Below are 144,179 nucleotides of genomic sequence, written 5' to 3'. Positions count from 1 at the left end.
GGTCCGAGAAATGTAGGGAGAAGAGTGAATATTAATAGATGACACATCCTCGATTTGATTCGTAAGTTCATTTACAAATCATGATCATTATGAATGAGCAAGCACTCAGTTGGTTTATGCTCATGTTCTATTTCGCTCCATTAGAAACCATATCGATATTTACAATGTAAGATTATGGGATAACCAGCACCCATATAAAGAAATTACCGATTCTAATAATACATGTATCTTTAATGAAATGCGGGGAATGACGAGAAACACAAAAAGAACAACTATATTCAACAAATTGCCTCCAATGCCGTTCGGTTAGCGCTGTTTTTGCTGACCACGTACGAGGGTTATTCTTCTTGATCTCACTACGTCGTCCGATTATTAATACATCATTTATATAGCATCAATTCGGTCCAACGTTCCGACTTATACGGATATATCCAATTAGCTCCTCCCAGACCTACAGAATGATCGCCAACCATGACTCTGATTCAAATCCGGATCACGTGGAAATGATTTCCGGCTTGAATTCTCAAAGATCGCAGTCCTGCGGTCGTCGGATGCCCTTCGATATGAAGCAACCTGGCGTTCCCCGCGTGCCCAGCCCAAGCCCCCCCCCCCCTCGGAACACACACCAGCGAGGCCAACACCCCCCATAGGCCCCGCCGGGCAACGTGAGACACTCTGCCAAGGGAGGGAGAGGCAGGCGGGCGACCGACCATTCATTCCCCTAGGGGTAAAGGGGGCGTTTGTTCGAGGCGGGGGAACACGCCGAGTGAGCGTCACCGAGAAGAGGAAGGGGCGAATGGAGAGGGAGAAACGCACGCGATGAGCAGGGGTACAGCGGGAAGGGCGAGCGGGCAGGGAAAGGGGCCAACACCCCCGATCACCCGGCGTCGCCTTTTTACCGAAATGGGACGGTTAGTTCCTTTTCACAGGATCCTCTCTTCCGGTACGGGGCTCTCCGTGGACCGTGATCACATTCGTGTCAGATGGCCATAGGATAAAAAAATGGCATTCCTCCACCTCTCGCTCCAGCGCCTTCCCTCGACTTATTCGGGGCTATTCGGCGAATGTTGCTCCTTCGCAACGAACCGAAGGAGAGGATTGGAGGGAGAGCACGACTCTGAAGAAGCCGTCGCAGACACGGAGGCGAGTCATACAAAATGGCGAGTACGGAGAACGACCCGAAGAAAATCGACGCCAAAAGGTGAATGATTAACCCGCCCAGAAAGCTCATCAGAAAATTTGACCCATCCCGACATTTATTTAGCAAAACAAAGATTAATTCAATTGAATTTTCATCTGAACTGTATTTTTGTATCAAATTGTTAAAATAATATTTTTAATGAATTGAATATTCTTTAAAAAATTCTCAATTTCTTTTTAAACCTATAACACCTTCCTTGAAACCATCTCAATATAGAACCATTTTAAGAATATTACTCTTAAGCAAGCTAAACGGCAATTGTACAAGAAGGCACAGAAATGAAATAGTTCGATTACAAAAGCACATACGATGAACATCAAAGTGAAAACGCCCTATTCACACCAGAAAATCCACAAAAAGAATCTGTAAGGGAGTGAGCGTAAAATTTGCCTGACTTATTTAAAATTTCGAAACATTTTATTAACCTCTGGACGCTTGAATACACACTTGCTTGGTCTCTTTCATGAAGGGTATATCTGAACCATCATCTGAAAATCCCCGGCATCGCAATTTCCGCTTACATATATTAAAATGCCACACGGAGTGCCGGTCAAAGAAATGCAACGAGATGACTTCGGGTTTATAACCTCAAGAATTGTATATTTTCCGAACATGTCTTGACCATCACTATGAGAGAATTAACGATTATACATTTGTAGGTGTCTCGTTTGAGGAGCAATCAATCAAGAGGAAAGAGATGGGAGGGACAAGAGAGGGGAGCAAAGAGTAGGAGAGGATGAACGAGGGTTTGAAGTGGAGGGGAAAGAGGGTGGGATGGGAGCATGCTGTCATTGCTAGAGATGCAAATTGAGAGAAGGAGGTTGTAGAACAAAAAGTAGGGAGTACACGGGATTACTGGGATTTAGTTTTTACTGGAGCACGAACTTGAGACTGAAGTGTCACAGTTGGAACAAGGTGGTGATGATTTGCGATCACTAAACATTGAAAATGGCAAAGTAACGTTGGGGTGCCTTGATCGACACTGAATTCATGAGTAAACGTGAAAGGCCTTACCTCTATTTACTTATTTTATAATTCTGATATGAAAATAAAATTTTCAGCAAAATACAACACATATGCACTGCTAGTTGAAACACTGCACTTGCTTACGTTGGTTAAGAGAGGGACGTTCTTTATTCGTTTATTCAGACATTATCTCACACAAAAGATAATTGGCGAGTCAGAAGAATGAATCGATTCCTTATGGCTCACTGACGCAAACCCGAATCACACTAACTTGGAAAGAGACTTCCTGAACTCGAGCGAGCGCGACGTTTTACGTCCACGCTCGACCGTCATAAACGTAAGAGCGCACGTGAGCGCTTTTGGGGGAGAACTTTCGAGGGGGGGGTTGGGGGTAAATAAACCGCGGCCCATGTTGGGGGAGAGTTGGGGAGGCGGAGGGGGGAAGAGAGGTTAACGGCATCATTCGCGCGATAAAGCACGCAGCTCTCAATACACCTCGACTTGAATCATCCAATTGCACCGAAAACATCAGCGTACGAGACAAAAAACACTCACGATTGATTGCAAAGAAAGGTTGATTGATTGATTGCAAATGAAACATTGGATTGAGAAGGGTGGCTTTGTCCTCGAAACGTCGCAGGAATTCATTTGCCTACTCTTAACTGCCTTCCCTTAACATCGACCCCATCACCTATCCGAAATCTTCTGCTGATTGTTCAGCTAAATTTTGAGTAAGTTCAATGATTCCTACGAGAGACCAAAAGCCAACACTTCTTCCCGACAACTGCATCAACGCCCCATGTCGACCACCAATTATGATCACCGACGAAATTCATCCATCTGAGAGAAATGAACAGAAACTCATCATCACTAAGAGAATATCATCCATAAAGGACCAAGTCTATCTCCGTTACAGATTGACGACGCCTCCCTCTTACTCTTGAATCATCACAACTGATGGCCACTTGCCACATTTTACGATTTCATTTCCAGGGGAATAAACGCCACAGCGGCAAGAAACATATAGAGTGGGAATAACTGTAAAACCAGGAATCCCAGACTCTCAAGATTCAAAGTTTAGGAATTAAACTGCCAACTTGGAAGGAAAGAGGGTGTTAAATCAACCCTAAGTATTATATTCACCCGACACCAAAATGTCGTGCGCAAAAAGAGCCACTTATGTCTGGTAAGATCTACCCATGCAGAATACATGCTGATTTCTTTTCAATTAATCCTGACTGTCGGAATTGACCCATTATAGAAGTAACAGTTTTTGGTGTTCCGGAACCTCATGTGAAATTTGAAGTTAAGATTATTCTGTGATTACTAGGTTCTTCCTTATCGGCACTCTTAAATAAAGGCATGATTTAAGTACTTTTTAATTCATGGGTACTTTGTAACCGTTCAATGGCTGGTAAAAAACTATTTCTGACGCCACTGCCTTGTAAACGCATTCAGGAATTGCATTGGAACCGGGAGACATGTTGGGTTTGAGTGTTTACACCTGGCGTATTATTCCATGACACGATATTTTAATTTCATTCGTCGCATGCTGATATTGATGAGGTAAGGCCTTGACAGGTTTTTCCTAACATGGGTTAAATACACTCTTGAAGGATCTTAGTAAATTAGCTTTTTCTAAGCTCGGTGTTATTTTCTGTCTTATACCGTCTTACAGTGAGCGTAGCGAAGGCACTAAACTAGCAACCAACTGCAACCAAGACACTTACCATTCATCCTGATCCCATTTCTGTCAGAAAAAAAGGAATACGCCCGCCAAACACCAAGTTTTACACCAAAGCATTTTTTTTATCAATACACCCATATTTTTCAACACGAGAAAAAACCCTTCTCATCGCTACCGACATGCTCAAAAATGATTTCCGCCCTGATCACATTTTTTCGACGCATGGAAGGGGATGGAAAAAAAGAGCCCAAATTCCAACACCATTCATCCTTCACTCTTTCAACGCGCCCACACACCTCAAAAAACCTCATTCGCACCCATTTTTCGAGCCTTTCCCAAAACCCCTTTCCACCCCCCACATTTGCCTCTCCTGCCACTTCACCTTTACCCCTCTTGAGCGTGAAAAAGAAAAAAACATCCCCCCATCCAGCCAACCTTCAGCAGGGGGAGAACGACACCCAGAAGCAAGAGAGAGAGAGAGAACAGTCTCTTCCACCATCTTGGAAGCAATCCCTCCCTCCTTTCCGCTTCATCCCATCCATCCCGCCCGATATTTGTCATCCTTCCTCCCCATTCGAAATCTACTCCCGCTCGAGACCCGAAAACCCTGCCTCTCATACGCCTCGGATAACCCGTCCGTCTCTCAACCTGCCTGCCACCACGCCTGCCCATCCTTTTCCTCCAACCATGCCCCGAAAACCAACCCCCGCATCCTCATCTCCTACCTCCCCCGCCCTTCCGGAAGCCCTTCACGCGGATCCCACACACGCCATCCCTCCTTGTCTCATCAGTGACCCCTTCTTCGTCCTCCATCACCCCCGCATGTCCGCAACCCGGTGCCCCCACAATTTCTCTCGCTCCCCGCACTGAGCGAATGGTCCTCGCCCCCGTCTTCTCCATCTCGCCGCCGGGGCAGGAGGCGGCGTGTGTCTCGCAAACGCTCCCTCCGTTTCGACACCTGTATCTCTGGAAAGTGGAGAAATTTCCTCTCCGGAAGGAAAACCAACTGTGCTCCATCACTCGGCAGAGGAAGAACTATGCCCAGATTATTGGGAGCGTAATCCTAGAGACAGTTGGAGACAATTAAGACTGAGCGGGTGGAAAAATGAATTTTAGTGTAACACGTTTATTTCTATCCCCCGGCCGGTATTCCATGAAATGAGAAACACCACAGCACGAGTGCGGGACTCCTCATCCCTCTTGGGATGCGGAATTCAAACTGGCTGCACCGCACAATGGCACAGCAGGAAACGAATGCATTGAGGGATGCGGGACAGATTGGCGTCATACATCCGAGATTACACGAGAGAAGTGAGACCATATGATTGAAATAAGAACCGCGAAATGGCATAATGTGGCCTGAAAAATGATCTGAACGTGGTCAACTACTACAATGTCGAACGCGGAGAGAGTACACGGCGTGTGTTCCGACTAGATACAAGCCAAAATACACATCTGTAACACAAAAAGCAAAGACGCGGACATCAAAGAGACGTTTTACTGGAATAGAAGAAGAAAGAGAAATGCACCGCGAGCAAAGCCAACCTTTTCTGTAAAAAAGGGGAGGAAATAAATGAGCAAAAACTTATGGGCACTGAAAAGGCCTTTGAGATACAACCCCAGAAATAACTCTCTGGGAGTCGCCTCTCTCTCCACTTCCCTGTCCGCATAAAACCACCGCGGACAAAGCCTATTCTCTCCTCGCGCACGCTCAAGAGGAAGGATGGATGCGTCGGTGACCGCGTCCGAGTACGAGCGGCGGCGCTCTGTATCTTCCCGCCGGGGCGAGGCGGGTCAAGGAATGTAAGAGGCAGTTTGCAGGGCTTGGAGGAAAAATTGAATCCTATTCTGGATTAGTTAGGGTAGCAAATAGGGCATGGGAGAGGGGATCGTGGCGGGAGTAGCCTCGGAATGCGAGAATAATCCCCGCTTGCCTCCCCGTCACGGCCACTCTTTCTGGCCAATCTAATCCCGGTACTGGCCCCAACACACCTCGCCCCCGTCTCTCACAACTTCTTCCCCTCCCACACACCCCTGCCAGGCGGATTCACTCCCACTCTCTGGGGGGAATAATGCCGTTTCACGATACTCGAACCAACCCCAAAAGGGGAGGTCGAAGGTGACGGGTAGGGGGAACGGAGGGGGGGGAATTGATGGGAGGATGAGGCCCTTCCATTACGCGAAGGGCGAAAATAGCCGGGCTGAAGGCGAAGTGGAGTGGTTCGTCCGGAGAGAGAGGGGGTGGATAGGGGGAGGGAGAGTGAATGGAGGAAAGTGGAAGGTGTGGCAGGAGGATGAAAAAAGATTGCCATGAAGGAAGCCGCATTTTTTTTAATGGACGAATTTTAAGCTCAGAAAAGTTTTGTGATGCATGCCGGGGGATTAGGCGGCGAGGTGCCCTGGCGGGGAAAAATTGGCCAGAATGTAAAAGCACCCTACCCACCTCTCAAAGAAATGCAACTAAGATTAATTCTTCTTTCTGGGTTTTATTCATTTTGGGCAAAATGGGTGGATGCCACGTCATCCCCATGTCTTCTTCCCTTCTAGACCACCCACACCGATCGCCCTTCCTCCAGAGCCATCGCGGCGATAAGAGTTTGACGACAGTCCGCCAATCACATCACAGCCGAGGGCACACTTGGTGATAGAGCGGGGGCGGGGAGGCCGAGGACGCTGGGGAGGGATCTCGCTCTCGGAGAAAGCAAAGGACCTGCCCGAGAAACACTCTCCTTACATTAAAGAGAACACTATCGGATGGCAGCAGCCAGTGTATTTATTTAAGCAGGCCTCTTGAAATAATATCTGATATAATATGGATATTAATGATTTAGGGTACTAAGAATTTGAAATGAAACATTAAATTGGTTCTCAGGACGCCTTAAGGACTGAATGTTTGTAAATAGAGAAACCGAACGACTCTCAGATAGAAAACTGGAATTTTCAATTCATTATTAATTGTAAAAATATTTTCTTAAATAAAGTCACCTTTAACCCACATTTGTCAGCGCTAATATTTGCACAGAGGATACACCTATATGTAATTAGTTCTTAAGACTGTGATACATCAACATATTAAAACTAGAAAAGATTACTCAACAGCCGTTTTTTATACCTAAGGTTCTTTTTGAGGGCTGCATTTTTCATTTGTGGATTACAAAAGAAATCATCGGTTAACGTCATTTGACGAAGCAACAAACGCTCCATTGAAGTAGTAACCACGACAGAAAAGGATTAGAAATCCCATTGTATTTTAAATGAGCAACATACCTGTATTTCGGACAAAATGAGTCGATTCAACACTAAAGAAATGCTAAAAAGACCACACAAAAATTAGAGTGGATTCTCAACATGAGCGAAAGTGCACGTCAATAGGTTTCTTTCGCAGGATTCGTAAAAAATTTGAACCAATTCGAGGGATCTCGTCATGGCGACGACGAAGTCGTCAATGTGAAATCAAACGGAACGTGAGGCAACAGCGGCCCGGACGATGACAGACCAAAGAGATAGCCAATCAATCGCATCATGTCAAGGATCGTCCTAATCGTCCCTGCTCCTCCGATCAATCATTACGCAAGAAGAAACTCCACCCCGGGCCGAGGAATGATAAGGTCCGCGTTAGCAGCAGTGGTGGGGAGCAAGGATGAGACAGGAAGGTTCCGCCCGACGCAAAGAGGTCGTGGGGAGTGAGTGCTGACGGAGGGAAGGTGTGCAGATGGATGACGAAGGAGGCGAAAGGGGAGAGAGTTCCCTCTCCTCTCTCGGAGACACCGGAGGGATGGGATAAGACCGGGGGGGGGGGGGGGGCGCCACAAAAACTCTCGAGGGGCCTCGCGGTGAGGCATGGCTGTGAGGGGGAGGTTTGCGTGGAGGGTTGTGTGAGAGAAGGGGGGTTGGTGGCGAACGGGGGAGAAGTAGGGAGCGGCCGAAAATGGAGGAAGAAGAGGAATGGCAGTACACGACGGGGGCGGGAAGGGGGGGAGGGAGTGGTGAGGGAAAATGATGGAGAGGGCCATGATGGAGGGGAGAGGTCGGAGAAGCGGGAGTGCCCATCGTGGCCGAAGAGGGATGGAATGCGACGTGGTTGAAGAGGGGAGCGATAAAAAAAGGGGGAGTGGGAAAAAAGAGGTACCGATCGCTGAGAGGGGTTGAGAGGGAGCTCGGGAGAAAACAGGAAGGTGATTCGGTGCGCTGTAAGACTCAATGAGTTAGTGCTTCGGCCTTAAACACACAAATTTCGGACTAAGATTTTATTTCTCGGGCATGTCCTCTCCAATACCTTCTCGGGCGAAATCTGAAAAGCTAATGTAGATGTACGTTGGGTCGTGACTAAAGCGTGCACTGCTCGAGATCCAATACGTGGGACGTTTCAATAAAGCCGAACAACTGTATTCCACCGGACTGTACTAGAGAACTCGCGTCATGAAAGCAGAGCATTCACATCAGGATGAGAAAAACTCCAGCAGGTTTTTGTTTTGTATTAAGGAAAAAAAGTGATTCCATCCGACTTTGAGCTGAAATCTATTGAATATGATGGGTGAGACAGCCAATGCTCTTCACAAACGAAGATTTAGAGGCTTATCTGCGGTAAAATGTAGGGAAACACGAGGGTGAATTTGCATGTGATTCAGATACTAAGGGACCAAATATAAAGCCTTCATTATATTTTAATTTCCCCATGGACTGTAATCTTGAATTGGCGGAGGGATCTGTTCGTTCTGATGACCCGTAGGGACATGTATTGGCAGGTGCAATGACATTTGTCCCTCGGTATGGTCACCCATTCTATACAGGTTGAATGGATGGAGCCAGAGGCATGGTAGCCTGTGCGGTGTTTGTTCTTTAGTGAGGCGGTTGCAAAGGCGACTGGCCCCAACCAGTTGGTCATTGGAGTGATGTAGTCACGTTAAACACATCACTGATGAAGGCAACGGGAAATCACAAAAATTAACAAGAAAATGCGATGGACACAATTATAAGGATAGGTCCAGTAATAGAGGGGCACGACCCAGTGGGCCGTGTGCCTTGCGCGGCAGAGGGAGAGGCATAGCTTCGGTATTCGCCATTACACTAAATCCTTGCAGAGCGGAACTGACTGCAGCAACAGAGAAGAAGAAGCAGAAGAAGACGGCCTCAGAAGAGGCATTCGAAATGTTAGGACGAGACGCCTATTTTCTAGATATAAGTGCAAGCGCAAAAAATTAGTCGCTTTGATAAAGAAATAGACGATTGAAGAGTAATGGATCGATTGAAGGTAATAATTGCCGGTATTCCTGGGTAAATGGAACGCAGTAGAGGGTGCAAGGCGAGGGAGATGGTGGTGACCTGGGGGACTACGGTTTAGAAACAAGGAATGGCCGCGGGGAGAGGGGCCGTGAAGTTCTGCAGGAGATACGCTTTAATCGTAAGAAACACTAGGGATGAACACCATAATAAAAACTTAGGCATCATGGAAAATGCCCGGAGCTTCAGAGATACATCAGACTATATTATAGCATTACAGATTTAGGAAAAATATAATCAATTCACAATTTCCCAGGAGCGCACGCCGATTCCGATCATAATTCAGCAACATTTTACAACATAAGTGTGTCTACGCTAAAGGGATATACTTGAAACAATTGAATGGTATAAAATGGTTTTAGGCGTCACTTAATGGAAGCGATTCATATCGGAAAAGAAAATACTTTGTTCTTTCACGCATATTTTACTATGCACGACCTAGGTTTCGATTAGGGTAAAAAATAACAGAAACTTTACACTTCCACACACTTTCAAGGCTCTACAACGATGGCTTCGATGATGAGCAGCATTGAAACCATGGTCGTAAGACATTATAAGTGTGTGGAAGTGTAAAGTTTCTGTTATTTTTTACCCTCCTCATGAAGGAATTTCACGAAGTTAAGCCTGAAACTGTTAACTAGGTTCCGACTTACAAAGTCATCATCAGGCCTGATAATAAAATATATGTGGAAGAACAAAGTATTTTCTTTTCCGATACTTCAAACGATTTTATCGTAACAAAATCTGGTAGAAATCTATCTTTCAGAAACTTTTCCCGATACTTATTATACAAGCCATATACACGAAGAAACGGTAATATTCATGTTTTGTATAGGAAGGTGAAATAACTTCCAGGAAATACGTAAGAAATTCTATGCCCACAATCAAAAACGAGTAAGAAAATTATTAATTAAGCTAGGAAAGATTCTACAGATGTGGAGAGTATGCATAGAGAATATAACTATGATGAAGATATCAGGCCAGAAATCTTTGAAACAAAGAATATGACGTGGATGTGGATAGCTTAGGTCCAGGCATACTTGATTTCGAGGTAGAAAGGGCATTAAGGGAATTGGTATTAAAAGACCGAGGGGATTGGTAACATTCACGCGGAACCACATAAGGGTTTTGGAAAACGTGGACGTAAGAGTAATGGTAACAGTAGTAGGGATATAAGAAGAACTACAATAGGCACATAGGCTTTCACAAGGAGAGAATCGATGACAGGGTCGTTTGGGTAAGGACGTTAAGAATCGGCTCGTTAAAACTTTGATATGGAGCGTGGTTTTGCACAACTCGAAAATATGGTCACTGAAGCAAGCTGATAGGCTGACTGAATTCTTTTGAAACGCGGGAATGAAGAATAATGAGAAAAGTGAATTAGACAGGAAGGAAATCAAACTAGAAAGTGACCCTTGGCAATGAGGGGGGATTGTAGGCGGAAATTAAAAAGTGACAGGAGCGCAGACGCAGAACATTAAGTTTTGCAATATGTTGTTGAAAAACTGTGATGGAAGGGAGTACGTTAGGCTAACGAGGAATTGATAGGAAAAGGGTAGGTATTGAGAACGGAATGAAGGGAGGAAGCATGAGAAATTGAAGAAGGGTTACCCGAAATTGTAGTGCTTAATGACAGGTTGTTATGATACGAGAGGAAAAAATGCATCGTTGTTCATCCTGTGTCCATCCAAAACGTACCTTAAACGGTAGATTAATAATAATAATAATAATAACGGTATCATTTGTCTGAATCGGAAATCGATTTATACGATCTTGTAATTAAGAACCAGTTTAAAGGAATACATCAAATGAAAGAGCTGTAATCCCATGATAATTACACAATAATGCATAGTACATTTATCGGTCTATATAAGGTCTACGGTAATTTCTTATCGAAATCAAATGCAGAGAAGCACACCTGGTTCCCCCTTTTATTACATTTTGAAAAATGAGGGCTCATTGCAAACACAGGGATGTCGTGTACAGCCACATTTTCGCACAGGCACATTATGCAATTCTTTCCTTCTTGAGACCCTTTTCCGAGAAGAAAAATTTTGACATGGAAGATGGGAAGAAGGATCGCGAAATCGTTTTCTTGGCGAAAACAATGAAAATGTATAAGAACCGGTGGAGAGACGGGCCTTCACAAGGACGTGAACATTACAAGGGCTATTCAGGAGGGGAAATCGTTTGATATTCACTGCCACCCAGAGGAATGCGTTAATGAGGCAGAGAAATAACCCCGAGCAAAAAGAAAGGCATATCCAGAATCTCGATGGGCATGAGACGGACGCTATTGGTCAAGGGGCAGATGAGAGTGGCTGCGGATGAAAAATAGTAACGAGGCGAGATAGGGTCCTCCATGCGATGAGAAAATCATGGCGGAGATAGCCACCCGCTAGTCCATTGTCGTTGATCGATTAAGCAATTATGCAAGAGGATGAAGGGAAACGACGCGAAGGAAACATCATTTTCACCCCTTGCGGCAGAATAAGTTGGAATAAAGCACGCGAGAGGAGGGCATGCCGAGGATTCACGACATCGCCTATCTAGCCTGGAAATGGGACGCGTCGATAGATTATGCATCAGCAAACGAGGCAAAGGGAGAGACACAAAGTCAGAAATGGAGGAGGAGGGGAGGACAAAAGATAATTTCGCGGGGGCGGGGAAAACAACCCTCTCGCTGATATGATTCAAATACTGAGGGGGAGTGAAGGCGGGCGCGTTCGTGCGCAAGGGGATGTGTGGTAAGGGAGGGGGGGGACGGGTTGTGCATTCTTGGGTTCGGGAGGAAGGGTTTGACGGGGCGAGGGAGGAAGGGGTGCAGCGAAGGGAAGTGGTGAGGGGAGAAGTAAAATATTGGGCGAGGCCGAAAAGGATTTTCGGGAGTTTAGGTATGAAGCGAGTTTGATAAAAAAAGAGCGAGTTTGATAAAAAAGAGTAGCCCGAGCGCGCGCTCTCTCTCTCTCTCGAGGGCGGGTGATTGAATGAGGAGTGTTGGCTCGCGAAGTTGACCGATGGTCAGCCTTGGGAGGGAGGTAGAGAGGAGGGGAGGGGCGAAAGGAACACGGCGAGAGCGGGCGGCGAGGGAATTCTCCCTCTCTCCTCCCCTCGCCCACCATTACATTCCCCCCACTCACCCCATCGCCCACCCCCGCAGCCAAACTCCTTCCCACATTCCATGATTCGTTTTTTTTTATTCCCGTACAACCCTCGAAAAATTGAAGGAGGATTTTCTGCACGAGAGGTGGTGAAAGGGAGGGAGAGAGGTCGTTTGCGGAAGGGTTGGGCCTCGGTGGAAACATTGCCGGGAGATTTGCGTCAAGGGGAGAGAGGGTGTTGGACAGGAGGGGAGGGGGTTGTTGCCCTTGCCCAGACACCACGAGTGGGATGGGCGGCCATTATTCGCCGGCCCCCCGCTGGGTTTCACGAGGGCCCGCCGCCAGCGGATTGGTTCTTTCACGCACCTTTCGCTTTCCGAATTGCGCACCCAGCAACGGTGAATTTTTCTCAGGTGAATTTTTCAGTTAATCGAGTCTGCGAACGTGTGCCTTAGGGGAAGGGTCAAGTACTTAGCTTGAGCTGGGAGATTAAAATTCAACGCTGATATAATTCACATCACGTTTTACATTGTGCACCAATGGGATACTCATTACCTCGATGCCCACAAAGAAATTTCTTCCTTGTATAAGCGCTAATTCAAACCGATATTAAATACCAAGTATTCGTTAATCTACGGAGGGATACTAGACACCTCACAGTCACCTCAACCACTCAAGAACACATTATCGCTCCCGAAACTTGGAAACATTATAGTAATCGAATACCCTGGTATCATACCAGGTCAAATGCAGAATTGAGGATAAAAGCCTGCTACAGCCATGCCATTCCAAAGCACCTAGAAAACGGATATAATCCGTAAGATGTTCCTTGGCTTAAAAGACGATTCACTTAACGCATTACGCAGTTCCGGGGAATATTATTGCGCTAATTAAATAAGTAATTTTTCGTTACTAGTGAACGGTGAACTAATCCGTCGTTACACAATTTACATCAGACAGGGCATCAAACATTCAGAACAGTTTCCGGGGCACAGTCAAGCCCGACATCAAGTCACAATTTTTCACGCACAACTTATATTTTTATAGGAGACAATTTTACGATGGAGAGGGGGCCCTGTGTTTGGCCAATCATGGCCTCGGCCCGCATAAAGCCCTCTTTTCGGTCGTGTCCCTAGGGATTCAATGCCCATTGCATTTAAGTCTCGGGCCTATGTTAAAGTTCATGATCTTTTTTTATTACAGCCATGTCCAGGAAAAGGATAACTCCCGAGGCAGTAAAAAGTCGCCTCGGCGGGGATTCGAACTGTAATCGCCTAGGCAAGAAGAGCCACCATCGCCGCGGGAGGGCTGCGGCCGAAGAAGGGGGATCGGCGAAGAGGGTCGCGCGGAGATGGGCGAGGGAGGCGATCGAATCGAAGCAATAAAAGCGAACGAAAGAGAAGAGGTTCGCCTCTATCTCGCACCGGCAATCTTCTATTTCTTCTGCCAGCTGTCTTCTGTTCTTTTGCACCACGCCCCCAGCGGATTCCAGACTTAACCCCTCTATCTCGCCACATTCCCCCCAACCCTCCTCCCTCCTATTCCTCCGAAGTCTCTCTATCCCGTATCTTTTCCGGACAACTAGCTACGTGCAGCTATTTATCAGAGCAAGTATGTCAGATCCCCCGCGCTAAATGCACAACACACCATTGCGTGCGGAGCCCCAATCATTTTTTTTCAGAGAGAGGTCAACCTTTCAGCATATTTCTCTAATCCTTGGAATCTCGGAAAAGGGAACTTGTTACCATCGGGCCAATGCGGCGGTTCAGTTCGCAAGAGCGCCCGTCTCCCCTGAACGAGGTTACAGCCCACTCAGCGGCGGACAATATCATCGCTCTCCGCGCAGCGCCTGCCTACATGATGAGACTCTTCTCAAATCCAGACTCCTGGAACGGCGGCCAACGGAATGAAACACTAGTTTTTTAGTAATAAATTGGGCGTTTCCAGCATGAGCAGAAGGTTTCCGCATCATTTTTAATGGAAAGATGGCAAGAGTCCCTATATCGGGGAAAGACATGCATGTACTTCGTGCCAGTCATTTGGCAGTGGCTTTAAATCAAACCGATGTGTTCCTGCCCAACGTCACCGCTTCCTTTAGAAGGTGGATGCTAGGTGAACACGCTGGGGCTGCATCAGTGAGTTAATGCAACAGAAATAAAATGAATCCGTCAGCATATTTTCAAATTGAACTATATGCTTTTTCATTTGCTCATTAATTTAAAAGCGATATGAGTCAGAACAACGCTAAGAGGCATCATTAGAAAAAATTATGAGCACGTTCGGTGAAAAATTACCAAATATTTAAATGCTGAAGACGGTATAATTAATTGCCTTCCAATATTATTTTCAGAAGGAATGAGCGTTTCATTAATTAGCCTCTTAGGTAGAGTTTTCCCTCGATCCTTCTAATTTTTATTCGACATATGATATGGATTAAAAATGCTACGGTTTCTGGCAGCATCAAATAAACACTCATTAATACGATGGAATCATCGCTTTGATTTAGTATGAAAACAAGAATATTTTCGGAAATACTGTTACATCCAGTCTTAAATAAGTTTTATTTTACAGTAAGACGATTGGGAAACGAAGCAGGCAATTTTTCACGCTTGCTTTGATTTAAAATATTTCCATTTGGATGATTACAAATGCATCACGCTTCGCTGGGCGCTTTAACAATTTGAGCAAAATTATTGACATAATTTCCAAGAATTAACTCCATCTTTAACATAAAAGATAAAATTACAAATAAATGTGAGAGAATTTTGAAATTAGGCCATGTACTATGACTGTCATTTTTAAGAAGCATTTAGGCTTGTTCGACACTTCAACAAGTTAATCGGGTGTAGTAGATATTAACTCTATGGTCGATATTAGCAACAACACCTAAATCGACATATCAAGGAGGGGTCAACATTGCTCTCATGTCATGTTGTGATACTAAAAAGGCATATATCTAGCACATCCGTAAGCCTAACGTACCTTGATAAAGGTACGCATGTACAGCCCGTTACCCGTATGTGTGTGTGTATATACATTATATATATATATATATATATATATATATATATATATATATATATATATATATATATATACTCATATATACAGAAACATATATAAGGAAAAGGGATAGGAACACGTATAAAGGACGAACACAATAGAGGTGGGGAAGGCGGAATCGAACGGATCACAAGAGTAAAAATATTTCCTCAACCGGGACTCGAACACCGGATCTTTCCACTTGCCGGGCGGATGCTCTTAACCACTTGAGCTATCGAGGATATGTAATTTATCCTGAGATCCGTGGGTCTTATATGTCGCCAAGCGCCCCGATTCTTTAGCCAAGAGATGGCGTCAGGGGGCTGTTTCACCCACCAAAGGAGAAATAGACAATACACAAGAGGAAAGGAATGTGGTTAGAATTCATACAACATCATACAGGAAAAGAACAGTGCGTTTCGTGGCACGCATATCCAGAAGAAAGACATGAGCCACATTGGCCAAATACACATTCAAACACGAAATCCCGCCAAACGGCGAATAAATACTCATATATACAGAAACATATATAAGGAAAAGGGATAGGAACACGTATAAAGGACGAACACAATAGAGGTGGGGAAGGCGGAATCGAACGGATCACAAGAAAATATTTCCTCAACCGGGACTCGAACACCGGATCTTTCCACTTGCCGGGCGGATGCTCTTAACCACTTGAGCTATCGAGGATATGTAATTTACCCTGAGATCCGTGGGTCTTATATGTCGCCAAGCGCCCCGATTCTTTAGCCAAGAGATGGCGTCAGGGGGCTGTTTCACCCACCAAAGGAGAAATAGACAATACACAAGAGGAAAGGAATGTGGTTAGAATTCATACAACATCATACAGGAAAAGGTAAGAGGTAAATTACATATCCTCGATAGCTCAAGTGGTTAAGAGCATCCGCCCGGCAAGTGGAAAGATCCGGTGTTCGAGTCCCGGTTGAGGATATATTTTTACTCTTGTGATCCGTTCGATTCCGCCTTCCCCACCTCTATTGTGTTCGTCCTTTATACGTGTTCCTATCCCTTTTCCTTATATATGTTTCTGTATATATGAGTATTTATTCGCCGTTTGGCGGGATTTCGTGTTTGAATGTGTATATATATATATATATATATATATATATATATATATATATATATATATATATATATATATATATATACTACCTTGATCAAAAAGTTCCCGGAATAACCACCGTGTGGCGCTCCCATCGTTCCGATTTGAGTTCTGTTTTTTTTTGTTAAATTGGTACATCTGTTGTTGATATTCCCTTTAAATCTTAGTGTCATAACTTGACATTTGCAAAAGTTACGGTCGGTTTTCGGTATGTCCATCAGTGCTTCCTGCGATTTTTCCATTACTTCCTCTCGGCTGCTAAAACGCGTTCCCCGTAATGGTTTTTTAACTCGATTGAACAGAAAGAAGTCACAGGGAGCCAAATCAGGTGAATTCGGTGGCTGTTGGATGGTATTTGTTGCATTTTTCGTCAAAAAATTACGAATAATGACAGCACTGTGCGACGGTGCGTTGTCATGGTGCAAAATCCACGAGTTTTCTGCCCACATTTCTGGTCTCTTTCGGCGAATTGCTTCACGCAAACGTCTCATAACGCCCAAATAATACTCTTTGTTTACTGTCTGGCCTTCTGGCAAAAATTCATGATGCACTACACCGTTGTAATCCATGAAAACCGTCAGCATTGCCTTCTTTTTTGACTGAAAACGACGTGGTTTTTTTGGTCTCGGCTCATTTGGTGAACGCCATTCACTTGCCTGATGTCTGGATTGCGTGTCGTACTCATAAACCCACGTCTCGTCTCCAGTAATGATCCTTTTGATGACTGTGGGATCGGATTCAGCCTCGCAAATCATGTCTTTTGCGACGTCAACACGGTCTCTTTTTTGCATGAAATTGAGGTCTTTTGGAACCAACTTTGCTGCTACACGACGGAAACCCAAATCATTAACCACAATGTCTTGGGCGGATCCATAGGCAATGTTCAAGTCCTCCGCTATTTCTCTGATGGTTAATTTGCGGTTATTGACCAACATTTCTTTTACTTTATCAATTTTTTCACCGACTTTCGATGTCGATGGTCTGCCACTGCGTTCATCATCTTCGATTGACTCACGACCACTTCTGAACCGCTCGTGCCACTGGTAAACGACCGTTTTTTTTAGAGAATCGTTGCCGAAACACTTTTCCAACATTTCCAACGTCCGTGCGCCACTAAATCCGTTTTTTACGCAAAATTTAATACAAGTTCGTTGTTGCAAATTTAAATCCATTTCTGAAATTGTAAAAAATCGCCAACACACACAGAGATAGATGTACTCTTGGCTAAGTAACTTTTGCAAATGTCAAGTTATGACACTAAGATTTAAAGGGAATATCAACAACAGATGTACCAATTTAACAAAAAAAACAGAACTCAAATCGGAACGATGGGAGCGCCACACGGTGGTTATTCCGGGAACTTTTTGATCAAGGTAGTATATATATATATATATATATATATATATACATATATATATACATACATACATACATATAATAATTAAAATATGGACCGGAAAATAAACCATCACTTTCTGTAATCATTTCGGCATAAAGACATAATTAAATCATCGCGATCCGTGTAAACGCAAAAGTTCCTGTTCCGCAAGATCAGATCAAACTAAATTTTCGTCTGCTTACCAAGAGTCCTCTCAAACCCCTTTCCAGCTGCGCCATCGCAAGCCAAGAGCCAAACAGCCCAACCACATCTGACGACTTCCTCAGCCCTTAAAAAACACCGAAATAAAATAAAAGGTGCGGGGGACAAGGGTGGCGGGGCGGAAGAGAGGGAGAGAGAGAACGCGCTCACCCATCCCTTTTATTTCCTTCTCGACCGAAAACCCATTGGTTCGAATATATATTTCCTTGCTCGCCTGGGCTCCCCACCCCCGCCTCGCATCCCATCCAACCCCCTCGGCTACCTTGAGAGTGTGTCTCTCATCCCCCTTCATCCCTCTAGACGACTCCATCCCTTCCCACGCTCCAAAAGCCCCCAGATACCGGACCTTGCACTAAATCCCGCCAACCTAGTCCAACCCACCCGCCGCTCTAAGCCGGAAAAATACACCCAGGAGAGAAAGAGAGAGAGAGACAGCCAGGGGAGAGAGAGAGGATTGGATAAAAGTAAAAAGAAAAAAAAAAGGATTGGCCCCCCGGGATAAACCCCACCACCCGGAACCCTCCCACAGACGCCCTTCCAGCTACCTTCTCACCCACCCTCCTGCCTCCCAAATAAATAAACAGAATTAGAGAAATAATTTTCCCTACTACGGGGAAAAAGTCGGGCACATGGGCAAGAGGGGGGGAAGTGCCTTTGGCGGCCCGCGTGAAGAGTGCCTGGGCTGGGGGCAGCGGAGGGGGCCGCCTGAGGGTAGGAGTCCGTCGATTCGGGTCAAGGAGGAGGGGCGCGTGCAGGATCAGCCACGGCCGCCCACCGCCGCCGACTATCTTTCGCGGTGGTGACTGCCGAATACCAGACATTTCTCGACGGCGTCAATCGGTCAGCAGTGGGGCGGGAGAGTTTGAGGTAGGGCCCCAGCACGCCGACCGGTCCAGGGTACAGGGGCGGCCCGGCGACAAAATTTCAAAAATTTTAAATTAATGAATGAATTCCATCAATCTCGTGATCGAGTAATATCCACAAATAATATAATAATATAACTAAGTTACTGGGTTACTCCGGTGGAGCTTTTACCCACTCAAAAGATCTTTTCACGTCATGAAAGCATCAATACCGGAGTGGGGGTACAAATCCGCGGCATTTTAAATAACCTCCGTTCATGTAGTCTACCTGATTCCCAGAGGAAGAATGACTCTGAGCACACACCACAACCCACGACGGAAAATATGAAAGTTAACATTACTTTAAGGAATACTATGCGCTACGTGCATGATAGGAAATTTATAATCTCAAAAATTAATTCAACCACTAATTACGTTAATTCCTTGCAATTGCCGACGGCTTCTAGCTCTATGCAGCCATTTCATTGCACAATGGCCGATTATAGAGTTGTTCCCATTTTTTCCTTGTCCTTCGTCACTCATGAGCATGCTTACACCGAAGATGAGCGTGACAAGAGAGGGGTTCATGTGCCAGCGGCGGCGCTCCTGCCGTGTAGTAAACCGCGGCGGCCCATCGGGCGGACGGAGCCCCACTCACTCACCGCTCGCTCCGAGCCACACCTCCCTCCGGTTCCCATGCGCATCCACGCTTCGCCCTCGGTGGTGAGGGGGAAAGGGCGAGAAATTACCAAACCCCTACTCCCAACCCTCACGACACGCTGGGGCGGGTGAAAGGGCCGTGGCGTCGCCGCCGACTGAGGCGCCACGGCGAGGCGCGGCGGTCGCGCGGTGAGTCATGGATCGTCTCATTTGCTGGCCACGCTCTCTGCTGCGCGGAGAGGGCGTTGCGGAGCGGGCCCTGGATCGGAGTCCGACTACTGGGGCATCAGGGATTGGAGCTGGGGAGAGAAAGGCACCACTAGGGGGTGGCTAATGAAGAGGGTGGGCTCCTCTTCACTGCGGTGAAACGCAAAGGCCGACACCGGAAACGCTGCTTCCAAACGACTGGCCGTAAAACGTAATACAAAATGGCAAACGAAGCAAACACGTTCAAACAATTGTACATCGCATTAGCACTAAAATAGAGTAATGAAGCTATCGCCAACGTGGAGGAGAAAACTATTGATGGCATGTCTACCCAAGCACAGTTTCCTACAAAAAGACCAGAGGAAGCAAGCGACAGAAAATAATTTTTGACTTAACTGCTCAAACCAAACTTAAAATGTGCGAGGGGATTCCTAATGTGAATTATCATCATACTTTTCTCATTTTTCACACCGACGGTAAAGTTTATAAATTATTATCCGTTATAATTCTAAAGAAAGAGTATTCCGAAAGCATTGTTCAGCCGATGCAGTTCTTAGGAACCTCTTTCACTCACAGCAGCCAGGCGTAGAAAAGACGGGAACAAGCGTCCGGCAATGGAAGCAATGATGATCCCCCCTCCCCTCTCGATTCGAGCGAAATGGGAAATGATTCAGTTTGTTCTTTCGGCTTGAAGAAAATCTCATTCTTCTGCGAGATCCCTCGACTGAAACGAGGTGTTCCGCTCGTAGAATCGATCGGCACGGGAAAATAATCTCAGGGCGCCGTGATCATGTGGGAGGGGCAAGGTCGATCATAAATCCTCCCCCCCCCCAAAAATAAACACGCCACTTTTGAAAGGGTCCCGACTACCCCCAATCTGACGTAAGATAATCCTTGGAATAAAAACCCTCCACCGTTGCATATATTATGATATACCCAAATAGGTAGAAGGCGTCCTCAAAGAAATGAGATTCATAAAAAAAATAGAACGCACTAATGGTTTCCTTCTTGAACACTTTGCTACCTAAACCATTCAAACACAATTTTGCGACATATTCCACCATTTTATCTGAACAAAGCGCTTACTGGATAACTTGAATAGGATGTAGAGGAGAAATTTCCATGTTCACTACTTGGAATTCTATTGGCGTAGAGACCGGTTCACTTCGTCCCAAGCAAACGTCTACCGAAACTGTATCTTGACAGTTCGTTTATTTGCTACGCAACCTATTTGGTAGGAGGCCAGTCGACGTCCCCGTCCAGTCCACCCGCTACGTCTCATGGTTCTGGATATCTCATGGCAAGAAGGACATGCGATTCGTCAATCACTTAGGGAAACATAACTTTAAGGTATCGGGAGATATATCTCATCGGGAACGAAAGCGGGATTCCGACACCCGTAGTATTAAAATAAATTGATGATGAAAATTGAAATCGTGCCCTTAGCTTCCCAGCGCCCATTTACATGGCAGCAACAAATTTGAGCTACAATACGGATGGCACGGTGTCTCTCGCGTGGTTGATGATAAGTTCACATTTTTGTAATGAGCCAAATAATGAATTCGATGGTTGTAGGCTCTACTTAGTGAAAATTCATTGTCACTGAATAAATTAACCTGACATTTTTTCACACAAAAAACTTTATTATATTACTAATCGGCATAGGCGACATAATCAGGTGTCAATATATGTGATACCTGATGATGTCGCCTATGCGTCGAAGACGGTAGTAATATAATAAAGGTTTCAGTGTGAAAAAATATCAAGCCTATTTATTCGGTCAGTCGAATAATCACATTATATGAAGAAAAACCGAATTTTATAAACAATTAGAATCCATAGCAATGATATCAAGGCCAATGTTTCAAAATGAATTTTTTTATATCCTCAAATTTACGGTAATTAGTTCGGCAAAGACATGCCTTACATGGTGGAGATGGAAAGAGTTAAGATTAACTACTGAACTCGACTGCACTTAATCCCCCCCCTCCGTTGTGACGAATGACTTCATGGACGAACCTTTGCTACTGACTTTTTCACTTTTAATGTCATTATCAATAAGCGAATGGCAGTTTTCTACGCACTATTGGAATCATGTCAATAATCCCCAGCCCGAAGCGACATTGATGAATTTCGCCAATTTGGACACCACAACTAGCTCGGCACAATCAATTTTCCTTCACGGAGGCTAAATAATTTAAAGGGTAGAAGACGTAGACAGAGTTTAAATGCGAATCTCAGACTCAGCGAATTCGTACTTCAATCTATCCGACCTTGAGTGTATTCGGACCCATAAAAGCATTAAAAATAATTACTAGTTAGGTAAAAAAAAGTGCTCACTACTTCATATGGTCGCCAGCTATTCTCGCTGCATGTGGTGTGGCCACATCTACTTTGCCAACACAAAAAGTTCGAAAGAATATTGACGCAGGCCAGAGGGCCCACCCAACTGGCCCAAACATTTCTTCCACAGGACCACCCGGTGAGTCGAACCCCATTCCTCTTTTTCTTTAAAAAAAAAAGGAAAAACGACCCGCGTTTATATACGCTTTCCAAAAAACAAAACGTATATCACATAATGATTCCGCAGAGGTAAAACTGGTTATATTATTGCTATTATTATTAGCTGAAATGTAATAAAACTTTTATTTCTTTCGCAGTTCATAAAAAAGTGGAAATGCTGCGCAAAGTACGGTGGCGACAGTGGAATGGAATTCACCGCAGACGAATTCCACAAAATTTCGAGATGAAATACATTCAAATAAAAAACATAGTGCCAAACCGGGAGGCGATTTTAAAAAAAGGTTCGCACGGAGTGGGGGGGAGAGGGTTGGGTGGGAGGGTGCCTTTGCGAAAAGAGGGTGTGCAAGTGAAGCGGGGGGAGTAAGGTGGACACAGTCAAAGGAGGAGCAAAGACAAGGTGACAGGGTTTGGCGGGCGGACTGATGCGGAGAGGAAAATGGCTGACACATGGGACTGGAGGGGGCGGTGCATGAGCGGCGGCGGAGGAAAAGGGAGTTGCGGTCTGGGGGAGAGGGGGAGGGGTAGGGTAGGCGTTGTGTGAGGCGGCGAGTGAAATTCCCTATTGGCGTGACTGACTGTCCTTACGTCATCGCTGATAGTCAGTCTCCCCGGGAACCTTATCGCACGGAGCCACACACGAACGCCAACAACAACACGGATTTGAAAAGGGGAGGGGAGGAAAAAAACTGGGGAGGGGAAAAAATAAAATAATAAATACTAAAAAAATTTTGGACGTGGACGGAGGGGAAAAAGGAGAGATTTCCCGGGGGGAAGTAATAAAAATGTCAAGGGAGAGTGGGGTGGGAGGGGAGGAACGCGATGGTAGAAAAACGCGAAAGAGGCAAAGGACGGCGAATGTGAAAATGAAAACTGAGGTAAGGAATAAAGAGAGGAATTGGAGAGAAAGATATTAAAAGGAGGTAAGAAATGGGAGGGTTGAGGGTACTACGGGGGAGGGAGTCGATTGTAGGACGAAGGCATTGACACGATGGGGCAACAATAAAAAAATGAGGCAATAAAACGTATGCCGGCGAAGCAAACAGATTACAGAGGATGATGGAAATATCGCCAACCAAAGGGCAACTAGGAGGCGTGGCTCCGAGGAATGAAAGATGGAAAAAATAAGAGCCCCTAAAGTTACAATTCGTCATATTTTTCAGGTTATGTAAAGACGCCCGTCCATAAATTCTATCGCGATCCATAAAAAGAAACGGAGGAAAACGCTTCGGAGAAAGGAATACCCGTCCCCTGAAGAGCGCGGAAAAATACACCCGCTTTCCATGCAAACGTAAGAAGGTAATACAAGAGAGCCGTAAAACGCGTGAAAATAGGCTATTACGCTTTCAGAGTGGCATCGCCATTAGATCCATTCGAACTGCTTTCACGGAGAGTTAGAAAAATAAAACCTTTCAAACAAAAACTCCATACCGGTGTAAGAAATATAAGCATGCTCTCTCGTACGCAGGTTCAAGTTCATAATGTACCGTTACAGGATTTTCCACCCCTTTGGAAATTATTTATTTTCCGATTTATTGGACGATCATATCACAAACATGGAAAATGAGCGTGTTAATGTTATATTAATTTCGTATTTACGGTATTTTTCGTTTTTACGGTTGGTGACCTAACACCCCCCGCCACACGCCCTTGCGGCGGCTTGCGGGGTATTATGTAGATGTAGATGTAGATTAATTAAAATACGCCCTAACTCCCTCCGACTTTCTTCGTGGGACTCGAGGATGAAAGGAAGGAGGGTAGGAAGAGCACGAGGCGAAAGCTGCGTGGTGACTCACCACAATTGCCCACCCTCTCGGGAAATCCCGCTCCACAAGGACGTTTAATTATTTATTATTATTTTTTTATATATCAGCAAGAACCCATCTCCTCCCTCGGAACCTAACACCGAGCAGAATTTCGAACCGTGGCAGAAGAGAAAAAGCCGACCAGCGACCAGGAGAGCAAAACGACAGAGGGGAGGAGGGAGTGGTTCGGACAGGAGGAATGCTTGAGGGAGAGACAGGATGACGACCAAGAGGAGGGGAGTGTGGAATCGGCGTACGCGGACGACAGTAGAAGGCGGATGGGAAGGAGGGAGAGGAAGGGAAGTAGAAGAGGGGATGAAAGAATGGGAGGAAATAACAAAGGAATGCGGCGGTCAAGAAGAAGAGGGGGTCCAGCGTCAGAATGAAACAAAAGAGGGAGGAATAAAGCAAGTGACATGGGGAGAAAAGGCAGCGGACTGGCTCGCGGGGGCCTACGGACAAGGGCGTGGCGGCGGGGGAAGAGGGGGTTTGTGGGTGGGGGAGGAGAGGTAAGAGGGGTGGATAGATGGAGAGGAGGGAGGACGGTTTAAAGGAAAAAAAGTGGCTTGAATTGTTGCCGGGGTGTGCGCGCTCGCATTTTTCACCCTGCCCATTCCCCCAACCTCGCCCCGGCAAACAAACAACCCCCCCCCCCTTTTCACTCTTCCTCACACAAACCCATTTACTTTCGCAGTACATTTAAACCCATACTCAGCATACGCGGGCTGGACTAGAATCCCGAAAAACCCGCACAACTTAGTCCTCCAACGATTTTAAATAGGCGCCAAGGCATATATTAAAAATATAATACCCAAGTGTGCGTGTACACACACACACAGCCAGATGGCTCAAGCCAACATAAATATGGAAAGACAAATAAAAAATGACATTCACTCAGGTTTATTTCCACGGGACTTGAACCACGGACCTTCGACATACCAGGCTAATGCTTTACCAATTTAAATTAAAGTGGAAACGTAATTAACAATGATAGCCACGGGATGTAGGCAGGACACTGAAATTGAGTTCAACAATCGCCTATCTTGTAACTCATGCCACCCTTTTCTAATTGGCGAATGCACCAACAACTAACCATACCAACAATCACCGTTATCATACTTCTACCGTATTCCTCACTCCCATCGCCCATAAGCACACTGCTTCCCAAAGTCAATCCTTCGATGACTGATTTGCTGGGAGGGCAATAGAAGTCCTCTCAGAATCGGGAGGCAGCATTCAGGCGAGATCTCTGGAATCAGCACGTACGAGTATTTGGCTGCAAAGAGCTTTCGATTAGCCCGGGCTATTCGAAAGCCACTATACCAGGAACATTAGCAACCAACAGCCATAATTACTCGTACCTGCCAACCACCACCGAAACAACACTTCACCTCTCTCCGAGTATCCTATCTCTCCACTCCATCCAGAACCGGCTTTCTCCCACCTTCACTCCGAGAACGCTATTCTTCTATCTTTTATGAAGGCGGCACGACCGTAAAAATAATGCGCGTCCCCTTAATTTGCATATATGTTTCATATTATATATATATATATATATATATATATACATATAAAATATGAATATATACACACACATATACATTTATACATGTACGCATGCATATATATATATATATATACATACACATAAACATGCATATATATGAGTGTGTGCGCGCGTGGTTGTGTAAGGGTACACGAGCCGGGCGACTGCGTCGCCCGCCATCTCACATATTCACACCATGAGCGAGCCACGTCACACCGCACCGCACAAAAGCGTCGCTGTCAACATGTCAGATCTATACATCATTCACTTTTCCGCGGCGGAGCGAAATTTCGACAAGTGGGAAGGTGAGGTAGGGGAGAGGAGCAAGGGATAGGCAGCAGATCAATGGATGCGATCGTTATTACGGCTCCCTCCCCCCCTCGAGCGAGAAGGGCATTAGCAAATAACACCACGGGCACACGACCGTGCCTCGTGAGCGAAAAGATAAATAAGAAGAGGACGCGATCTCGAGGAGGGCTAGTACGACACTTGCGGATGGCACACACTCACGCGTAAAACAACGCTTTGCGCTTGCCAATGGCAATGTGTGTAGAGTCACGGAATGGTTATCCCTCGACGAGCAAACATTCCCTCCTACCACCCCTTCAAATCATTTCTACGGAATGTGGACAGTGAAAGGGAGAGAGAAAGAAAAATAAATGAGCGGCGAAATTAACCGTTTCCCAAGCGATGTCAGGATAATAGGAGAAATAAAATGAACTAGGGAAGAGACGCATCTTCATCACGAGAGCAGGAGGACTTCATAAAGCGGAGGGCGAAAATTTTTAGAAAAGAAATACGTTGGATATAAATGCCATCGAGAAGGCTGTGCGAGGAGGGTAGCTGTAACGGAATAGAGAATGAATATCGGAGGGTGTAGTGGGGGAGTAGGCCGTGGGGGTCGGTCCGGGGCGTAACCATTGGGGGAGAGGGGACCAAGCAGATGAACAAAACATGAATATCAAAACAGAAAAAAGTTCGGACCGAAACTGTCGGCAGAGCGAGAGGGATGCGTGGAGGAGGGCAGGGGAGGCGGCGAATCTAAACGGCAGCTCTCTCCTAACAACCCCGCACGCCCTCCAACCCCCAGGGGCGGTGCACTGGAAAGGGGTGGAGGGGGAGCTGCCCCGCGTTTGTCCATCGCACTCCCCGGAGCAGAAACTGGAAACGGCGGGAGAGAGAGAGAATGGGGGGGAGATGCAGAGAGGGGCCGTGGTGACCACTCTCTTCGGCCCTAAAACCGCGCTCGGGAAATATAAAAACTGAATGTCATGACGTTGCACAAAATAAAATCATAGGGGAGGAAAAAATGAAGGGGAAACGAAACAAAAATCTCGCGCAATCCACGTACTTTCGGTAGACTCCCGGGGATATGTGGGAGGGATTGAATGTGGGTGGGAAAGGAAGGGGCCGACGGCGAATAAATGCATTGAAAAAAGTGAAATGGTGTCCCTCGAACAATTAAAAACGAAAAACATCGCACCTGCCGATCCTCTTAATAATTCAAAAGTGAGGATAAGCAAACAGGCAGGAGCTAGCGATTTTAAAATAAACTGCTCTGGGCCAACGGAATGTACGGTCTCAAGCATCGAACAAATTTTACACTGGGAAATATTCAAGGATGAAGGGATGCGGAGAGAGTCCTTAAATATGCACGGATACGGAGCGATTGATGGTATATTGAGCAAAATAATTTATGCAATACGTCCTACTCTGGAACATTAATATATTATAACGGAATAAAATGGATCAGCAGTTGAATAAGTTGGAAAAGCAACATTCGCACATAATGGACGTAACCGAATGTATACAAAGTAAAACGGTAACATTGTGTATTTTATGAATTCTCTTAATTAATTTTGGTTGGAAATTTTAGCACCGGTCATTGTACTGTGTACATGCTTTGGGGCGTTAAAAAAAATACCCTTTCAAAAATATTTATCATTAAATGGCTAATGAAAGGCAATACAATTCTATATCATTTCAGGATCACGACTGGAATGCATGTTAATTCCTTATCCTTTTTCGCGGAGACCAAAGACGAGCGAGTCACAAAGATCCTGGCGGAAAAGGGAGATTAAGGATACCAGGTTTCTTAAGCTAGCCATCAAAACTTCACAAAATCATCGCCCACAGTATGGACGGAATACCTAGCTGCATCGTTTGTTCTCCCGTTCACCCAATACCAAAATACGCGAAACCCAGTACCCCCACTCACGCAACACAAACTGATAGGTCGAGGCGCAGTCTGATAACTGTGTTAAACAAGGGCAGCGAGCGAAAATGCAGCATGGACCCATTTTTTCCGCTGAAACGCGATTTTTTTCCGACAGAATGGCAACCGAGCTTACAAATTGAAGTATGCGTGAGAAAGGATTAAACGAAGACAACCGCATGAACACGAGAAGGGTACGATCTCGCCCCTTAGTCAAGCGAATGGGCGAAGGCTCATCAAAATTTCAAACTCCATTCAGTGCATTTGTTGGACGGGGCTCCAGGTGGGGAAGGTAAAAGATGGGGGAGAGAGGACTTCCAGCAGAGGAGGAAAGGGGGCGGAAGTGGGGGGGAGGAGGCGAGGGGAAGATGGGTGACGTATATAGATCAGCGACGCGCAAACAACGAAATAGCGCCGGGAGGCGGTAACGGCGTGTGGGCGGGGGGGGATGGCAAAGGGAAGAGACGGGGAGATTCCCCTTCTCGGAAAGAGGCACATCTTCGCACTGGGCTGGAGCGTATGGAGAGGACAGATGGGTGGGTGCGTGGGAGGGGAGCGAATGGGGCAGGCAGAGAGGAAATGATGAAGGCTCAGTGAGGCAGAAGGCGAGGGAAGGGTAAAGGAAAAGAGGTGCGTTGAAAATGGCCGGGCAGGGCGCCGGCACGACAGAATCGTGGACCATATAGGCACACTTAAACGCCAGGGGTCACAAAGTCAAAATAGTACACAAAGAACGCTATAGCCATCGAAGAACAATAGAGTCCACGCCACATGCTGTCAACTACCATTTCGGTTGTATGATTCAATAGGGCAGTATGCTCGGGAAGAATAAGAACGAAAAAAACTATTTTAAATGTTAAATACTATTTTAAACTGAAATCAATTCATAAAGAATATATAGGAGAGGAAATTTTAAATTAGCCCAGGTTGCGGAAATATATTTTGATACGAATAAATATTTCAGATCCAGTCAATAAATATTCAAATGTTTACCTCATCTCAAAATGATTTTAATACAAAATTATGATGCAATCGCTCATTATCATAAACTGGTCCATATATTTACTTTTCCTATATTTGACATCAACGGGCAAAAAAGGACGAAAACCAAACCCCTCCACAGGCGTCGCTGATACGTTCGTTGCCCAAGCCATCATCACCGGGCCATGATATTAGGGTGGGGAAGGGGAGTGAAGGAGAGGGGACGCTGGGAAAGAGGGGCGGGACGGCCCGGAGATGCCCCGAGGCATAAAGCATGGGCGGACGTTCGGAGGGAGGGCTAAGAGAGAGAGAGAGAGGGAGGGAGGGATGGATGAATGGAGAGGAATGGGGTGGAAAAGATGGAAGAGAGAGAGGACACATAGAGAGAGAGGCTGGAGAATGGGGGGAGGTGGGCGTTGGGGTGGCGGCGTGTCACGGGAGAAGGAAAAGGGAAGGTGGGATGGAGTAAAAGGGGAGGGAAGGGAAGGGAGGGGAATGAATGCCGAATCGATAGACTTGCCCCAGTGAGTGGTAAAAGCGAGGAATGGATCTCCCCCACCCTTCGCTGGTGTTCCACGACGAGGAGGAAACGGAGGTGGGGGCTACATGTAGCGAGGGGGCGTAATGGGAGGGAGAAGGTAAGTGAAAGGTGGGTGGGGATACGGGTGTCAGAATAGGAAGGTTGGTATATGAAAAGAATGAAAGCATTTTTTAAGCAAGACAGGCGGAGTCTTTCTCGAAGGGAGTGGAGCGGATTGCGAAGGGAGAGGGCCAAAAGGGTGGAGGGTGACGATGGGATGCTAGAGAAATCTCCCCATTCAACCCTTCAACATCTTCGTAGTCTACCATAAGCTCCCACCATTTCCCCTTCCACGCCCCCAACCCACCGGGCCGCTTCTGCCCCCACAACGAAACGAATGGAAGAAGACCGAGTGACCACTATCGCTGAGTTACTGACGCCGGGGCCGGAGAATGGGCGACTCCCTACGAGAGGGGCAAAAAAATTCTGCCCATTTTCGGGAACGATTGCTATTGCCCACTCCCCTCCTCCTCGCTTCCTTAATCCCCCTCGCCCACTCTCCTGCACAGAACCTACCCCCGTTCTCATCCCCCACACAACTCCCCGAAAACCCACCGTAATGGACGACGGGGAGAGGGATGGTCCTGGGTTTTCGGGGATGCGGTCGAAATCTCCTTGAGCTCCCCAAGTCTCTTCCTTCGACCCAGCGGAAGCTGAGGGGAGGGAAGGAGAGCTAGGGTGGGGGATTGGGAGAAGATATTCCAGCCGTCTGGAAAAATCCTCCTCGCACCGTGTTCTCGTGAAATTAATGTCTTTGCGGGGAAAGGGTTCGGGCGTTCCGTCTCCCATTAGCCCCTTTACTCACCTGCGTGGGATCCCCCTCCCACCTCTCAAAATCATGCAACCTCCTCGCGGTATCTCCCTCCCCTCAATTCCCCTTCCTCGTGTTTCCGGGCGATTTCGACAAATGAATCACAAATAGACGAACGGCTCCAACCCAGACCCGCTCAAAATCCTCCCCCCTCTGAGTTGAAATAGCCAGCCGCAAAAACCACCCCATCACACTACCAAATATTCCACTAAAAGTTACACACATCAGTTCTACTCCTGCTGATTTCATACGAAATCTGCCTCCATTTTCACGCCTGCATGAATGAGAACACTAAGATGTGTAATTGTAGGCATATCACTGAAGCAGTCGTAAAATTATGATTACGCATTACGAAGTCTACCTTTTTAAAATAAGCTTGATGGATGGACGCAGTTAACAACTTGACACCCCTATGCTACAAAAAGCATTTCTCCAATTCAATTAACATTCTATCTACTTTCATTCCGGCCAAAGTGTCTATCCCTGTCCTCCCCATACCTCGCCTGCCTAAAGCTCTACCATCTTTATCTCCATCTTCAACAACCCATCACCAATCAAAATGATCTGCATCCATCTTCCCTGCCTCCTTCGGCTGTCTCCCAACACTCCCCTCTCCTCCTTCACTCTGCCATGCAACTTCTTCCTTTGATTTGCTATCCGTAACGTTCACATTTTCCATCCTTCCCCACACTTTAAAAGCCTCCAACCTACGCCTATCTTGCTTCATCTACCATCATATTTCCTTGCCACACAAAACCATGTTCCATATAAAATTTTTCACTCATTTTTTCTTAAACAAACTTACTCAAACCCCATGTCACCAAGTCTCAACTCCTCGTGAAAGTTTCTTTGCCTGACGCAACTTTTCTTCAAATGTCTAAACTATTTTGATCATCTTGGTCAAAAACATTTCGTCAACTGTTCCACCTGCTCTGAGGGATTCCATTAAATATTACAATTGTCTATTTTTAAAGCAATCTTTTTCCGGAAAAACTTTTATCGGAAAACTTAAAGCTTTCAACTATTATCATCATAAATTGGAATAGCAGAGTCCTGAAAAATGAAGTTATTTAGGAAAAATAAACCTTATAACAAGCGAAATATAAATAACGATTTCACCGTGATAAGCAAAAGGATGAATCGGACAAATCCAAAGGACATCAGAACTGTATATAGAAACTATCAACTAAGCACAAATGATAAAGGGAACCATACCTGTATGTGAACGGGCGAAATGACGGCGGTAGAAATGTCCATGAGGTCGCCGCGTAATATTATTCGCATACATTAACTTACTCAGGAGAAACAACAATAATTAAATTTTAAAACATAGTTAATAACCTTTCTCTAATGTTGAAATTTAGATCTTGCTAATAGTGGCAACATTAAGTACGCACGGAATAAAATTACATATATGTAGTAGATTGTGAACCAAAGCCCTTCAATTCCTTGAGAGCGATCAATGCTGAGAATGCTAGGGATAGGGAAATATTGGTGGTGATGAGGGTGAGAAGGGGTATTGCCCGCGGCCCGCGAATCGTCGCAAAAGGGAGGCCGAGGGAGAGAGGGCGGGAGTGGGTACGGTGCAATTCGTCACACACCCAAGACCTCTGAGTTCGTGCCGCGGAGTGAGTCGTGTGCTCCGCGTTGAGGGAACTCGAGAGCAATCCTTTCACAGCCGCCTTCCGCACCCTCCGAGGGTCTGAGGCTGCATCTTCCGCCAAGTTCTGCAACATATACCACTCCGTCATAAACATGCTAATCACCTCCAACGAGTTCCCATAAATAAAGGAACAAGTAGCCGGACCTTTAAACTGGAGGATGCATTGAAACTATGACCGAAGCCCAGCAATTCAGCAGACTGGTGGTCATTTACATTAATACGGAGGTTATCAACGCTAATTAAATAATCATGCTATCCTTTTTAATGTGAAGAATATACGCAACTAATGACTCGTAAAATATTTAATGCACTAAAAAAATGTCATCACTATATTTAAACAAGTACAACATTACCTTTCTACGGTATGAAAAAATTAACGCTTTGCCTTTATGCGTTCTTGTACCGAATACGCTAAAATTCGATCACAAGCACGGTGTACATAACGAGTAAACCACCATCATACACCCCCAAAGAAGTCGTTTCAACTCCGCCCCAATTAAATCATAGATGGTTCTCGCTAGAAAATTTCATTCCGTTACAACAGTAAATGTTCCATCACGGGGAAAAAAAGAAAACTGGTCCCATAGAATCAAAAACAAAAGGGAAAAAGTGAATGCGACGATGGAGCGGGGAGAAAAAACAATCTCACGGCGTAAATAAATGAAAAGCGCCGAGATCAAGGGATCAATCGAGGAGTCACAATGAGACTTATCAAGCTTAAGTAGTCCCACGTCGTCGGACGAATTATTAACACAAAAGTAGGCGACAAAAAATGCATGGGTAGTAGGGGTCGGTAGCAGTGGTGGGTAGAGGGGTCGTCCAGGCGGTGTACATTCGCTTACTTGCACCATCCCAACCCCCCCTTTTTCACACACCCCCTTACCCCCGCCTAAGCCGCAGGAATCACCACGCGGCACTCGTGGGGGTGGGGGGACGAGTTCATTTCAGGTCGGAACACTGCTCCGAATACGTGCCCTCCACATGCCGCGCTGAAGGGGCGAAAGAGAAGGCGGCCCTCCCTCACAGCTGAAAATTAGCGTGGGGTGGGAGGCGGCGAGGGGGACACACCAAAGTGGACCCCGTGGGCATTGTTCGCGGGCGACGGAGGCTGGAGATCGGGGGGGGGGGGCTGGACGAATGCAATGGAATGGAGTGCGGGAGGCACACGGGCGGCGTCGATCTCGGAAGGGATGGCAGTTACGTACTGCAGAGAGAGAGAGCCCCGACTGTGAGTGTGAATGCTTACACCGAGGGGAATTAGATGGACTGTGAGGAAAGAACACGAATTACGGACGGCAGGAAGTGTGAGGTTGGGGGGGAGAGGGAACTATATGAGAGACCATTCAGAAATCAAAACGGAATTCTCAGCCGCGACTAACGGCGGCAACTAAAAGTCTCGTCCTTGAAGCCTTAAATGAATGCGGAATTTTGCGGAGCTCTACTTGAAGCAAGAGAAAGAATGATTCATGGCGAAAATAGCCACGGCTAGCAGCAATCTGCTACAATTCATAATTTTTATCTGAAACTTGTATCGTATTAAAGCGGAGATTTTCAAGCGTAGAAACACACCGAGAAATGTCCAACAAATAAGGGACATTGCGGTGGATGACAAATATTTCCAGAGAAAAAACGGAAAGAAATGGAAGACTGATCAACATGAAAATATAACTTCAGCAAGTACCCAGGCTTACACTCAAAGGTGATCAGAGACTTTGGTGCTGTTGGAGTAAAAAATCTTTGAAATATAATGAGCCAACGTGGAAGGAAGGTGAAGAACAAATCACGTTCATTAAGCATTCTTATTTGAAAGAAACCATGTACTTCCATAAACTCTCCTTTTCAGAATACGGCTAGCCATAAAACTATTCACTACAAGATATGATGACATTAAGAAAATGAAACACCAATTCGTTCACTGATTTTTCGGTGCGTAAAGATATTTTGCTCGCTTTTCGCCAAATTATGCAAATCAAATTGAGAACATTGCTAGAACGCACGAAACCAGCGTGCTCAGCAAGTTATTAAAAAAAGCTCTGGGATACCAACTATGGCGATGGAAGGGAGAAAAAAGAGGAAATGGGGAGGAAAGAGGGGAGAGATTAAAGAGGGGAAGAGGCAAGTAGGCGAAGCTCGCAGCTACAGTAAAAAGATGAGATAAGGGGGAAAGACGCAAAAGGGGAATGGCACACGCCTGTCACAGGGGTGTTTGGGTTTTCTTGCAATGCGGGACGGGGCAAAAATGACAAAGTGTCACACCGTGCCCTCTTTACCTCCTATCGCAGGGCAGCATCTAACAGGGAGAGGGGATATGGGGGAGAAGGAGGGGCAGTTTGTGTTGTGGAGAAGTGGAAGGGCTGGCTGGCTCCATAGCACTCGATGGCGCTCAATCAAGAGCCGCATTAGCGTCCGAGTAGGGACGGGAACACTCAGGCATCATTCCGCTCTCCGCCCGCCCTCCCCTCACAACCGTCCTCCCTGCCTGCCAGCGCACACTTGCGCTTTCGGCTCTCGTGCATTAGTAATGGATGAAACTCGAAAAACGAACCGCCGGCCCACCTCGCCCCGCTTCTGCCCCAACCCCCCTTTCCCTCCCCTGGTCTCCCTCGTAATCAGGGTTGCCACTTTCACGATCGTTGGTACCTCCTTGGAAACTAGAGAGCTCTACCAGCTTGGATGATGCGAATGTACCTCGGCGGAAAAAGTTTAGCGCGTAACCAACGAAGCGGGGGAAACTTGTCCTTCAACGGCTAGTGTCACCTAACAACAAAGCCCATTTGAAAAAAAACAACTAAAAGAGACAGGGACAGCCAGGAAATTTGCCTCTGGAACTTGGCCTTTTTCTCCCCAAGGTGAAGATTACTAAGAAAAAATAATTATTGCACAAAACGGGATCCGGTGGAACATTTTCAAAATGAACAGAATACATCAAATGTTTGGCTATGGGCAGTGCTCGTTCTAACGAAAGGCGTACAGGAATGGATGAACTTGAGGAATATTTATTTTCATCCCACCGAGTGGTTCCTACTCCCGAGTCTATTCTGTAAGTGTGCTGGGCTCGCCCTCCCCTATACCGCCCGCAACCTGGCCATTTCCTGCCGCAGCCATTACAACAGAGCAGCCACGGGCGACAGAGGAACCCCCTCTGTCTCCGCGCGGCGAGCATCGGGTGGGCTGCGTAGCCCTGGCCGGAGGGGACATACCGAGGGGTGGGGGGTGGTGGAGAGGACTGAAGCCACACTGAAAATCGCCCGGGGGGAATCCGGGGGCGGGGAGGGTTGGGGACGAAGGAGGGAGGCAGTCCCCGGGGACACTTCTCTTTTCATCCCCCCGGGACCTTTCCAGAGAAAGCGCAAATTCCAGAATTCCGGCAGTTAGGATCCGGATGGGTGGGTGGAAGGTAGAGAGTAGTTATGGGGAGGGAGGGTTGATTGCTTACGGGAGAATTAGACAGGAGGGCGAGGAGAGGGAGGGCGGGACGGAGAGGGGACGGGAGTGCTTCGGTTGCAACAGTCTCACCCCGACGAAATAGCTCGGCGTGCCTACGTGCTAATGCGGCCGCATTCATTGCCGTTCGAAAGAGTCAGGGGCGGCAGCGTGAGGCCCGCCCACCCACCGCGTGTCCTTCGGCGAGAGCGAGGGACGCGGTCGACGTGTTGGCACTTCCCCGTTGAGGTCTCATTCTCCGAGCGCGCCTCCTCATCACCCACCCTCATGACACGGAAACAACCGATATTTGCATACACGTATTGCAATGACCCGTACCACTTCTCTTTGAGAGGTTGACCCTTTCAGACAAATAATTTCGCCGAACAAAGCAAAGGCTAAGTATGAAAACCGATCAATTTTGGGATTAAAAGAAGAAGAGATGAAACAAGCAGAGTAAAATGTTGTTGGCTAAACACGTAACCGAAATAAAATCTTCGCAAGGTGATAGTTATCTTTACTCGTTCCAACTCAGGGCCAGCTAATTTCCAGAGATCCTGGAAAGTAATCATTTCCATTCATTCCTACAGTTACCTATTTGAATGCCCACTAAAGAAATTCAAACGAGCTATACTTGCAAATCTCAGACATACAGAAGCGATGGCAAGCCGCATAGATGGCCTTAAAGATCAATTGTAGCTAATATACTCGCAAAACTTAAATACGCTCCCTGGGCGAGAAATAACACTTTCAAATCTCCTCTCTGGGGAAGGAACTCGTAGAGCATTAATTGAGAAGGCATGTGGTGTTAGGGTGAAGCATTAATTAATCTTCGATATTTACAGAGATTTCATTGGCAAAGAAAATGATCCTCATCTGAACGAAATGTTTTTCTGCGCAAACAATAACAAAATACTTTTTCCCTCAGTTCCTCATAAAATAGCGTTCGGGATACATTGGCGGAAGAACACGATAAATGGGGCTCAGACGGGAGTAGATGCGGAATTAACGCCATAAATAAATATACATGGAGCGGAACGACCATTTTGTGGTTGTATTTTTAAGCCTGTTTTAATCCATTCAGCGCCATAATATCGGAAAGGGTGCCTCTATCTGGCAGCAATAAAAATGCCACGAAATTATACATGGGACGTAAATGAGAGACGAGAATCCATCCTTCCAAGACAAAGCTTTGGGTGAAATTGCAGTTTATTTTGCAGCTAATAATTTATATTAAATATCAGGCAGAACTCGTTTGATAGCGCACTCTGGCGATAAAAATCAAATCATCCTCTTAATACGGCGATAAAAACATAACATCATGCCGTATCTTACGCTGTTATGATTTTAAGAGCACGTAAAATTCCACTTACAGCTCCAGATAATGGAAGGCATGATGGGATATTAATGCTTTTTTAGAAGCTGAAGGGGGCGGCGGTGGAGGAGTGAGAACGGGAGAGAGACAAATGCAGAGAAAACAAAACTCCCTCCCCACGATTAATTTCAGATAAAGATCTTCCGAAGACCCACATGCAAGCAAACGAGAAGTCCACCACTACTCGAGTTTGAGCGTCGCCGCGTATTCCGGGCCCACACCAACCGACCCCCCCCCCCCCCCCCCGCACGGGGTCCGAGAGAGTGGGAGGAAGGAAGCATCGATGTCCCGGGGCGGTTCAATCCCTTTATCGCGCAAGTGCTCCCGAGAACAAGGAGAGATGAGAGCGTCGGAGAAGAAAGGGGAGCGGGGGTTTTTATTTACGGAAGATGAACCCGCCACGCTTAAACCTTATCAAAGATTCATGGCAGCGTCGACAGCATCCCAGCCGAATGGATTTCTGGAAGAGGCTGAAGGAGAATAGGCCTAGCTTTTTAGCTCAATTGAAAGACCACACGGGGGTCTTCTCAACTCCCTTGGTCCATTTCTTTTGAAAGCGCTGCGGCCACCGACGGCAGAATTAAACGGGTACAGCCAACCGAGCACAACTCCGCACTGCATCCAAATGCATTTATTAAAATCTAGAAGCTACTGAGAGCAACGTAAGTTTCTCTGAAAGAACACGCATTTACAAGCGACTCCAACGATATCATCGAACCAATGAAGTACCGATATTAATTATACTATGATGGACCGATGCATAACCATTGCTGCTACTGAAATTCTCATCCCGAAATGTATGAAGGGGTGTGATGAGGTGCAAAAGTAGAGGAGGTAAAAACCAAGTAAAATTTTGTTCGCGGGTTCTCACATTAATGGAATACTGCGGTTATAAACATTGGATGAGATAGGTATTTGAAGGGGTGTCAGGCAAGGATGCTGTGCCCGTCACCAACTCTCTTAAAAATTTACGCTGGGAAGCTTACTCTTAAGGACTTAGAAAAAGTAAGAGATGTCGTGTTGGGAGGAGAAAAAATAAAGACCATGAAATATGCAGATGATTTAACGGGGCTGGCGGAATCAGAGGAGGAACTACAATGTATGATGGAGAGCATTGCAGGAGTGGAGAAATAATTCGGAATGGACGAAAATGCAAGAGATTTGTAAGCGTTGAGAGTAAGCAGCAATGAAGCAATCATTGACGACTCATTTATTAAAAGAAAAACTGCAGAACGAAAGATCATGTTAACTAGAGCGAAGCTTAGCAGCCAGCAATAGATACTGTACCGATTAAAAACAAAGAAGAGAGTATCCCTGGATAAGCATCCTTTTAAAATTTGGCAAAGGACTTTTTACAGAACGCAGAATTCCAATAGAACTGATAAAAATATTTGCGAAATTTACTGTTTGGAATACAGTGTCTTACAGCAGCAAAACATAGACGAGATCAAACCAAAAGTATTAGAAAAAATGGACCGATAGACTGAGAAATGGGGGGAGTTCTGATGAGAATAGAAGAGGCAAGAAAACTCCTGAGAAAAAACTAAGAGATGTATTCGTTGTAGCATGCTCGAAAGGGATAAAAAATGGCAGAAATAACAGGCAAATGAAAGGAGATGCTCAGGACAGAGTGCGACGGAGTAAATCAAGTCGGAAAACAATTACTCTTAGGGATAGGAAACATTGGGTACTGGACCCATCGGAACAGTGGACGCTCATATCACTTTAAAATGAAATGATGGCATTCAGCTCCGATTTAAGTTACAATCTATGCATATGTTATTCCTATTGCCATTAAAATACCTCAATAGACGCAAATTTAATCAAGGAATTGAAAGAGTAAAGCGCAAATAACAATCTCGAAAAACACAGAAATATTTTTGTGCTCTCAACGCGTTTATACATGGAAATATATAAAACATAATCAACAACTGTTCAGGAGTGCGTCAAGTGAAAAAAGAGTACCTCGGTATGGATTTATACTACACGTCACAGCAAGAGTGGACGAAAAAATGAAAAATCTGTTTTGGCGGTGTTAATATCCTTAACAAAACTGAAGACTATCCCGCAAAAATAATTCGGATTGGACGATTCGGTGAACCTGCGGATTTTTAGCATTGTCGTAAATTTCAATATGGCCGAAAAATAAGTTGGTCCCAAGAAAAGAAAGCAGCAAATCGAATTGCAGGTCCATTTTTCGAAGCAGAAAATGCAACCCGACGGATAATTTCCAATCAATGACAAATTGGTGCGCCTCCGCGTGAAACTGGAGTGGAATATCTCAAATTACATTCTGGAAATCCAATTTGGCCTCCATATGAGGAGTCGAAGTAAAAATTCGCGACGGGGACAGGGGGGGGGGGAAGAATCGAAGGGAAATTAGATGAGCCCGCTTACACGTGGTTATGAAACACGATTCCTATTCAATGACTATGTGAGGGTTCACACAAAAAACCTGCCATAACTCATGAGAAAAAATATATATCTCCCGGGAATTCTGATGAGATAATGCAGTTTTTGGTGGTTGATTGTCATTACGGGCAAGCGGACAAAAACGGTGGTTTTATGCTAATGAGAAATGGAGAGTGACGCAAAATAACTGGAAGGGCTTACAACTAATTCTGGTGGGGTGGCTGCCGGCAGCTGCCTGCCCGTCAACCCCTCACGCTCCCGCCCCTCAACCAGCGCGACCCGACCGGTCCCCGACCCACACTTCCCATCCCTCACACGCCAACCCTTCAGGAAAGCCAATCCCCTCCACTCCTACACGCACGTCGACCCCTCTTAATGCCTAGTCCTATATAATATGAATGCAGATATGCGGAGGAAAAAAACGAACACACAGAGGGAGGGGGCGGGTCGGGAAAGGAGAGGGGCGGGACGACTAAAGGGGAGGCACAACAAGGGGATGGTTGGATCAAAGGGGTGAACGAACTGTGCGTGCCCGCGGCAACCCCCTTACCTTCTCTCCCCACCTCCACCCCCGCAGCACAGTTCTCCCCCGGGGGACCCCGGAAGAGCACATGCATGCATCTAAACACGGATCCGAGGGATTTTTTTTTTGTCTTTAAAAGTTGCACGAGGCACGTAGGGCGATAGCTTTGAGGCACGAAAATATGCATGAGCATGTAGTAAATGAATAATTAACGTGAATACTTCACAGGAATGCGAATTTGTATTTCGAAAGAGAGGAGATGGAAATAGTTTCAAAAATAATAATTCATATGTTTAGGCCTCGCGAGAGATCTCTTTGAAACCTTGCTCACATTCACCACGGTTTGATCCCTGAGCAAAATTATGCGAAAAACTGCAATGATGATGAACAAAATGATAGAAAATCAGCTGGAATGGTTCGATTTTGACTGGCATGCAAGGGCTAATTCCTAAAGTTTGCCGTAACAATGCGAATTCTTCTGCACATGATTGATTACACAGCAAAATAGTGAACTGTGTTTCGTAAGCTTCACGCATTCGGAGAAAACATCACACAATTGATTATGGCTTATCACATTCGGATACATTCAAGTTTTTCAACCTGGAAAATTGGTTTGAGACCTTCAAACATTGCACCCATTCATGCACGTGCAGAGTGAGGCTACTCAATATATGTTCCTCATCCGAGCACTAAGACATACATACTGCAGCGTTCTGATAAATCATGCAGAATCCACATCCAATGAAAACAGTACGAATAAAGGCTATTCAAGCCGGCAGTCCCACCGAAGGCAAAATTTAAATTAGAGCAAAAAAATGAACATGTTATGAAGATCTTCAAGGTAATAGCGCCCTAAATTTCAGGGAAAAGTTGATTAATACTTTAATAAGGCTCCATAGAGACACATAAATGCTTACAGATATTGGAATAAAAAGGAAAAAACCAGCACCCGATGAGAATTTGCGGTCGACATGACATGTTCCCGATAGCGACGTCGAATGACGATTATGACCTCCATAATAAGATCGAGTAGACGATCAGAAATAAGTGACAGTGTTTGGGTAGAAGGTAATTGCGAGCGGCGGACACACAGTGCCTCAATGGCAGACTCACAAGGCCCAACAACACCGGGCCGTAATTTGCTTCTCTCTTCGCCCCCCAAACAGCGCACGCACTCTTCTACTTTCAAGTTCATCACATTAGATGCAACAAACCCCGAAGTCACCAAACGACAATATTAAGCCACCGGAACGGTCTGCAATGCAAAATCTCGCACAATTATAGAATAACAAAATACGGTTAAGGCTCTTAATAGGGGATAGCTAAATCATTTGTTCCGTTAGGGTATTTCTCGCTTAGATCGAACGACTCGATATCGTCAGATTCAGGCACCTGGTGGAAAGTGAACTGGCATATGTTGATTGACTCGCGAGAAAAGTACACACCATAATTGCCATGCAATCTTTTAAAAACATATATTCGGTGCTGGCGGAGTCGACAAAAAAGTAGAATGCGTATGAAGGTGGAGGGGGAAGGAGGGGAGAAGTGGACAAGGGGGAACGAACGACTTGTAATGAAAAGTCAAAACCACAAGGTCCGCAATGGTTTGGAAGGAGGGGGCGGGGGGAAAGGGAGGTACAATCACGGGAGGAAAGGACGGAAAGAAAGAGGGGGGAAGGCACATTTGAATACGTAGCCGAGGGGGGAAGAAGTGAAGAGGGGAGGGAATGATAGAGGGCGTAGGTGGTTAGGTGGGTTGATTGATTAACGCCTGCTTTCGATCCGAAGAGAAGGAGGAAGGGGGAAAATGCTCGAGGAGGGTAAATGCAGGGACTGGAGAGAAAAAGAGACGAGTCCCAGCCCCTACAGCCCAAAAACCAGAGGTCGATATCGAACTGCCTCCCTATTCGATCGTCGCTGGGGTGGGCCGCGGATTTCTTTTCCCCTCCGACGAGCCGAAAGATAGGACAGAGGAAGAAGTTGCTTCGCCTGTGGAACACGACGCCGCCGCCTGCGCTGCTCAAAGAAGCCTCCAGAACAAAGAAGCAAAGCGAACGAGGCGTCGAGAGCGCTTCTCCGCCGTTACGACCAAGGAGGGAAATAGAGGGAAGGGGGGGGGGGTAGTACTTCCGCCACCCGGTCATTCTTAGAATGAGCTTTAATGATTACTTTTTCCCAACATTACGTTTTGCGAAAATATTTCCATCTCGGATTTCAACCTGATTTTCGATGCATTCACTAATCGGCGGTTCTATTCCATAACATTACCCTGAATAGATACATTTTTAGAAAATTTTTTTCATTACATCAATCAGACTAAAAATGTTTAAGACCATTAAGACTTCCGGAGACGCTTCTGCCTAAGCTCGCGTGCATAGAGTGCTTTGGCTTCCCCGTGACGGCTGCGATCATTTCTGGCGCTAAAACTAAATACAATGCAACAGTGCCTTTAGGCGTGGTCGAGTGTGTATATCAGATCAAAAAGATGTTCAGTGCAACAACGACTTAAGGTCAAACGTGACCGGGAAAAAAATCTCTACCCCTTGAAATTCTACAGATGCCTGGATGGTACTACTTCTTGCTTCCAAGAGCACGAGATGGAAGAGAGATCACCCAGAGGTGCGGGGAACAAATAAAGAGCAAATAAGAGTAACGAGTCGAGTCCTCAGGCGGACGGAACTTAACACTGAAGAGGGCACGTGGTGACGGTCAGGGGGGGGGGGGATCGGAAGGAACAAGCGCGCGGAAGAAAGGCAAATGGCGAATTAAAGGGAAGGGACGCGTGGTGGGCGTGAAGGGAAGGAGGCGGGGGGAGGGAGAGAGGGAGGGGGATCAGAGAGTGGCAAGAGGCAAAAAGGAGGGAGCGCAGGGGCATTTGGGGGAAGGGAGAGTCCGAGGAGAAGAGGGTCACGTGAGTAATATGGGAGACGGGTTTTCGTGGCAACAGCCCTTGATGGTATCGGCCGAGAGAGGGGGGAGGGAGAAAAAAGAAGGGAGAAATGGCGAGAGAGGATGAGAGGAGGAGAAGGAAAGAGAACGAACTGGATCTCCCGAGAGAAGGGGGGAAAGGATAAACGGATGAGCTGACCCGAGGAAGTTGCCCCCTCTCGAAAATGGAGGGAAAACGAGGGTTGAAGGCGATAGAGGGTTCAGGGGAAAGGGGGACTTCTTGGACGACGAGAACGGGGGCGGGAAGGGGCCAGGGAGGAGCGCGGAGTTAGAAGAGAGAATTGAGCCTGGGTGGCAACTGCTGCCGCGGCGAAATAAGAGACAGAGCGATAAAGTGGGGTGGGGGATGAGGGAGTGCCACGTGCTAATTGCCGACCCCATCGAGCATCTTTCGCGGCTGTACGTAGATACGGGATCCGCCACACGACCCACCCGTTCCGCCCAGGAGAATGTGAAAGCGACTACATAAGTCGCGCGTACGGGAATTTTTTCCCTTTCGATGGATGTGGTCCAAACGTTTCAGGGTTTTAATCAGAAATAACAGATGGAATTGTATGGGCAGCTGGCAGCAGAGTCGTGGGGAACTGAACGAATACTCGAGAACGGCCGAGCTCACTCCTAAAGCACCATCTGACGTGAGTTCATAAGGAAACACACGTTACTTCTTGGATCACGAATATAAAATTGGGAGTAAATGATTGCCTCAGTTTAACTGAATTGGCTCTTGTGGGAAACATAAGAATCTTTCGAAGCCCTCATCCATTAGTTCCTCCCGCATTTCCCCTTGCATCATGAGGAGAAGAGAGACTCGTGGTACACGTGGACCCGGGTTACAATAAAATCACCCGAGCACAGACATGTCAGACAGGACGAAATGGAGTGTTTGGCTTGGCGATTACAATAAAACAACCCATCTGTCGTCGGTAGAGAACCCCCAAAAATAGACGAAATTATTCCATGGGAAAATAAATAAGGCTTCTGTCGCAAATTCGCGCAAACTTGTTTCATTGATAAATATCCCTCGGTTGTTATTCACATTGGTACGGATGGTATTCCAACCGCTCGAAAACACTATAACGTTGATTACTCTGCACATTGTCTAGCTCCATAGTTACGTAGATTAGTGTCTGTACGAAAGGGTACCTATTCAACATCTCATCGAAGACGAGCTTTTCGAGCCAAGCCAAGAGCGAACAAATATTTCTATTCTGTCCATGAGGTAGCTACGTTGATGCTAACGTCCCTAATAATCGAACCATCTACGCGGACGATGCACACAAGAACGTTAATTCGAGAAAACCAAAACAATATAAATCAGAAAGCATTGCTCGCAAGCGCAGTATACTACTTCATTCTAACGGCTATCTCATGAAAATCATGATATCTCATGAATATATTTATGGTCACAAAGTTGTAGTTGTGTTCACGAGATAAACGGTTACCAGGTGCACTTGAAAATAAGATTGCAAAATAGGTAATATCCTTACGAATAGGAACAATTTTCGGACCTGTGAACCAACAAAAAGTATTCAGATGGCTCCAAGAAAAATCGAGCGATTAAGTTTAAAAAGAGACGAACCAACTTCTTTTTCACTTCTAGCAAAACGATTAACTAATTGGCGGTAAACACCGCACGTCGTCTGAGGATATAGATGTCGTTTTACACCAATCGTTGAGGGATAATTCCCACTAACCTTGGGCATTGCATTGAAAATAAATAACGCATTTTTATGGGTGTCAAAGCAAAGGAAAATGGACGGTTCTGATTTGCAGCATTTCTTCTCCCAAATTTTTACAACTAAAACATCGCCTCTTACCCAAATTTTTAACCATGGGTTTTTACCAACAAATGAACATACTCCGTCGGCCTTTTTCTGAACTTTTCATAGGTTTGTTGAGCCTATTTTAGCGAAAATTAAACAGTCGAGGGGGTCTCGGGCTAGCATGGGTTCCGACAAAACAGCGACGGGCTTGCGGTCCTGGAAGCAGCAAAACAAGCGTCGTCGGCAAGGGGACTCGAGAAGGGGGGCGCGGCGGGCGGTTGATGGGCGGCAGTGATCCGTGCTCTTCCCGCTTGGGACGAGGACGGGGGGAGGGCCAAAGAGAGAGCGGGTCTAAAAGGGCTAAGGGCAGAAGGGGCTTTACGAAAGGGGCTCGAGTCTCACTTTCGGACTCATTCTCGTCACACGGCAGCAGCAGAGGCGCAGGTTGTTCGGGGAAATTAAATGGCGGGCTGATGGCGGAGGAGGACGGAGGGGTGTCTGTAGGAACAGGGTCGACTTTTGGGGGGTGAACTCCGGTAGGGCGGGCGGCTGGGAGTCGGGAGGAGATGGCGAATGGGGTGTGGGGGTAGAGGAGGTAGCGGAACTCATTGTCGCGACGTCCCGCAGGAATGGGTGTGGTGGAGGGGACGAGAGTGAGTGCTCCGGCTCCTCTCGGGGGAGGGGGGGGGGGAGGATGGGAACGGAGGAGTGTCCTTGATGGTCATGAAGAGTGCCCGTTGGGAGAGAAGGGCCGTCAGCGGGGCGGCGAGGAGGTCGACGGGTCGCAACCCCTACCCCCTCGTGCGAGTGCGTGAGTAGGCGCAAGAGTGCGTGCGCGATGAAATGGAGGGGTTGGTAGCAAAAGGGGGATGATAGGACAACGGCACGATGGAAGGGCGAGAATCTAGCGAACGGAACAGTGTGTGGGGAGGAGGGTGTTTCCGGGGACGCCGATACTCGGAAGTATTGACAGTTTCTACTCTTCCCATGATCCACACCCCCATTTTATCACCCCTGGACCCCATTATGTATTCCTTCCTCCAATTTATTTAATTAAAAGAAGGACGAGATGATGTGGCAGCGCACTTTTTGCACGCGAGCGCCGTGAAGGGAATCGCCAAGGAGATGGGGGAGGGCTTTCATTTCCTTATTTATTCCAGCGTAAACTGCATTGGGTGCAGTACAGCTAACCTTTCCATCTGGAGGTTCAGGGGGGAGGGGAGAAGGGTCGCGGTCTCAGACCTCTGCTCCTCCGTCTTTCATAGACATGCCAACAAAATGAAATGAGAAACCTTCCCATAAGTATTAAATTAATATATTCCCACCATATCAATGGCACCATACCGAAATGGCCAAGCGTTTGCTGCATCAATTCTAATACATTGAACTCAACTGAAAATGTTTTGAAAAATTTCTCTTTGGGGGGTATGAAGGTTTGCTAGACTTAGAGAAATACAGGTGGAGGAATACACAATAAAAACTTTGGAATTTAGCAAAAACTTACATATAAGACCATTTAAAAACTAGAGGAAAAAAGCCATACCCCGCAATCAGACGCACAGGTTTGTGGCACAGTCACGAAAAGAACGAGAATGACTACGTCTGATACCATAATCATTATTTATATTTTACGTTACCACATAGTTATGAAAATTTTTCCCCGTAAAATATGAATGCAATCTTGAAAACCCTGAGAAAAATCTAAAATTAAAAAACGTAGGTATTCGGAGCTATGTCACCGTTTAAGGTTTAAGGACACGACCTCTAAGACGCCTTTGGTGAAGACATGTTGAAAGAGCATTCGATCTTTCAGAGAAGAGGCGAAGGTCACTCTCTAATGAAGAGGAGGCAATGAATATTTCAATTCACGAGCACGATAACCATTCTATGGCGACCGAATGGAAAGGATGCGGGAGAGTTGCTTCGGAAGACGCGAAATGGGAGTCCCTTAACGGCCGCCAATAAAGACAAAACACACGCCGCCCGTTTCAAGTTTCTGAGGGCCTCCGAAATTATGACGCGGGCACGAGGGCTTCCAGCATTTCCTAAAGACCCCGAGGACTCATGAAATGAGACTGGAATGTTGCCACCTCCAAGCGGCTCGCGTCACATTACGTCGATCCGTCACAGCTATCGTTTCAATCGAACATCCAATTTGTCTTGCTTGATAAAAACATAATGCAGCGAAGGCATGTGCCGTGCACGATGCATTAACACTTTTGTAGAGGCTATGATACAGGAGAGAGGCGTCACGGGAATAAAAATGCTGTTCTACTGATTAAACCAATGGAAATATATATCAGTTTCATCCATCCGCACACAGACATACATATACTCATATTGATGAAGGCATGTGGCACATATATGTGTGTTATACATTAGGTACACGGAAAAGGAAAACATGTGAGGAAAGGCATGGGCTAACAAAAAGGAGAAGCATGTTTCTACGAAAAAAATGACGCATCCGGGATCTGAAACCGGGACCTTTACCGCGGGTTTGTTGGGGGAGAGACGATGGATGGTGTGGGTGAGTGTACGCGGTGCTATAGCAATGTATGGGTACTGAAGCGGAGGTACAAATAGACCACAGTAATACCTGAAGCGATATGGGATCACTTGGTCAAATGCGAGCCATCTCTCGAGTTCTCACCAACATGCTGCCTGCGGATTCGGAGTAACAATGACCTCATTTGAACCGAAAGGGTATTGATACATTCAAGGGCGTTGTAGAAGGAGAGGCAGACACTAAATGTCATTTTCTGAATAACTTTTCTAGACTTGGAGATAACGGTGTGGGAATATAGCAAGGTGTTGCTACCAGGGGCCTAGTGGATTTCAAGTCACCCTAATTTCGGAGTCGTTCAAAGAAGACCAAGGCATATTTTGTTCAGAGGATTGAAGTAGACCCTTTAGTATTAAGAAGGGGGTAAAATTCTTATCCATATAATATTCCTAGTTCTAAGTAAATCGGGAAATGGGGTGGGGGTTACATTTAAGTTTCCACGGCAGATTGTTTCGGCTCATGGAATGTGGGGGGGGGGGGGGGAGGATGGTATATTCGGGCGCCCATGCTTTTTAGGGTGGCAATTAAATACACAGGTCTAGTTCTGTCGGGAGGTGAAATTGTTGCAGGTACGGTGGGCACGGATTAAGAGGGAAAAGGGAATGTAGGATAAGGAACGAGACATTTTTCTTCACGAGGTCCATACTCTAGATAAAGGAATGCGTAAAGGAGAGCCAGGTGACTGGCTGTCCACTGAGGTGAGTCTTTCGATGAAAACCATTGCTGAATGTGAAGGGGTACACATACTATGTCTCCTAACCAGTTCTCCCTTAACCATCTCCCTTAAACTACATCACAGCAGCACACACTCGGATATAAAACAGATGTTTACTTAAATACAACTAGGTACCGCGTAGGATATTCGCAGAGAAGACGAGAGTTTAGCATAGTCAGCATTTCCGAGCGTAGGTCTTCTCTGGGGATATAAATATTTGAGAACATATCTCGAAACCATTCAGGTTGGGTAATTATAGCTTACGGGAAAAAATAATACCGATAACCGTAATACGTGATCTTCCAGTCTCACTTCCAACTAACATTAAGTCTTAGAGAGTATAACTATCATTGCATTAACTTGCCGAAGCATAAAAATCGGTAACCAAACAGATCGAATGCATAAAAGAACGGATACAGAACACATCGTTTAAAGCACACAGGCAGTTTTCGCCATCGGCACTGGCCAATCGTTGGCTCAAAAAAGACATTACATACAGCGAGGTTTTTCATGAAGTTTTAACCTCCCACAGAAAAAGACGAAACTAATGGACAAGAAGGAGGAGTAAAAAGCGCAGTTATCTCACTACTCCGCATTTGTTGACATGAATGCGACGACGACGGCAGGGAAATGGTTTGGTGCAACGCCAAGAATTATAATCATAGAAGATCTTTAAAATATTCATTTTAGAGACCACCTGACTCCCTAATAGATGTTCTCTCTAAACTTGATGACAAAGCTTCCAAACTCTACACTAAGCATTGTGCGATATAATTGGAATCGCCGTGCATTTTAATTTGCCGAAAATTAACTGGGGCAGTTACCGTTGTGGTGAGGGCTCTGTTCTCGCCGTTGTAAGCTTTTGGGGCATGACCAGACAATGCCTGTGATAGGCGACGGACTCTTTGACGTCACGGGAAAGGCCCGGAAGACCTAAAGCGGGAAAGCCTCGGCGAGGTCGTAGGAAGGGTTTCTATAACCCTAGCGGTTTCTTGGGCACCGCCAAAGGGCCTCGGGGGCAATGATCCTTCCTACGCCTCCAGGGAGGGAATCCCAGGTGGGAGGAGGGGCTACCGGGCCAGTGACCAACGTCACGGGGAAGGCCCTAGGGAGGGGTGCCGCCGCGCGCGGACCAGCTTGGGTCGGAGTGTGGTGCGGGGGCGGAGAAAGAGAGGACCAGGGAGGCGATCCGGACCGACGCGATAGAGGGTCAGTCTACTGATATAACCTGCTGCCGAGACCCTGTGTTCGCCCGTTGGTCGCCGCCGCATCGGAGTATCCGAGGGACTCCCCGCTAGACCACCGACATCGGACTCCCCGCTAGCCCCGCGTTCATCAGTCGGCTGCCAGCACGTCTGCGGATGATTCCCGCCCGAATACTTCCTTTCCCCTGTAAGTTCCCTGCCTTACCCGTTCCGGTGCTTGATCGAGTCAACATTACCAATCTGACCCCTATAATAAACGGCTGAGGATCGCAGAGTGTCTTGCTGGCTTCACTCTTACCCAAAGTCGGGTCGTCACTTCCCATGTCTTTACGACACCGTGTGAAAAAATGAAAGAGTCGCGATTCCTATTGAAAAATTCTAATTAGAAAAAATTGTTCTATCAACAAAACGAGGGGACAGCATACACGACATATTTGCGACTAATACACCAGAGGTTATCACGACATACGCCCGAGGGCATTAGCGACCACAAAGCTACGAGTAAAATGAAAATTATCGTCAAAATGATTTCATAAAAACACTAAAATATTTATTTAATAAAGAGAATTGAAAGGGCTTCGGGAGAACTCGCAAATCGCACACCTTCGGGTGAAAAACGCACAACGCTGACACATAAAATGCTCGAAAAAGTTGCGAAATATGAGGGTATAGAGACATTACTCGCCACGAATTCCAAAAGGATATAACAAGTAACCAAGATGGCAACAGGAAGGCCCACAGTTCTTTGACCGTTTCTTTAAACATCGATATCCTAGTAAATATTCGAACGAATCGTTGCTAACAATATTGTCCTTTCTCGACAGTAGGGATGCACTTTGCCGATATCAGCGGGAGATCAGAAAAACCAGATCAAGTGAAACACAACTGGGTCTTTTGATACGTAATACCCTGAAATCAGAGGAATGGAATACCCAAAGCGAATGTTATATATTTAGATTTCCAGAAAGCTTGCGACAAAGTCCTTCACGAGAAATTGATATAATTACTAAGCTATTATGGTGTTAAAGAGAAAGTGGCTAACTGAATTCAGGACTATTTATCTAACCGTAAAGAAAAATTAACTTCGACCAGTTGAGTTTGACGGCTGACGTAACTTCAAGAGTGCTGCAGGGAAGTGGTGCAAGGAATGAGGGTTAAAATTAAATACTTATTAGAATATGTACAGCAGAGATGTTTTGAAGTAAAGAAAAAGAAAAACAAAACATAACTAGTAGAATACATGGGATCGAGTGAAGTAGTTCAGGTTCGGTCAAGATATACTTCGAGTTTACAACATCAAACCTCTCATGGCGTATGCTCACATTAGAACGATATGCGGCTCAGCCTAATACTCGTAGAGACAGTTTCATTACACGGTTTGTATGAATGTAATGAGAAAAGAAAAAAAGAGGTGCTATTTTGCTTAAATTAGATTAAATTTAGAATATTCGTTTAAACGCCCATTGAAGAATTAGATAAGGCTAAGAGAAAATGTGCTAGGTTAGTAACAAAATTGATACGAGGAGCGAGTAGGCATCATGGGTATGGTGGAGGAGGCTGGAAGCCCCTTGATTCTAATTGAGAAGAGCAGGCAAGATTTCTAAAAAGCTACGCGCTATCCGAGGTTTCTTTCAACACGGAATTAATTATGGTACCACATTATATTGGTAGTTAGTACCACCAGGATAAAATAAGAAATGCAAACCCAGTCACGAACAGTTTCAAGCACTCTTTATTCCCTCGCACGATACGGCAGCATTATAAAACCGTGCCAAATAGCGAAAAAAAAAAATAAAAGAACAAAGTTACTATGAAGGATAAATACTATAATGATAAAAGGGTACGTCACCAAGTGCCTGGCAACAGATTATTCAGAACCGTGCCCGCACGAATTGATAATGTAACCCCAAATCGAGGAAGAGGAAAGGAAAAAGGCAAATGGATGTAGAGATCAATGGAGGATTCCTATTCGCAGCGGAATCGAGGCCGTCCAACCCTGGATGCTAGTCGAAGTGAAGATGGATACGGGCAGAATGGACGGCGAGAATGTTCAGGGTTTCGGCGCAGACCAGGACTGAGCCATCAAATGCCATGCCAGGTCGAACGAAGTATACGTTTCGCCCTAAAGGAGGGGAGGAAGTAAGGGAGCGGCGGGAATGGGAGAGATGTTGAGGAGGATGAAACACTTCGGACGTCAATTCATGACACAAAATTCGCCCAAAACATAAAAGGGAACCGCCTTGACTGCAACATTAAACTCGAAAAGTTATAAATAATAAAATAGAGGGAGAAGGAGTGGCACCTTATTTGAGTGCGAGAAGTTTAAGAAGGAAACGCGGTAAGAGCCTGAAGGGGCAAGAAGATGAATCGGTCCGGGGGGGAGGGGGGCGGGCGGCTATAAGGCGAAATTAAAAGCCCAGCGCTCGGTTACTGCACGTGAGGGGGTCGAATGGGAGGAGGTATGACCCGAGGGAAGGGGGTAGGCGCGAAACGGAAGGATTGGGGAGGTGGAGCAGGCGGTTTTAGCGTCCTAAAGGGGTCTTCCTTGAGATCCGTGGGGGGGGGGGTGTTAGGGGGCCCGATGCAGGGAGAATCGGTAAACCATTCATCCGAAAAAAGGGCAAAGCCATAAAGGGGGACGTACGGCGGCGGCAGCGGCAATGGGAGGCCTTCAACGACCCCCACTGTCCCCTCATTCCTTTTATTTTCTCTTCTTTCGCCACGTAAAACCACGCACGCCCTATACCTACCCCCCCCCCCCTCCACCCGCGCACAAGCCTTCTGGAAGGACGGTCACGTGCCCCGAGGCACCACACGCGCACCCACACACCACACAGTGAGTGAAAGCCCGACTCTAGGAGCGGCGGAGGGCCGCATGGAACCATTTCCATTTGATTCGACCCCATTCGACCCTGGCGAAACACTACCCTCAAAACACAACCTAACCACCGGCCATTCCACATTTGATTGTGAAGCCCAGAGTGCTGATGGGATGGCGATACACACACACATCAATAAATAAAGAAATTATAAATAAATATATTTTAAATAAATAAATCAATGCATTAAACAATAAACCGAGGCGGGTAACAAATAGAGAAAAAGGAGAGTAGTGGAAGTCGCAGGGCGAGGATATGAAAAGTTGGTGAAATTTCTGCGTTGTATATGGGGGTCAAAACACTGCTAGAAAGTACAAAGGGAAAATTTCTGAAGACAATCTAAGATTAGTAAGATAACGTAAATGGTACCCGAGACAAGATGGCTGGAAGGAATATATAGAAGAACTATTTAGTAAAGACATTAGGCCAGATGGTTGCAATAGGGAATATTACGTATAAGAGGATAGCTAGGTTCGATGGTGAGATAGAAAGGGTATTAAGGGAAATAAATAAAATAAGGCCGCAAGGGTAGACAGCATTCCCACGGAACGACTTAAAGGTTTAGGAAAAAGGAAGAGTTTTTATAGACTAATTCGTAGCATTTATGAGGGAGGAATTTGGCCGGAAGATTTCGTCCGACGGTGTTAGTTCCTATTCCAGAAACGGGAAAGGCAGCCATATGAGAGGACCACCAAAATATGACTTTTGATTTCGCACGCAGCTGAAGTGGTTCTCGGCATCGCCAATAAGAGTATGGAGGGCAGGATAAATGATTATTTAGGGGATGCCCAGTTTTCCACCTACTCTTAAGTTTTTGCCCTTCTATTTTAATTTTTTACTTAGCATTACATTTGTTTTGCTTGCGTTGACTCTCATCCCATACCTATAGCACTGTCTTTTCAATGCGCTCAGCAATGAAGGTGACTGACTGAATGACTAACTAAAACTTGCTTACCCGCAAACCTAATTGAAATTATGCATTCCCCACCGACATTCATTCCAATCTCCAGTTTTTTCCTATTTCTATTTCACTATTCTCTCCTAGACGTTAAGAATCACGAATAACAATAGACTGTCCGGCCATACCCCATTAAACTTTCCATCCCGTCTCACTATCTTCCATCAGAACTTGGGCAGCCTGAAGATGAGAAAGGCACAGGATCTACAGAAGTCGCATATCCCATTTATCTCCCGAACAACTCGTTAATTTGAACCAATTTACTCTGATGAACAGCTCTAAATACACACAGGTGCTAAATATGAGACCCTAAGTGGAAGTGGTAAAATATGATGCGAACACATGCTTGACGTCGAATAGCTATCATGGCCGTATTAAGAAAATGTGGCGTTACCATTCACACTCTAATCTTTCCATCTGGTCTTAAAAGGAACCTTAGGTCAAACGGGAAAAAAGCTCAACAAGGAAAGAACAAGAATTAGATGCGCAGTTTCCTCTAAGTTTCATACGACACAATCGGTACAAGGTAAGCTGACTGGCTACCATTAGATGTTCCTCCGCCAGAATGTGACCTCCGTACCGAGGGAGTGATGGATTCCGGAGGAATATGTACATGGCGGGGGAAGAGTTCGAGGAGTGGAGCGAGCGACCGAACATTTATTATTCCGCAAGGCGCTTGGATACCACGGCGGGGAGGGGGATAAGGGTGTCCTGGATGACTCAGGGTGTAAAATTTCGAGCGATAGCAACAACTATAAAAGGGGTGGCACGCAACGCGGGAAATGGTCTCGTGGAAAGAGTCCAGGGAGGGTGGGTGAGGAGGGATGGCTGGCGGGAAAAGGTTAACTGTGAGAGAGAGGCGGGAGTCAGCTGCGAATTAGGAGGCGAAATTCGACTGGTCCCCGGCCACGACGCCGCCCGGCAGCGACAGCAAATAGGAGAAGAAACTAAACAATGGTGCACCGTTTGAACACACTTGTGTCACAGTTGAAACAACTAGATCTCAAGGAATGGTTTATTTGCCAGCAAGGGTGCTATACTGTAGGGTGCTTCTCGAGGCTAATGGGACAGCCAAGTCTTCAGCTACCACTAAGAATTTATTTACAACGCACATCATGTGTAAAAAACAAAATGGATGATCCAAAAACTTGACTGTCCATGAAATCATATGAATTTGATAGTTTTCGAAGAACACCGAAAGATATGGATGACATTGAAAGAAGAATTGCATTTGGCAAGGAAACGTTTACAAAAAAATTGCAGCTGATGACAGACATCTTAAGTAAAGATATTCAGAGAAGAGTACTGAAAATGTTAACATAGGAAAGAGTTTTGGAAGACTCGGAAACTTGGTCGTTGAGGTAAAAATATACATGCAGATTGGAAGTATTTGAGACATGAATGAGAAGAATAATGGAAAAAAATTACCCGGAGGAGGGAGTTCTAGAGAAGGCGGGGGAGAGAGACATTCGAAAAAGACAGCACAAATGGATTCAAGGGATACCAGTAGATAGATGGATGCTTTAGGTGGTAACAAAGGGGATAGTGCAGGGAAAGTGAGATAGCAATGGCAGGAGGAAAAGATTAGAAATTTTGGATGAACTTAAGGAAGGTAAAAATCATTTGGAACCAGAGAATGGTTATGCAATGGATTTATGGAATTCGTTTATATCATGCTATTTTTGTGTTACGATTACAAAAGTGAGACGTGCCAAGGTCCAATAAAATTCCTAAGCCCGTCGTATTAGTGTCAATAAATAAATAAATTTTATTTAATGGTAATACTCAAAGAGTAATTTCTAAGATTCATTAACCGCTCAAAAAACAATGGGAGTCACACCCTGTGCAGCAAAAATCACTAATTTCGAATGTAAGAGCCGTGGTCGATGATTTTACAAGTAGGATTCAATTCAATGGCCCCGCAGCGTCAAAAATAATAAATGAAAAAGCGCTTTCAATGCCCCACCTTGGGGAATTCGAGGTGCGCAGGTAGCGAAGCCATTAGGGTGGGTGGTAGGGAATGGGATTTGGTGATGGGGCAGTGGGAAGAAGGGGTGCGGGGGGGAGGCGAAGAGCTGCCAGGAAGAGGAGGAGGAAGTTGGGAGGGGGAGAGAGGTACCACTGGCAGCTCCACCTTCCCAGGGGATTCTCTCCCGTTCATGCAAACCAGTCACGCCCATGGCAGAAAATATGAATATCGATTGGCTTAAAGCGAGTCGTTTGGGAAGCCTACCTAGGTGATGCTCCGGCTGCTGCAGAGGTGAGGGAAGAGGAAGACGGAATACTCACCGCCACCGTGGGTGGGAGAGGCATTAATGGGGTGTGGGAGTCGCGATCGCTGGAGGCGGGGTGGCCTACAAGGATATGGGTTGAGGCCGTCTAATTTCTACGCAATATTTAGGCCCCGGAAAAATTGTGCCGAAATGCGTAGGGCGGGATGAGTTGTCGAACAGGGAACGAGGTAATCGAAGGGGCAAATTAGAGTAGGTAGGGGAACAGAGAAAGCTCGGCCCCGTGCGATATTTCCCTCGCGCGATGAGGTGTAAACCGCCCGTGAGGATCACTATTTACGAATTTTGGGTGATGAGTGCTTACTTTGTTTGGTGGGGAGTGGAGAAATTATTTCCCTAATTAGCTATCACCGACTTACAGGTGAAGCGTTGAAATAATTCCAAGCAAACGGCGATGAAGGAACCCATTTTAATTCCCAAAGAGAAAGGAAAAAAAGGTATGCACCCAGAAGTTTGATTTGATTATGACATCAAGCGAAATAACACAAACTTGAGCACTGGGTATAGAGGGTTCTTCAAATCTTCATTCTTTGTTGCCACAAGAATTCCTGATAAGTAATCTTTAAGAGCCTTACACAATAGGAGCAGGAGGGTGAAATATACCTAAATAAAAGTTTTTTGAATCATTCGAGGGCAATATGCAATAGGAATCTAAGAGACGGAAGCACGTCCACTTCGTTAACAATGTAATTTATTGGCGGAAGTAACTTATTCACTTAACTACTGTCACTTTTTCAGGTTAGTTTTGCAATAAAACGTGAAGACGCATTTCCAAGTGATTCAATAATGACAATGAGGAGACGCAAGCGAAAGAACCGTTCAGTTTGAGGAAATGAATGCAAAAAAATGGGAAATGGTGACGCTATTTTGAATGAGCGTCCATACAAGACGAAGGGGCGTATTGCAACCCGGATCACTGGAAACCCCGCCATTTCCCCATACACGAAATCAACGTTCTGGATCCAGCTCTGGCACCCCATTTGTGATTGCTATTTTAGGCACATAACGAAACTTAAGTGAATATAAACGGTGGAGCGACTTGGCCTCTGAATCGCAATTGTTTATTCGTTGATAGTAGTTATGCGATGAGCCAAGCCCAATTATTTGTCATCCGTTGCATTAATTGAACCGCGTGGGCACTGTTTGTTTTCCTTAGATAACCCAAATATATTTAAAAAGTAATACGATAGCAGATGTTTGAAGGCAGGTCCAACCAACGAAGGGCTCAACGTCAGAAGAATAGTGCTGTTTGCTCAATGTGTGCGTCGATCAAAATTGATCCGTTCTATTAGTAGTACTTCAAACGAAAAGAAGGGCTATGACATTAAGGGAAAAAATAAGGCCTCTCTCCACTCCTGGCTGTAACGTTTTTGAACCTGTGAAAGGAAAAGCTCTTCAACCCAACCAACAACAAATGATCGAAGAACATCTTATACCGGAACAGATACGTCGACGATACATTATAATGTTGGACCGACAGTGAGAGGGAACTGAGCTTAATCTTAGGAAAATTCACTGAATAATTCCATTAAATCCACTTCAGAAAAAACAGGAAGGGGGGGGGGGGCAGAATAAATTTCAGAGAATCATTCAACTTTGGTGTTAAGAAACTTTTTCATAAAAATACAGAGAATAAGAGTAGCACCGCTAGATTCAGGAAATCAAATTTCCTCCGAACGATAAGGGATCAGATATCTCTATATGGCGGCAGTAGGGGGGAAAGTATTTTTCTTTATTCATTCTAGGTAACCTATTATGTTGTCATTATCTCATCTAATCTCAGTTATTGTCCCTCTTGTCACTAACAGCTCCGTACGTAAGCGGAGAAAAGTCACTTGGATACCGAAATTCATATAACTCTAGAAATCATGTTATACATTATTGAAAATATTTCACACATATAGTATGCATGTAAGCGTGTACGCATATGACGAAGCTAAAGATTCACAAAAACTTCACATTCGATACTGTATGTCTGGTGTGCAAATCACCCTCTGTCACACCCTAGCTGTGCATAAATAGAAAAGCTGTAATGACCAGAGGATAGGACGTTCGGAAGAGGACAGAGCTGGGCGCTAGGGACAGGTCATCTTGACAGCAGCAGAAACCAAACGGAAAAAGCATGATGGGTTAAGCTCTCTCGCGTGTACGCCAGAGTAATGGGGAAGGCACCGGCTGAATGGACGGCCTCTGGGCATCGGTCAAAGGGATTTATGATTGTCAACGAAATAGAGCATGTGAAACTCCTAATAAAAATTCATTAAAAATACACGTCAGAGTCTCATTACCTTTCCTCTCTTTTTGCTCCCCTAATTATCAAAAATGTGAAATAAGCATATCAACGCCAAAGAATAAATTCACGGAAAAAACAATGAAATAATAAATAATGAGGCAAAACAGAATACAAAGAAATCAATCGCATAAAAAATAAGTAACAAAGTAAAAACCTCTTTAAAATTTTGATTAATAGTATTCCAGAGGTCAAATGGGTTTTAATGGACCCAAGGACCTCCTACCCTCAAAATCTTCTGCCTTTTTTGAATTTATTCAAACAACCTGTTCTCTTCCCCTTTCTCCGTTCCTAGCATTCCCTCCGTTTTTCTCTACCCTGACCTCTTCACTTTCATTCTTCCTTGCACCAGCATTTATTTGCTGCCAGTCTTAGCTTTATCCTTTTCTCTTAACACCCAAGTTTCCAAATCATACTGAACTCCGTTCCCTGTAGGGGTTTTCTCTAACAATTTTCTTTCAGCTTTACTTAATACCCCTGTCATACACTTTTCACTTTAACGGCTTTTTCAACATACGCATTCCCCTTTCAATGCTCTTACTACTTCTGATAAAATACTCCTAAAAAATGAAAAAGTCCATAAGTTGTCACGGAAAAGCTGTAAGCGAAAGCTTGACTAGCTCGAAAAAGGCACGTCCGCCAGTGCACATGCCGACTCCCCCTTTCCCTCGCCCCGTTCCCGCATGGATGACAAGCTCCCGACCGGGTCAAGTTACCCCCCCAGGGTAGACACAATCGCCGACACTGCCACGCTCGCACCTTCAACGACCCAGCCGCCGACAACTCACCTCCGCGGAAGTATATTTATTCTCTTACGTCCGACGCACAAGAAGAAACCGAAGTCACAACAAAAGGCGATTGGTGATTTCCCTTCAGAGAGCCTGAGACTCTGCTGACCCAACCATGGGCTGCCCATCAGGGTACGCCCATCGGCAAAATTATCCCGAAGACTTGGCGAAAAAGTAGCTGACTTCACGCGCGCGATGTCACCCATACTTATTTTTAGAAAAATAGATCAAAGGCCATAAATAACTGACCGTACACTTAAATTAAATAGAGATTGAGACCTTGCAGCTACGGGACTCGGCCCAATCGGCAGTGTGTCGTAACCAGCAACGTGGTAGGCATGGCTTCTGGGGTCGCCATCTCAAGAAATTCCTGCAAAGCGAGAGCGACAGTAGCAGCACTGATGAGGAACGAATTAGTTAGTAAATGAAATAGGAATGTTAAGACCATATCGAGAACAGGAAACTTATGAAATATAAAGCGATAGACTAAAAGATGAAATATTGATTTATATGGCCAGTGTGAGGTATCCATTAAGTGTTCTCAACATCGCATAACTTAGGGAAGCAAATCCCGTTAATGCGTCCCCTACCTAGCGAGTCGGGTACTCTCTATCGGGTGGGGGTAGCCTGACAGCTGGAGTAATTTCTTAGACCCAAAGTGTTTGAACATAATACACAGTTCTCCTTGATCGCTCGCGGGGATGGAGAGGAACATGACAGGCGAGGTACAGAGGGAAATGAGGAGAGACCAGGTGGCGGCCTGACTCTAATGAAGCCAATGAAGGGAGTGGAGCTCAGGATCGAGATTGACTCCCAGCCCCACAACGAAGACCGCCACCACTGCATCATCATCTCCGAGAGGTCTCCCCAAAGGAACCATTCCTTCGATCGCCGTATCCCATTAAAACTGCCCTCGGCCATAGAGGAGAAGCGGCAGGGAAACAGGAACGGGGGCGGGGTAGGAAGGAGAACGGAACCGGCGAAAGGAGGTGGACAAATCGGGGTGGGGAAGCGAGCGGAAGGAGACGAGTGGCGGAGGAAAGACACGCACGCACGCACGCCTGCCTCAAGAATAGGACCAACTCCAGGAATTCTCTGCTCTCTGAACGGGCGAATGACGTCCGGTAGTAAATCTTACGAAATTGGGGGGGGGGACGTATTCCGAACAAGAATTTTCGGATAACTTCCCTAACTAAATAATAATTCTGCCAACTAAGGAACACGGAAATCCGTACGTACTCAATACAACATTTAAGTGCTGCTTTTTATGTCCTTCGAGTTGCGGTAGCACATTCAGAGCGTGTGAGGAATATCTCATGAAGAGTAATGACTGCTCAAGGTCACAAGGAAAGAATGAAAACGACGACTGGAAAACATCTTCCTCCACCGCGGGATTTCACATAAATAAAGCAAGTTCATCAACAGGGTAATTACGGGTAATCCCGCATGAAAAGCGTCCCAAAGTCGACATTCGACTTCACTAAGAGTAAACATGGGCAAGAAGTAATCCCCATCTTCTATGGCTCGAATCCAAACGAAAATATATAATTTTAAGAAAACTTTCACCACCCCGGAAGTTGTTCCTCAGAGGAAGATTAAGTTCCTCCAAGAGTAAACACTCGATTGAACACGTTTGACAACAAAGAAGCCTCTAGAAATCATCAGATAGACAATATTAAGCTAAGGGTTCGGAAAGAGAGAGAACGATGACATTTTTAAACCCCATATACACGACTAGGGACAAATCGGAGAAATTACTTCGCTTCGATGGGATAGAGACATTACGCGGCAAGTGGGCACACCGCCGCAGCCATGAAATGAAAGCAGGGAAAAGTTACACCCCGACCATAATTCCGCCATTAATATTTCCCGTTCAAATACACTTAAAATGCCTCTCTTTCCGTCAACATGGAAGTGTTCCTTCAGAGACTTCCGAGGAATAAAACCTTCAAATTCACTTCTCTTTCCACATCGCTCTTCCCGGCTTATGGGGAAAAAATAAGAATGGAAAGCGAATAAATACGAGCGCTCGCTCTCTCAGGATAAGAATAATAGATTCGTAAAGTAAGCCAATTGGGGTGCGTTTCTTCTACCATTTTTATCGAAAAAGTTCTTACCAGATGGACGTAAAAATTTAGGAAAAGGCTGAGTTACAATGCGCAAAAGGGAAAGAGAAGACATTATTGGATTAGGAATGATGGGTAGATAATGTGAGAGGTAGGGAGAGACAACAATAGAATCGGAGCATTCCACTCAAGGGTAAAAAGAGTATTCAAATAGCCAATAAATCCTTCATATAGATAAATTCGTATGCTTTAAGAGCACGTCAGATATGCTACGACTAACTTCATGAATCTGCCGAGTGGCAAATATTCAGCGTTAAAATTAGTGAACTCAACACTGAGTCTACAATGCCGAGAGATATATAGATAGTCTAGCATTATCTAGTTTTGTAAGCTTAAAGCCGACGTTGAACGCACGCAAACCAAGCGGACACATTAATGGACTCATGTGTGACTAAATACGTTCCGAGTGTTCAAGGAAACGAACATCTCTTACTAGTCGAAGTGGCGTCAAACTCAAACCCCCTTTTCTATCCGTACAAAGGACTCACGTTGACCGTCCACAGATGAATTCTGATTGCTCTGCATAATAAGTGAGCCGTCAGTCACCTTTATCACACCATCCGTCATATCTTTATCACACCGTCCGTCATATCTTTATCACAATTCTGTGTATTCGAATTTATTGAGTAAGACTCCAAAACGTTTTAAATAATGATTTTTTACTTAAGTGTTTCTTAAACCAAACTAAATACCTGAAAAATCCTCAATTACGCATTCACATTTTGCGATAAAATTAACCTTCAAATTAATGTCGAGACGATAAAGATAACAAAAGCTGTCGAGGATTGAAAACGAAAACTTGTTGCTGGTGACAGTTCTTCGTGAGTGTAAGTAACGCTAATGGTGAAGTAACATCAGGACAGCACCGAGCGAAGGCGATTGACGTTCAGTGAGCACCGCAGCCGTTGGACGTGCCTGTTTTAATCTTGCATCCTGATCCAGGAGTATCCCAGGATCGGAGAGACTTGTTATCCAGCAAAGAGGAGAGGGAATTTGGTTTTTTTGAAATCCGAGGATCCCACATGGCCAACTGGCACCGGTTCTACTCTGTAAGGGACCGCGCGCCATGGGGCCCGAGGGAAGGGCTCTCCGGGTGCATAAGCGCTAGAGATGCGGGCAGAAAAGATGAAGGGGCAAGTCGGTCTCTCTTTTCCGACCTACCTCCTCAGGAAGCCGTGGGACTGGAAGGGCAAGTTGGGGACGGGGATGAAAAGGAGGTTGGGAAGGAAGGAGTGGGGGGTCTGGGAAAGGAAGCGAGCGACGTAAATGGAAGGGCACCCGCCTCCTCTCTATCACATACACGGTGAGACGGAAAAAATCGAAAGGGAGAAGGATAAAAAAGTCACACGCTTCGTATTCCTTTATCCTCCACGGCTGGCTCTCTCTGCCTCTTCAACGCACGCATAGTAGCACTATCACATTCGATTGGGAATCGATGCAAGAGGCGAAGAGTCCTAAACGGTCCAGAAACTCGATTCCGAGTCGGCGCTCGCACGGTCGTGGAGCGGATGGCTCAGGCGGAGACTCCCGAGACTCGTCTTCAGCGACTCTCGGAAAGCCTACCGGCAGAAACCTCATCTCCGGCCGTCAGATCCAGGTCACCGGCCAGACGCACGCAGCTACGCGGGAGATGCTCAAGATCTCTTCAATCAGGTCTCCCACGTCAAGTAGTCTAACTATCCGACATGTTTTGATAAAAATTAGATATTAACTTGCCAATCATTCCGGGCAAAAATGACAAACTGACAGTGACATGTTGTACCTAAAACAACCATGCGAGCTTTCGGTCAAAAGCTAGGAATAGTGAAGATATTTTCATTTGGGCAGTTGTCCCAACTGATATACACAAAGATGTGTATTAATGCTGTAACGACCTCACTGTTTAATCCGCACATTTTATATAAATGAAGTAAAGCCAGGTGACACTTTTGCGATGAAGGGGGCCAAAGATGTCAGCGCAAAGATGTTCGAAGAAATGAAGAGACTGCATGGTTAAAAACAGAATTCCTGGATAATTTAGATCAGTCACACTTAGATGAGACGCCACAAAAAACCAATCAAAGACAAATGCTTCAATTCCAATATATTCAATATATCAATCGTAGGACGGATAGGATTAAAATATCGTTTTCTCCACGAACGATAAGGGATCAGAATAACATATTCAAACAGCGGTAGAGTCATATTCGGGTAAAAATTAGTGTGGTGAGTATTCCCCCTGTCACACACCCTTGCGACGGCGTATAGGGTGGTAAAATATAAAAATAAAAAAAACAATCAAAGAGAGATAAAATTTTAGTGAACCTATATTAGTTTTGTATTGAATATTATTTGTCTTTTCCATTCCTCTAACCCATCCCCACACGCTGATTGCAGCCCCTGCCACACAACGTTTGGGTGGATCGTGGGGTACTTACGTAGCTGTAGATGTACCCTTCTTTTTTATATGCACCACGATCCTTTGGTCACTCAGAAACATACACATAAATAAGGGCACCGGAAGTAAAAGAGGGACAAGACGTTAATTATAAAAGATAGATCGCACCAAGCAACTCAGAATAGGTCAAATACTTGGGTGAACCCTTCCTCGGGAAACACACATCAGAAGAATATGAGGGTCAACCTAAAAGAAATTAGGTTTCACGAGATGATTTATTGGAAAATGTAATGGAAATAAATGTAAGAGAGAGGTGTTGGGCCACATTTGAAATACGCGGGCAAGTGTTTGGGATCCATAGGATGGTTAGAGGAGTCACTTTGTGGAAGCGATTCATACTGGAAGAGAAAATACTTCGTTCATCCACATACGTTTCATCATGCAACACCTAGGTTCCGACTCACTAAGTCATCATTCCGATGGTGACTTAGTAAGCCGAAACCTAGGTTGAGCATTAGAAAACGTACGAGGAAGAACTAAGTATTATCCATTTTGGAATCTATGTCAGAAATCATTAATGAAATACATTACATTAGTTTGAAACTGCCACTGGAAGGGAGTAAGCGAGATAGTATGTTAGAACAAGTAGGTTGGGAGCTCCTTGATTCACGAAGAACTCGCGTAAGACTTAAGATCTTTAGTAGGATTAAGGTTACCTCAGTTTTCTCGCGACGCCGACACGAAATTAAAATTTTTAATTCGATCACCGGAATAAAATAAGAAAGAAAAACCACGACTAAGGGTACTCGCTATTCTCTCGAACCATACACAATTATAACAAATCCGCGAACCAATGCACTCGAATATTTATATTTGAAAACAAAAATGTAATATAGTCAAACACATCAATATGCATTGTGTGTAGACGCATGTAGGCGTGTAAATTTTCGAATATTTGATATCATGCGCAAATGTACAATAAATATTATTAACTATAAATTATTCGTGAATGGCTGGTGGCCGAACTATCCCACCATACGTCCTGCGGCGGCATACAGGGCATTTCGTGAGGGTAGGGTGGATGTATTCTAATTCTAATGAACTGTAATCACTCAAAATAAATGCCCTCAATTCAACAAAAATGTATAATGCGTGTATACCAAGGAATTTTACTTTCAAGCGATGTCCAAATGTTTACACTGCAAAAATGTTGGTAAAAACAGTGATGCGAACTAATGGTGCATCCTCAAGTATCATGAGTGGGCTCCAATACACGATAGGCTGACCTATGAATCAAAATCAATGCTACCGCACGGAAATAATTCCGATATAAATTGACGAAAGAAGAGTTGCCGTTCAAGTTCCAACTTGATCCACCCGAGTAATGGACACAAATGGCGCTGATAAATGATATCTTAAGCCATATCGTTTAACTTCCTCAGCAATATCTTTGATTTCACAAATTTATTCGTTGTAACATTTATTGAACAAGGGGAGATCTAACCTACGCACTAGAGACTGACACGTTGCGTTTGCGGCTGTTGGGGTCAAATATGTAATTGTTAGTGTGGGTAGGTTTGCGATGCATACTGAAGTGAATTTTCTTATTGACTCTTGTCAGGGAAAGGCCTAAGAAATTTAGTTTATTGTTTTTATCTGCTTCGTAGGTGAATTGAATTGAAAAGGCTATTAAAATGTTCAACAATTTTTTCAATTTTATAATTCTTAGTGTCTAAAATAGCCAGGGTGTCGTCGTCAACATACGGAGGGGGGGCATTCAATTTCTTTTTGAAGGTGTTACCAAAATGAGTCTGTAATACGTTAGCCAAAAATGGAGAAAGGGAGTAGCCCATAGTGGTACCGAAATCTTGTTTATAATTTTTACTTTGGATATTAAAGAAATTTTGACTCATCTCTACTGGTACACTGGGAAGCAGGTCAATAACATCGAAGGAAACCATCACCTTTCCTGAAAATGCAGTGTTTAATTGTACTAACTCTAGGACTAGGTTGTTTTTGTTAAGGACAAAGTTGTTTCTGAGGGAGTTGAGAATGTCAACATGTAAATCAGAGAAATTAGAAAAGACAGAGAAATTTTAGATGTCACTATTTCCACGAACGAAAAGGATCAGAATAATAATGTCCGACCGCGTCAGGGTCATATTCGGGTCAAATTATTCTGATGTGTAATCAACCCCTGCCACATACCCTAGTGGTGACTTGCAGGGTACTGAAATAACTAACTAATACAATAACTTGACGTAATTTGAAAAATTATTCGTCCAGGGAATACTGACTTATTTTAAAAAGCGTGCGGTTCCACTTATGATTCCTATTTAGCATTCCTTTCCCCTCATTGATATACGAAGTCAGAGGACCCCAATTCTTCACATTTTCCAATCCGCATTAGTTTCGGCTTAATGTTTTCACTTAGAAATAGGGTAACGCATATCGTGCAAGACAGCACGGTTGACGGTTATGTTCGTAGTCCCTCGAATCACTCTTAGACGCTTTGAATGATGGGAGGGAAGTGAACCACTAAGCTAACCTAGCTGCAGCGGAGAAACTGCGAAATAGTCCAGATAGAAGGATGACATTTTGCTGAATTTCTTTCGTTCCTTTGGCCTTCGGTTTCTCGAGCACGTAAAGAGGGGGAAATCACGGTTCAAATTAAGGTAAGACAATTTGGACAAAACGACCGCACGAAGGACAGACCTAGAAATTGCATCGAGTTGAGGGCCAGAAGAGCAGCGGATGGATAAATAAGGCGACCATTGGCTTACCAATTTCCAACGAATTTTTATCAAATTCTGCTGATGAGATATCATAACGAGACACGACTGAAATCCTAAAATATCCGCGTAAATACTCCACATTCAAACACAGGAAGAACTGGTAAACTCGTAACCCATAGCCGGAATCTCAAATAATTTCCATGCTCTTTCATGAGACTTCACCAAAACCACTTGAAAAAATGATGAACCAGGCCGACCTTTCAAGAATTGCCGAGTAATTCACGCCATGTTAAGCTCTGAGTCAAACAAACGCAATGAAATTTATCAAGCACAATTATCATAAACAATATTGCATTCAAAAGCAGAGAAACCATCACCCAAAACAAATAGCTTTCGAAACAGTAGCTCACCGAGGAGTAAGTGCACGATCACATGATTAGACGAGGAATAATCCAAGCAGAATACCACTTTAAGACAACATACTCTCAAACACACAGAATAACTTTTTCACAGTTCACGAAATAACATGCCCGTCGACACCATGAAAAACTACAAAATAGCACAAGGGCGCAAGAAACTGAAGCACGACACAAAGAGACAAACACTAACAACAGCATAACAAGGATTGATTGAGTGGGACGAACACACTCCACACCACATAACTACCCGGACAATATTCTAATATTCCCACAAACAAGTTGGTGTTGCTTGCCTTTTCCTTTCCTCGTCCTCGGATTGTAAGGTTCGTACTTCCAATTGACCATTCTTCAGTCCTTTCCTACGGTATCACAGAAGGGATTCTATTAATACACGCTCACGCAGCCGAAAAGAGTCAACGCCACAGCAAACCAGCGTCTTGAAACACGGTCGCTCTCAAACTGACGTGGACAGTACTCCCTGCCCACTCGGTCATCACAGTCAGTCCCGTTACAGCCCTTCTCCACCGAGCACCATTAGTGGCCTCCGTTGTACAACCTCCTAGCTACGCGCACTCGCTGTCCAGAGCGGACCTGCTCAGATCGACTCGAAATACGACCTTTTCAAAGACACACCACGTGGAGACTAACCGGCTAGGTGGGTATTCGGTGTGCTCGCCGGGACCGCGAGGCAGACGGCAACAGGGCACATTCCCCACTCCCCCCTCCCATGGCCCAAGGGACGACACACCACTGAGAGCGATGGAAGGCTGAGTTAGCAGGACGGCGAGATAGGCGTAGGATCAACAGGGGGGGATAGGAGGGAGGGGGGGGGGGTGCTCGGCAAGGGTGAAAGCTACGCAGGAAGGGAGGAGAATGGTGGAGAGGATCATCGCAACTCTTATCTCGCACGGGGAAACCCTGACGATGAGCGAAGATGGGAAAGGAAGAGCAAGCCGTGCCGAAAGCCAATGTCTGGAGGACGACTCAGCGGCGGCAGGCACGAACCCGCATTCCAAGCGCCAAGTGCCTCACACCCTAGCGGTGGCTTGCAGGATACTACAATATCACAGAGTGAAGTGCTGTCGGGCGGACAAGAAAAATCCACTGATCTATAAATGACTTAAGCAATATTTACCATCGCGTACGTTTTTGATTATTAACTAGAGGAAATCTGTCAGCTTAGTAAACAATAATTACGAAGCAACGAAAACATCTTTATTGGATGTGGTGTTGACATTGGTGTTGGGAGCCCCTGAAAGTATAAAAATTATAGAAAAAACTCAAAATACTATTGTTTGAGTTTAACGCTGAACCACAGCCAATAATTCAGCCCCTTAATATATCGAGACCACACAGAAACGCTGAGGATAATTGACAGCGGAAGAAACCAATCCTTTTCCCCTTTTAGTCTGCCTTATTCCAAACCGTTAGGAAACATCAAATTCACAGATATGAATGTATACGATATAAATTGATACCAAATGCTACAATAGTCATCAATGCACGTAATGGGAACATATCCGCGCATATTCATGCATGATCATTAGTTAACGCTCGCAGATGTTAAAGTCGAGCGAAAGAGTGAATTCTTACAGAGCACATCTGATTATTTCATGCAAATATTGGCGAACATTTAGAATTTCATCAATCAGAATAAATGATAGCCATAAAATATTTCCCATGTCGTGTTTCACTCTCGTGGACGCAAAATTGGGGGCCTTTAAACTTGAATTTGCACAAATGCTGCGATTCAAGTCGCTCGCACACCGAGTGGCAAGAGCTACAAAATTTCAACCGACAAGAACGCATCCTCTCCCACTAAGATACCCTTGCTCCTTTGAATTACTTTGGCCCTTAAACCCTTGCGTCTGGCGTCCTAAATTAACTCTTTAAGAATATGGTGGGGTGAGCGTTATTAAAAGAACGAAACTTTCTTCATTCGGGCCAATTTTCTTCCGAGAGATAACGGATTCGCCTTGAGCAAATACACCTGCTGCTTCCTCCTCCCACTTTTACTTTGTATTGCCAAGTAAAGACCACCCAAAAAAGACCATCACAGCACATACAATGTCCGCATTACTAGGCTCAAATCAACAAAATTACAGTGCTCGGCTAGAAGCATGGTGTATGTGCTCACACGTCGTGTGGGGAGGTCAGCTCCTTTCCTTTAATTAGCCTGCTACAATCGTTAAGCATCACAGTTCTCCATTAGGTGGCCTCCCACGGAGTGGACCTTACGGAAGCAAGCAGAGTAAATCTTGATGTTAACTAATCATGTGGATTAATAGGAATGTGTGGACTCTATTAAATTTATTTATTAGGCGTTACCCTCACACACGACCACTCCTAGATGAAACACATACGGGGAATATGCGCACAAGCTAACAAAAAATAAGGGTTTATTAGAAGATTACTGAGTAAAGAGAAATGTTATCTTTTGCTGGTTAGGTCTCATTTAGAACATGCTTCTGCCATATGGGATTCTCACGAAGTTGGATAGATTGCCGCATTGGATCGAGTGCAGCGCAGAGGAGCTGCATATGTAAAACGTTGTTATGATCAACTTAATAGCGTATCCAAAATATTAGAGCAGCTAGGCAGGGAATCACTCACAGAGCGAAGGTTAAATTACAGATTAAAGCTCTGGCAAACGTTGAAAGGATATCTCTTCAGTAGTGATGTTGAAAATGTATCATTACCAATATCGAACTACAGTAGTAGAGATCATGTCAATAAAATTAGAGAGATCATGCGTAGAACAGATAGGTTTAGGATGTAATTTTTTTCCAAGAACGATAAGGGATCAGAATAACACCGTCCGACCGCAGTTGGGGTCAAAATTAGCTTGTTGTCCATTTACCCCCTGCCACGAACCCTAGCGGTGGCTTGCAGAGTACTTAACTATCAAATAAATAGCCTGATTACCATGCGCATAACTTTTACAAAATGTAGAACTGTATGAGACTCTAGGAACGAGAACGATGCGACGGAATGTAGTGAGACAGTAGCATACATCCCCAAGGAAGGGGAAAGTATGGCGAGCCCTTTCCCGGAAAGGATTGGCCAATCGCGTGTGTCGTGGGTGGCAGCGCCCGCGTCGTCTGCTAGCCTCTTTCACGCGCCAGATCCATGGCACGCAAAGGGTCGAAAGCGAGCCAAGGTCGGAAGGACGGGGTCAAGGGAAAAAGGCCCCTTCGTGCAGGACCGTCTTTCCCGGGGGTTCTGAGCCTGCCGCGCGGAGGGGCAACGGGGCGGGCGGATGAGCTCGGACGGGAGGGAGTGAGTGCGGCCGCATCTGCCGCGAAGGTATTGGAATGCAGCGAGCGAGAAGCTGCGCCGCCGTGGAGAGTGTGGCGGAGGATTGGCCTCACCCAGCCCCACCCCCTAATCGCCTCCTCCTCCCTATCCACGCAAGCAGGACGTAGTCCCGACCGACATACTACCTTGATCAAAAAGTTCCCGGAATAACCACCGTGTGGCGCTCCCATCGTTCCGATTTGAGTTCTGTTTTTTTTGTTAAATTGGTACATCTGTTGTTGATATTCCCTTTAAATCTTAGTGTCATAACTTGACATTTGCAAAAGTTACGTAGCCAAGAGTACATCTATCTCTGTGTGTGTTGGCGATTTTTTACAATTGCAGAAATGGATTTAAATTTGCCACAACGAACTTGTATTAAATTTTGCGTAAAAAACGGATTTAGTGGCGCACGGACGTTGGAAATGTTGGAAAAGTGTTTCGGCAACGATTCTCTAAAAAAAACGGTCGTTTACCAGTGGCACGAGCGGTTCAGAAGTGGTCGTGAGTCAATCGAAGATGATGAACGCAGTGGCAGACCATCGACATCGAAAGTCGGTGAAAAAATTGATAAAGTAAAAGAAATGTTGGTCAATAACCGCAAATTAACCATCAGAGAAATAGCGGAGGACTTGAACATTGCCTATGGATCCGCCCAAGACATTGTGGTTAATGATTTGGGTTTCCGTCGTGTAGCAGCAAAGTTGGTGCCAAAAGACCTCAATTTCATGCAAAAAAGAGACCGTGTTGACGTCGCAAAAGACATGATTTGCGAGGCTGAATCCGATCCCACATTCATCAAAAGGATCATTACTGGAGACGAGACGTGGGTTTATGAGTACGACACGCAATCCAGACATCAGGCAAGTGAATGGCGTTCACCAAATGAGCCGAGACCAAAAAAACCACGTCGTTTTCAGTCAAAAAAGAAGGCAATGCTGACGGTTTTCATGGATTACAACGGTGTAGTGCATCATGAATTTTTGCCAGAAGGCCAGACAGTAAACAAAGAGTATTATTTGGGCGTTATGAGACGTTTGCGTGAAGCAATTCGCCGAAAGAGACCAGAAATGTGGGCAGAAAACTCGTGGATTTTGCACCATGATAACGCACCGTCGCACAGTGCTATCATTATTCGTAATTTTTTGACGAAAAATGCAACAAATACCATCCAACAGCCACCGAATTCACCTGATTTGGCTCCCTGTGACTTCTTTCTGTTCAATCGAGTTAAAAAACCATTACGGGGAACGCGTTTTAGCAGCCGAGAGGAAGTAATGGAAAAATCGCAGGAAGCACTGATGGACATACCGAAAACCGAATATAAAAAATGTTTCGAGGATTGGATCAAGCGCTGGCATAAGTGTGTTGCAGTCGATGGGGATTACTTTGAAGGGGGCAATATAGATTTAGATGAATAAACTTGTATTTTTAATTTTCTGAATAAATTCCGGGAAATTTTTGATCAAGGTATGACAGCGGCCGGAAGGAGCTTACTTTTCAGTGTTATTTAATTATTAGTTGCAAATTATTCTTAGGAACGGCAGCGGCGGACAATATGCTGCTAAAAGGTTGCAAAAATTCGTCATTGAAAATAGTACGGGGAAAAATCCGGGTGAAATTCACGCTTGCAAGCAAAAGGGATGATGGGAAGAGCAAAACATGATAATGTTTACGGCAGATATGAGCCCAAAGGTCAGGATTTCCATAGACAATCTAGGGCTAAATCAAACTACAACTATTAAGGCATTAAAGTAAAAATTCTGAAAAATAAGCTCATGTTAGACATTAACTTCACTTGAGTGATTAAAGGAAAGAGTTCAAGAAACATGAATTACTGCTCAAGAAACAGAATATTACAATGCGAAAACCGAAAAAACAGGCAGGCATCTAAGGGCATCCCACTTTCCATATATTCCATTAACATTCCTTTGTAGGACAAAATAAAGAGTTAATATTAAAGTAATACAACGAAGTGAACCCAGGAAATCTCTATTTGAAACCTCCAAATGCATGCTGATACAGAAGGGGTCAATGAACTTAAGTTATAATCGCAATGAGCAGCTTTCTAACGGTTGGATATTCAATGGTTTTTGGTGCCACACCAAACTGTTCTCCTGAGTCTTAACTAATATGACAAAAAATATCCTTTCACCGTATCCCACATATTGGAATAACCTAATTCTATACATCTACGTATTTTCAAACTCCCTTAATTTCACCCAAGATCCTAATTCCTTTCCAACTGCCATCTCATTTCCCAGATTTCTCCCCTTATCACCACCTATAGCATCCCACTGCCCATCAGTATCCCCTACCTTCTTTGATTGTCTCCCTACGACCGTCTCTTTCCTCCACACCGTGCCGAGAACATCCTGACCATTTTCTTTCTTTCATTATTCTTCATACCCACGTCTCAAATGCCTCCAATTTGCTTATCTTCTTGCCTATTTGTCCAAGTTCCCGAACCATTCAAAACTACTCCCTATAAAAGTTTTCACTACTCTTCTCGGAACATCTTCATTACAGATGACTGTCATCAACTGCTACCTCTTTGCAAACTCTTTCTCACCTAATGCAATTCTTCTTTCAATATCCCCACCGCTCTTCCCATTCTTCATCATCAAAAACACTTCCTATATGGCTGAAATGTTCCATCTGTTACATAGTTTGTCTCCCTCAACTTTAATGTTGAACTTTTCCAACCTTTTTCTTAAGAATCTCTCCACCTTCGCTTCTTAAGTTCGATGTCCATCCCATACCTATCATACTGATTTTGCTAGGCGACAAATAAAAGATTGTCGCCCTCCAGCTGACTGGCTAACCAACGACTAATCATCTAAAAATCTAATCGATCTGTGTTCTGCCTCCTTGCCCTCCTACTTTCATTCCAGCCTACAGCCCTCTCCGTGCTCCCTTTACCATTTCCATGCGCATTGAAAATAACGGGTGATAAGGGACATATAAACTGTCAGACTCCCATGCCTTGCACTTCCCAGCTGCCCCACTCGATTAGTCATCTGCACCTGTGAAGTCCGAGACCTATACAAATTACAGTCCTTACGCATTAGTTCTGGTCCTAAGTTATCCTAATCGACATTATATTCCATGGCCATATCCAAACTCCATGGTCTATCAGTTTAATGATATATATATATATATATATATATATATATATATATATATATATATATATATATATATATATATATTATTTTGCTATACTCAGAACCTCTTCCGCTTGGATTATTATCATGACCGTTGTACCCCTGATGTTGTAGATGGATTTACGTTTGTTATTGCATCCGACAGTGAACTATAGTAATGCAAGGGCAATTTTCGATGCTATGTAATAATTCCTACAGGGTAAAAAGGGCTGCTTGTTACGTAAAACGTCCAGTCATAAAACCAGTCTTTGATGCGACAATTCATCGACCAAGTTCCTACTATCTGAACGTGTGGGCTAGAATCATCGTCCGCCGAAGGACACGATTGCGCTTACGTAGGACTGGAAAAAGCATTCGAGGGATTTATACGTTCCGTTCCACGAAAGAAGAGCGGTCCACGGAAGCAAGGGGGTTCGAGAGAGGTAGTGGGGCGGAAATGGGTCGCGGGCGATGGTCCTCCCCTCGTGAGAAAAAGCAAATCCCACCCTTTGACGCTCCAGCGGTAATGGCGGCTGAAACGTAATTGGCGCCGTCGTCAAAGTCGAGGAAGGCTGCGGCAGATGGCGCCGCGCCGCGACGGAGTTAGGCACTACGCGGCGCGCGATATTAGCCTCCCGATTGTATCCTCCCCCTTCTCTCTCTCCCTCCCTCCCTCCGTCCGCAAGAGGGGTGAATTCGAGTGCGGTAGAGGATCGCGAGAAGGGCTTTTGGGGAAGGAGAGGGAAGAAGAAGGCACGTTCTCGAGGGCGTGGGAGCCCAGACACTCATGCTTAGTCTAAATTCTCCACCCACCCGCCCACTTCGCCCGACCCGTCTGGGAAGTCCCTCGTTCATTCATCACCCCCCCCCCCCCGGTCTTAGGAAGTGATACGCGCCGTGCAAAAAGGATTACTCGAGACAAAGCGAAGTGAATTTAAATCATGCATTTATTATTAGAGGCAACAACCTAAGGACGACGACAAAAATATTAATCATTGTGAAGTATGAAATCTTCCAGGACTATTACAACGAAAACTAAGGAAAAGACTTCTACTTATGCTGCAGCTGTCACCTACAAGACAATTAATATCCGCGCTGATTGGAAATGTAACGAACACAACACCAAAGACATGCAATTAGAAGTCGACTTCGGATGGTCATTTCAACAGTCGGGAAATTTTTATGGAAGTCGAAGTCTCTCTTCTTCAGTTCCGATGGCCAAAGAAATGGGACAAAACAACCCCTTGATGACATACAGACCTTCTGTGCCGTTGGAGGTGCCGAGAAACATGTGCCCCACGTGGCCTATAACACGAGAGGTCATAATCCTCTAAGGAGTTCTCCACGCCAAAATCGAAATGAATCAGTCCACTCCTCCCTTCGGGAATCAAACCCGATCTGAATGATCCTAAACCCCCTACATTAAGAGGCATACTGGTTCTCCTAGGGACAACCACCTTGCACGCCATTTTCAGTAATTTCAAGCGCATGTCGCATGTCCCCCCTTTCTTCGCCCCCTAAACATCCTCCCTTAACCTTTCCACCTTGTGCTTTCGCCTCCCACCACGCGCCTTTTTTGAGGATCGCTAGGTATTTGTGTACATTTTTAGATTAGGCAAACTGAGCAATAAGGGCTGATTAGGCAAAATAGAAATCTGTCCTCCTTTAATCCAACGAGGACATTTTTCAACATAAATACATATATAGCCTTTGAATTCCAAAATCCAAGCATCAATCCCAACGCAACTTCCGATAACCAAATTTTTTAAATGTAGTTAAACTACGAAGCGCAAATTACAAAATTTATTTGACTTGAGTAACGCCGAATCTTCACTCTAATTGAATGTAGAGGGAAATCGGCTGGACATCAAGACTGCTCCTTAATGCACTTGCCCGAGATAATGCGGGAGGATAACCCGCAAGTATCAATTATTTCGTCTGAAATAATCGCCATAAACAAGGACATTACTCAGCGAAAAAGCACCGATCTGCGCAGAACGGACCCAGATCTGTAAAGCAATGAGGGATGCATTTCCCTTGATAGGAAAGCTGCGACGGGGAAAGGTGAAGATACACACAAGTATCCCTCTTCCCCGACACACGTTCCTCTGCTTTCGCGATTTTAATGCCGACGCGTTCACGATGAAGGCGTTCCCATGAAAAATACGACGAAGGGACGGATCCACCAGCAGCGTCGGATTAAATGATATTCATTTGTATCACACCCCCGCATCGGCCGCATTACCATATTCTCGGAGGGAAGTTGGTGCTGACATGCGGGCGAGCGCCGGGGCTTTATCGTTTCGTCGATATGGAAAGAGAGAGATATAGAGACGAAGGTGGGTGACATCATGCGGAAACCACGGCGGGGATAGACGGGGGAGACGCCGGTGGCCTTCGCCGAAGGATCGCACGGGGGTCGGGCGGGTAGCAAACGCTTGGGGGGTTGGAAGTGCTTCGGCATCAATACGTAACAGCGTTTCGCGAGCTACGCAAATACCACATACTCAAATTAAGTAATAACCATGCCTAAAATGGTCACGTGAAGTTCCTATGCTGAATACATTTGCACGAAAATTAGTTCGTGTTTTTGACTGACGAATACTATTACTAAAATTCTGAAAAACCAGCCAAGCTCCAATGACAATGTTTATAAAGGCAGAGATGTTACACGAGAGTCCAGGCTTGGGTCAAAAATTGGCTCTGCAATGACCTGCCTTGGAACTTGGGAAGTTGTAGGAGTTTACACGACTTCCAAGGGATGCAACACAAGAAAAAACTCGGCGGAGGTCATTCAAGCGGACGATTATATCCAGTGACTATAATTACATAAAACGGGGGAAAAATGTTAATATTAACTGTCAAGCTCTCCTTACATCACTATGGTTTAGAATATTCGCTTAACCCTGACCAAAAGGAATATCTCTAAATCTCTGGTATTATTTAACAGACGAATACGGAAAATAAATAGGTAGTTATTCCACTAGCTGCGTAAGAAACCCTAGGAATTTACATGTTAGTACCATTCGATTTAAATGTGAGGCTCAAGAACGTATAAGGGAACTCTCTTTCAATGCCATAAGCATAATTGCCTAAAAGTTTGAAAGATCTCGGATACATTTTGTTGCCTGGGATTCTTCTAGGGAAACCTGTATATACTCGTATTCTGCGCAATAACAGTGCTGCAATCACCAAGTTCATTGAAGTGTGTTTGCATTCTTAGCGATAGCTCGTTATTGACTCATTAGGCCCGTCACAATCATGCGATTAGTGATTTAATGGTAAACATTACGTTATATAACCAGCTGTAATAAGATGCTGAAGTGCGTGGTGCTGAAATTTTCTAATTGAAACATCTTAACTTTTTTCACGGGCTTGACTGTAATCATTCCAAAGACCAGTTACCAGTTCGCTTCCTCAGATGAGGCTTCCATATTTACCAAACGGTTCTTATTGCAAATGATTCCACGAAATCTGAAATCTCGGGCCGGAGGCATTTCTTTAAATTTGATTAAGAAAACCGGTTTCGGCCTCGATGTTGTTCATTATGAATAGGATCTGTCCCAAGAGCAAGCGGATGGAAGAAGATTGTGTAGACACCTACTTTACAAGGCTCTCTCCTATATTATAAACAAATGAGGAGATCAGTTTACTCAAGAAAAACAAATCGTTGCGCCCTAGTGTAATTGCCATCGCTCACCCACTGCAATTTTACAGCAAAGGGTTGAGTCTACATAAATTTACGAAAGACCGCTGTTCACACGAGTTGATTTTACGTCTAATTTCTAATTAAAAATTTATTTCTCTGACCATTTCAGAAACATGAGAATGGACATAATTTCCCCAACTCCTTGAAGACCAAAGAGGATATTCCAATTAACTGGTAAAATTAACTAGAGCACCTACAGGGCATGAAATCTCCCTTCTTTGGTGAACACCAAACCTTGCTGGTGCCGCCGAGCGAGATGGCGCACAGTATTCCCACCAAGAGCAAGGGTGCGACAAATTACCACCCGACGGAAAGATAACGATCATTCCGCTGCACGTTCATCTCAAAAGAATAAATAAGAGTTAAAATAAGAACTACGTACACGCACGACCCAAGCACTACCGACAGGGTGTCTTGGGAGAGGATAATTTTATATTTTTCAGTAAAATATCTCAATTAGAGTAAGAAGAAAGAATAAAAGCAAAGAGGTTCGATTAGCATCAAAATTGCCCCACGTCTCACGAAGTGAATCATTACTTCATTTGGAAACATAATTTTCAAGTTGATCAATTTACGAACAACATATATTTGCGTATCAAGATTTTTTTCGAAAATAAAGATATTAAGCATTACTTCAGCCATACTTTGATTACGTTTAAATACGGAGGGAAATAGAAATTCAGGGGTCATGCGTCTTTTCAGATGACTTACTCATTTCACCGATTAATTTGAAATGCATAGAGTACATTTGAGAATTAGTACCCTAACTCAGGAGAATTTTGTGAACTCTCGGGGCCTGGGTGAAATCTAGGCGATGTTCTCTCTATCTATCGACAGGGCCACGCACGTAATGAAAATCTGACAACTTGCTACCTACTAGTTAGATTTTGCGTACTTTGTTCATAGTAATGCCTCAGAAAATAATAACATGGCGTCAGATGTTTAACGAAGGAAAGTTTGGTGAAAAGTGAAGAAGTATTTGGGAAAACTACAGCTAAAGGATGAAAGAGGATATCAACAGTAGCATTCTACCGTGGACAAGAAACTCACAACGTGCAATACCTCAACATTATTCTTCCATACTTGAAGGAGATTACTGAAGAGAGATTCCGCGATGACTCCGGAAACCAAGAGACAAACGAACACGGAAGGGCTTGCGCTCGGAACTAGCCACAATGTTACTTCTCGTCTCGTCTAGCGCCATCATTCAGACGCTGACTCATCCATTGGAAGAAGAGTCGTACACGCCAAGCATGAACGTCACCGTTGCGCAGTTTGCCTTCACAAAGACCGAAATCCCCTTTAAGTCATCCATCACAGCCGAAAACTGAGCTAGTATCAAACGCACGCCAAGCGTCCCCTTCCCTTTAAAAGGCGTGCCGAGACGAAACGCCGGTCTGGGGCAAACACGCACGCGACGCGAAGCAGCTCAGCTGCCTTTAGCCGGAGGGGAGAGAGGGTGGGTTGGGGGGGCTTGGAGTGGGTCCCGTGCGTCCCGGATAGGTTGTGCATCAATTTAACAACGTAACTTCCCTGGTTAATAATTACCGCGAAAAACATCAACGCAAAATTTAGGGCAATGCACCTATGTATAAGGACAGAGCACGAACTTCAATGTGCCGAATGCAACATTTGTAAAATTCTAGCTCTTCCTAATCATAAACCTCTACAACCTACCATATACCGTCTACCTGAAGTTTCAGGAAGGTGGTATCTCTTACAAGGTTTTTAAACAGGACATTGAGATCCAGTCTGTTAATGAATGAAAAATGCAAACTTGCGGAAAGTAATAATAGCTTTATCTTAATCGCTGTGCGTCGTGTGACATCGAAGCTTAAGTGAACACGTCTATCATAGGTGTCAACAGTGATCTATGTTTTATTAATCCAACAGAAGTCGACGTCTGGATAATGTACTGAGTGAATATAAATAACCTAAGACAGATACATAGCGAAAATTTAGAATGAGAGTCGAAGAAGCGGATAGATGTCGTGCACAATACTCTACCGCAGAAAATGACAAAAGAGCCGAAGAAGGAGTGGTGATGCCCGGGAACGCAACTCCGATGAGACAACGAACCAGCTGTTTACCCCATCGCAGGATTTTCAGAGCGCAACCATTTTGCAAGATTACGAAGCTCGCATAAATCTAGTAATTGCATCACAGAGCTAGGCCAATTTACAAGGTGCGTTGTCTGTGGTTTAAGGAGAAGGGTAAATGAGTAACAGGAATGGGCGAGCGACTGAGAAAGGGCACTTATAGAACAAAAAGGTGCGCAGGGGCACTCAGGAGGCTAACAACGGACTTGAGTAAGCTTCCATAAGGGCTTAGGTTCAATGAATACTCTCGAGAAGGAAAGAGGATGTTTCATAAAGTCTCATCATGAGAAACGGTTTTCAGCGAATAATTCCCAGGTCAGATCAATAAATGAGACAGTAACGAGGGTATAAAAAACTAGGTGAACTCAATCATTTTTTTGGCGTCGCATCTCGGGTGGGGGAGAGAGGACGGCGTACCGTGACATGACGGCAGGGTGGGCAACAACCAGGCGGCAGGTCAAGTGGAGAACTGAATACAGAGACACACAGGTACACAAACACAAATACAGAGAGCTGGCAGCACACACACTCAAAAGCACACATGTATGTATACATACACAGGCACACTTTCGGTTCAACACCGGATGCAAGGGTCGAATCGAACGGGACGACAAAAAGGGATGCACAGACATTCATGCGGCGCAAAGGAGTCCAGCACCATTGGTGCCGAAAGCATCTCCCTCCCGCTTTCCCCCTGGGGGCTGCTGCGAGGCAGGTGTGCTCGCGTGGGTGGGTGAGTGGAGGGGACAGCTTGGTGCGACGTGCGGTGCGCGTGCCGACATTTACCTGCTTTGTTTCCGGACGACATGCTCACCACCTTCGCCGCGCCGTTGGACGAAGTGGTGGAGGAGGCGGAGGAGGAGGACGATGAGGAGGACGATGAGGAGGAAGAGGAGGACGAAGTGACGGCCGCGGCTGCCGGTGGAGGAGGAGAAGATCCCGAAGCCGCTACCGCCGCGACGGCAGCTGGCATCATCATAGTAGCCAGCATCTGTTCGTTCCCCCTCCCCCCTCCTCTCCCTTCTACCTTCCTGCGATCCCCTTAGGCAGACCCTGTCCCTCCGGCTATCGGGGCGGCTGCTGGCGCAACACACCGAGGGTCCACTCGGCTGCTGCGGTCGCTTCAGCCGACGACCTAGGGCAGTGACGACGGCGACCGCGCCGGGGGAGCAGCGGGCAGGCCGGGGCCGATCGCTGGCACGGCTTTGGGGGCTCGCCCGCGAATCCGCTCGAGCGGGCGAGGCGATCGAAGCCCCGGCGGCGGGCGGCTGAAGCGACCGACCCTTGCAGCGATAGAGCACCGCGCCTTCTCCCCCTCGCGACGGGAGAGATGCACGCCCTTCTCTCTCTCGGGGCTACTCTCGACCGGGGAAGTGCGATCGAGCTGGATCCGCCGGGCGTCGATCCACGCGCGCAGAGTAAGAACGCTGGCCTACCGACGAGCGTCTTCGAGTTCGGTGGTACTCGCGGGGAAGCAGCACAAGTCGTCGGGCGGGATAAACAACTTGGGGATGTATCACACGACTCGAGGGGGTCAAGATGAGCGATAGGCGAGCGGGAGGAAGGCGCACTGGTCGGCCGGGGAATGCACCACTGTCCGCGCGCTCAAGGTGGTCGCGCGGCTGACCTCGGTGGAGAAGTGCGACACCTACGGCGCAGACGGGGAAGCGGCGCCGGAGTTATCCGACGGGGAGGGCGAAAGGTTCGGCGCACGGGTTTGCACTCGTTCGCGATCTTCGTGCTTTCGCCGCGTGCGTGCTTCGTGGACGTGATCGAGTCCCGTTTTCGTTCCCCCTTAAAAGAGCCCCTTCCGCAGTTCCAAACAGGGGTGGCGAGGACCACGACGCTCTCCTGAAACCGGCCACGGAACTACTGCTGGTCCAGCGACACGAGCGGGGAAGTGAGGAGGCTTCGGAGGGGGTGGGAGTTGGAGTAGGGATGGAAAGGGTGTTTTTCGCGAGTGGGAAGGGGATGATATCAGGCGTCGGCGGGGAAGGGGCGTCGGAGGAAGGGGAGGCTTTCAGGGAGAGAGAAAGAGGGGGAGAGAGGGGGACGGTGGAGTGCCATGGGAGGCGGTAGCTTAGCGACGGAGAGAGGGGATAATATCGGGAGGTCAGGGCTACCGGGAAGGATGACGCATGGCACCTCCTACAGGCGGGTCGGTAACAAACACATATGGCGGAAATGGGCCGCACTCACACGGGATCCGGCCCCGAGACGCCGACGGAAGTCCGCCCCGGGCGGTGGAGAGGGGGGCGCCCCGACCTGGCAGCGTCGGACGCTGCGGGGGAGGCCTCGAATGACCTCCTCCGTACCGACACAAAGCGCAGCAGCAGGTGAACTATTATGCGCCCTCGTGAACGGAGACGTGACGTAACGGGAGAAACGAGGGCGCCCGGACGGGTCGGTCGGGGTGCGCTACTCTAGCCGCGAGCAGATCAAAACACACAAACACTGTCTCTTCTCGGGTCGGCAGTAGCAAAAACAGCGGACGGGTGCTCGCTCCCCCCGATCGTCGAAACGCGAACGAATGCGCCACAGAGCATACGCGTGCACACTCGACGAATCGAGGTATATGCACGAGGTGAAACGAAACGAACGAGCACCCACACTCGAGGGGGGTCACACCGCGAAGGAAGAACGGCTGTCGGCTGGGTCGAAATCGTCCGGGGCCCGGTGGCACGCAGTAGTTGTGTCAGGAGGACAGTGTGTGCGGATTGAAGGAGGAGAGTTGAGCGGGTGGGAGGTGGCGGATTCGAATCGAGGGCGATGGGGGTAGAAAGACCCAAGCGCACACAAACTCTCGCACACACACACACTTACAGACACACACCCACACACGCGCGCGCGGTATTTTTTTTCGCCAGAAGCACGAATGGAACAGGATGCGGGAGGAGGCGTGTCGTGACACTGCGGCACAGTTTTGAGGGAGCCAATAGCGCGAGAGAGCGGGGCTTGCCGGGAAGGGTGGAAAGGGGAGGAGGGTTCGGGAGGACTGGGGAAGGGGAGGGTTGGGGTGAGGGCAGCGGAGAGAAGGGGTGGGAGGTCACCACCGAGAGAGGAGGAGCGACTTCCCCTCCCCCTCTCTGCACCACCCCCTCCCTTCCCGCACCACCCTCCCCGCAAGGACAGAACAGCAGCGGCGCACTAACAATGAGCACCCTCTCTCTCTCTCTCCTCCCAAGAAAAGGAAGGATGCGACAGTGTTCTTACCAGTCGCCACGGCGTGGACAGCCGCGCCACACGGCGGAGAGGACACCCGCGCTGTTCATCAAGCCCCCCGCTGATTTTGTGGGTCAGCGGCGAAAAATACGTGCGTTGCAGCACGGCCACAAGACAGTTCAATGCTCAATATGCTTAAAATAGGTGCGCAGAACCTTTATGAAGCCACCACAAGCTTCCCACCCCTAGGGTATCCGCAGTCAACGGAAAGAAATTAGACTAAGGTGTTAACGACGGGACTATTAGGAGAACAAATTGCCCTTTAGAATATTTCAGTAACTTGTCCATCTGTCCAAGCAAGTCACCCTCAATAGACTGCGAGATAGAGCGAGGATAGGACTTTAAGAGCTAGACGAAATAGGTGAATGGGTGGCAAAACGATATGCGTTGGCGTACCCTCGCGAATAGAAATATATTAGCGTATACGCTGGAAGATATGCACATCCACATAGTCCACCCCCACCACGGAGCAGATCCCCAGTATATATCAATAGAATCTCCCGCGCCAAAGGTTTCCGCAGAGCGAGTAAATTCGAGAGGGGCGGAGGGTTGGCGGGGGCGAAGCGAGGGATGGAGGGGCGATGGTTGAACTGGGGACTGGTTGGAGGGGGAGAGAGTGGAAGAGAGGGGGTTTCCAAGGGGATGTCGCGGGGCTGGGAGGGGGCTCACGGACGAGATGGATGTAAGGGAGGGGGGCGCGGGGGAGGTGGAAAGGTGGAGGCGGCGGAAGAGGGGAGGGGAACCGGAGGGAGGGGGGAGAAGCGGGCGATCCGAGTCCGGACTGCAGAAGCGGAGGGGAAGTGGTGTGCGTGCGTGCGTGCGTGCAGCCTCTCTCTCCCTCCCACCCCTTCCCTCTCTCCCATGGATCCCTGCTGCCTCGACTGAGCCTTGCACGGATCTGACACGAGAGAGCGTCCCGACGCTATCACTTAAAACTCCCACCCCTCTCCAGCGACGACCCCAGGAAACATCCCCCATACCACGGGGACGCATCGGAGGCTGGAGGGAACCGGGGTCCCCGCGCATTCCCCCTCCTCCCCTGCCCCCCTTCACCCAGCCAGGGATCGGTGGGATGGGTAGAGGGGGAGGGCGTGGCGCGGGGCGTCCGAGGCGCCGGGAGCGAGTCGAGGCGGGGGAGGAAGGGGGAAGAGGTGGGGGGAGTGGAGGTGGGGGAGATAACTTGGGAGTCGCGCGGCGGGAAAGGGAGAACTAACCGGAAACGCCCGAAGACTGCCGAAGAGAGAGAGGGAGGAGGGGAGGTAGGGGAAGCAGTGGGTTGGGGGATGGAGGAGCGTAAGTGGCAGTGAGGGGGAGGGTTGGCAGTGGAGTGGGGATCTGGAAGTGACGGCGGCGGGGGAGCGAAGAGGGGTTGTTCGGAGAGGGTGGAATGGAAAAATGAACCGGGGGGAGGGGGGGGGCGAGGGAGGGGGAGGTTGGTAGTGGGGAATTATCCCGGTTTGGGTAAAAATAAGGTGAACAGAGTAGGAGGTGGGGGGCGGTCATTTAGGTGCCTTGGCTCAATACACAAAAACATTGCACTGCGGCCCCCGAAAGAGCCGGAAGTGCTGCCTGGCAGGATTTCACATCTAACTACGCCCTCAACAAACCACCCTTTCAATGTTCCCGACACATTACACTACATATCCCTTCTTTTCTCTAATTATGGACCCAAATACTGTGTCTGCACATTCATTGCGCACCCTGTTGACCAAGCCGCCCCGTTGTTTTGCATACTATATGTGGTTTTCCGTTTCACTTTACGGGATAAAAAATCCGACCCAGGAATAAGATGCGGAAATCGCTATTCTCAACGGAAGATTATCAACCAAAACCATTAAAATGCACCAATTTTAGAGTGTAAAACTCATTCGCCTTGACCGAGATTCGAACCCGGATCCCTTGATGTCCATTCGAGTGCTTTAGCCAGTTAAGCTATTGAGGCGCCCCCTTACACTGAAACTTTGGGGGCTTTAAAAGAAGAACAACATGTTACGACGAAATACCGTACATACGAGGCTAATGATTTTTACACTCTGAAATAATTGCATTTAAATGCATATCAGCGGATGACTCCGTTAAAAGTAACTGCTGCGGCATCTCCCGCAGTTTCTTGGAATTTACCAAAGCCATATTTCTCCAACGAGCATTACTATGAATCCAGAAGTGTTCTTGCCAAACTTGGGAATATTTAGACCTGTCTATTGTACGGTTACAGAGCTGAAGACTGCCTAAATATACATTCATTGTACATGTGTGATGAAAACCTGAGTGTGTTCATATAGAATATATTTACAAACTCCAACACCACAGTTAGATTAACATTATTTCAAAATATATAAACAAAGTAAAAAGTAACCCACAAGGTAGCCTTGGTTATTGAATGGATGCAGAGTAACTTCCACAGAAGAAATAGCCGGAAGGAGCCGAGAGAATGAGCATTTCCTGCACTTTCCTGTGTGAAAGAAAGGTGGCTCTGCATCCTCAGAACATTCAAACTAACGTGAAGGTAACGCTTTGTTTTATTATTCCAGGTTTTATGTCACAGAGCACCAATTTGTTTGTTTCCGTTCATGAGTTGTTTATCTCCGTAAGAATATATTTTCCCATCGAGATAATACACGTGTGTTTGTATGCAAGTATGTACTAGAGACTATGCCCGGCATCGCCGAACCAATTGATCTGTACAGCTGTAACTAAGTTAAATTCGTGTTAACAGCCTTTTTATGTAAAAGACATTTTTTTAGAAATATATTTAAGCATGCATTAAGAAAGACCTAATTTTTAATGCCGCAAGCTTAAGTATGTAATGATTCCAGTCAGCATTAAACATACCCTAGCGGAGGCGGTCGGTTACCATATAGATGATAGCATCTTAGGGTGCCAAGACGTGTCACCCGGAATCGAACCCAGGCCCTTCGGTCAGTAACAAAGAAGTCTATCTACGGGATTACTAACCCTTAAGAGCCTTGAGTCTCAACAACAACGAAAATTACATACAGCAATTTTCTCACGAGAACGTGGAAGAAATGTTTAATTTCAATATCACCCAACAGAGGGACTGGATCAATGCATTGGATGAAAGGAACGAGCATCCAAGCAAATTGGCGAAATAATAATGTTCAAAGAGAGACGATGGAAAAATAGCAACAATACGACGAGGGAAAATATAAAGAGAAAAACAGAAACCCTAGGTGTAATGCATAAACAATGAAATCGGAACGGCGGTCTTGAGTGGAAAGAGGAATACGAACGCGAAGAGCAATAGGAGCCAGCACCTATAGACGCTGTATACAGGACTATCCCCTCTAGGCATGGGCGGGGATGGAAGGAAAGGAAAGGAACCAAGCAGGCGAGGGTGGGCCGAGAGAAAGCAAACAGGAATCACAGAAAGATGATCGGACAGCGAGAAATTCGACGCCAGCCGATGCAATGGAACAAACGATTAAGTGAGGCGCAGAAGGTGCAACGCCGCTCGCCGAGGTTTCCCTCATTGAATGCAATCGCCATTTCTCACCCGCTTTCAAATTTCCACTCTCCTGTCTCCGGGAAGGGGGGGGGGGTAGAGAGTTAACGTAAATTATAATACAGATATCTAACGGAAATAACTATGGGGGGTGGGGTGCCTAACGCCGACCGCTGCCAACAGCAGTGTGTCACATTCCCTACCTATGACTTAAAGTTGAGAGACAATGAATTCCGTGCCCACGAAATAGAAGAATTTCCCCTTCTTAGTTTTCAATTCTGTATGACGTGTCTTGTAATGGACGAGGTCAGTCGTATGCCAGGTTTTGGTTCATTTTTACTCCTTTTTTCCTTATAACAAATTACTGATTTATTAGTTGAATTAACCCTTGTTTTAAATTAAGTATTCCTCCAGCATGTACACACATTTGCACGTTATTTGACAGTTTTTTACCGCATATTTTTCCTTTTTCCCTTTCTCTCCCATATCCTCCCTTATCACTAACCACTCCAAACTGATACTTGCACCCCCTGCCTTACACATTTATGGTGGATTGCGAGGTAATTATGTCGATGTCGAATAATGGGGGAAGAATTAGGAGGAATAAAATGATCGAGGGAAGAAACGATTAGAGGGAGCTCACTTAAAGGTACGTTCACCAAAAATTACTCTCCCTTAAAGATGCAAGAATGAACGCGAAAGTGCGGAAGAAGAAAGCTACCTTGTATCGTAAATTGACTTGCCCACGAAATCAACGTAGCAAGTGGACGCAAAGGAGAGGAAAATACAGAAAAAGAGTGTTGAAAGAAGAGGAGGGATGAAGGGAAAAGCGGAATAAAAAGCCACAAATCTGGGGCGAGACCCAATGATAGAAGCAAGAGATACATATAAGCACGTACGGGCGTTCAAATTGAGTCGCCTCGGCCTCTTTAAAGTCTCCCGCGTGCATACGCCTGAAGAACAGTACAGTATGTTTTATATTCTCACCTCAATTTTTCTTTTTCGGCAGTCTAAGAGCCGAGAAATGTTGCGTGATGCTCCGGAATGCACATATAAAGGCATCAATTGAGAGAATGCGGGGAGGCGGGGGCCAAGGGGGGTAGGGGGTGGGAAGAGGAAGGGATGGCGTGGAGAGCCGGCCGGGTGCACGGTGGGACAGAAAGCGAAAGCCGTGGTGCGAGAGGGGAGCAACGAGGTCTACGGAATCGCTCCATAAGGTTTGCGTGTAAATGGGATTGATTATATATTTTTGAAAAACCTTCCCTCTCCCCACGGGGAAAACGGGATTTGTGTGTGTATGTGTGTGTGTGAGAGAGAGAGGAAATGACTGCCGGATAGCGCTACTTTTATTTTAAGAAACTCCCCACAGGGAAGAATTTTTCAAGGATTCATTTCGCCCTGATGTAGAGGGAAAAATTCGGTTGTAGGATTGCCAAGCGTGACGGTGAGGTATGTAAAAATACGACGAAACCGCAAGAAGAGGAGCTTGCAATTATTCGAATTTCTTCCAGACAGTGAGTTCAGCAAGGAGAAGGTGGGAGGTTTCCGGGATACATGGACTATTTGGAGATTCCAAACCCGACGCTTTGAATGGAACTTGAAGAGTATTACAGTATTATAAGAGCCCATTTTTAATGGCCGGAGAGGGAATAATGAACGATTCCTTGCAAAGCATGCTGAATGGGCCCCCCCGTCTGATGCTTAACGGTAACTAACCTTTTTCAGACATTTTCAGGCATGTTTTAAAGGCTTGACAGTCCAGAATGGCACGGATGAGCTCCATAGTTCATACCATAAAACCATAAACACAACTATCAACCCGAAGGTTGGTTTGATAGGTAATGTTAGAACTTACCTAATACTTCAAGGCGTGTGAAATTAACATATCAGGGTAAGAAGGAGGGTCAGTTCCGTGTGCTGCCTATGGTCACCCAGGAAAATCTGGTACCCAAAAAATCACACAGCTCGTGCGAAACTCAGGGTGCGCAGAGGCGTGCCCGGGGATCGAACCCGGGCCCACTAGTCCAACAATCTATCACCGAACTACCACGTCCCCATATTGGTACAAATAATGCGACACAATAAATTGTAGTTGCCTGCTGCTGGTGAAATAGCGGCTTAATAAATAATTTATCTATGGAATTTTCCATGAACAAATGAGAATTGTTCCGTGACCTATCTTTTGCGTATTAATTGCAGCCATTTAATCTTTACATGAATCGAACGTAATGTCCTGAAGCTAGCCATGTTTAATCAATATTCCACTATACTCTGTATTTTTTATTTCTTGAGACTCCAAAGATGATCCCTTCATACTACTGTATACATTACCGAGGAAAAGAAGGAAGTAACAACGCAAACGTTATGGATTATGAATAGTTTCAGGCGTAACTTTGTGGAATTGTTCCATAATGAATGATGTTAAAACAAAACTTAGTAGCTCCACATTAAGTGCAGAGTTAAAAAATTTTGTTTTGATACTATTTTTTATGGATTATGGCCAAGAATATAAACACCTAAGGAGAAACATTATATGATTTAAAGGCATACACTCAAACCGATGTAACAAGGGTGCCAAGGCAAACAAATTACGAGGATTACTTACGACTAATTTATACAACAATAGGTGATTATTTCAAAATTATCCTAAAGCAATTGATTATTTCACGGAACTGACTCTTCCCACCCTTCGAGAGAACCTCTTAGGGCAAGACTAGGGACAAGGCCAGGCGGGGGCGGTATGTAATTCTGATTGTTTCCCTGAAATTACCACCGGCTGATTGAAAACAAACGAATGCAAGTTGACCAACCAACGAAAAAATCCAGCCGGCCGGAGGAGCCTTTCGGAGACGGCTGGAGCCCCCTCCCCTCTCGCATACCCAACATCTCTCGATCCCGGCGAGAGGGCGCGGGGACCGGGCGGGGGCGAGACGAGACGGGAATAGTGAGGGGAGCCCCCGCTTGGAGGCGCTGGCTGCACCGATCTCCGTCGGAGCCACAGACGGCAGGGAGCCGTCGACGCCGGCGAAACGAGGCACCCTCTATCTCTCTCTCCCTCTCTCTTTAACGCTCGCCGCGACGCCGACGCTTCCTTCCTCCCACCCACACGATCGCGCGCACGCCATTAGGGCCTAGCTCAGCGACCGACGCGACGCGACGTGGTCCTGAAGCGGCGGCCACTCAACCCCGATGTAGTATCTAGCTCCAAGCACTTAGGCTTGCGCACTTACAACTAATAATCCCGTTTGCGCGATAAAGCATCGGCTTAAAAAAAACAAGACACGGAAAGAAAATCACGTGGAAGTAAGGCTGGTGGTAATAAAAAGCACTGAATATATGGATGCATGGTAGAGAATGATTTGTCTAAATGTGGCCACGAAATAAAAAGGTTCAAAAAATGTAGGTGAAGTAGAAGAGGTAAAAGTCGTAGAGAAAGATATTTTCAAAAAACTTCACGTTGCACAGATATTAAAACCATTCAAAGTTGAGGAAATTAGTTTGAAAACAAGATGGGTTTCAAAGGATTCAAAAACACGTTTTCAACCAAACAGATTCGTGATGCGCCGTAAACACTCCAACGAAACTAGGAGTGACTTGCGGAGTGACTTGCAATGCATGAGAAGGGATACATGGGAATTCCTGTGGAATATAATACTATTTATGTGAACATCAGCCTAAAACAAATCACCTGGAATCACATAATATATGCTCAGCAACAGTTCCTACATGTTTTGCTGAACTAAATACGCAGTCAACTCTAGAATCTCTAAAGTTATGTTTAACTAAAAGACTGAGTCATTAGACAGCTACACGAGGGTCCGGCGTGATCAGTTCTATTACATTCTTCATTTAAAAGGAGTGATTATCCTCATTTAATTAGTGTTGATCATCCGATAATTTCTTCACTTCAAATGAAGAATGTCACATTTTTTGGTTCCGTACGACCTCATTCCATTCGCCTACATGCGTACAAACCTCGTGGGGACTGGCAAAACATTCCGGCCCAGTTCCTTCGCACCTGCACCAAACGCCATCAGAGTCATTCGGAAATCAGCAGCGATGCAAGTGCGCGGCGATATTGAGCGCGGGTGAGGGAAAGCGGTTTGGCGGCAATCTACGTCAAACAAGAAAGGGGTGCGTGGGTGGGGAGGAGGAGGGGAGGCACGCGTTAGCAGAGGACGATTTATTAGAGGGATTCGATTTCCCAGCATTCCCCCGGAAAACCCGGAAATACTTCCAGCAGCTAACACGTGACTATGAGAACCGTGGCTAACAATGTTAAGCGCCTCTCACTCATCTGAAGCTGAAAATATTTTCATTGCATTTACTATAGTAGTAGTCCATCGGGCTAAGTTGGACTCTGATGGGATACGTACCGCGAGACTTGGAATATCAGCCAACAACCCGAGCGAATACTCTACGTACAATGAACTATTACTTAACTCCACATACTTACTGCCTCCGTTCATCCGCTCCCAATGCGGTTGTCAACTTTTAATGTTCTATCAATCCACTTTTTCCCCAGCGAGTGCATTCACATCACCCCTCCCATCCTCCCTGCCATGCCTAGCATTTCATTGCTTTATATCTTTCCTTGCATACCACATTTTACATCTGTCTACTTACGCACACCTCAAAAGATTCCAATGTATCGTACGCTTATCCACATTTTACTTATAACTCATCTCTTCTTTACACATTTGCTTAAACCCATACTCTTCATCGCTATCCAATTGGAAAAAAACATCCTTAACATAAGCAAATATTCTTTTGCTTTCCTTATTACTTTTTCCTATCACTTCCCCCAACAGACTATGACGGATATCTTTTATATATATATATAGTATATATATATATAGTATATATATATATATACACACACATATATATAAACATATATATATATATATATATATATATATACACATATATATAAACATATATATATATATATATATATAAATGTATTTATATATATGTATTACAACATTTTCATAGTTATCTATTTTTGACACCAAAACATTTTATTCTGGGATAAATTTGTACTAAACTATTAGCAAGGTTTTATACAACATTCACAACCACGGTTAAAGGACCAAATTCTACATATTTCCGAAACTAAGTTATGTTATCGAGAGGAAGCATACTCGATGAACAGCCAAAAATGCTTTACTTTGATGTCAGGAGCACGATGCTCCGCATCAAGAAAGTAATTGGACGAGGCGCAACGCTACTGGGGGGGGGGTGCGTCTTCGGTCAAAAGGATGCAAAAACCTTAATAGGCAAATCCCACGACTAAACTTCCTGTTTTGGTTAAATATCAAAAGCTTAACGGATACAAAAGGGCGGTGGGACACCTCAAATTTTGGTCTGTTACTGGAAGACCCGGCAAAGTAGCTTCAAATTTTAAAAACATACCGACATCAAGTATCAGTCATTCATTCCATCTCATCATATTTCCAGACGCTCTGAGTTTATTTCGGATTTAAAAAAATCCTTTTTCATTCCTTTTAACTTCTCCACGGAAATTCAATGGGCAGGTCATTTGAAACGGAGGGTTTTTTCTCGACCACAAGAACTACTCCAACGCATTGATACGAAGATGCCATTGAAGGGACAACAAAAAGTGTGGAAAAATTACATTTACATGCACCAACCCTCGGCAATTTATAAAAAGATTCAAGCGAAATTTCCTCGGACTTGTAGCTTTATATTTTACTCAGGGAATCAGCAAGCTATGCAACACTTGGGTTCAATCCCAATGTCAGATTTTCAAGACATCGAAAAATGTCTCCGACACCCTAGGTTTTCCAGGACTAACATATCCCTTCCCATATCCCGGACCAGGCTTTCGCATACTCCGATGCAATTACCAGAGACCCTAATGCTTCGCCCTCGCCAATAAATTGTCTCGTGCCGAGTGTCGCCCGTTGGGTGGCGGAGGCGAGCACGCCTCTCGAGGAGTGTTTGCCGGAGCCACGGAGGAGTGAGTAGAGGGGGAAGGATCCGTAAACAGGTGCAGGTTACGAAAAGGGGACGGTCCCTCGTTCAAATGACGATGTTTGTCAGCGCAGAGAGAGAGGAGAGGGTCGGAAATGGGATGGACGGTCCACTTACAAACCTCCACGACTCCACTGCACTCCACGTTCAAGTGCATGGGTTCGGGGACGGGGCGAAAAGACTGTGAACAGAAGGAATAGTGATGAATGCCATTTTATCGCGTGAGACAATTTTTGCTTCACTCATCACAATATGCCCATTTAAAGGACTTTTTCTCACTTTATCAATGTGATTGATTTTTCAAAAGCAATATCCGTCTTTTATGGCACTGGCTCAAGAACTTTAATAACTTTTCGATTCCTTGAACGCTGACGTAACGATAATGGAATAACGTAGTAAGTAAGAAGGGGGTAAGAGTCAATGCTCACGCATTCCAGGGCCATAGGTTCGCAATGTAAAATATCTACTGGTACTTGCCGAAAGATGTTTTTGTTTGGATTCCAACCCCAGCCTTCTTTCTCACTGCTTCCAAGAGTGAGCAGCCCATGCGTTTTGTGGTGCGTTTTATCTCCCTAATACATTTGAAAATAGAGGCCTAGAATGACACTCCAGCTTGAATGTAGGGGGCAATGGGAGGAGATGAACTGATATAGTATGTAATGCTACTTCAACAGGTTTTCCGCGCTCTATGATCGACGAGCATCCGTAAGACCAGATTGTGCTGATCAAAAAATGTGATCTCAAATGCGCGGAGTAAAATTATCAATTCCGTTGAACTTAAATCAGTAATGCAATATGTATTAATTCCCGGAAACAGAATAACCTTCGATTAACAGGGAATACGAGAAGGAAGATGTCTCCGTCTTCTGCGATCTCTATTTTCTGTTTAAATTTTAACAACCCGATTTTTCACCCCAATTATATACTCCTTTCTCGATAACTTCGTCTGAGTTTCCAATCCTCATTTGGAGCGTCCTTCCTCTCCCCCTCCCGTCGCCCTAAACGCACGCCTCCCTCGCTGGGGTCTCTGACGGGGGGAATCGAGTGGCAAGAGTAATTTCGCTGTCAACCACCTCGCGTCGCGCTGACCCAAAGGCACCCCCGCTTGCCCGCGACCCGCCGCTGTGTCTCCGTGCTTGCAAACACGCGACCCGAGGCATGATCGAAGACTCTTGAAAGGCCATAAATCCGACCTTCAGCTATTCGCACCAAATTGTATACGGCTCTGGGAGATAAGGCGACGGCGCTAGCTCGGGGTGATGCGGCAAGTGGGGAGGAAGGGGGACCGCGACAGTATTTCCTCCCTCCGTTGCTTTCGCGTGGTCACAGAGGTAAAAGCAAGTAACCCCTCCGAGTGAATCAAGATGACGTATCAAAGCACACGGGTTTCAACAGTGAATGGGCGCGAGAGGCTGGACGGCCGGCGAGTGTTGATTCCCAGGAGCCGGAGTATATTTCGCGGGTGTGACTATTGTATCACTCTGAATAAACGCCTCCGCCGCAACCGTGCCTCGCGTTGCACCTATGTCGCTCGCGCAACGAACGGGAAGGATTGATGTGATGACCAATTAATGAGGCATAAGTTTAACTGCCGCGGCGATCACTTCTCTCTGTTCCATTAAGCAAACAGCGAGTCCGATTTGATTCTTATCGCTACACAAGATACCTTACATATACAGATGATATTTATAAATAAATAATTATATATATATATATATATATATATATATATGTGTGTGTGTGTGTGTGTGTGTGTTATATAATGTGAGCATTAATATAAACAAGACCCTCTTGAAGAAAGCCTCGGAGGAGGCCGAAAGCTCAAACAATCTACAATGTGGATGGTGTCCTCTTTGTGTTATGTGCTACCTATTTTGTGTTCTAGGGTGCCGTTTGACTCAAGACTGCCGGGAATTCAAGAGTTCTACACCTCTACCCAGATCTCAAAATCTATCGGTCCCAATTATCTTGTTTCCGCGCCGCACAAAATCATACTCCATATCAATATTTTAAAGTCTTTTTTTGAACGGGCAGCGGAATATTTTTTTTATTTTTCTGTAGCTGATACTTTAACTTTGATGCAAGTCAGTGTTTTTAATAAATATTCGCGGAGGGGACAAATTATATTTATAAAATATGCCCGATCCATCGGCACTCGATATTTCCAAAGTATTGCAGTGTACCCTAAATTAGAATATTTGCTAACAAAGCTTGTCCGATACAGGTGCTTAAAAATGATGAGCGAACCTAATTAAGCATTAGAAATCCTCAATGCCCCGCTGGCATATGCAGATTGGCAATCCTAACATTTAATTCTGAGGAAAGGTTTCGTTTTCCCTCATTATTTTAGTTAAATTAGCGTCGTTTTCCTGAACCAAAAGAGGTTTTCGCAACCTGTATTTTCGTGATCTTTTTTCGTCCGCGTAGTGGAACAAAAATAAAGATCTACTTCATAAACAAAGGGATACCAAAACGTGGAGGCGGTCAAGCGTCTGATTTCGATAATAAGAGCAAGAGATTTTTTTCCTGTGCGCGGGGTGAGTGAAAGAATCATACAGGACAGTCTGATGACAAGTCCTCTCAAGGCTGACCTCCAGTAGCAAATGATAGATGCCAGTCATCAGAGAGCTCAAGAGGAGACTGAAGCAGAATGAATTCTTCAAGAGAGAAAGAGAGAGAGACAAGAGGGGGCGACACTAGCTGCGATGGAAGAGGGGCGTTGGCCGCATCCAGTGTTTGGTGCGGAGGAGTAAATAACCCCGGGGGAAAGGAGAGGAAGAGGCAGTAAAAAGGAATGGATAAAAAAACATCTGCCGTCGTTATAATCGATGGCCCACGTACAGCTTATCAAAGGCTCCCCAGACAAACCTCAGACGAGGACTCGCAGCCATTGGTGATTAATGTTCACTACCGCGTCCACCCCGACACAAAACACGCGCGCGCGCGAACACACATACGTGTGGCTCGAAGGGCTCGGCGAGAGAGGAGAGCGAGGTCGCGTCACGGGGCAGGCAGGGCGGAGCTCTTTCGGTAAAAAAAGAGAAGCAACGGATGTGCTGCTTCTTTTCCGGGCGAACACTTAACTACTTGGCGGCTTGTTGTGTGAGGCAAAGGGGGGGGAGGGAGCCGGAAGGACGGCGATGCGAGAGCATAGATGCCCGCGCTAAACTGCAAGCCGCGGCCATTTCGGCCGCGGCGGACGGGGAGGGGCGGCGAAGGGATGACGGGCGAGTCACGGGGTGGGGAAAGGGGGAGGAGGTTAAAAGGTTTCGTGGGTCGTCGCCGTGTGGGGGGTGGGGGATGGGGGTAGGGGAATGAGAAAAAAATTAGCTCCGACCACGGCGAAAGGGGCCAAAAGTCCAGCTGTCGCAACGAAATATTTCGGTCCTCGCAAACCAACGGTGGGTGGGGGCGGAGGTGTTGAGGGCAGCATGGAGTGGGTGGGGGCATGGGGTGAGACCGCGAAAGGGATTGGAAAACTGGCGGTCGAGGCACACGGCCTATCTAATGCCTCCCCACAAGTACCCTGCCTCGTCTTTTTTAAAAGAGAACACGGCCACTGGTGCACACCGCCAGCAAAACAACAGAAAATACCCAAGTTTAGAGGGGTCACGCACCACCAGGTGGTGGGTTTGTTGTGTGCTTTCTGTTTCTCCTGGGGAATGAGGTGTTATTCAAATGCTCGGATTTTTCAACTGGATAGAGCTGGATTCACGAAGATGAGGGATACGTAAGATAAGTCATGAATACCTAATGGAGAGAGGAAGAGCCGCGCGATGAATGACATGACGCAGTGAGCCAGGGTGCCAATCAAACCGCGGTCGAAAAGGGGTAGATCCATAAGGCATAAGAAAACATCGCGCGATTCATTGGCTTGCATTTTAAAACTAGAATCTCGTAAAAGATAACTACAAAGGCCGAACAGATGCGATGAATGCTTCAAATATTGTGTGGAGCTCCTTTGCCCAAGAGTGCTCATAAAATGAGATTAAACATGGACAGTGAAAATTGTCGGAAACTGGAAATAATTTCAAATATCTTTCTTTCTCATGCAAGATAATACTTATGCACATGCACATACATGTAAGATAACACGTATGCTACATACGGAGAGACAGAGAGACAAAACATTTGAGCAATTTTAAGAAATTTCATTTATCCCACCTTGATGGTTATCTCCGGGAAAGTATTGTTCGAACTGGTTAGAATCCGATGGGGGGTGGGGGATTGTCAGTCAGACCATTTCGACAACGTTGCAAATTTGATAAAAATTAACTCAGGCGAGCGAACCAGGCCGAGAGCACCGTCACTTCATGCAGACAACGGTGTGGACCGAAAACTTAGTTCGGAATGGAAGTTGAACAGCGAGAGCAATGAATATGAAATGAAAAAAAAGGAAAAGCATCCCGGGTGGTATTAAAAAAAGACCGAAGGGGCATACATTCGGGAAAAATCAACCATAAAAAATGGCAGATTCAACCGTATAATTCGCGAGTTTTCCGTCGGATTACGATGGCAGTGGAAAAACACGGTGTATAACTCTGCGTCGCTCCACCGAACAACCCAGAACAAGGGCAACAGATTGCAAAGTACATGGATGAGAGATGGAAAGGGTGGGATTGGGGCGGGGGGGGTAATTTGATATGCGTACCCTGTGGGAACATGACATATCAATATTAAGGGATCGAAGCAAGCAAAACGTGCGGCGGAGAAAACACGACAACAAGTATTTATGCGGAAGGGGAATGAAGGCGGAGATGGGGGGGGGACACAAGAAACAGGATGGAGTTCATTTTTAATCCCTTATCCCCACTATTGGCCCTCTCGACCCTTAGCCCACCACTTCCCGATAATTGGCACGGGACAGGTCCGCGGGTACTCGGGTTGGTGGGGGAGGAAAATTAACAAACTTTGGAACGAGTGTCAACGATGCTACATTCCGATTACTCAAACATTCCAAAAGAGGCGATCGCTCAAAAACACGCCGCTGCGGACCAAGTAAAAAATAGCTCACAAAGCCCAAGTTCGCATATTCTATAACTGAAATCGAATATTTCTACAGATGCAGCACACCTATTGTTATCTCCCATGAATAATTGTATACCTTGAAACAATTAGAAAACATAAAACTAGTATAGAGCGAACCATCATGGCTTGAATAGCGTAAAATGAGACGTGGTGAGATCGTTGCTTCACAGTCAAACGCCCGATGATATTTCTAACTTCGAATTAATTCTACCTCTAACCAGGCAAATTTAAATGTCAAAGAAATTTCATCGGGACATGTTTGTAATATGGCGAGTATCTCATGATAATCATCAAAAGGAAGATTAAGTCAACAAATGAAGTGCTCATGTACACGTATTTTGGCATGTGAACGATAGCCACGAATACAACAGATTAGCATTAATTGCTGAGGAAAATTATGCCACCGAAATGCAGAAATTCCACAGTGCACAAATAATTCGCCTTGACGTTTAGTTTGTGACTTGAACAGTTACTCGCCACAGCATCTTGTTCTTTTAAAACCTCTAGATATTTACAGTTAAAGACAACGCCGCGGTAGCCCACGTGGTTTATGCACTGGGCGAGAAACTGAGGGATCCGGGTTCGAAACCTGGCAATTAAACTCTTGCGAAATGTGGAATTCCCACAATATAGCATTAAGTAATTGTCCGAATACTGAAAAACAAGCATTTCATTCGATCACAGCATACAAGGGCATATCAATTTCTATTTACCCAGAAGTGAAGGTATCTAGTGTTTAAACAATCGGCTCTCGCGGTTATTTTTCGGAAAGAATAATTTGGATATGAATTCGATTATAAAATGAGTCCGTTTAGCTGAGAAGGAAACGATTTAAAATGTATCCCTTAACAGAATAGATCTGCCTCCAAACCCTCACTTACATTGCCTGCCGACAAAATCTTACACGCACGTAAATCAGCCAATCATTACCTTCCTTCACGCACCACTGAAACTAAAGAGCAGCGAGGGTGGGGAGACCCTATCTCTTGCAACAAAACCCTTGTGCTGGGTAGGGCTGCATAAAGGGAATCGATCGAGTGTTTTGCTTCCCGTAAAATGGTGCAAGCTGGTAGAGTATATCGAAGAGGGGATGATACGAGAGGGTGCATCATAACCGAGTGAGGGCATTCACACATTACTGTCCTCCACAGCATCACGACAAACAACTACTGGCATATGACAAACAAAACCCGAAACGAGGGGAATTGACATGGTTTTCACAACGCGCTTATTTAAGTAGCGACAGTCGTGTGAATCAAAGATCGGATATCGAACGTTACAGGGAGACCAAAGACTAACAATCATCCCACGAAATGAAAATGATAGACATTGGAGTGCATGTGGACATGAAGTAGTTCCTCATTGCACAGTTCCGCATAAAACTGCATTAACTATTTGGATTCTATCAACATCGCGTCGCTCGTGAGATTAACAATCTTGAAATAACCTTAATTAATATTTTGAGATCCGTCGTGACCATTGAGGGTTGGCTGTTTATCGTTCGCTCTGTTCACCATATAATGAGGTAACGTTACATTGTATTGATCGGATGATATTTCAAATTTATACAAACTAAAATTTTCCAAGGCACCTCCACGTTTGCGGACACGGTCTTTCCGGGCAAAGCGGCACTATCTGCAGCGAACTTGAATTGACAGAACTTCGGTAAGTTCGGAGTAGATGCTCGAAGTGGCAGAATAGACAAGTACTGAAGACAAGAACCCTGGATTAAATATTAAATCATTGTTGATTACCGAAGGCTGGACCACTCAAGGACACCGGGAAAATATTACTTGCGGGAGGAGTGAGGGTAAAAGGCGATCGGGGAAAAATTTCTCCGTCCGCGCAGATTGAACACAGGATGACGCGTGTGAATGCGGACAACACGCACGTAGACAAGGTCGAATCGCGCGGATATGCGCGTGGCCGGGGACACATTCGAAGGCGGCGGGGAGCTTCCATCTGGGGGAAGGCAGGGGCGGACGGCCGGGTGCACGAAGCAGTGAGAAGAGAAGGGACGGGGGTGCGAACGAGTGCAGGAGAGGAGCGAAAATCTTGCAGGAAACAATAACGAGAGCCATAAATATATAACTGCGACGCCATCGCTCCCGCGCGCAAGCCGAGCATTCCTCCCCCGACCCTTCCCGCCCCAGTCGCAATCCCCAACCCCCATGCATTCCAATCCCACCCCCGACGGTGGTAGAATAAACCGGCAGGAGGCGGCCGAAGGCATACCGCTGAGGGACGCCTCCCGCCCCCGCCTACAAAACCCCCCTTCTCTTCTCCGCTGCTGTTGCTCTGTCCATCTACTTCGGCAAATAGCAGCAAATATCGCCCGGGGAACGGCACTCTGAGTGGATGAGGAGAGAACAAAGCCGCATTGGGGGAAGCGTACAAAAAAGAATATCTAGTTATGATACCTGCGCACGCAAAGAGAAGTTCAGCCTCTTGCTTACATTCGAGAATTTTCCATCTGGGTGCCCAGTTTCCTTATTTTATTTCGGTTGGCCGCAGTGCGCTCATGAGGTAAAAGGGCCGGCGGTCTGTTTCCCCTGCGCACGATTCAAAATATGAGACAGACCTAATGGAATATTAAAAATAATGTACCCTTCGTGGAAGCCTTCTCATCTTCAAGAAAAACAATGTTCATGGCAATATTATTTCTTCGCCCCAGAGAAATAACGGATAATTCAGTTTTTGCGCTGGAGTACAATTTTCTACAAGCCTTCCCTCGCAAGTCCTGCTCTGTCGTCCTCTGAAGACTTAATTTTCATACTTAAATATATTTTTTTAAATTAATGGGGTCTCCCTATGTTTTTTTCAATAAAAATAAAGTTCTTAGATTCAATGACGTCATACTTAATTACAAGGGCATGATAGGTGCGGTCCAACGATAACGTTTTAACTGTCAAATGGGGTGATCGATGCATAAAGGTTAACTGCATAAACCAACACATGAATACACCGACCAGTAAAGTGGTGGATTTTGGGTGAGGACAAGGAGGCACGAATGTTTTGCAGGAACAGTTTGGGGTGCATAAATTCATCGAAGACGCAAAACAAATTGACTTGAGGTGACGGAGCCGCGAGACTGCGATCCCAGACAAGCATAGGCGGAACAGCCGCCGTGAATCGGGAAGGAAATCACGGCAAGGGAATAAGAGTGGAAAACTGTAACGCTGCCGATGACCAGTCGGTCACCTCACGGCCCGGAAAAGTGAAACGTCCATTTTCGTACAGGGTGAAAAAAATAGGACGGTGAACGAGCAACATACAACTAATTTAGTCCGGTGTCAGCAGTGAGCAGCTTTGGCTTTCTATTTAGCCACAAAAGGTACTGGGTCTGTTAAACACAAGATCTTGATTTCAATATAGCAATTTCCGATAGAAATAAAACGGTAGGTGCCTGCGGTGGGCCCGGATATGAGGCGCGGGTGGGTAGGGCGTATCGGACGTTGATCGGGGAATCATCAAAACAAGACAAGGGACCAGTCAGTCAACGACTGGTCCCTTGACAACCTAAGGAAGCGGCCGAAACGGTCGGCCTCCTTACGGGCCCTTCCTTTAAGAGATTCCAGCGTTTTCTTGTCTACTTGCTTTCCTTGTTCCCAACTTCGCTTGCCTTAAGCATTCTAGAGTAAGTTTTTGCTCTTCTTCTTCTATATTCAGCAGAAATACTTGTTTCATCCTTCCATTTACTACAAACTCCAAAGCCTTGCACCTTTTTTCTTTCAATCACTAAAAGTGCTTAGAAATGAACGGCGATTATGTTGAAAGGTGAAGTAGGTACGTAGGAAACTCAACAGTCAATACAAACTTTTTACAACGAACATACACGTATTTCTTTTACTACCAAACGGACCTAACTTATAAAACAATCCTTACATGATTGGCGCATAGGTAGAGCTAGTCGTCGGGGTGTGCAGAGGTGTGGATAGGGGGTGGATGAGGGACGAAGGGTAGCTAGGATAGGGGAGAGGCCGGGATGAGAGTGGTTTCCAGCGTGGTGCAAGTGTTTCGACGCAGCGTCGAAAGAGAATAGACGCGAGAGAAGTGATAAATAACGCGCGTTGAAGGCCCGCGGTGCTAAAAAAAATGCCCAACCAATTCCGAACGAAACAAAATACACGCGAAATTGAGCGTCGGCATGGGATAGCACGCTTGAGGCCATATTGCCGCCGAGATTTTTCGGGCGTCGCGTATATTGGAAGGGATGGCGATGGAGCCGGCGTGCTGCGTATGTATGTGTGGAGCAGGGATGCTGGGAGAGGAGAGCTCGCGCGAGAGGGAGTTTATTAATGCCCACGTGGGTGACCGAATGTGCGGCCAGGGTGAGAGTTCCCCTTCCCACCCTGAGGTCCAAGATTAATTTTTCTTTCATACGTTCCCGTTCAGCCACACCGGGAAAAAAGCCTTACCGGACAAAAACAAATGGCCGCACTGGAACTACGTGGAACGTGTTTCTTCGGGGAAATTCGCAAACTCAACCAACCCCACACCTCCTAGCCTTCAAATCCCACCTTCCCCAACCAATAGTCGACAACTTCCACGCATAATAAGCCGCGATCGCACATCGCAGTCTCCCATGGTCTGCAGTTTAATATTTACATGAATACTACATCGTCGTGTCTCTAGTAAACGCTCCCCTTGATCCATCGCAATCCAAAATCTAGAGTGAAGTATTGAGTGAAATAAGGAGACGGCATGTGGTGCTATGAAAGGTTTGGGGTGATAAAAAGGGGTGCAGGAGATTCCCTCTACTGGCCGGCGCGAATAATGAAGAGGGGGGCGAGGGTGGGCATGAGTTGGGGCGGAGGAGCCGATAGCGATGATCGCGAGAGGGGCAGGGACACAAAAAAGGCGAAACTATCGAGATGATGCACGACATTGGAGGAAAAATGGCTCCGATTCGAAATTAAGTTCCCCATTATTGAGAAGTTTGGAAAATATCGATGAGAAGAAAAAGAAAGCCTCAACAAATAAAAGAGTGCGCTGGTATTTCAAAGTGTGCGTTTATAAACACATTACGTACCTGTGGCCAGGCGCAAAAATATTAATCCACCTCACGGAAGGGGAATTTAACAAAAAAAAACCGGCCAAAAGTAGTGTAAAAATGTACTACATTAGAGATATTTTTATTTTTCACCCACTAGTCGTGTAGGAAAAAAATTCATCATCGATTGTCACATAATCCGGGCGATTATGATTGATACCAGAGGTGCCTGGTCAGGTCCAAAGTTGACCGTCGTTCGAACTCTATTCACCTTTATGCGTACGGGTAGATTCACTCGAAATTCTGAGGATCATCTTCGTAGCAGAGAAAAATGAATTCTGCAAAGTGCAAGTTACTCTTTGAGTTAATTAAATTGTTCCTGTCACTTATTTTATGCGTACATATATTCAATCGGACTACAATCTGCTTAAAAAATGTGCAGAACTTAGAGATAAATATATGTTAATTGGAGCTAAAGTAAAGAATTCCAGACGTTATCACTTGACAAAATTCGAAATATTTTACTTAAAACTATCAGGCAACACACTATGCATGTATTTTCTAATATCTGCTACCCTTATTTTTTCTTTTTATCGCGTATTTGGAGCGTTATAACAGAAATAGGTACTACTTCAGGCGATGCGAATGATTTTTAAGAATAATAACTCGAAACTAATTTATTTTTTCCATTAAATATGTATTAATTTAGAGATTATTTGATTTAAGCATGTGAGAAAAAACAATGAAACTAATAATGAATATTTCGAAATGAAAAAAAAAACAATTAACCAACAGTTTAGAAGGTACTTGTAGCGTAGGAATAATTGCATCGCGTTATTAAATAGCCAGTTATTACCTCATTTTAAGCATTACAAAATTTCGAACATAATATTTAATTGTTTCGGGTTTCATTTTATCCGATTGAATGATAATTTTTAAAAAATAATTTCGTCTAAGGAATAAAGAGACCAACAGTGGCCCTTAATACAGCAATCCACTATTTTATACTATACTCTTAAGGTCCACTATTGTAAACTTTCTGGAGATTTATCGTTGCCATATCAAGGACGAAAGGGAGGAAATGTTTCTCACCACTGATATAGGATATCTAATAGAACATTAGAGACACAACGGCCAGAAGAAAATGGTTGCTGTCACCATCATGAATGAATGCGAGTGAAGGTAATGACATATACAGTAGTGGGGAGGCAAGGGCATGAGGGAGGCCGGATCCCGCCCCGGCCGCGTGGCCGCGCGGTCCCTTCTCGGCCTCTCCCGAGAGCATCCACAAAAGACCCCCACAAGAGAGGACGCACGACCCGAGGCGCGGGCGTGCCCGAACACGCCCCCACGCGTGGACGGGGGTGGGCGGGCGGGCAGGAGGAGCACGGGGCGTGGCGCGTCCGCCCGGGACCTGGGTCATCGAGCGCCCACGCACGCCCTCGGTCGCGAGGATGGGACGGCATCTCCTGGTGACACCTCGTGCACTCGCGGATTCAAACGAATGGATTTCGACACGTGTTCCGCGATCGATGCGAATATTCTAATAACTTCCGTTTCATCGAACTGATTCACGCGAGGGTTGAAACTCAGTTTGGATGTGTAATATATATATATATATATATATATATATATATATATATATATATATATAGATACACACACTCCCTTAGATAAAGGCTATAGTGTATCCATCTTAGCATCCCACCCACCCTCTGACCCTCCACTGAAACTCAAAACAATGGAGCAGGCCTTCATCTGCCTCCTTGATTCCTGGAATTGCCCAGGTATTAATATTAGACATTAATTACCCCGATCTTTACATATTTTCTTGTTTGTAACTATATATCTATATATTTATATATATTTATTTATTTATTTATTTTATTAGGTAATCTACCGGTTAAGGTAGGTAATTGGACGGACACACATTTATTTAGGAGCTGTGTCCATCCAAAAACCTACCTTAACCGGCAGATTACCTAATAAAATAAATAAATAAATAAATATATATATATAAATATATAAAACCATAAACACAGTAATCAGGTAAGTAGATAGATAAACACGGTTTGGTAGGTGATGGTAGAGTTCACCCAGTACTAAGCAAGCCCAACGGTGTGTGATATTCACACATCAGGTAGGGGGGCCAGTTCCTTTCCCTATATATATATATATATATATATATATATATATATATATATATATATATATATATATAAATATAACAAATCCTGCAGGTGAATCACGAAAGTTTCCTTCCTCCGCAATCAAAAAATTGTTATATTTTTTAGGTGACGTCGCGCATGACCTTTCATGTCCTCTTGCCCCTACCTACAACCTTTTAGGTGTCCCCAAAGAGATGCTGACAGCCGAATTTCTTCGAAGTCAATAAATGAGAAATCGCCACTGGCTGTTCAAGGAAGATTAATATTTCAGCGGTACCTTAAACAAACCTTTTCTTTAGCTGGTCGTATCCGTGTCGAATACAAGGAAGAACTCAGAAAGGCTAATCTATACGTATAAGCGTGGCGGACTGATAAAAGGCTTAATGCATTAATAACTAATATAATTAGCAAAATATTTTAAATTATCTAGGTGCATAGTTCTCTCCCACATCAAAAAGTCAACTATCAGAACATACAATTTGAATACTAAAATAGCGGTGGCTACGTGCCAACGCAATCTCGGGTCCGTGAGCACTAATTGGTCATTTGCGGATAAAGAATTTATAGGACATAGATTTTTAAACTCATGGAGTGTGTCCATGGGGAAAATCCTCGAAATGACAGCAGAAGTTTCTATAGATAATTAGAGCAGACTCATGACGCGGGTATTATCTTTATATCTTAATTAGTTCAAAGATCACGTATATTTATGAATTACGGTAGGTTACCGTGCAGACACAGTGCATGGGTAAAAAGCAAAGTGAAATATGAGCTAAAATCTATTTCAGAATATTGAATGTGAGAGGGTTGATAACTTTTAAGGAATAATCATGCTCAAACCAACAATACGATACATTCTTTTAAAAATTATAACAAAAAATCCACTAGAGGACACTCCCAAGAAGATATTCCTACGAAAAACTCCTGGTTATAAATAACGCAGTGTATAAACAAGTGAGTCCCGAGGTGTGTGGGATGAATAGGTGTATTAAGGATGAGCAAAAGAAGGAGCTATCCAATTGAAAGACTTAAAAACCAAGACAACCAATTCAGCTCACGCGAAGGACAAAATTCATAAAATCCATCTGAGCTAACACGCACGCACCCAATGAGCAGCAGCGCCCTTCCATTCTTTGCGATGATGCATCGGGAGACCGCATGGGAATCACTCCCGCTGACCGCGTCCCTCCTCAGATGCATTACATTTTTTCTCCGCCGCAGACCGAAAAAAGCTCGTACCGGTTCCTAATTTATGGCCAAAAAATATTCTCATACCCGAATCCGATAAAGATGATGGCCTCGTCTCCCTCTCTACGACTCCACCTAGCGAGTCACGCGTGCTGAACACGAGGTCTTCCGACGAAGCGGGGTGAGGGACGGAGGCGCGGCCGTGATGAGTAAATCTGGGCCAAACGTGACCGTTGTCCCCAAGGAGGGGTCTCCGCTAAATTACCGATCGCAAAACCGCAAGGCAAGGAAGCGTATCGGCAATGATATTTGCGACAAAATACGATCACGGGAGACAGAAAATGGGAAGGGACGACGCCATAACCGGCGTCGAAAAGGGAGATAGGGCCAACTAAGAAAGGGCGCTTTTACGACCATGAACACTTTTAAATGCAATGCAAACTTCTCCACGATCATGCTGCCAATGATAACTTCATGGGCATGATGTCATTTATTGCAAGAATATTTAAATTTAATTTCTCTTTCCGGGTAAATAAAATGACGGATGCAACAAACAGGGATTAAAGTTTTTACGGCTACAATCCGTTTCTCAATCAGCATCCATGGTGCTTCATTTAAGGAAGTCATTGGCAGCAAAGCTACCAGGTGAAAAAACTATAAGCCATCGGTAAATAAACTACGCATACATACATGTACATTGTGTATGTAGAGTTCCATTCCGCTTCATTCGAACATTAGAGATTATTACAGTTCATCGCGGATCCTAAGATACTATCCAAACGAAGATAGCTCAGAAGATCCACTCAAATTCCTCTTTGCAGCTGGAGATGACGGAGGACAACGGCCAGGCCCGAGGGTGAATACCATTCCACGAAACTGCTCCTGCTGCTGAAGAGCCCGGAATTTCTAAAGGTAATTTCCACACTTAAAAGTGACAATGCCCCAAGGTCTTTTCACCATTTAAATACAGAGACAGTTCCCCGAAAAAAATATTTCCACGCGAGTTTTCGGGCGCCTATACGAGCGGCGATGAGAATGTTTCCATTCCTCGCGGAACGTGTAGATCGGAAGCGATGCTCCCTGCCTCCAGACTCGGCGCCGAGTGCCAACGGCTTAAGGAATGAGCGACGGCTCCGGGGATTTGCCATCACCCTTCAGTAAGGAGGGTAGGGTCATCACCAGCGCGGCGACCAATAACGAGCGAGGAAAGAGGACTCGAGAGCCATCCGGGGCAAGCGCATCTCCTCGTCTGGTGAAAACTAATTCCTCCCCCACGAAAGCACCCTGCCCTCATCCACTCCCCTCTTCAGGCACGCATCCTTTGCCCTCGTTCGATCGCCACCCGGCGCTAATCCCCCGCGAGTTCTAACTACCCGCATCACGTGCTATTGCCTTCGCAGCGAGATGCACTTCAACGCGCGAGACGAATCTCGTTAACACCCAGCGCGCGCGATGAATGCATCCACCTCGCCCCAGGGAAGGGGAGTACTCTTCCCCCAGACGTCTCAAACACTCCCCTCCTCCTCGTCCGACTACGCAAATAAACAAACACCCTAAGTAAGAATCCCTATGATCCCATTGCACCCCGGAGCGATCCCCTGGTTGCCGACAAGATTTCACGCTTTGGTGCGCCTGGACGCCGTGTTGCAAGCGTTATCTGACAAGGCTGCGGTGCATGGGTGCATCTCAGCCTCCGCGCGTGTAAGCGGGTACGAAGGGCACTGCGGCGGCGAAACAATGGACCCGCAAACGAGAAAACGGAGTTGAAGACGTGGGGGTGGAAAGACGAGACGGAGAGCCCATACGGACGTTTTCAAACAACCAGAGCTTATGCTGCCCCGGCGGACGGGAGCCGAGATTTTAGGCGCCCTCCCTTGTCGTCCGTGTTGAGGATCGCATTCATCACATGGCCGGGGGAGTGCAAGGGCGCGGAATTTGAGTGATTGGGCAATAGGGTGCGGTTGGACGGCGCCGATTCTCCTCAGCGCCTGTTCCCGGAGCTGTTCGAGTCGTTGAGGGGCCAGTCAAGCCAGGGGAGAAAACCCGACGAATCATCACGGTAGTAGGGTGGCTACATCTTTCGGAAAGAAGATTATCCTCAAAGAAATGAACAGATGAAATGGGAATGCAAAATTTGACACGTACTTTCGATTGTAGCTGACATCCACGCGATTAATAAATGACCAATAGCCAATGCTGATGTATTCGCGGATCGGGTGTGTTCTCCGTTCAATGAGGAATAGCAGTAATGCTGGTAAAAATATGGTATTCGAATCAATGAATATATTTAATACTCTAACCGAATCTCCTCTTCAAATTAACCAGCATCACTGACGGCGGTTCTTGTATCGTATATATCCCACGGGATATCTTCCGTGGGTTTGAAGACCTTGTCAACGTACAAGAGTAAATCACAGTGACATTGCCAAGGTAGTAACTCCGCGGCATTCTGACAACTACTTATTTAACCGAGATTGTTTTAACTAAGTTGAAAAAGTGCTTAATTGGGGATTGAGATATGTTCAAACATGGGAGTAAGAATAGCAAACAAAATACACGCTCTAGTGCAAATTGTAAGGCTTGAGAAACAGCTACTGAGCCGGAGATATGGAAATAACAAATTAAAAATCATTACCAAGGTCTGCTCCCATCGCGAAGACAAAAAAGCGCCACCTGCTGCGGGTAAGTCAGTATTATCACACGAAACATATTTTTTCTTTCTTAAGTAAAATAAAGAAGCATGCTTATCTACACCATTGGCTCATTTCCTTGAAGAAAAAATAAAAGCTTAAGGGTTTGAAAAGGGTATTTGGAAACTCGAGAAAGACGGAAAATTGACTGCGGGCGATTCACGATTAATGTTTCGTAGAAGATCAGATGTCGGCATCTGCAGAACTTCAAAACCATTGCGTTCAACGGTAAAGTTTCTCGGAAGAAGATATCAGCAACGAGGGAAGCTGGAGTCTTATTTTTCAACGAAAGACGAGAAGTAACTTCGGACTCATGATAACTGCACAGGTGGAGTAATTATTCATAATGTTGGATTTGGCGTCAAATAAATATTTATTCATGAACTGAAATCTCCATCGAATAATCTAGTAGTCCGTAAAGGAATTTGTCATCACAAAAATCATTCGCCTTGGTTGGGATTCGAACCCGGATCCCTCGATGTCCGGCCGAGTGCTTTGGGCAGTTTAGTTACCGAAGTGCCCTCTAACGCAGTGAATCACTCGAACATGCGCAGTAGCCCTTGGCCGGATATTGAGGGATCGGAGTTGGACTTCGGACCAAGACGAATCATTTTCGGAAAGCGAAATATCTGCATATCGGCGCGCATCAGCAGATGGCTCCATTGAAGTGAAAATCGCGGTATCTACCGTTATTCATTTGAAATCATCCATTCGATCAACAAAAGAAACTCAAAAAATATTTGTTACCAGAATATTGAAACCATTATTAACCGATTACTCAGAACATCCAACACCGACCGATACTTTGAGGCACATCAGGTCAACACAGATATTGTTTTTTCTACTTAAGAGGAGATAGGTGGTTTATTTCAAATTGACAATAACCACAAAAGGAGAATGAATGAAATTTGAGCCCAGAATTATTTTGCCGAAGCCTTTGACATCGATCCAAACGCGTCGTGTCTTTTTCCAGGATAACTAGTGAAAATGATTGCCTTTTTACTATGGATCCAAACGGAGACATTTTCTGAATATAATATAAGATAAACTGGAGAAAAAATAATGAAAATATAATAAAAAGCCAAATAGTATCACCCATAATGCCAAGGGATCACAAAAAAAACCGTTTATCAGTTCATTCCAATGAAAAAATAGTGCCTCAACATGTAAAGAATGTAAATAATGTTACAAATCGAGTACTAACTGGGACTAACTGTACAACCTTCATGATTTCCGAGAGAGAGAGAGAGAGAGAGAGCATGAAGGATTGGAAGTCAATTGTTAATATTGGACACGGATCGGGAACTAGGGAAACGGGTGTCCTGAAGAGACCGCCAATGATGATTGAAACGATGTGCGTGGTTCACGGGCATGCCCACGATGGCGCAGCGTGCCGCACGCTTCAAAGCTGCAGTCGAGTCGTGAATCGTGGTGGTCGCCGTGCCGGAGGGCACCACGCGAGTGCGGGTAATAGTGGGAAGGGGGTGGGTGAAGCAGACGGCAGGCATCGACCCATACAACGTTCTTGTTTATTCCATTTCGACCAAAAAAACAGAGGGACGCAATCCCCCGTCTTGCCTAAATCAAGCCCTGCGGCCATCCAGTCGGCCCTCCATCGGACTCGAGTACCCTCCGCCCCTTCCACACACGCTCACACATGACCGCCACCGAATACCCAACTACTACATACATCCCTCCCTCCCCCGCGGGGAGATGAAAACGGCCGCCGCGCTCCCAACTGGCGCCTCTCCCGCCACGCCCGCTTACGCACGAACACACGCAGGCCGAAGGATATCTTTGGGTGAGAATCAACGATTTTCGCATTCTCGACGACTACTGCCACGGATAACGGCAGAGAACGGAGCGGAGATGGGCTCCAAGCCCGATTCTGCGACTTCCTCTGCTTCCCAGGGGAAGCATTTTCACCGCGAGTCTGTAGAATGAAAACATACTCTGGTGCCATTCGAAATCTGTCAGCCTCAAGCACCACCCTGTGAATATTTTCCGCGATGACCGATCCGAAGCGTCCCCTAACTTCGCAACAAAAGCGCTCTGTTCATTTATACAAAGTGGCCCAAGAACTACAATAGAATTATTTTGCATATCTTTCACCCAAGATTTAGGGAAAAAAACCTCGCCATTTCGGTTGTCTCTATCAAACATTTTAAGTGATTGTTTCCCATTAAATGTTAGTTTTAAATATTATAACAAATGATTGCATCTAAAACCGTGTTTTCAAATTATTGAGAAAAAGCAAGGAACGACATCAATGAAAACTCAAGAACAAACGATTTAATCAAGGCAGGTAAGTATTAAGCCTATGACTTTACAATTGCACTATAACTGTGCAAAAACACTGATAGGGAAGGAAATTCAACTGTAAGTATTGCCATTAATACGATACGATACTTAAGAAAAAACATAAGGCAGCAAAATGTAAACATTTGCTTCGTCATTTGATTGCTCGTTGATGAGCACTATTAAGTAATGATTCATGCCTCCGATGGCGTGGCCTTGCAGGCTGCGATCCCAAAATTTAAAACAAATTAGCGATGAAAAAAAGTGACCCCTACATTTATCATGGCTTCCACCTATAAGGATAACTGCACCCAACGCTTTGCTTTACTTTTGAGTTTACTTCAACAAGTTGCAAAACATTTAATAATAACCTCCGTAATCAAAAATTATTTTCCCGATGATCGCTCCATCGCGAAATTGTTATAAGGGGGGCACGGCATACGCTGTCAAAGCGAGGGGTGCCCTCCCTTGGGAAAGCGAGGGAATCTACGCCATTAAATTGGCCGCCGCGGTGCGTCAGGTCGCCCCGGAGGTCATATCGAGGCAATGGTGAAGTACCCTCTCCAAAGGTGCCCGCGGAAAATGCAGTGCGATCACTGAATCAAAGGGTGTCCACATAAAATGTAAATTCTAAAATGGAACATGAATGGAATCAAACCGTGACAGCGACAATGACTCCGACTGGTACACAGCGAAAACCAAGTAGATGATAGCTCAACGGTTACTTACCTGAAAAGAGAGGAAAGAAAAAAAGATTAGTTTTTGGTTAGAGGAAACGTTACAACAATATACAAATGATGCAATATATCAAAAAGACGAAAATTGTGTTACATTCAAATGAAAACGTAATCCTTTATTCGATTTAACTACTCAATTTACAGTATTTGCTTGCATTATATGTTACCATATGAAGTTTAAAACATCGATCGTACGCTCGCCGCTTTTGGGAGAAAGTATAAATTGGCCCATAAAGCGTTTCAAGCATTGTAATGAGAAATAGCAAATTATGAGATGACTCAATCAGATTAGAGTAGTCGTTAAATGAGCGAAAAAGGGACTTGAAACATGTCGCAGATTCGTGGGATACAAAAAAAATATGAATTAGGAATTATCGCGGGCTAACCGTAATTTCTTCTCTTGCCACGTCGACATAAAATTGAATATCAATGCTCATGTTCCAGTGCGTAATATGGCAGAAATGATTGAAAACTTTCAGCTTCACAAAAAGGATCCGCGCTTGAAAATTTAATTATCAATAAAAATAAATGAAAAAGAGAAAACGGACCGACCTGATATTTTCATAACATCAAGGAAAACCAATTATGAGGAACTTTATCTAACCAAGTCTATGGCATGTTTCACAATTACGATATTTTATTGAAAATTATGACAACACCAATGACATGGGAGAGAGATATTTTCCGCAGGATGCATATCTTCATTTAGCGATCATCTAGATGCAATATTTTCAGAGAGCAGTAATTAAGGTATCGGGGCGAAATCCATTTTTTCCACAAAGAATCGCTCACAATAGAACATTAACCGTTGAAATGTGAAATGAACTCCGGGTTAAGTCATAAAATATGCTTTTTCATTGACGAAATGGTTGGAGCGCAGAGAACGCGCACATTTTCTTTTCACAGCCACCGTGCAATAACTTCTGCGCGAATTCTCATGAATAATCGCGATGAATTAGGATAACATGACCGCATAACCCAACCAACATTTTTAAGCATCTGAAACGCTATATAAACTGCATTAAAAAACAACCAAGCCGTACATATTCACACTCCATGGACCTGACATAATACTTCAAAATTATTCCAGGCACGAAATGTGCGATGAGGAAGTTAAAAATTATAGACGACGATTACGTCATAATTACAAGACTAAAAAAAACACGGACATTATTGATATGAAATTTTCATAGAACCTAATTAAATCTTTATGCAGAATAAATACAATAAAATAACGACATTTGATAACCCAATTGATAAAAATAAACCCACTAATTATGACCCATTATGAATTAAATTTATATTAAGAATTTATCTCAATTTTAATTTCGAATTAAGGGTTATGTTCCTATTTGCCAATTTTTTTCTCGTGAAAGATATTTCCAGTAAAAGTAATTTCCCCTTCTTGGTGCACCTACAACTATTCTCTTCTTCAATCTTATTGTCTGCTAGATTACCGAATTTCCATGAAAGAAATTTAAATCAACGCTTTCTCTACTTCAATTAGTATACGGGGTGAATTAGTATTTATATATCGTCCAAAATTCAGACTTCTCCGAAGACATAAAAAAAGTAAACTATTGAATTCCGAAGAACTAAATGAACTCCTCACCAGTAGTTCAACATACCAATAATTAAAAATCATCAACGCTCCCTCGCAGTTTCAAACAACAATTACAAAATATTTCTAATTGAAAATATTCTCGAGCCTGTCCAGAGAATCAAGTTCTAAATGACAATTGGAACTGCCTGCTCAAAACACTCATATACATGCACCACCGAGCATAGTGGAAGAACGGATGCTGAAACATGTCAGTGGTGGTGTCCATTTCTCTTATTTTATCCCTGGGGTAGAATCGACGAATATAACTTTGGACCATTATACGTACACGTAATTGTAATTGCACATAAATTGTAACAATATGTCTAAATACATCATATGACTCAAGATATAATATTTTATAATAGGCAATGGCCCAAGTTAATAATAAATCTTCGTCAGAAATCTGAAACCTTACTTTATCTATGCAAATAAATGTTCATAATTTAGTACAACGGATTTATTCTTGAAATTATCGTTACTAAATCTGCCCTATATAACTATGCAAATAGAATTTACCTTCCCTTAGTATATGCTAGTAGCATATGTATATATATATATATATGTGTGTGTGTGTATATATATATGTATATATATGTATATATATATATGTGTGTGTGTGTATATATATGTATATATATGTATATAAATGTATATATATATATGTATATATATATATATATATATATATATATATATATATATATATATATATATATATATATATATATATATAGTGTGATAAATTCGCACAGCTTCCCGGGAGCGGATGCGGACTCTGACCACAATTTAGTCGTTATGAAATATAGCGTACGTTTCAAAAAGATAAGGCAGGGGCGGCGAGTTAGAAAATGGAATGTAGAAGCATTAAATGGTTTGAAAAGGAAGGAATACAAACAGGCGGCAGAGAAAATCATGGAGGATGGTAAAGAGCTTTGTACCATCGAAGAAAAACGGGAAATGATCAAGAAAGGGTTGTCTAAAGCCGCAAAAGACACTACTGGAACCGTTAACGCTTAAAGGACTAGGAAACCATGGATCACGAATGAGATGATCAAAAAGATGGATGAGCGGCGAAAATGGAAGAATATAAATGCAGAATTAGGCAAAATGAAGTACAAAGAATTGAACAATAAATTGAGGCGGGCAACAAATAAAGCAAAAGAAGCATGGTGGAAGACGCAGTGCGAGGATATGGAAAGTCTGCAGAGGAAGGGTGAGATCGGCGCGCTGCACAACAAAGTTAAATCGTTATCGGGAAGTAAGAAAGGAAGAGCTATGCTAACAGTTAGAGATAAGGCGGGTAAGGTAATAGTTGACGCAGGAAAGATCCAAGAGAGATGGAAGGAGTATGTATATAGAAGAACTGTATAGTAAAGAACTTAGGCCAACAAAGTTAGACATTGAAAAAAAATATGACGTAGAGGAAGACAGCTTAGGTCCAGGCATACTAGACAATGAGATAGAAAGGACATTAAGGGAGATGAAACTAAATAAGGCCGTGGGGGTGGATAACATTCCCGCGGAACTATTGAAATGTTTAGGAAAATGTGGGAAGAGGCTATACGGGCTGATTCGTAGTATTTATGAGGAAGGTATCTGGCCGGAAGACTTTGTGAGATCAGTTTTAGTTCCTATTCCGAAAAAGGTAAAGGCTACATCTTGTGAGGACTACAGGACGATAAGTTTGATATCCCACGCAGATAAAGTTGTTCTCAGGATCATAAACAAAAGGATAGAGAGTAGGGCAAATGATTACTTAGGGGATGATCAGTTTGGGTTTAGGAAGGGGAGAGGTACGCGTGATGCCATTGCAGAAATGAGATTATTATTCGAGACGAATATAGAATACAACCAGGAGGTATTTGCCTGTTTCGTAGATTTCAAAAAAGAGTTTGATAAGAGTGAATGGGGAAAAACTAATGAGTATATTGCAGAAAATAGGAATAGATTGGAGGGAAAGGAGGCTAATTCGCAACCTGTACATGTCTCAGACTGCTCAGGTGCGGGTGGGAAACTGGGAGTCCGGATTGGCAGTGTTAGGAAGGGGTGTAAGGCAGGGTTGCCCTTTATCACCGTTGCTGTTCAACCTGTATGCAGAGGAAATGATCAAAGAGGCATGGGAAGAACTCGAGGTAGGAATGAAAGTGGGCGGGGAATTCGTAAAATCAGTTAGGTTTGCTGATGACCAAGCTTAAGTTTGTCAGTCAGCCAAGGGGTTGCCAGCATTGCTGAGTGAATTGGAAAATCAGTGCGACAGGTATGGGATGAGAATCAATATTAATAAAACAAAGGTTATGCGATTTTCGACAAAGAAAAAGGGCAAGCTTAACATTAAAATAGGAGGGCAAAAACTAGAGCAGGTAGAACAGTTTACGTATCTCGGTAGTGTTTTGGACCAACACGGTCAAAGTAGTAGGGACGTAAGGAGAAGAATTGCGCTAGGCAAAGAGGCTTTCACAAGGAGAAGGGAGTTAATGACAGGGACGTTGAGTAAGGATGTTAAGAAAAGACTCATAAAAACTTTGATATGGAGCGTAGCTATGCACGGCGTGGAAACGTGGTCATTGAAACAGGAGGATAGACGTAGACTGTAGGCTTTTGAAATGTGGGTGTGGAGAAAGATGGAGTAGGTGAAATGGGCAGAGAAGAAAACAAATGAGGAAGTACTTGGTATGGTGGGAGAAGAGAGGGGTTTGTTGGGAGAAATCCTATGAAGGCAGGAAAAGTGGATGAAGGGGGTGTTGACCGGCAGTGGGATGTTGAAGACTGTGATAGAGGGGAGAATGTTGGGCAAAAGAGGAAAGGGAAGGAACAGGATAGGGATGTTGGACGGGATGAAGGGAGGAAGAAAGTACTCAGAGATGAAGAGAGACCTGATATAGAGTAGGATGATGGAATTTGTGTTTTGTTAGGAGTAATAACATATTTGTTTGGTAGTTGTGTCCATCCAAAAACCTACCTTAACCGGTAGATTACCTTAAAAAAAAATATATATATATATATAATATAGTTATAGTAGTGTAAACATCCTTTTGATACACCCTTATCCAGATATTCGAACATACAGTTTGCAATATTTTCATACACTGTGACACTTGAAAAATAATGTAGTCGTCATGCGTAATATTCACCTTTTTGATGATGCATTAGGGTCCATTACTGATATATCTAACGCCACCAATAATAGATTTTTGGGTGAAGAAATTACTGCAACGAAATAATTTGTAGCGCATAGGATGTACAGGTAATGTCTCCCAAGAGGAAACAATTCCTCGAGGTGCCCGCTGCATTCCATCCCGTTAGGCTGAAAGTTTCCGAGCTAAAAAAGCAGAATGCGCAGGAACGAGAAATTTCCCAAAATAGTAAGAGAGAAGGCTTTCATTATGCAGAGCTTCCACGGTTACACAGTATAGTATGCGAAGCAGTTTTTCACCTCTCCGACTGCATTTCTAATCTCGACAGGAACAAGCACAGAATCAGAGTTCTTAAAAAGTTTCCTCTCCAGGAAAAAAACCTCGTTATAGCATAAACTACTTTGCTACTAAGTAGATTATGTAGCAACTCCTTCGTGACAACGAACTCTTGACATAGGGGATACAAGTCTGCGAGTTCAAAAGGCACTTTGAATTAGTGTATTCACTGTCACGGCGCGCTCATTAAATGCCAGCGTGCACCATAGTAAACCTTACCAACCTCAAATGCGTAATTATTTTCGAGAATTCCATCATACGGGGTCGGCGCCAAAACTAAGTAGTCATTTCCTCCTCTCTCGATAATTTGATAAGTCACCTTCAATAACGGCTGGAAGTACAATCGCCACCATCAAACCAGGGAGGAGGAGGGCCCTTGTTTTTGAGGAGTGAGCGACGGTGGAGGGCGCGAGCCGGACCTCCAACTCACTCAAGTGAAGGCGCCAGAATACTTAGCTCAACTGATCAAGGCAGCTACGGCAACCGCTGCGGACCTGGCGTTAAGTCGCGGAGGAGCAATGTAGGGGGCGAATGGCTGGAGAGGAGAAATACCTCGACCCGCCAGATTTCTTGCAGCGAGAAGAAAGAGCGATGGGAGGAAATACGTAATCATAGGAATGAACTTGGGGAAATTTCGTTTTTCATCACCGGCCATTAGCAAAAGGCCGATTCAATAGTATGACAAAATATTAAAAAATAGCGACAGAGATGGCGCTTAACAAATAAAGAGTAATCGAATGCGATTAGAATGAAAGTAAGAACAAAAAATTATTGATTACAATAACAGTAACAAAGTGTTTTTTTTGGCTCTGTTTGAGTGATAAAACTTGAACTTGGCTACGGATGGCTTTTCCGAAATTAAGAAAAACGTCCAAACTGATCGAAGAACTTGAGAATGTCATCTATACCTATTGCATGGTACATTTCGGCTTCCCATGGGATGCAAATTATTCTGCACCACATAAAATTATTTATTTACTGGAATGGTACTGCAGCACACATATCGATCGAATTCAGGGCAAATATATCACGTATAAAATGTAAGACTAACATAATGGTCAAAGTGCAATCCCGAACACTAAGCGAAAGTTCAATTTCCAAAGTGACGATTGTTTTTTCACGGCGGAAAGGCCAAAGGTGGCCCCAGGGGGGAAGGGTTGGGGCGGGGGCTCTCTTTCAAGCACGTGGACTGCGGAGGACGACAATGCCCCGGTTTGTTTATGCTGCGGAGAGTAGGCGCAAAGACTGAACCGTCGTGGGTCATCCCAAAGGTCAAACTCGGCCCGGGAGCCCCATGATGCTTACTCACTTCGACCCCAACGCTTACTTTGTTTCCCTCGAGTCGCCGAATAATTTCACCGAGGAGCTCTCACGCGTGACACCTGAAGTGTGGACAGGAGGGGCACCGTAAAATCATTCCTTTATTACGGCGCTTAGGAAGCAAATCGATAAAAAGATCAATGGATCGATCGACATGCAAAAAGAAACGACCTTCGAATTCCCCCACGGTATCGATATAATAAATTGAAAGATACGTGCCTCGTAAATGACGTATGAAAAGGTCAGTGCGCATCCAACTGGCCTTGTTCTGATAACCAAGGTCCCAAACCAAGCGGAAAGTAAAACAATCCAAGAAAAATAATAGTTTATAATACCGTTGCTCCCATCCATCATAATGATTCTATTAAATGTTTTCAAGACGCAACAAAATGTACCACATGGTCATCTGAATATTTTTCGTAGGGGGAATAGAGTCCTCGGCAAGTCATCGCAAAGGAATCGCTGAGTGAGAACTAATAAAACGGCAAGAATACCATCTTAACACCGTGAAGTAATTCATAAATATATACTCTCCAGGGAAGGATCACCACATGCTGACACGGAACCTTCAGCCTTCAAGTAAAGCACTTAAGAATTACCTTAACCACACCGACCACTTATTCACAGAGAAAAGGACACAAATAGACGAAGAAGATGCAGCGCCACAAAAATCGGAACTCCTGATTCCGAAGCGCAATGGTAATCCCTGGAAGAGAATGCGGTGGAGGAGATATTTCTTCGCGCCAAGGGGCAATGAATGAAGAGCCAGCAATCGGATTCAAGGCAATGGAACGAGGTCAAAGAGAGCACGTCAGGAGAACGAAAGATAATCTTTCTCCATGGAAACCCGGTGGTAATGGTCGCCGTGACTGCAGCATAAAGAATTGAACTGGGGCTTAATAATCGGGGCGGGACTCGCGAACGACCGCCTTGCGATCCGCCGTGATTTATCTGCCGCGGGTTCAGGAGGAAGGGGGGCAGGTGTGAGACGCAACGGGAGTGGGGGGCTGGGATGGAAATCCACTTGACCCGAACGAGGGGGAAAGAAATGCGTGCCCGCATAATGGTCGCGGAGGGATTTGCGCGCAATTCCTCAAGGGACGGGAGTCCCGAGAGACCGACGGGATGGAATCAGAGTTTGTCAATATCCACACTCCCCGACGGCTAGATTAGAAGTAAATGTTTTCCAACGCTGCGCATCCCGAAAAAATACGAAACTATAGCGGACATGATGAAAACTGGATAAAAAAAATTGCTCTGTATTAATGAGAAAAAATCCAATTTGAATTAACGAATTCTAACTCCTTGTGCATGTTAAAATTTTGACCTAAAAAGTTAGACGGATGGCATTTAAAGAAGTCAATGGGAAATATTGAATGCAATTTCAAATGTAACGATGGAATTATTCAAAGTGACAACGTTAAAAATGAGAAAGTATCAACACATCTACGGTGATGACTTGAATGCGACAGACGGCAGGCTACAGGACAAGGCTATTTAAACGTAATACCACAGAGGAAAGTTAGAGGGGATCAGCCAATTCCTGACAAAGATTACAAAAAGAAAAAATATATAAATAGGATTAAATAATTCAAAAATTTTAACACAACAGAAGTTGCATAAGTAATTCGATAAAAGCTAAAACCGAAAAACTGAACCGCGAAATGAGCACTGGAATACGATCGTATATTGAAACGTGCGAACATGTTCAAACCGTAGCCGTGACAGGGCAAAGCAGGTGAGTCTTGGAGTTCCAAACACCTGCCAAAATTATCACATCATGAATATATCGTACTTAATACACTGCGATACATGTATTTAAAAAAATAAAAAGGATAAGAAAGTAAATTCAAAGTCACACAACAGGGAATTAAAAGCACTTGACGATATTGGATGAAATTACCCCGGAGGGAGGGAGGGGCGGGAGAGGGGGGCAAACATACCCTTAAGTTTCCTTGCTTCTATGTTCGGCGGACAACTGCTGGAACGGGAAACTCCAGTGGTGAGGGAAGGGGGGGAGGGGAAGTGAGTGTGCGCGAAAATCGTGATTGGGGTGTAACGCAGGGGGGGAGGGTGGGAGCTCGAAATGGGAATGGCGGCGGGAGGCGTGCTTCGTCCTCCCGCTCATTAATGGGGTGGGCGGCGCCCAGTGCTCAGTCCACCCTGCCGCAACTGCCCTTTCTCTTCAGCCTCCGGCTCTTCCAGGCACTATGAAAAATTCATGCGAGCATGCATCAAAACGTACGCAATTTAAGTGGGGCGAGTGGACTCCCTTCCCTCCCGCGATGACCCACAATCCTCCGCGTACCACTCCGCACGCAACATCGGAGGCGCTGGCCATTCCGACCGACAAACCGCTCCGGCTCTACGCATGTACCACGCCTTCCGATTCGTTTCTGGGAGCACCCCATTCATGATTGCGGTCTTATTCCGCATTCACTTCTCCACTAACAGACCACAAGAGCAACATCGAAGTGTTCAGTGGAAAGGAAGATAAGGTAATAAGGCTTGCATAACACGATTCATATAGTAAGTGGAAGTAATTGCATAAATGCATCCAATTAAAAAAAATAGAATGAAAAAGCTAGACCACTCGTTATTTCCCAAGTATTCACTGCCGATACATCATCCTCAAAACTGCACGAATGCTGGATTCAAATCCACGGATATTATTTCAATTAAAACATTTTAATGCCATTCCATTGAGATGCTTTTGCGAAAATGCAGAATCTTGGGGAATTTGGAACTCTTTGTTGGCAAACGTTTCGCGACCAATTATATTTTTCAAGAGCATCAACACGAGAAGAAACGTCTTTTCATTCAATTCCTTTGGAATTGGGTCTAAACGCATACTTATTTACGGATTGCATAATTATTAGTATCGGTGATCTACCGGTTATGGTAGGTTTGTGCATGGTCACAAAATGCCAAACGGCACAGCGACAATTCCCTTCCCTCATTGAACAACCATAACCTGACATTCAACATTACAATACGGTCATCATATTCAATAATGAAACGGTTTATGAGGAGAGAACAGCAAGCCTCCAAAATATCATAAGCAGATGTATTCGTAATGCTTCATTTTGGCAACAGAACCCAGAAAGAGAAAAGAAAAATAGTTTTCAATTCAAAATTGAAACATTTGTGGCAAGCCACATTCGAGCGGGTAGGAAGAACGTTTAATCTCGCCTATCCATCCTTCTAAATTCGAGGAAAATGAAGCAAAAACGTGACAGACCAGGCAAGGAGCGCGAGTCAGACAAACGACTGAAAGGCGAGGCGGGAGCACCACATCGTGCGGCCTCCCACGGAGTGCGAGGAAATGGAAACGAGCACCGGGGAATCCTTAGCGCACTCGACTCATTTCGATAGGCAATCCATCCTCGATCGAAGCACTCAAGTCTTCGTCCTCGACTCTCGGAGGAGCAACGGAGCCCTCGCATACACTTCATGCTCGCGGGGGATAAGGGGAGCAGTATTGGCTCAAAAGAGACGAGGTGCGAGCGAGCGGGTCGATGATGCCTGTATAAAGCCACTCAACAGGCAGGCATCTCTCTCTCCCCCGACACCGTCTTTGTGTCGGCCTCCTTCGCCGTCTGGAGGAAGAGACAAGAGGACCCTTATTTAGCGAGAAAATTATGCACGGAGACGGGGATTGGGTGAGACGGCGAAAGACGGGGAGTTTGGCAAGTCGCCGTCCACGAAAAGTGTAGTGGAAAGGAAAAACATGGCGAAATGGTCGGGAGATGGGGTGGGAGCGGAAACGGAGGGCAATCTAAAGTACCTCTTTACTCTCGCTTTCTTCCCATTCAGGGAAAATGCGCGCATGTCACTATAGCGTGACATAGAGGCAGGGGGGCACATGACCCAGGGGGGTGGGACTGGGATGGACCCCACCGAAGCGACAATCTTGCGCCCTGCGTTTTTGTACGTGCGAATAGCGCCCCCACAATCCTCTCTCCATCCCCGCTCGGAGCAATCGCCTAGCAGACGTGACGCGACATGCATCGGCGACCGCTCCCAAATACTGGCCATACACAGTGCGGCAACACCTACTCTTCCTCAATCCTTAGGCCACTTCTCCGACATAAATCTGTCTACGGATCCTTCCGCGAAAGTTACGTGTAAAAGATACTCAATTTAACCAAGAGGGAAATTATTTTTTGTATTCAACACTTGTTATCTTCGAGTAGACGGCGAAGGAAAAGCACAAATCAAGTTCAGGAATCCGCTGATCGAGCCGTCAGGTTTCTGAAAATATAAGTTTGGCCATATAATCGTGAGCTACCCTCACAATTAAATGAAACAGGATAAAACAGCAACTGTCGGACAGCAACCACACAGGCCCATTTTAACCAACAAGTTGCAAAGTTTTACCGCCATTAATTAAAAACATTCACCAATTCCTGGCATGAAATGGTTGAAATTCATTGAAAAAAATTATTTCTAGATGAACCAAAAAAGTTATAACTACGCCAACCTTCCTTAAGGCTTTCATTAACAAAGATTCGATTCTTCACAAATCTACTCCAAGATCACTGTGCCGTGGAAATTGGATTTGCAATAACGATAAAAATGTTTGCCCTACAATATAAAACACTTATTCTATGCCAAAACGCCACACTATAACTTATTTAATCACAAGCAAAAATTGTATCGGTAGATAAGACTACCAATGTAATTTTTCTTTCGTGAACGCAAGGTCATTGCCTGTGGCCGATGTGCGCTGGATTGGGCTTTCCAAGAAGTTGATGAATTTTCCATTGTCACGGACAACACGAGTGAAACAAATTATGACGACTTGAAACTTTACCACCAGTCCCACTTATATTTCGAGACAGTATGTGAAACAGCGAAATCCCTATCAATTCTAAGAATTAATATGAACGAAATGGCCAACGGACGACCATCACTGCCAAGCCTCGGACGTTAACTGTGCATCAAATTTGATGCGACCGTTATCGATGTCTTTTTGACGTAATGGCGTAGTCAAGAAGATTTAATCTTAGCGCCTCCTAGGCTCGTGGACGTTAATCCACAAACTAAACCTTTTTTCAACCGTTTTTTGTTGGACCAAAGTGGTATATGAGACGCGAACTGATGATATCAGTAGCAAATAAGTTAAACTGCTGTCGAGTCAAGGCTCGAGAAAGTTGGCGTGCCTTACATTGCGAAATATAAAACCAAATGATTAACGGATTAGGATTTATGCAAGGCAGGATATTATTTACACTCCCTTATCTGACAAAATGTATTTTTTCCGGCCAAAATATCGGTTCATGTGATTAAGGCTTGCTATCGGCGTGTTGCCAGTAAATTTGTCCAAAATGAATGAAAAGTTGACATGTTGCCAACAAGATGTTTATCTTCTTTACAAAATATAATTTTAAAAATCAGTCTCATCAAAATATTACCAACAACGGAATTGCCTTAAAATATGATGTGCTAATAACATAAACGTCTTTTACCAAATAAGATCTTCCAAATATGTCTAAAATATGTACGGTCTAAGTTTGAATTTGAGGCAAATGCATAATAACAACTAATACTAGAAGAGGAAGGGGGCATGAAGCAACTTCCCATATCTTCGATAAATACCAACCCTCCGGCTCTATTGAAACAATCATAATATGCAAATGAACATACTACATCATTTGCATGGTTCATCCTCAGGTGAAATTGAGACTGAATAAAATGGACCTTTCGTCGCGAAAAAGGCTGGTGGAAAAAGAATGTTTCTTCATTGTAATGCGCATTAGAGCATGACTCCGTACTAAGTTACTGTCGCGGCATCTCCCATGGTTTCTTTCAATATAATCATTTTAATTTTAATCCCGTATGATTTGTCTTGATTCTCTTTCACCTGATTTAAATTTGATAATAACCTACGTTTCTTTCGACTCTCACACATGCCTAGGATTCAGCATCAGTGATCTAAATTGTCTACTTTGTCTCAAAGAGACTATCTAATATTTTCGAATATCTATGCGCCGGATGTTTTTTTCCACACACACGACTGTGATAACGATCAATTTACATTCACTCACTCTTGAGACCATTGTATAGGTATATGCCAGGGATAACGCCCTTGTGACGCAAAGTGCATGCAATTTCCAGTCCTATCTCTATCTCTCCGAGGAAATGTCTCTATCCTCGAAAGCTTTCGTTCCGAATATGCTCAGCATGAAAATTACTCATTTTCAAAACATATTTTCCGCGTGAATGAAGGAAAAGGATCGAGACGCATATTTCGACTGCACAATTCTATCGAAATATCTCTGTTTGCTACGCACCATTCTAAATAGATCATGAGCACGCAATTACAATAAAATAAGAATGCTAACGAGTAACGATTAAGTAAAATTTATAGAGCACTGATAAAAATCTCCACATTTATCATTAGAAAAACCTACGGCCAAATAAGTACACATAGAAACTTGAAAAAAATAATAGGCATCGAAATGAGATTTTCCCGGGCAACATTGCCCAGTCTCCCTGCCAATCGGCATCAACTTCGCGAAGGATTCGCGCCTTCTGGAGCCTCCCTCAACGCAAAGGACCTCCTTATCACGGCCAAACTCCAGCCCCCCTCCCCCTTGACTAAGACGAGCAACACCACCCCCACCACTTCAACTACTTCCACAATCAACTCTACCCCTCCCCTCCAATCCCCGCCCAAAGATGAAGAAAACATTCGATGCGTCCCAGAGCGAGGGTCCATCTCACCTCGTTTCCTCCTCGCCCCCCCCCCCTCCACCGACGAGCGCGCCTCTCCTCTCCCATCCGACCCCGCAAGGAGTGGGTAGAAACCCCCCCTTCGCCCCAACAACCCACCACACCCCTTTGCTTCCCCAAGCATCATTCCCACCCCCTTGCCGCCCCCTATTCCTGCCCCCTACCCGTACGGGCCGCGTGGGAAATGCGGTTTCGACGACGCTTCCATTTCGACAGGCCCAAGCGCGTGCGAGAAGTTTAAAAATGAGTCCAACCAAAAATAAAAGAGAAAAATTCCTATGGCGGAGAGATTACGCCCCAGGTTCAGGCACCTTGGCCTTTACACGCTATGTCTGCCTCAATTTCATGCATGCACACGGTGTTTTCTCTTTTAAATTTTTTTTCGCGCAATTTGGTGGGAGCTGAGTTTCGCGATGATATGGAGACGAGACCGCGAGGGAAAAACTTGAAACGGGTCCATGCGCTGCACAGCTTAATAATGAAGAATGGAAAAGTCAAAATTTTATTTTCAACGCGACCTGAGAACATTACGAGAGAGCCAACATCCGATAATTTTTCCCAAATACGTAGATTCCACGGCTCGGTTGCCTATCAATTCTTTATAATGGAAAATCTGTGGCTAAGCTTGTTATCCGTGCACCAGTTGGCCCAGTTAAACCAATAGTTAGTTCACCTGGCTCTGCTCGCGTCCATTCACTTTCAAATTCCTATCGTGATTCAATTCTTCGCGCACAGATATTATTCAGTCGTATAAACGAATTATTAGTTCAATCAAATGCCATGGTTAAACGTGAAACTTGATACCTCCATCATATTACACACAATTATCATCATATTACTTAAATTTATTACACAAAAAACTTGATTGAAATTCGTAATTATATTGCTATGACTGTATTTACTCAATGAGAGAGGCACTGCCCATATTATTTCCTTTATCGTGTCACCATAATATCGGTTGAACGGTATTCTTTCCATCGTCTCTTCCCTCTTATAGTGTCAGGTGGATTTGGTAGTGTAATTCGTACATTGGGTCATTTATTTCAAGGCTGGATACCCGAACAGATTATGTAAAAATGCCGCGGAAGAATTTGAAATTCCTGACTCATCTAGAGTACAGGGGCTGAGGCAGCCATTGGAAATATCTCTCCCTCTCCCTTTACCTGCTCAACTACAGATTCTCCCAGAATCCCATCCTGAACTCGTCGTCCAATCCCCATCACCATAGGAGCAACAATAAACAACGCTCCCTTTTTGAACCGTGCTGGGTTCACACGGGCGCCAAAATGGAAAACAACTCCTTTCCCCACCCACATTGAATAGCAAAGCGCTCCTAATCGAGGCCAATGAGGAAGCAGCGAGAAACTAACCCCCAAAGGAAACATATAATCAAAGTGATCCCCACGGCGGCGCATGAATAGGGAAAGGGAGAGAAGGCGAGTCGGGCTGAGATGGGAGTGCGGAGATGTCGTCCCATCAGCAGTCGCTCTCCCCCATCCACACCCCCTTAACCGCTCGCCGCCCCCGCGCCCCTCGCTGCTCCCGCCGGGGAAATGTTTCGGGGAAGAAGGAAGGAGTCCGTTGCCAAAGCTGCCTACCACACTAACGAAAGGGCCTCTAACTCCGGAGGAGGAATAACCTTAGACCATGGTGCGTATTAACCCGACACGGACCACTCTGCTGTACATAACTGTTTGAATTTAGAAATGATTTTCCAAAAACTAGGAGAGAAGCATCATTTGACAAGACAGACAGTTCGAGAGATAGAGTAAGACTCATTATTTGGCGAAAGAGAACTATTACTTGAAACAGTATCAGTGCATATTTCAGAATGGATATTTTTACGTGTCTACAAGATGTCAATCTGAAATACTACTGAATCGATTTAGTTCCTTAGGCACTAGTGTTCTTCCAGCACCACTCAATGGCAGGATTCAATGCCGTAAACCGCAAATTATTATTGTTATTAAATTACGGTTTAAGGAGATGTTTTTAAGCTTCCGCTGGACCAATTTTAAGTATGTGCATCACTCGCCACAGATGGTCTTTTAATTGCTGTCTCATTAATTCGGCGAAAGGCATCACTGGAGTTAAAATTCACCCAGCTAAAGAGTTAAAACAGCCTGTCGAGCTAATATTTCGAGTTTTCACTGATAGAATGACGCCACATCATGGGACCAAAGCAATTCTACCTTCAGGCCAGACGTGGTTTTAACTTTCCTTGACAAGATCTGTACCTAGTAGTAGTAGTTTTGAGGGGAGGCGACCGACAGCTAAGGTCATTTGCGCCATAGGGGATGGATAGGAAAGGATGAAGGGTGGAGAGAAACCCGGCGTCGGCATTAGCCTACTCTTTACGAAAGGCGCCAAGGGGTCCGCAGTTTAACGTCCCGTCCGACGGACGGCGTACTCACTCAAAGTGCCCTCCACAAAGCACCTCAAGTAGGGATCGAGATACCTCTGAAAAATATTCAACACCGCCGGGATTTGAACCCGCGCCCTCATGGTGGGAAGCCAGTACGTTAGCCCCCGCACCATCTCGATCCCCGATCTGTACCTGCAAGAGAGTTTGTAGTAATCTTTATTAATACACAAGAACCTACGCTAACATAACTACAGGAACGTCGTGCAGAACACGTTATCCCAAAACTAGCCAAGATGATAACGAAGACACAGAAGATGATAACGCGGGAATCGGATTAAAGGAAAAGAAAAAAAGGGCAAAACTTCTCTCTCTAAATCCTTATTTGATCACAACATATCACGCAAACGCGTCATTTTGGAAAGTTGAACCCTCCATGAACTTGCGGGGACAGTCTCGATAGCCATTGGCATCATTTCCAAAAGTCGACAATTTCGAATGGCATCTATGAAGACGATGCACTGGGATTGTGGCGGATCATCAGGTGGCAAGGAAGGCACACCGAATTCAAAGCAGTCTGGTGTCGCGACTTCAGACCTCAAGTCGTCCGAGGTCGGGCTTGTCACCGCGGCCGGTGGAGCCAAGGCGACTTCTATACGAGGGGTGAGGCTCCTTCAGGTGTGAGCTGCGGGCAGTCGAGTCACCGCCGGATCGGAATTGAGGGGCGAGCGAGAGGGGCGAGGGTGATCCAGGGGCCGAGTGGCAGGGAGAGGCCCAGCGTGTGGATGGAAGTAGAGAGAGAGAAAGAGGGGGGGGGAAGGGGATTGTGGAGGGTGGAGGACTATAGGGGGTACCCTGGAATGAGGGTGAGAATGAGGGGCTCAGGGGGAAGGGAAGCGGGGATAATATCCGAGATTAATATATGAATTATTGACTACATCCTGCGGGGCTTTTGAAGCGCATTGCGTGCCGTGCGGTGGGCGGCTCCGGTAGAAGAGAGGGGGTCGGGTAGATTGTGGGTTGAAATGTGTAAAGGGAGTGTGAGGGAAGGGAAGAGAGAGAGAAAGTTGAAAAGCTTACTTATATACGCATACATAAAACAAACAGGTGCTTATTTGTGTCTGCATTGAGAAGTGCTGGAGTAGAGTGAAACGGAATAAATTGGAAGTAAAATTGTGCATAATTTCGTGCGTAATTAGATCGAAGTGCAAACAAAACGAGAGGTTCGAGCAGAGAGGAGGAGGGGCAGGGGGGGTGGGGCTGGTTTGGAGGGGGTGAAGAAGCAACGGCGCGGGCCGGAGGGAAGGGGGGGTCAAGGGGAGCGTTGCTATGGCGACTTGGACAATAAGACTCCTGGGTGTTGCCACTCCATCTCGCTCGAATGAGATGCGCCCCCCCCCCCTTGGAAGGGCAACCCGCGCCCTACACTCACGACGTCTCCGCTCCCCCATTGGACAAAAGCGGCGAAAGAATCACATTCGAATCGCCAACCGTGATTTATAGACGATAACTTACCAAGAACGGGATAACAGGTGTTAACGGTGCGTGATTTTGAACGGTTTAAGAAATTAAAGAGTGCGTGATTATGGACGGAGTGCGGCGATGGACGGAAGGTTGCTGGTATGGCGTGAATCTAGCCCACGTGTGATGGCAAAGGTACGGTTGGTAATCTTGAAGTCTCATTGCACATAAGACCATTTTGTCTCATATCTGTTCTTCTTGTGTATGTATGTATGTATGTGCATTGTAAGAATGACCATTGACTAGACTTTACCGTTGCTACCAGGTTAGTTACCTAATTGTAACGAGATTTACATCAAAACGATAATAATAACATGAATTTAGCTTCAATGATCGCACATTAATGCGGTGTGAATCAAACAAGATTTTATAGATGCCTAACAGAAATTACCAGCGTCAGAAAACTATGCACGGATCTCGACGAAGCAGAACCGCTTTAAGGACTGTAGAGGGGAGAATTTTACAAATAAAAACAAAAACGCTTGCAACGAGACCATTCGGTAGAGAGTTCGCTTTATAAACGGAGTGAGAAATGATATGTTTCCACGGAAATAATCAATTTCATGAAAAGTATTTCGACAATGTCAACCTAAGTGGAAGTCAATATATTACACCGCACCATCATGGAAATCTAATCGCAATGTACATGAAGCCATAATTACTAAATATCACCGATTTTAGCATATGCCTTTTACTTTCCCTATTACTTTATCGGACAATAATGTAACATCTTTCATACAACTTTGCATTTCTCCATCGAAGATGATATCGGGAAAGTCTCGAGCAGGAAAATTACGCCACCTCTTCGCCAACGAGATCAAAACTGAAAAACCGGATGTAGATACATCGGGAAAGCATGCGAACGAGATCCGAAAAGTGTTCGCATCGATGAGAGAACTCAAGAAAAGAGGATGGAAACGCGCCTCCTATCCACCAATAGATCGGAGGCGCCTTCGCCCGCTGGAAAAAGTACGCGCCGCGGAGAGGGAGGGAAGATGGGAGAGGCGCACTTCCTCTCGCGGGCACGAGAGTTCACGCAAAGCGGACTCGTTGGCCGATAAATAATTCTCGGGCGGGAGGAGAAATGGGGGGGGGGGGGCGAGGCGGCGTCTGAGGAGCGATGGCACGCGCGACAGGGCCACTAGTCGAGAGGGGAAAATTGAAAGCCGCGGCCGACGACGCCCGGATCTCCCGCGAAGAGAAAGGGAGCATCATCACTTTGGTTTTAACGAAAACAATCGTTATTCCAGGAGAAAAAGTTTGACCCCATGGCTCTTCTTTCGGCAGGTGTTCATTAGGGGCACGTGAAGCGCAAATCAGCTGATAAACCCTTTTGGCATGAGTATGTGAATGAATACTAGACCACGAATAATGGATAATTTGATTTCTTCGACAGGTTCTTAGATATATACATGGTTCGTGTTAACAGTAAAGGGAAAAGTGTCGGAAAATAGAGTTATTTCAGATATTTATTTCAGACTGCTATAATGCCTCAAAATTCTTCAAAGTACATCCCTTGAGCGTCGACAAACTTATGCCGGCGGCTTTTCGACGACTCGAAGGTTCCCTGGTAGGCGGATTCCAGAAAGTCCTTAAGGGTACGCGTGCAGCTTCTTTGACGGCTCTTAGGGTCCCATGGTGGTGCCGTTTGAGTGAGGATTTCTCTTTTGGGAATATAAAATAGTCCACTGGTGCCAAGTCGGGACTGTAAGGGAGTTGCGGAACCGTCGACATGCCGTTGCAGGTCTTCGCAAGCAGACACTCGACTCTGCTCTTGCTCGTCCGTCAAGACCTTCGAGACAAGTTTAGTTCAGAACTTTCGCATCACCAAATTTTCAGTGATTATGGTACGCATAGTCCATCTTATCAATACCGATACAAATGCGCACACCTAACCGAAGGTCTGAATTCAGCACTTGACGCACACGTCAGGAAAAGATTATTACCGATAGTTTTTTTACAAACCTTGTATACCTAAAAAAGTTAACTAAAGTAATCTTGAACAATGATCTTTAACAATCCGGGGCTCTAATATTCCACCAATGTGTGACGAGAAAGCCAAAGCGGAGGAACACCCACTCCCGCGCAGGGGGATGGCAGAGGTGATCGATTCCAGGGCAGCAGGTGGTCCGCCTCATCCGGGTTTCCCCCTTGGAACGCGGGAAAGGCAATTAAAAGGCTGGCAAGTTGGCAGTTGGGGCTCGAGCGGGAGGGGCGGGGCCGAAGGCGATTGGCATCCTCACCGACGTTCGTCCCCGGGACGAATTCTAAAACTACCACAGGGTTCTACACGTTGGGGGAAAGCCCTAAGCATGAGCATGGACTGAGCATAATAATTAAGGATCAAAAAAACATGCAAATTCGTAAATCCGCCTTTGACTACCTCAACAAACAATAGAGAATGGCATTGCGATCCATAAAAAATTCTGGGACTATGCAGCCAATTTTTTTTAGGTACATTGGCCCTAAAACCTACAATCAATACTCTGGCCAGGTTTCCATAGTTTACCATTCGACACGCAAATTAAAGTTACCTACCATGCCTAAAGCGTCACTAAGGCACGATCATTTTTTAAGTGTTTTCTATTCTGATTTGGCATGAACAATGACATAGGATAGACACATAGATAGACACATAGTGAAACATTTAAGGAAGCTGGCGCCTTGACAAGTCAGGCAGAGAACTCATCATGATTATTACAGTTTTCGAAGGCTTTATTTTTTTTGACTAAACTTAGGAATGTGTTTGGATATTTTCAGGGAGCATTAAAATGATAAACCAAGGTTTACCGTTAAAAAACATTCAACAGACTTAAAATAAAACATCAATTTTAAATCTGGAGCTGATATCGTAGAGCCAAAACATTTTTTAAAAGGAAACGAGAAGTCCAGTCGTGGTAGAAGACATCACACGAAAGTCCTCTACGAATGGCATTGCTAAAAAAATAACGAGCATTGCAGTGTAAGGCCAGGACGAATGAACTAAAATGAATTCTCCATAGGAAAACGAAAGAATACTCCACTGCAATTAGGGTAGTGGAGATAATTGGTTGGATATGCGACAAGATTTAGTCAACAGACATAGTTCTGCACCGACTCTAAACAACTAATGCTCACATTGCACCGAAGCCAAAATTTTCATTAGGTATGAGGAATGATTTCATTACGACCACGCCTTTCTATGAACTTGCTTGACGATCACGGCGCGTAAAAGTAACTGCTCATGCAAATGCCATCATTTCCCTCTCTCAGACTCAAACGTCACGTGAAAGCGGGAGCAGTGAGCCAATTTACCAAAGCAAGCGGGCGACCACTGCGGAGAAGGCGAGGAGAGGAGAGCGGAGATTAGCAGATAGACCGCCAGCAAACTCCGGAGATTGTAAGAGAGAGAGATAGGGGGTGAGGAAAAAGATTCCGCGAAGGTAAAGAGAAAGGCTTTTAAGAAGATTACTAAAATTGCGCGAGAATTATTGAAACCGCAAAGGACGCCCTTAATGTGGGGAGGAAAGACAATTTTCTCTATCTTCGCGTTAATAGATTGCTTTTCCTATTAAGTCCAAAGAAACGTCGAGAGATCTAACGTTATCATCCTGCATCTTCGTTGTTATGACCACCGATCTTGTTCACTGGACCGGCTTGTGACATCTGGGCATTTATGCGCCAGTAAAGCGGATGTAAACGAAGCACGGTCTTGCCTTAGGCGTTTTAGCTGGGAATAAGGTGGGTTTACTGTAATGTCACCTAGTCCTGCCCAGGGATACAGATACTACAGCGATTAAGGTGATGCTACGAATGAAATACACGAAAGTTGGTTCATGGAGAAAAGACAAGGACCAGATGACGCTAATTGAGCTGGCACTGCTTCATTATTTCCTATTTTTACTTATTTTCATCGATTTAAAATATTATGAAATTATTGACTTTGTAATTCCACATACTTTAATTAGAAACACGACCCAAGTTTCGACGTTGAAAGTCATCATCATCACCTGATGATGAAGTTCAACGTTGAAACCAGGGTCGTATTTTTAAATAAAGAGTGTGGAATAACAAAATCAATAATTTCATTTCATTCCAATATGTTATGCAAATGCCATAAAGTTACGCCGGAGGGAGAAAAAATATTTTCATCAATTTCTAGCCATAACAGTAATCCTCAAAAAAAGAAAATCTAATTTCGTAACATAAGGACTCGTATGAAAAAAGGAACACGTAAGCGCCATTAATGCAATTTTGTTTCTAAAATGCTGCCCCAAAATATATTTTGAAAATTTCAGATGGTCGAAGCGGCAAAAATCCATTATGCTAGAGAATAGGTGATTTCTTGCGATTGCTGCTTTTCAGATAACTAATATTTGTACGATCAAAATTATATTAAAAATAATAATTACCATGGATCGACTCCAAGCGTTAAAATAGAAATTTACTAAACTTAGGCCAAACTTTAGCCCACGAAATTGAAATGGTAATTCCACTATCCAAGAATATCTCAATCTGCCCTCGATTTATAGGGCTTTAACCAAAAACAATTACTAGCATTGATATGCATTAGTTGAAATCACAACAAAATAGCCGGGCGAAAGGAATTATCCAACATAGAGGAAGTAAAAACTATGTTTTTTATTCGATGGCCAACGAAATTATATTCCAGAAAAACAACCATAAATGAAGCAAATGGCTATCAGATACAGGTTTTCTAAGGCATCCTTAATGATTAAATAACGAGTTATCCTTTGATATTCAGCCACTATAGAAAGATGAGCGCGTCCATTTAGGACATTGGTTTTTATTATTTCCTGAGCACTCCGTTCAACGAATAAAGAGCATGAGCTGTAGATTTATGGAAGGGAGGGTTCTATCCATAAGCAACGGACAGATGCAATAATGGATTGTTAAACGGTCACATAACGACCGAGAAGGGAACTGGATGAGGAAAGGATCGGTGGAGCAACTCGATCGCCGCAGCCACAGGCTCGTAGATCGGCTAAACTAATCTACCGTGAAAACTATAGTACGGCACATTTCGCCCGTCTTTAACACGCGCGAGAGTATAAGGGTGATGTAAATGTTATTTCCGCGGATCACTCCATTTAAGAAAACCCTACCCGAACAATTAAAACAGGCAGTAAGGGCGTGAAGTCAATATTAGACCGATCATGAGTCGGTAGGACGGACGATGATCGCAAGAAAGAAACATTAAAGAAAAAAATAAAATTAATGTTTTTCCAAACACGTAAGTTTCGAGCATACAAAGTTAAAAGGCGTAGAAGACATCGCGTCACATAAATGGGAGTAATACAAATTACACTAAGTTAGCGAGTGACCAATTTGATTTTCCCTTGTAAACATGCTGAAAATGATTAAATTTTTAAATTAATTACTACGATAACATATTGTGGATATGCTATCGTACTTATTAGTTGAAGGACCAAGAAGTCTGGAACGATCACTACATTTTATAATTTGTAAATTTGAATTTTGGAAAGCCTCAACTGAATTTTCATTTCATTTGCAACCTCTTGGGTTGGGGGCTCGGTACATTACGAGGCGGACGTAAACGATTGACTCGGGAGACGAATTACCGCCTAACTCACATTGGCACGCTGCTTCCTGAGCGTGGCAATAGTAAAAACAAATAAATATTTCGTAAGCTACTGAAGACATGCATACATGATGGGATTCCATTATTCACGGTGAACGCAAATCTAAGGTCACCCATGCCCAAGTTACTGTCACTAAGGCCGCGTAACGACGAGATCATCCATGCAAGATTCGGCACACGGGCCGCCGTGCACATAATAAAGCGCCAAGTATCCGGCAACAGTGAACGGTGCTTCTGAAAGCTGGACTTATCTAGAAGAACAGGGTGAAGTTTGTTCCAGACTAAATTACTGAACAAATTGCGATGTGTCTACCCTATTTGAGAATTGACATATCACGTGCATCGTAATTTCATTAGTTAACTGTTTCCGTGGTAAAGAGTCAGGTCTATGTAGGCGCATGCGGATCTTGTAGCTATAAATGTACATTCAATCAGCTTCCATTCCTCGGAATGCCTCCGGATGGCAACGCCTGTGCTTGCACGAGGAGGACACACCAAGGGACCGTGCGCTCGAAAACAAGGCTAGGAGAGTGGTCGACCCTTGGGAGGGGTGCCCTCCACCCATCCGCCGATCTCCGCTCCCTCCCTCCTTTCTCACCGGGAATGCCGCAGCTATGCACCCGTGGCGTTGGAATTACTTTCACTTCGCTCCTTTGGATGCATGCAACCAACGCTTCTCTGATCGAAACTCCGGCCCCGATGGCGGCGGGATAACGTCCTCGCCTACCAATTCAGATGTCACGGTTTCAATTTCCGTCTAGGTGGACTTTCCTCCTTCTGAGGCTTGGTTGTATTGTCTTCAAGGTAATCTCTGTAATATAAGGGTTGGGTGGAAGAAGAGACTATAAGTCTCAACCTCGCCCAATTAAGTCGATAAATAAATATGAGATAGCATGGCGGTGGGCTCCACACGGCAGCGGGTTTCCAATCATGGACGAATGCAAGCGCTGCATTCCCAATCCAATCGGAACTCCAATGACGCATTAACCAGGACACGCCAGTATCCAGTCTTATCCTTCGTCGTCCCCGCCAAACGCCTCCTGCGTTTACTTTCCTCTTCCAAGCCATGACAATGCCGCCCCTAAGCTCATTCCTCGAAAAATTCAACCTCATTTGAAGACCCATGCTTCCGAGGGCTTGTGACTTAACTCCAAAAATAAAATTTCATAATACATGGGGCATCTATTTCTCCAGCATCTTCGCAAAGGGTCCGCCCTTCAAAGAGGTTACGACAAGGTCCCGCACACTCCCCGCAACCCCCTCTCTCAGCTTCTAATCCCGTCCCCCGGAAATCTTACCCTCGAATTACCTCCCGTCCGAAAACCATTCTTTGGAAAAAATCAAATCACTGCATATAAAACCCTCGCCCGAACGCTCCCCCATCCACCGGAAACAGTTTGCAAACATGTTCTCCTTTTCTTTTTCAAACAGCTATATCCCTCCAACCCCGGAAAACATCTCATCCTTCACCATAGCAATCCAACCACGCACAAGCGGTCTTCCGCCGCCCACCCACCATTCCAGACATCCATTCCAGCGAGGCTCTTACCCCAAAACAACCCCTGTGCGATGGGCAGCCCTTCTTTTCCAACCAACACCGCCCCCCCGGGCCGCAGTGGTTTTTATTTTGCGTGACCGCCAGCGCAGAGGTGTAGGAATGAAGCCAAGTTTTTGCCGCGTCAGAGGGTCCACCCTCCCGCCCCTACACCATCCACCTCTTCACCACACTCGCAAATCCTCCCCGCAGGACGCGACCTGTAGAAAGACCCCCTCGAACATGTAGCCCTAGAGGACACCCGCAGAAGAGGGGGTGGTAAAGAAATGGGGAAGGCCTGTGCTTGGGGTAGGGTAATGGTTTGGGGAGGGAGGCGCTGGGTCGTGGAGAAGTGCTCATCGCCCCCTAGGGCGAGAGGGAGGGAGGTGGCAGCGGAAGGTGGACAAAATCGAGAGGGCCGAGGGCACTAAGAAAAAGAACCTCATTTTGGTTATATTCAATGCTCTACTCAGGAGTGCAAAACACTATTTAAATCGACAATTTAAAGAACTCTCCAACTGATTTTGCGTTTCTTCCGCTGTCGTTTATTCCCTTTCTTTCCTTGTAACTGAAAGCATTACATCGTCTAATACGAGAAACAAGACTGAATTATCTGTGTGTATATACGTACACTCCTCATTAAGTCTTGTTCCTCGTCTTAGCCACTGTAATGCTTTCATATTTAAAGAGGTATATAATTCCACATTAAATGAGAAAAAATGTGAAACTGAAAACCCATGTTTGAATAAAATTCTCGGCCAGGTCAACGTTGCATTCATGGATCATAAAGTAGGCATGTATTCTTATTTGAAATTTAAGGAAATCCCGCGCAGAGTGAAAAATGAACCTCACACGAAAGATGAAAGAAATCATTTTTCTTCTGATCACCGGACACACAATACCGTCGTAAGTGGGGCGCAGAGGAGCAGCAAAAGAAGTAAGGGGACACGAAATGACGGGTTGGAGGACCGAGAGAACAACCGGGGGTGGGAAGGGCTTTGAAGCGGTGGGGAGAGTGGATCCAATGCCGCTCATGGAAGTGATCGACCCCCCCTCCTCCCGCCCCCGCACCGACGCCGATGACCTTGGAGTGGATGGGTGTGAGGTGTGGCGGGCGGAAAGTACAGAGCGACGGAATCCGAAACTGCATTTTTTCGCCTTCCCTCGCCACGCTCCTCGTCAATTCCATTCCGGAAAGTGTCCCCTATCAGCCAAGGCGTGTTCGGGCAATGACGCGAGACGGGAAGTACCCGAGCGGACTAGGGTCTGTCCAGGGCCTACGTACACGTATGTCCTGAGGAGACTCCCACTGCGTCTGGACTGACTCCAGCGAGAAAGCAAGGCATACTAATGCATGTATATTTATATGAATAGATGTCGAGAGCGGGACGGGTAGGAGAGAAGTGCTGGTGATTTTTGGCACGGCGGTAGAGATGGCCCAAAAAAATACAGCTCTTGAATGTAAATAAATAACGAGGAAGAAGCAGTTGCAAGGTAAAAACAAACATGAATCATGGTAGTGTGTACATCTCCCATGAGGGAGCGATAGAGAACACACCCGGAGAAGGTTTGGCGGGGAAGATATGAATGGAGATTGGTGGGAGGGGTCACTTGCATGAGGTCACGATTGAAAGGGCGGAAATAGGGAAAGGGTGGGCCGCGGCCGCTTATCAATGGCGTGGAAACCACCCCACTTTTCTCCGCCGGCGAGCTGATCTCGTCGGGAGGGCAAGCAAGACCGACGCGGAAGAGATGAGGAAACAAAGGTGGGGGGAGGAGGGCTCGCCCAAGTGACTCGTCGGAAGGTAGGGGAGGGAGGGAAGATGAAACATGAAGGACTTTAAGGGCGGAGGAGGAGCGAGGAGGAGAGGGGGCGAAACACAGGCAAGCCTTGGTTGAGTGCTCTAATTACAGGGCATTTGCGCATAAACCAGAAGAGGAGGTATAGGGGTAGTATTTTTAATAGATTAAGTCCGAGCAGCGCGTTGTTTGAGTGCGATTACCGAGAACGTATCGCCTGGATACAGAATCTGATTCATTGTCCACACTGCTCCCAAGAAATAAGGCAATAAAAAATTATAAGACGCGAATTATTTTTTGACGGTATGACTCAAGTTGTCTGTTTTTTCCGAGCCACATTAAAGTTGAATGGACCAAGGAAATTTATAAACACCATGGAAACATATTTGACGTACTCAAACGTATAGCGTATCAATGCTATCTATGCATGTAAACCAAAGAGTTGTTTCCTCATAAACGGCATCAATAATATGAGAAAATATTTTCGCTTTACATATCTACATCTACATAATACCCCGCAAGCCGCCTCAAGGGCGTGTGGCCTACGGGGTACATACTAACTGCGAGAGTTAGAATTCTAGCACATATCTGTTGCTCGTACTTTTAAAACCCGAATTATAATCAGAAAAGACCAGTATGCCAATACGTGAGATGTTTCAGATATAAGACCATAGTAAAAATTTACAAATTGAAACTTGTTGAAAAATAAATAAACCAAAGTCATCCAATTATTATGCAAAATACTTTTCTTATAGAAAATGATATGAATGAATCATCGAAACAATTAATAAGCATATTTTTCGGCGTAAAAAATAGCAGCTACGTGATGTAACTGCCCTGAATTAAACTTTGTCCTAAATGTATTTTTTTCAATCATAGGAAAAATATGGCAACAAGATCGAAGCAAAATGGAACACTAGAGATTCCGCTTGAGTACGAACGCCAACGAAATGTTTATACCTGAGTCATACTCAAAAATTAGGAGTATAGAAACGGCAAGGGAAGAAATTCTAAGGCGAGTAACAGCAGTCGTGACCGAGATATAACGGATCGCTGCATCGATTAGGCGCGCGATAAAATACGGATAGAAAATTCGCTAGCGATAGATGATACAATTAGACATTTGAGAGTCTGGTAATGAGCGAACTGCATTCCAAACGCGCAAAGGAGTACACAGATAGGAAAACGAACACAAAAAAATTCCTTTTCGTGCACTTTACGGAGAAGGAAAAAGAGGAAGGCTGGGGGCCCGGCTAGGCCGGACGATTTGCGAGCACATGATTTCGTCAATATCAGTAATCATAAACAAATTTAGGTATGATCCTGAAATTCGGATCCGGATTAAATGTTTGGTCTCTGGCTATGTCTGTGTGTTTCTCAAACGCATTTATTATTTTTTGGTCGAATATTCGGACACGGGAAAATCATCAACACGGAAATATATTTCTTCAAAAACCACCACGATTTTGGAAAATTAGATAGAGTAAATATATGTATCAATATTTATTTTAGCATCAGGTCAAATTATGTAACATATGCTCAACAGATAATCTCCGTATCGGTTCCTATCAAAAGGTAATCTAAGAGATTTTCGGTGACGAAATTCGTGCAGTAAGTAGTTCAGCCATGCCTTGCATTCCTTGTATTACGTTGCTCGCACCTACGTCACGAGGACAGGGAATCACTACTTTCGCTTCCGTGAGAAAGGCTTCCAAGGGGAGAAATGGAAATCGACAGAAACTTAGCCTCAGCGATACAAGAGCTATGAGAAAGGGATCGAGGTGACCAACTGCACCGTAAGTAAGAAGGAGTGAGAGAGGCGAGTGCATGAAATGTGCCCCCATATCTTCGTGCCTTCTTAAAGTCTGTCGTGGGATGCCAATGAGAAATGGAACCATCACCATCCTAAAGAGAGATGACTTATTGTCTTTGTATATGGTAGTCCTTCCAGTGAGTCACTGCGTTTTAGGTGGATGAGAGTATACCTTCCCGTCATAAACTGCGGAAGGTGCCTCCTTCCTGGATGTCTGCGGTGAAGCTGGTTGGTTTTGTTACGTATTTCAGAGACATTGCTAACACCTAGTACCCCCACCCCCCGCTAAAACGCCACAATCGAATGCGATCACTCGCCACTTGGCGGTTTAATAAGGAATGATTCCCCCCCCCCCAAAGGGGTATGAGACGTCCTCCCAAGGATGTAAATGTGACAAGTCTCACAGGGGGACGCGTGCTCATGATGACAGGGCAGAGGTGAAAGCCTCGTTCTCACAAGACTTGACGGAGTTGTAGGCCTAGGGACTAAAACCGAGAGGGAAGAAGCAGAGAGGGAGGATGGGAGAGGAAGGCGGAGAAGGGCGGGAATAGATTGGTTTTAGGAGGAGGGGGGGAATGCGAGTAGGAGATGAGAAGGGAGGCGCGGAGGAAGGAAGAGAGATGGCTCGGTCGTCCAAGGAAATCAGCGGGCGGAGGAACGCCACGACTACGGAAGCGCATGCATATCGAAGCGGCGAAAATGGTGGGCGAGGAAGGGAAAAGAGGGAGGTTATGGCAAGGGAATACATCTCTGCATGACGGAGAGGGAGAAGGGATGGGGCCAGAATTAAGTAACGAAAAGCACAAAAGAAAACACCAAATATTTACATATCCAGGCGTATATACTAAATTCACATTCATGAACGATATGCTATTAAACCCAAAAATTTCGATTTCCTGTGGCTTTTTAATGGCCGAAATACCCTGCCAACGAGCGTTAGTAACAAATTAAGCTGAGCTAGAATTTGAAGTCCTTTGTCAAGGCTGTTTTTTCGACCGAAACATCGACCGTAATGGATATCCTTAAGCTTTCGGCAAGGATTTTGAATTCTTCGGCGCACCAAATAGTCGATAGTTTCCGAGGGTGAAGGCCTAATAATTTCTCTTGGTCCACAGACGAAGTATGCTGTCCCCGCGCCCATCTCGCCGCCTCCGTTGACTCTGCAAACGAATATCTATTTCGGCCATGCAACCTCTGTAAGTTTCATCGGAAACACACTCGCTGAATATTTTACATTTCAAACGGATTGGATATTAAGACTCTTTAATGGGGGGAGCGTAGGGCATGAAATTGAAATATTCTCATCGTACGGTAATCAAAATGCAGTAAGAAATAAAAATCTTTGAAGTCGACAAAAAATCGTTGGCTGCAACAACAGTACGTTCTTGAGCGAGCTGATCATTCGTGGTTTGAAAAATGGAAGCAGGTGTTAGATTGGCGAGGGAAATCACCCGCGAAGGAAGATGAAAACCGGGGAGTGGCGTGGCTGGAGGGAGACGGGCAGCTAGTTTGATACTAAAAAAATAGTCCTTATTTGTGTAGAGAGACCGAGATAAGCGCGAGTCTTGTCTACAGTAGCGGAGCAGAGCGAGGATAAGAGAATTCGTGTTTAAAAGGGTAAGAGGAGAAAGAGGAAAGGCAAAAGGGACACGACGGTTTGAAAGAGGGTCGAGAGGGCAGAAGCACCCTTGTTTCCTAGTGGCCGCGGTAAGGGAAGCATTACGCAAGGAAGATATATAAGTCAAGAGGCCGTGAAATTAACACTAGCAAACCCGACCCTTTCGCTCCCGACACTGGCGTCCAAAGCCCACTTTGCCTCAGCCAAGAAAAGGGAAAACAACAGAATGTTGCATAAAAAAAGAAAGAAGACGAAGAGGAGAGAGAGGGGGCAGCAGGAAGAGGCGAATGGGGGGGGGGAATTGAGAGTGCTGCGTCTCCTAGCTCGCTTCGCTCCAAGCCCCCCTCCCCCATTACATGGCTCCATCCCACCCCCCCGACCCCCGCCTCTCTCTCCATATTCCTCCCTGGCTTCCGCGCCCTCAAACGCCGCGGAATCCCTATCTTGTTTTATCCGTCTTAACGAAATAATTATTTTTTGCCCCACCATTCCTTTACTTACCCCTCTCCCACACACACGCACTCCCACGTTCTTCCATCCCAACCCAAACATTCTCGCAGGCACCATTCAAGGCCACGCCATTTTCTTGGTGCTGGATTGTACCTCAGCATTAGGATTAAACTGTTCGTGCAGGATTAAGTGAGGGCAGGGCGGAGGGTTTAGGGAAGGTTTGGCGGTGAGGAAGAGCAGAAAAAGGGGGAGAAGGGGAGTGAGGGGGCGATGATGTTGGCAGCTGAAGAAGGAGAGAGAGAGAAAGAGAGAGAGTGGACCCGAAGAGAATCGCAAATGAAATTAAATAAATTTACCCGAAATGCATGATAAGGAGAGCACAAAAAGGGCATTTGTTATCCACATTTCGAAAATTTTTTTCAATCGTCTCTGGAAAGCGACCATATTATCATGGCAGGCCGGAAGAAGAAAATATTTTCTAGATATGGAATAAAATACGAGTTCAAAGAGAAGATTCGGAGAAAACAAATGTGAGCCACAGATTCCGGATTTCAGCGCTCCTGGGACATGAATATTAGTAACAGTGCGCTGCAATGAACGTTGTTTTGAAAGAATATCGGGATGCAAGCACTGTAAACGAATCTCTCCCGACTCATTTTTTAAAATTCATCAAAATCCGTTGAGGGAAAAAACTAGTAAGAGGGGTCCAAATAAAATTCAGTTGATCTGAATGGCTTTTGATGCCCATAAAAGAAATAAAGTCTTACAAAATATATCCTGCGAACTGTATACGAATGAGCAAGAACGCAAAGGAGATAACGAAGATATATTATCCAAGGGCACAAAACAATTGATAGTGGAGGTTGGACGTAGAAATAACGGCGAAGAAGAAAGTAGATGCGCAGATAAGGAATCTCCGAGAGTGAAACAAAAAGAGGCAAACAAATTAAAAATCCATGATGGAGCTAAAATTTAGCACAAAAAAAAGAGAAGAATAAAATCTGGATGGATTGGGAGAATCTGCACTTTAAAAACGATGAAGTAGACTACGGATCCAAATGAAAAGTGGAAATTAGACAGTAAAACCATTATGTTAACGAGGAACAGAAAGTTCTGTGAATTATCTTAAGTCTCATTAAAAGAGTGATACAGGGGCGGTGCATGCGCATCACGTGCTCTGGAGAGTATCTCTGATCGCGAGCGAGTCTACAAAGGTATCATCAATTAAATACCGTTACTGCAGGAACATAAGGAATGAGGCCACCGTTACTATCAAGGGATCCTTAAGATAAATCCAATCATTACTTTCGAATGAAAAGGCCTGCTGCAGTACGTCCATAGATGCCGCTGGCTTTGTCTGGATGGTCTCCTGGCACATTAAGCAGATTAAAATATTTTAGAAGCTATAACTGGTTATATTATGCAAAGCGAGCTCCCGTGGAACACGCAATCAAAACATAAGCCCTAGGCCGGAAGGATATAGAAAGAAACTATGGTTCAGTCGCGTGCTTATCTTTAGAAAGAGTGCACAACCGAGGAAAAGAATTGGAGGCATGCAGAGGAGAACTGAATCTAAAAAGTGAAAAGCTAAGGGTTTTAAGTTAAGGAAGTACGTTTCCAATAAACCCCGAACCCGACGAAATATTGTCTGGTTGCCTAAAGGAAAGAGAGAGAGAGAGGGGGGCTGAGGAGAGACGTTGCAGAGACGCGGCAGGATTGCTAGTTGATCGAGAGGGACGCCCCAGATGGCCGTGCCCTCTGGGGCGTCCCTCCCCATTCCGTGGACCCGAGATTGATGTGGAGACATAGGCCGGCTGGGAGGGGAAAGGAAGCGGACGCCGAGACGCGGAGCCAATGACCGTCCCGTGAATGTGGAAGTCGTGCTAGCTACACGCGAAGGCCTCTCCCGGATTTAGGGCACGGGAGAGGACGCGCGAAAAGGCGATCATATGGTTATTGTATACGAAGCTGATCCGAATATTCATTAAACTGGAATATCTCAAGCCCCCTCCCAATGGACCAAAACCATGTCGTGGTGGAAGGACCTGTGTATTCTGATGACCCCCTATAGCTGTTCAGGAGAGAGAAATGATAATTGCACAAGGTATGATCACCCAAGGCAGAGAGGTCGAAGGTTAGCCAGACGAAAAGTAGTCCGCGCAGCATCTGTTCCTCAGTGAGGCGGCTGCAAAGGAGTCTGACCGCAGTGGGGCGGCCATTGAGTGATGGTGTCACGTTTAAAAACACTATTGAGGAAGGATACGGGAAACCATCTCAATTATTCATCCAATGAATGCCATGATGGACAGTATAGAGAAAATGAGCACTAGCAACTATGGGTTTTTGGTCGTGACCGGTAGCGAAAGAGGCAAGGCTAGTAATACTAGCAGTTTTAGGGGAGGCGACGGACAGCTGAGGTCCTTTGCGCCATTAGGGATGGACAGGAAAGGGTGAAGGGTGGAGAGAAACCCGGCGTCACCTTACGCCTGTCTTTAACGAGAGGCGCCAAGGGGTCCCATCCGAAGGACGGCGTACTCACCCTAAGTGCTCTCCTTGAATCACTTTTAGTACACATTGAAATACCACTGAAAAAATCTGCCGTCCCCAGGATTCAAACCTGGTCCTTCTGGGTAGGAAGCCAGCACGCTAGTCACCGCACCAACCCGATCCCCCGAGAGACAAGGCTTCCGCGGTCGTCGTGGTAGCTGGGGTGATAACACACTAAGCATGTGATATCAAAAATTAAGAGTTTCTTAATGCAGGCATACAGTTACATTATATTTCTAAAAAATTTCTTTATTCTGTATATATAAACATCCATCCTTCTAAGAAGCATAAAACTGCTTTACTGCGAACCATTCTTCCCTATCCCGATATTCTCATTCCCTTCCCTCTTCTTTTGACCCATATATATTTGTATGCACACTCACAAATACACAACCACACGCGCATATTTGTGAGTGTGCAAAGGGACGAAGAGAGGACAAGGGCCCAAAAGGGAAAGAACTAAAGAGAAGTGACGAGGAGAGCAAAGGAAAGGGAGACGACCACCCTTACACACGCAGGATTTAAATATGTCAAAGTGGCTGCCGGCCTCGTGTGTGCATAAGGAATGTCTAGAAAAATACGCACTGTGCGATATATTTTAATCCGGCCGCATAAAACCGTGACGAGTTAAAGTGCGGGTGGCTTGTCGAGGCGTAGGCGACGGAGGAGGAAAAGGGAAGGGCTGGGGAGGGAAGGGGGCGTGCATCAGCCATCCATCCTACGCCCCATCCTCCACGCAGTCATTGAATGCTGTGCCGTCCCTCTCCTTGCATGCTTTTTCATCTCTCTCTCTCGGGTTTCTCTAGCTCATGGAATCCAGTCTTCCGCCCCCCTCACATTTTAAGGTCTGCCGCCGCTGCGAAGAAGATGGCGCGCCGCGAGAGAAGTATATTGCTCGGAACCGAGGGGTAACGCCTCGGTTGATGCGATACGGGGAGCAGGGGGAGGGGAGGATGGAGGGAGGGAGCCTCGCTCTGAGGGAGTGGGGAGGGGAACCAAAGCGCGCAAGAAGGTTGCCTCAAGTTTTCCAGTTCGTCGTGTACATTATTACGGTTTTCTGGTCGGTTGACGATCTCTCGTGCAAGACGCAATTATGAGTAAAATAATGCCGGGAATAATAAGTGCAATACAATTTATTCGAACAATCATAGCATACCCAAATATATAAAAACAGAGACACAAGCAGCATCGTGACGTGTATTTGAATAACAGCATTGATCATTGGTAATATTAAGGGGGAGAATCATCTCTATATTATTCAGTGACTATGCAAGAGCACACAAATGACTAGTCATTGAAGTCTTTATGGACACCGGATGCTACGGTAGCAAAATTGTGAATATAACGAACCAAAGTTGTCCAATTTTCCATCTACTTCTAATCGTGAGCAGTCAACGCGAACCTCTTTCTTTTTCACTTTTTTCTCCACGCACAATTATTACTTCATTAAGACCTGATTACAAGCACCCCTATAGTTCCTCGCATACAGATGCGATTGCTTTCTTGTTCTGATTCCCAGTGGATACTCTCGGATGTATTATATATTATTATTTATGTCGTCCCATTAGCGTAACAAGATGTATGTATCATTACTGTAGCATGAATCCTCATCAGTCAATTTATAAAAAAAAACAGATCTTTACGGGAAAGTTTACCATTCCTAAGAAGTCACAGCAAATGGAGAATGGCCACGGCGGTATAACAGAACATGGCCTGATGCATCTGATATAGTCTATGCCAGTAAAAAAAGAGTACACACGCCGTTAAATTGTGTCCTTACGGAGAAATAGAGAAAAGTTGTCGAGGGAAGAGGGAAAAACAAGGAAGGAAAGAGGGAAGAAGAAGAATGAAGGGAAGAGGAAAGAGAGGAGGGGATGGCGACAGCAAGCGGGGTGGGTGGGCGAGGGTGGGTGGGTGTTGGGGCGGAAGGGCGAGGGGATGGGAACGTGTTCTCGGGCCATGAGAGATGGTATCCGAAATGGAGAACAGGAAAAAAACAAAAGAATATAAATATGAGAAGTGTTATGTACGGGGGGATGTGTTCCAAGTTTTTCGTAGACTTCTGAAGGTTCGTGTTTGAGTTTACGAAGAAAAAATTAATACGGAATGGATGCAAAAAAAACACAACGCATGAATCTCTTT

This window comes from Hetaerina americana, unplaced genomic scaffold (assembly GCF_022747635.1).
Source record: "Hetaerina americana unplaced genomic scaffold, ioHetAmer1.1.p SCAF_5, whole genome shotgun sequence".
NCBI classification, from domain to species: Eukaryota; Metazoa; Arthropoda; class Insecta; order Odonata; family Calopterygidae; genus Hetaerina; species Hetaerina americana.
This window is presented reverse-complemented; position numbering follows the sequence as displayed.